The sequence below is a fragment of the Lissotriton helveticus genome, chromosome 6 (assembly GCF_964261635.1).
Source record: "Lissotriton helveticus chromosome 6, aLisHel1.1, whole genome shotgun sequence".
NCBI lineage: Eukaryota > Metazoa > Chordata > Amphibia > Caudata > Salamandridae > Lissotriton > Lissotriton helveticus.
In genome coordinates this window covers 868,366,854-868,511,032 of record NC_136067.1, presented here as the reverse complement: position 1 = coordinate 868,511,032, position 144,179 = coordinate 868,366,854, and positions in this window count along the sequence as shown.

Here is a 144,179-nt window from a genome sequence, read left to right as displayed (position 1 = left end):
GGCAATGTCTGTTTAAGAGCCAAGACTTCAGCTCTTTTCCATGGAACATGTACCAAAACACGCTGCAAGTGTGCCGGTACAGCATCGATATTATGAGCGGCACCAGCCTGAACTGCTTCTTTCCAAACCGGAGGGACTTCCTCTCATGGGATACTGTCTCGCTTTCCTCCTAACAGAGGAATCATGCTCAAACAACGACCGAGAAATACCCTCACTCCTAAACGACAATAATGTCGCAACTGCTTTCTCAAAATCGGGAGCCACAATCGTGCCTTTTGCAAACTCGAACCGTACACAACACAAATCAGGCGGATTGGATTCCAAATCATTGTCCTCCAATTCTTCACAAAGAAAAGCACACATTTTTTCAAAAACATATCTCTGCTTCGGTGCTTCCCACTGATGGAAGACATCCATAACAGAATCTAGCTCATATCTTGTGGGGTCTGTAACCCATTTATGTGCTAAATAATCCAATGTTTCCCGCTCTCTAGAGTCGGGCAGTTGACTACGCAGCTGTTTGCGCGTTGAAACAGGGGTTATACTTGTTGCCCCAAAGAGAGGATACAGAAGACTAGCAACAGTGTCAGTCATTCTCTGTCGAACAGAAGGAGAAGTCGACGAAAGAACAGGAGGAAAAACAGAGTGAGGCAAGGCAGACGCAGATGCAGACGCAGAGGCAGTATCAGGAGGAATATCAGAAGAGGTAGGCAAAGTTGTAGGGAGTAAAGACGGAGCAGGTAGCAAAGTCGGCGGCCCTTGAGAGGGCTGCGCCGTAGCAGTGGGGGCCAACTGAAGAGGAGCTGGCGGCTGTGGAAGAACCTGAGGCAAGACAACCGGAGGTTGCACAACTAAAGGTTGCGGAGGTGCAGTAGCACTCTGCGCATAGGGGGGTGGCGAACTCAATAAGTGTGACATTAGAGGGTCTTTCTCAAGTTCTTTTGCTACATCTTGCTGGAGAGGTGACAAAACTGGGTAGCATTTATCAATCACCATTTTACGTTGCCTGTGCAACTGCTCACTCGCTTGCTCCTCTTCGTTATCTTTATACTGCATAGCAGCTTGCATTATCGAGATACCCTTTTCTCTTTTATTTTTCTTTGCTAATTTGATTTCTTTCTGTTTGGCTTCTTTTCGCCATAGGCGGAAAGAGTCAAACATCGCCGGCCGGGCTTTCTTCTTAAAAAGTCTAACCTCTAGATTATCTAATATCTCTGTGTCAAAACTACCATATTGGGGCCACTTTAGAACACCATCTTTCCTGGTGTATCGGATCCATACTTCATTATAAGTGATGGGGCCTACGCCGTGCTTCACATAGAGCTCATAGGTTGGAGTTCCAATTGGAGGAACCGGACACGAGTCCTCCAATCGGGAATCCCTATTTCGACCACAACAAAACAAATTTCCAAGTCTGCTAAGACCAGGCATCTTCGCTCTCTAGTCTAGCTTCACACTTCAAAGGATTTATCGAATACGATAGTCTCGTGAATACACGGGTCCCTCGGCTTTGGTACTTGCAAGTTCCAAATCAAAGATCCCAAGGGGATACCCAAACTAAGAACCAGACTAAGGACTGGGAGACACTCCACTCATACTTAACTGAGGTATCGATGATGTCACCAGAAGCCTCGTCTATCGTCTCGCTCTACAAATCATCAAAGGGTCCAAGACAGGGCGATAGTCAGGGCAGCAGTCCTTCGTAGCCGTTGGGAAGCGGGGAACCTCGCATCAAAGACTTTCGGACCACGACGACATTCAGGGGTCGATGAAGTGGTTGGCCTTCCTCCAGAATTTCACACGAAGCTCCTCACGAACCTCTGGCTTGGACGGGTACCGCAGAAATCGCCCCACATTGGGCGCCAACTGAAGTACTGGGTTTTTAAGAACCCAGTGGTGCCAGGGAACACACCCAAAGACTTCGAGTTCTCCTGTCTCAGACTACAGAAACGCAGAGACTTCAAAGATCAAATTTATTGGCTGCAGCCAGTAACAGGTATCCTAGAAGTACAACACGGTGTATATTCTCAGGAGACTGCTCAATCTTACAAAGCCAGCCATCCCTTTTATACAAAATATTATGCTTTAGGCAAACATTCCTTATTTTACAGTTGACCATTCACATATTTCTACGACAAAGAAAAGCAGATTCATGATGACAAGCCCATTTTTAGTTTGTCCAGCCCACAATCAATTACTCGGCAAGGCCCAACACTTTTCATCAGATATCGGACGGACCCCTAAAAAAATCGGGCACCCCCTCATCGTAAAGCAGGCCATAAAGAAAGTAACAGAGACAGGTGTGTGTGAGATTAGGCATAGTTGTATGCAATGAAGGGTTTATGGTATGCTGTGCCTTGATTCCTAATCTCGATCGGCCACTGGGAAAGGTACTGGCTGAACAGGTTTTGGCCTTGGGCAATGGAGTCAGCTTGCCCAGGTCACACAGAAGTCAGCTAAAGGTGTACGTGTCCCAAAAGACTCATTCGGCCTTAGTCATCGGCCTATGTGAGGGCAACCACAAAATGGCTGCCACGCACAAAATGGAACCCGAGGGTTCAGGACAGAATCCCTGATTTCAGGGTGGTCTCGCCACTCGAATACGACGAAAATGCTTGTATATAGTATACTCGTCATTCTAGGTCTGCTGATACCAAAATCGTCATGATACGGCGATGTTTATGACACAGGTCCAGAATTTCAGTACCACACCGTGTTGTGAATACTTGGTTAACAGGGTGTAATTTTCCCGCAATAGACTGCGATGTTGAAGGTTACGTTAAGTTACTTTTGCGATGGTTATCATACTTTCTTGAGAATATGCCCCAAAGTGAGGTAACTTATGGATCACCACTGTTGGACTTGGGCCTCCTTATATTGTCATCCTCAAATGGCTTGCCTTAACCCCTCCAGTTTTGCTTAAATAGTTTTTGTTGGTTATTGGTTTTAGGTCTTTGTGCACTTTAGCATTGCTAATCAGTGTTAAAGTGCTTGTGCTCACTCCCTAAAATATGGTACATTTGGCCTAAACCTAATTGGCACATTTAATGTACTTGTAAGTCCCTAGCAAATGGTACTAAATGTACCCAGGCCGTGTATAATAAATGCTACGAGTGGCTGCAGCAATCATTCTGCCACCCAGTAAAGTAGACCTTTTAAACATGTTTCAGGCCTGCAATTGAAGCTTGTAGTGCAGTTTTAAACTGTCATTTTGACCTGGTAAAATAAGCCTTTTGCAAGTCCTTTTAAATACGTATAATTCACTTCTAAGGTAATCCCTAAAAGTTCTGAGGCCAGGGCTCTTGGTATTGAAAAAGTAGGAAATGTAGGTTTAAATTTTACTTGTGCTGGTAGTGAAAAACTAATATACTATTGTTAGCCCTGTCTCATCCATAGTATACCACTGCGTTGCCTTGTTACAGATAATAATTGCTAATTTTAGAGTGGAAACAGATAAAGGAATACTCCTTGACCTCTTTTGAATTGTAATTTTAAAAACCTTTTTAATGGTAAAGTTGGATTTTAAGTCACAATTCTAGAAAAGCCCTTTTAGAAAGTTGCCATTTCTATGACCAAACCTACTGTGCCTTTCTGCTTGTAAACATGGTCACGTTATGTTATTTTAAACTTATTTTCAAAGCGCAATGTATACCCGGAGGTGTCTTGGCGCTGATCATGTATGCAGCTAAGGGTGAGAGAAAGATCTACTGATTGAAGAGCCAAGTCTTCAAAGGTTTCCTGAAATGTGACAGGGAAGGAGCTGACCTAAGATTCAGAGCAAGGAGATCCCAGGATGTGGCTGGTCACACCGTAAAGCTGCTACCACCCAATTTGGATTTTTAAAATCTAATGGGGTTTATTCTGAAGGAGCCTTCAGATCTTAGGTTTCTTGTTGGAATATACAATGATAATGCTTTCTTCAGAAACGAAGGTCTTGGACTGTGAAGGACTTTATAAGTAAGACAAAGGGCCTTAAACTGAATTCTATTTTTGACTCTCAGCCAGGCCAGTGAAGGTCGTTAAGAGTGGAGGAAACAGAATGGTGCCTAGGCAAGTCCTGTAGTAGTCTGGCTGCAGAGTTATGAATGATTTGCAATTTGTTCAGGTGTTGAGCTTGTAGGCAGATGTAGAGGCCATTGCAATAGTTTATCTTGGACAATACCAAGTTGGATATAACTGATTTCCTGACTCACAAGGGCAGGAAGATTAATATTTTTTTAAGTATTCTCAAGGTATTGTACGAGGAGGAGATCACTGCATTGATTTGATTGCCTAGGAGTAGGCGATCATCAAGCATGATAGCTAGACTCTTGGCTTTCCTGGTGGGAAGAGTAATGGGACCTATCTCGGCTGGCCAGCAAGAAGCAGTCCAGAGAAGGGGATTATTGCCAAATAAAATCACCTCTGTTTTTACGGCTTTAAAGTTAAGGCGGTGTTTGTTCATCCACCTATAAATAGATTTCATGAAGTCGTGGATGAGAAGACGTGTGTGGTTTTACATCATTGGAGGCAGCTAGTACAATTTGTGTATCATCCACATAGGAGATCAGGGAGACCCCAAAAGATTCGACCAAAGGAGCCAGATCAGTAACGTATATATTAAAAAGTGTGGGGCTGAGAGAGGAACCCTGAGGAACCCCGAAGGGCAAGCGGAAAGAGCTGGAGGAGAAGGCATCAATGTTGATTGTGTTTTCTCTGTCTGATAGGAAGAATGAGACTAGTTTCAATACCAGATTGTTTATGGCTTTTGTTTCCAAATGGAGGATCAACAGAGAGTGATATCCAATGTCAAATGCCACAGCCAGATCTAACAGGATAAGGGCGGCTGACCCACCCTTATCCAGGATGAATTTAAGCTCATCAGTGGCCTTGATCAGGGCAGTCTCAGTACTGTGTTTGGATCTAAATCCAAATTGAGTGTGATTCAGGCAGTTAGAGTCCCTAATGAACTTATTTAGTTGAGTATTCATCACCTTCTCAACTATTTTGGCATGGAAGGAAAGTCTAGAGATGGGTTGATAGTTGGCCGGGTCTTCGGGTTCCAAATTAGTTTTTTTCAATAAAGGCTGTATGAGGGCTCTTTTCCATTGGGATGGAAAGATGCTTGATCTGAACATGTTGTTGAACAGGTTTGAGAGGTGATCTGTCATAATGTCAGGAACCATATTTATAACTGATGGTGCACAACGATCGTCTGGGGAGCCTGATTTGGTGGTCAGAATAAGCTCCTTTATTTGTGACAAGGAGACAGCGGAAAATGACTCTAGGCCATAATTGACCACATCATTAACAGAAATGGTATTCATCTTATCTTGACTGGCGGGCAGGGGAGGATTACCACATTGTCTAAAAGAGTTAAAATTGAGTTGATTTTACCCCGAAGTGCGAAGCAATCTCTTCGAAAAAGGACGGGCTAACCCACTCCCTTTAATGCTCCGGTTGTTTTGTGAATTCATTGATGACTTGATAAAGTTCTATTGATGACTTTTTGTCTGATTCAATTTGCAAAGAAAAGTAGGCTGCCTTTTTTGTGACCAATAAGGCTTTATATTTAGTGAATGAGCGCTTATAGATATCTCACTTGTGAGAGTCATATTGGACTCTCCTTCTCCTCTCTCGGCGTCTCCAACCCTGTTTTCCGAGTCTAAGGGCCTCTGAAAAAAAAGGACCAGATGGACAGGTCCTAATTAGGCCACTTTATTTTGTTGGATCTAGTTGAGAGAAGGCAGAATTAAGCCAGGTGGAATAGGTCTCAGCTGCAAGTTCGGGATTGTCCGCCACCAGGGGGTATGAGATAGTAAGTTGTTTCTCTATCTGAGTTTGATCAACTGTTGCCAAGGATCCATAATTGGTTGATGTAGACCTCATATTTGGGGCAGTGTAAGTGGTAGGGCAGTTTATCTTAAAAAGATAGCTGAGAGATCTGAGCAGATCGGTGTAAATACTTTGAGACTAGAGAAGTCGTTATTGTTTGAGAACAGCGCATCAAGGTGTGACCCCCATTATGAGTGGTATCCGTATTGAGAAGTTTAAGATCAAAAGCCTCCATGATTTCTATTAATGAGACTGTATCCTTGTTCTAGGTGAAAATTAAAATTCTCTAAGACCGTAAAATTGGCTTTGAGATATCTGCCTCGAGTAAGGCGCTAATGGTATTGAGAAAACCAGCTTTGACACCGGGAGGGCGATAGATAAGGGAGCTTTGAAATATGTAGTTATTTGTGAGCCCGAGTTTGAAGGATAGTGCTTCACAGTGCTCAGACTGTATTGTAATACATTTGGCACTACATTTCTCCCTGTAAATGACTGCCAATCTCCCCTCCGCTTCTGATTGGACGATCTGGCCTATGTAGCTGGTACCCGGAAGGCTTGGCTGCCAGCAGTTCAGGCATCAAAGTGTTAGAGGCCCAGGTTTCTGAGATAAATAAAATGTCTGATTTATGGGAATCGATAAGATATGCTACCTCAAGTGCATGTTTTACCTGTGACTTCTGTTCTCCAGATAATCTCTGGATGGAGCCAAGTGAGCTAACCAAGACAAACGGTCCGGACATCCAGAAACCACAGGACAGGCAGATTCCCTCTGACAGAGAGCTAGTATATTAAAACAATGGCAATTATAATCATGCATATTTAAATCCTGAAGTTCCCTTCTAGAGAACGAGCTTCTAGTCCTGGAATCTGAAGCAAAACTGGCTTGGCGCGTCCGCTGCACGTCATCACACACATGCTCCTAAATGGTGAGCAGTAGTATCACTGCCGGAAATAGGGTAGACAGGGGGAGGAGCTCCGTCCCTCCGCTGAAACGGCAGGAAGTGCCACAGTGGACCGGGGACATAGGAGCGATCGGGGTACAAGGAAGAAAGTGCAACTTGCAGAGAATAAGGTAGCCCTTTAAAATTGCATACAACAGTTATTTAACAGTCTAAATTTAAAACAAATACTCAGAATATAAAAGAATATCAGCACAGTTAAAACGAATCAGTGATTAAGAAGCCCTTTGGAGCGCTGCTTCCTAGATGAATGTGACTGACCCCTCTGTGATGGGCTGTTGATTCCTGCCAGAGAGGGGGACAAAGGGGGCTTAGATGTGGCAAGATGGGACATCCTGGCAGGATGACTGAGAAATGAGTTGTACCTAGCCCTGAATTACACTAACACCTTACCTGCAGCACATTCAAAGGAACATGAAACCAGCATTTTGTCACCCCAGACAATTGGGAGCCTAACTCAGGAAGGCAGAGGATATTTGCCAGGTGTGGCCCCCAACACAAAGGCTGGCACTGGGATTAAATGTGGCCCTCTCATGCCACAAATCAGACCACCTCTGGACCTGTGGAACACTCAGAAGGACTGCCATGCTGTTCTGCTGCTGGTAGAACTGCCCTCCTGTCTGAGGAAGGAAGACTGGATCCACTCCTTGAAGCTAACACCATCAGAGTGACTCTAAGGTATAGATGGTTGGACGCCTGTTTGAGCTACAAGGACACAACAAGCTCTAGAGACCCTGTAATTTACCTGCCTGTTGGTCCCTGCTAGAATGAGTCTTAGTCCCCAAGTAGTACACAATTTCCAGGCCCAGAACTCTTGGTGAGGTGCCCAGGTGGCCTCCTCATACCAAAAACCTGGCCATAATTTGTTTGCACAAATCAATCTACATTGAGAACGAACTGGATACTGGGACCTACCTGCAAGCTGATCCACCGAAGATGCATTGCCGGTGTGATTGACTTCGCCACTGCTCCATGATTCTTCTTCTCTGCAGCAGCAAATCCCTTCAACTTCTTTCGTGGAGTCCTCTACAGCCTTCAGCCTTGTCCCGCTGGGGTATTTCGAGATTTAGAGATTTCTTCAAGTCCGAAGGTAAAGATCTTCACCGGGTTTGATGACAACCAGCACCCCATTGACAACGACAACATCATCCACATTAAAATTCAGCTTTTCCTGCTCTGAGCTTTTCGCACCATTGTCATCGGCTTCACTTAGATTTCTCCAGTAGCTCCCCTTTGTTGTCAACTAACTCTCAGGGACTACCTTCTGTCTGGTCCTCTGAGGACACTACCTTCTCCAGAAACTCTTCAGAACGTCTTCAAAGTCCAAAGGTACCTCTTGATAGTGCAAAGTTGTTGAATGTATCTGACCTGTGATCCATCGCAGTTGGCCTTAATCTGTGACTTTGTCCCAGTCTTGTTTTCATCTTTTTAGAGCTATATTTCACTAATTTAAACATTCATAACTCCTGTTTTACTGATTAGATTCAATTAGCTTTGGTGTCATTCTGTGTATTAAACTGTACTCAATTGGATGGAATTTGTTTTGCATTGTGTTTTCACGTTTTTACTTTTTCACTGTCACTGTTTCTGTGCTGCATAAAGACTTTAAACATTGTTTATAAGTTAAGCCTGACTGTGTTTGTGCCAAGCTACCAGAGGTTTATGCACATGTTAAGTTAGTGATTTTTTGTGGTTCACCCTGCCAAGGAATGTGGTTGTTGCTTGAGTAGTACTTCCAACCCTCTTAACCAATAACTCAATTTCAACCAAGTTTTAAGCAAAGCATAAATAACTGATTTCAATAACCCTAAGGAGTGGTATCAGTCTTCTAAACAGTGTGCTGCCTTGCCCTGCTGAACAATTTTTACTTCAAGAAAAAAAAACTAAATTCTAAGGTAAAACCTCAATTTGGGCCAAACCCGGTTTGTGTATCAGAGCTGAGCACCATCACAGGCAGCGTTAAAACGCTCCTAGGTCCTGGTCTACTGTGACCACAGACTACCCTTGGCGCTTTGCACATGTTGACACTTTTTCTACTTAAATCATTAAAAAGTCATATTCCTGGTTCCCTTATTGAATTTTTTTCATTTGTGTGTCATTTTGTTACATTGGAGTGGGAGTTTTAATGTGCCTTGCTTTTGACTATTTAGCTATTTTGGTAGTACTAAATGCCTTACACATTTTTATACATTAAACTAGTCTGCTCTGTGCCATAGTTACCAAAGGTTGAGTTAAGATTAAATTACCGAAACGTTTACCTGGGCATAAACAAGATAGTTAATTTATTACTTGTGGTGGACCTCTATCCACCCCTACTAAAAAACACTTTAAAAAAAGGTTAATTAATTGTTTTACATTGTTTATTATTACATTTGAAATAACAATAATAAATCATTTGAAAACATTTTTCTGTTGAAAATTGTAAGAAATATAAGAATAAATTTAAGAAACAAATATCCTCTTTTGGCCGAATCACAACCACAAACCATGCAAACCGCATCATCAGAACAAAAATGTGCCAAATCACAAAGTATATATGGCAGACATTTCTAAACCGGAGGTGCGGTTCCCGTGTGATTTGTAAAAAGAAGGAAGGATTACTTATGTTCCTGTGATCCTATAATCATAGAGGATCAGGGTATCCATCCGAGAGGACCATAACCATCTGCCCAACAGCTGTGTAATAAGAGCTTGCAGACAGAGAATGTGTCGGAGATAGAAACTTATCCCTTCACCTTTAAACCACTTTTGGCATAGTGGGTTGCTTTAAAAAAATACAGATTATATATCGTTCATTGGGACTTTGGACCAGAATTGATCGGCCACACCTCTCTAATAGCCTTAAAGGAGACTAAGGACTCTAAAGAGCTGGTTTGCTTCAGAATCGAATCTGGAAAGATTATACTATTGATAGCCGGGAGATAACAACAATCCTGAAGAAGGTGGTTTTTACAGTGTGCTACCCACCAAAACGCGTTGATGCCCTTTTTTTGTATAAACACCAGATCACTTGGATAACTGCCAGTTAATGAAAAAGTCCATGATGAATTTTCAACTGTGACAGATAATCTTACAGTTACTGGTGACTTTATACAATGATATGAACTGTTTTTCTCTATTGTTCTCTCCCGTTTTTGTGTATTTATGTTTTGAAATTGTATTAAAAAAATATATTTTGTCATGTATGGGCCGGATGTATGACGTTACAATGCAGGCTATTACAACGCCTGCCTTTCCAACGCGGTTTTTACATCGCATACCATTACAACACATAGCGCTTTTGGGTGCTGGATAGTGAATAGTTTAATTTACTATTCCAACTCCAGTCCCCGTGGACACTAGGGAAGGTTATTGGATAGTAAATTAACCTATTCCCTATCCTAGAGCGCCCCCCAGCGCAATGCGTTGTAATAGTTTGCGTTGTAATGACCGCGTTGTAATGGTAGTGCGTTGTAAAAGTTTCGTTGTAAGTGATGTTTACCGTATGGGCCGGATTCACGGAACTAACTTAAGACAAAATCCTAAACTTGCTACCATTTTGGTATTCAGAGAAGGCATTTACTCATTCATAAGTAAGTGTCTTTTGTGAATACCAAAATTAGTAAGTGCACTTACTCATTTTGGTATTCAGAGAAGGCACTTACTCATCAATGAGTAAGTGCCTTCTCTGATACCAAAATGAGTAAGTGCCTTCTGTGAATACCAAAATGAGTAAATGGTAGTAAGTTTAGGATTTTGTCTTAAGTTAGTTCTGTGAATCGGCCCCAAAGTGTATAATTGAGTATTTATAAGATATGCCAAGATTTGCCAAATGTTTTTAATTAAACAGTTTTTATTATATGGAATACATTTCTGCCATATATACTTTGAGATTTGGCGCATTTTTGTTCTGATCATGTGGTTTGCATAAATTGTAAGGTTGTAAATGTGTGGTTGTGATTGGGCCAAAAGAGGATATTTGTTTCTTGGTTTTAGTCTATTTGGTACTCTACCTCTTTTGGTGTTAAGAGCCCCTCTCACTTGTTGAGGGGAATGAAAGAATGCAATGAATGTACAGTACTATAGCCTTATACAGCGGGCTATACCGGCCATTAAAGGCCCGCTCCAACATTAAAGGCCCGAGTCAAAGGCGAGGACCTTTACCATGGGAGCGGGACTTTAATGACCCGTACAGTCCAGCTACGAAGGGCTATAAGGCTATTAGAACATTCTGCCACTAGAGAGCAGACTGTTCTAACAAATAAAACAAAGGTTTAGGAGCCCGAGGGGATTGAAATCCCCTGGGGGTGTGAGAGGGCTTTGTTCAAACAACATTGGAATATTGCTCTGCTGGCTTTTACTGGGCCGTAGAAGCACGGAGCACTCCATTGTATTCAATGAGGTGTTCCACATTCCAATGTTCTAATGTATTATACCTCACTGTGATAAGAAGGGACGTATCTATTGAAACTGATGACGTATGGATCTGAATACTGTGTGTATGTTCTGATATGCCCATGTGACAAACAATATGTGGACAGTTTCATCCATCTATTGAGAAGGAGAGTACTTGAGCACATGGGAGCCATAAATAGAAATTACAGCTATCACCCTGTGGCACATCCCTTGTAGGAGATGCACTATGGTAATACTGGGTTATTGAGATATTTTACCATTGACAGAGTGATACAAGATAGACAAAGGGGTTATGGGCAGCTCTAATTGAGAAGACTGGAGTCATGCGTATAATAGATTTGCAAACAGAGGTTTCCCAGTTTCTGAATACATAAGAAGAAGAGATGTATGTACACCAATATATGTAATATCAATTATACATGTTATTTCTTTATCCCTCCTCTTTGATCCACACCCCAATTGATTGCTGTACAGTTGTAGGTAGATTTCTTTCATATTTTTTCTTACTCCATGGGTGCATGAAGTGTATTGGTGAGGTATATTTTCTAATATATGTGTTTAACTACTTTGTACATTTTCAAATGTGGGAGATATGGCTCTGTAGAACTGCATCAGAATGTGACACCTTTTAGTGATGGCATCAATGATATTATTTGAGAAGTCATGATTGATGTCATCTAAGATGTCATTTAACGTTCTATGAGTCAGTGATACTCAAAGTCTGGCCCTTTTGACCTTTGCATGCGGCCCTCATGGTGAAAAGCAGCACAAGCTGGTGTTTAGTTGCTGAGCACTAATATCAAGAAATAAATGTTAAATAAACAGGCAAGCATTTTTTAAACTGCAAAGAAATGCTTGCCGATTTATATAACATTTATCTGGGCCTCCTTACACAATTTCTGACTCACTCAGACCCCTAATCCCACCCTGCAGGCCTCAAAGCGGACCTCGGTCACACTACAGTCTGTACTTTGGGGCCCCTGGGCAAATGTTTGTGAGTACCCATGCTAGCAGTAATGTAAAATGTGTGATCGTAAGCAGTGCATGGTGAGGGCACAAGTTATAGTTAGCTCAGTAAACTATAGCTGGTGAATCTTCGTGTCTTTTTACTTTTAAACTTTCGTTTTTTCTTATTTCAATACCTAAATATAATGCCACGTTAACCTTTGGATTGTTAGTAAATTTCATGGTTGTCTTTTTGCAAATATATTATAAAATCGTATTACCTTACCTAACTATAAAGTCACTTTAACCTTTTTCACTGCATTTCCGAAGTTTTTTTTAACATAAATCAAGATCTTATTATCATCCCTAACTATAGCGTTACTTTAACCTTCATTCTTTCTAAGTGAATTTCTGATTTTATTTTTCATCATATTCACCCAATTCCATCATTGAGGACAGTTTTTGACTATTCTCAGTGGTGTGTTGGCTGCTGGACCTAGCCTCAGGTGCAGTCCTGCACTTAAGACCGCCTTGGCAGGTTAACCCCAGCCACACACGACAATTAGCAATGCAAGGTGGCGGGCTGGGTGCAGGGATGGTCATGCAGGCATCCCCTAACCGGTGGCTAACCCCATGCCCTGCAAGGCCTTTAGTGTGGCTGGACACCCCACTGTGGGCAGCCTACTCCCGGCGCAAGTCCTTCAGGGTGTTGCCCTATGGTGACCCCCCCCACACGAGTGGACAACCTGCAGTACAAATTTTGTTTATTTTATTTTTCCCTCTTTCTACCGCCCAAGAGTGCCAAGGGACAGGGTGTGCCTACTCTGTCCCCTCATATATTTTTTCAAATTGTTCAAAACACGACGAGGAAGTCCCCATGTCCTGTAGTGGCTGGCCATAACATTTGTATTCATGTTGCAGACAGCCAATAAGGAATGGTACCCTTTCCACAGGGTCAAAAAGGGTGACAGGAGAAAAAGCCTTTTGGAAAATCTGAAACCCTTATTTTTTATATTTAAGGTACAGCAGGACTCCTGTGGGACTATACCTATTCTTTATCCCTTTCAAGCCCACCATAAGCACCTAGGTCATGTTGGCACCATATCACACAAACTGAACATTATAGAGGATTGGAGACAAGATGCGTTTTTTTAGGTGTATGCTACATCCTTTGCTGCATTATGATATAATGTACTCTGATTTATGCAAAATCTGTTGATTGTATTCTACATTTATATGGACTTATTATAAAATGCCTGTCTATAACTGATGGACATTTTCATGGTCATCTATCTAGAGTGTGATTTCTAGAATGTGACGCGATGATTTTCACTGATGTTTTATATGTTACACTATGACCTCTGATGACCCCCTCATCTCATGAGAAGAGAACGGTTTGCTTTGCAAAACCCACTCAGATTTGTTTTTTATGTGGATTACATTGCTCACATTGTGAGAGAGTATCCGTTGACATCAGCCCATCACTGCCTTTATCAATCCGCCATTAATATCAACCTAATCTATCTAAATTCAAGCATTTTCCAATCAGTGAAATATATTGACGCTTTTTTTAAACCCCCCCCCAAGTCCATGAATCTTTAACATTCAGTTCTCTTATGCTACAGAGGTCTTTACTCTATTTCACTTGTAGTTCTGTTATGTATGTGAACTACCAATCCTGACACAAACCACCATAAATTTGTACAAAATATTATTAGAGGGCATATTGATATTGGGCAACAGATGAATGCCTTAATATTATTTGTATTATCCTTATTTTCTTTTTTGAAGTAGCGGATACTTTGTGCGCTGCGAGTGCTCACACCTCAGAAGAAGCACCAGGGCATTTGCACTAGAACTGCTTGTGAACAGAGGATGTCCAGAATCTCCTATTTGTGAGTTAGCATCAATACAGTCCACATGATTGTACAATGTTGCTATTTTTCACACTACAAATAATGCTTTTTCTAAAGAGAATGATATATTGATATTCATGCAGTGAGTTTATATCACATTTTCCCACCCCTGTCTGCACACACCAATGTGATTGACGGATCATGGTTTTGATTTTTAATGATATTATCTTAGTGGAGTTGCATGATGAGAATGGCTCATTATGGATTTTTAATACACATCTATTTTCCCTCCTGTTACCACAGGAGTAGTATTATCTTGTGCAGAATGGCCTCCTTTCCCATCTTAGGACACTGCCATGAGTCCCTCTCTGATCGGCCACGCAAGGTCTCTTAGGGCATATGTTTGCTTAATCTGCATCTTCTTGTTCACACAGTAAATATTATGCAATGCTTACTCTTTGCACACACTGATCCTTTCTTTGAATACTGTCAATGTATTGGGTCCTTATTTTTAATCGATTGTACGACACCTTTAACTTTTTTCTGGACAAATTGGCCCTGCCAATCAGCAGACTCACCCTGACTGTGACAGATTCTCATTTGCTTGTTCCCAGATGTGGAAGAAACGTTCCCTGCTTGTATAGTGTACATGACCATAGGTTTCCTTCTTCAGTTAATGTCCTCGGAGAGATAAAATACAGCCATGTACATATGGAAGCTATTTTCTGAACAAATGCTTTTCCTTTCAGCTCCTTAGGGTAACCAAGCCATTTGGCCGATGCCCGGTGGAGCTACTGGAGAGCTATAGAGGAGATGGGCTGTAGACTTCCCCCTCAGCCCTTACTTACCCAGCCAGACCTTGGGCAGATTTTCCCTTTGTCTCTCTGTCGTATCTCCCTCCTACCCCTTTTACCCTACCCCTTTTGCTTTCTTCTCCCCATTTCCTAGTCTTCTATGCCCAGCCATACTTTGGTCAGTCTTTCGTTCGTCTCTCCGCCTCCTACCCCTTTACCCTAACCCCTTCCCCGCTACACTTTCACTTATGTCGTCTTCTATGCTCGTGTAATGTTTGTCTAGCAACTGATGTAAATTGTAACTGATGTAATTTTGTAATTTTGTGGAACCTCCTGTAAAGCGCTGATACCTCCGGGTCTAGCCAGCGCTATATAAAACTCTTAAAATAAAATAAATAAATAAATAATGTCATCTGAATCTTGTAGGTTGCTATCTCATTTAAACACAATAATAATAATAATAATAATAATAATATCGCATTTTGTAAAGCGCATAGCTACCTCAAAGAGGTGTCCCAGCACTAGGTAGAGGTATCCACAGCCACACATGCAGCAATTAAACTCCCCTAGCCCCCACCCTTATAGAACCAGGTTTTGAGCTGTTTCCTAAAAACACACTCCAACTGAATTTGATGACTCGTCAGAAGCAGAGAGTTCCATAGTTTCGGTGCCAGGTTGCTAAAGGAACTCCCACCTGAGCTTGCTCTTTTCATGTTAGGAACAGTCACCAACCTTTCCCCAGCTGATCTTAAATTTCTAGCTGGTATATATGGTCTGACCAGAGATTGAATTTACCATGGTCCTTTTTTTGCAGGTGCCTTGTGACAATAGCACAAGGCTATAAAAGAGGACATATGCCTGCCACATTGTAAATGCAAATGCAGGGGGGTACCATAGGTACACCCCATGTGCACCCCACCCCCCAACAACCTGGGGGCCCGCAACAGGCCTCCAGCAGCAGGAACCACCAGCTTTTCCATGGCGGCAATGCAGCCATGGTAAGGCTGATCACGGCCTGCATCGAAATATGGATGGCGGTGTCTTCCAGACACCCCACGATATGAAACCCGATTTTTGCCGGTTCGACGAGACGACTGGCGGAAAAGCGGTGGACAGTCTTTCCGTCTGCCGTGCCCCCCCCAGCCATCATGGCGGGGGTCTTTGCATTGACGATGGGGGGGCGGATTTCCCCCGCCGGGCCGGCGTTGACCACCACCGGCCTGGCGGGGGCGATCCGCCCGCCATCGTAATGAGCCCCAAAGATTTGTTGTTGCATTACACGACCTAGGTTTTTGTGCAAATTGCACATGTATTGTTTTACACTCAGGGGCCGATTCCGATTTGGGTCAGAAGGGCTACGAACCATGTTCGGAGCCCTTCCGACCGAATCGGTCAGTGCCGGCCGGATTCCTTTCCGACCGAGCCATTCCAATTGGCTCGGTTGGAATGACGCCCGTCTGCCATCTGGAAAACCTTCAGTACTCCCCCAGTCGCCTCTTTATGACCGAGGGAGTACGATGACAGTTAATCACTGCCTTTTCGTGTCGGTCTGTCCGGCATGAAAAGGCAGTCGTAAACTGTCTTTTGGGGCCCCCGGCAGGGCCCCCATGAGTGCAAGGCTGCCGAATGGCAGCCTGGGGGCACCTATGATGATCCTCTGTCGATCCCTGCACCCGGTGGCAGGGATGAACTGCACCCCCGATTTTCTCAATGCAGATATGCATTTCGCTCGGAATGCATGCCTGCATTGTGAAGTATACGAGTGCGACCGAACCCTGTTGGGTCACATCATATTAGCAGGGTTGTAACCCACGACAGCAGGTCGGTGGGTTAGTTCTCCTGACCGATGTCGGACGGACCTAAGTCCGTCCGACATCGGAATAGGCCCCTCAGTGTTAACAAATGGAGGAGTGATTGGATAATCCTGCAGTCCTATAACTGGTAATAGATTGTTTCTAAGAGGATCTTACCATATAGATCAACAACCATTCTGAAATTGACATCCATATAAAAAGCCCAATTTCATAGCCCAATTAAGTGTATGTTATGTCCTAACGTCTGGGACAAGGCCAACACTTGGTGTACCCTGTATATTGTTTACTTGAGATTCCACATTTACCAATTTAGGAGGATGATCACTATTAAATTGGTATGTAATTTCATGATCTTCCACTCAGCTAAAGAAGAGATCATTGATAAAAGTATAGCGCAAAAGTAGCATTTATTCCAGTTGCTGAAATACAAGTGACTTTGACAGGTTCATCAGTGTCACTGCATCAATCTAACATTTTAAATTAGGAGGCATAAAAATGATCTACTAACCATCTTCTTCTAACAGATTTTGCACTGGGTAAATCAAAGGGGAATGCCCCAAGATTCTTCTCATAATGTAAAGGAATCATGCTCTACATTAAAGTAAAAGAGATCTAATTTACCAGTGAGAAGTATTGGTTCTTTTAAGTAAGTGCCCATAATAAGCCCAAACATTGAATCAGAATATAGGCAGCTGAATCTTTGGCACCACATGTGGGAGGTAAATAGATGTAACAATACAATTAAGGTCTGTATTCTACCTTCATAGGGTGGCAATTTGAACATTAGTGCCAGTACATCCATTGCTATACGGATGGTTCTTCCCTTGTAAACCAGTATCTGAATGACCAACTGGGTCACCCCTGCTCCTTCATCTGAGTTGCAAGCCTTACAACATTAGTGAGGAGAGCAGAAGATTTTTTTATCTTTTAGTGTACTTTAGAAGCACCCACTTGTCCCTATTGTTGAATATTGTTGTTTCTTAGGTTTTTGGTTTAAAAATTGTTCAATCAGGCAAATTCTTATTCCTGGTTAGTATTGGTATTTGGATCATTAAATGACCCTATTTCTGTTGGAACTATTTTTCCGACTCCAGTTCTCATGACATCAGTTCTCAGTTCTCTGTCCTCATAGAAATATCCAATTCTTCCTTAGTGCTACATAATGAAAAAAACTTGTGTTACAATGAACAATTAGTATCTTACTAGATCAATATTGTGTAGGTTTTAATTTTGCTTTGCATTTATTCAATCTGCTGGATCTTAATGTCTTCTGATCTGGCATGAATTACATTTCCCCCTGCACAAGTATCTTACATAATAATCCTTGAACTAGATACAGATCGCAAGAGTGATAGATAAGAAGTATGGCTAGCCCGCTGCAGCAGTAGTCTCATAAATGGCAAAACATTTGCTTCCAGTTTTATGGATTTAATTGTTCACCTTGTACTAAGATTTTGTTGACCCTCTTTGGCAAGAAATTCCACCTCTTTAGTATCCACCATGGAGATGCCTTGTGTTGGCAGGAGTGAGTTAATTGACAGAGGTTACTCTTTATTCAAGCTGTCATGGGCACCATCTGATAATAATAGAAGTGTAAAATATATCTTTCCTGGCATAGTCACCATGAATGCTTAACCAAATTGAATTGAATGGTGCTAAGACTGTGCCTAATCAAATTCTTCTGCATTCGGACTGAGAAACTTGGTTTGGGTACCATTAGCATAACCTTTCTGTGTACTATTTGTCCAACGAATTGTTCGCACATATCACTCTGTTTCTTGTTTGTAGTTATATGCTGGCTTTAATAATTAAGGTCATTTTCATGTTATATGTTTGCGTTCCTACCTGAATCATAATTTCAGTCAGTTTCTTTGTCTTCTTTTCATAGGCATTTTCCTTTGTGCTATAGGTACTAGTTAGTATATTTTCACTACCATCCCAGGCAGGAGCCCACCATTAGCATCAGGATTAGCTTTGGAAGCCTCTGTAGGTAACAAATCTTTATTCTTCCTTTATTTTATAACGAATATCAATGTGTTTCGTGATTCACTGTTCTTATTACTCCATAAATCAGTATGAATTAGATCCCCCATCAATATTTTATAACAATTGAGTGGCATCTTTTTCACCCTCCCTTGTTTCTCAAATTTCAGTTTCATCGATGGCTGCCCATATTTTGGACAACATTTGACCTCCTTGGTATTCTGAATCATAGCTTTTACTAACAACTTTATCACTAAGTCAGGTCATAGGTGGCTCTTCTTTTTCAGGGCAGTTCTCAACTTCCATATTCAAAATTATAGCCTTATTTGCCACAATCATTTGTGCATCTAGCTCTTTTACTGAAGTCATTTGTGTGCCTAGATCAACCTCTCCCCTCAACCCATCTGTTTCTGTCTCTGTTTGGCTGGTTCTGTGCTGTCTCATTTTCTAATCCCACTACTGCCTTACTCTCCTGATGTTTAGTTGTGTGTAGTGATAATACGGCTATTAAATGTTTATGAGCCCCACTTTCTTAATAGGAAACTTAAATACAGTTTTTCTGTCCCCTGATATTATTAGCGCATTTGTTGGAGATTTAACACCCTCCAGGACTGCATGTTCCACTTCACCTTCCTTTGGAACATCAAAAGTGACCAGAAGTAAGATTGTCAAAGGCAATGGTTCTTGTAGTTTTTTTTTTTTTTAAACTTTATTTATTAATCTTTTGTTTTTCGGTGAACAGTACAAAGAGGAAACAAACCAAGTAGGTTACACAGGTACTACTCGTAGTCATATGAGCATCATTTAGGCACTATACACAGGCGGACGGGCGAACTGGGCAGAAAGCATTCTCAAAGTGCAACTTAGTTTTTACAATTAAGCAAATACTGTACAGTTAGAACAGCGGAAAAACACTTACATAGTTATGAAGCTAGGGGCAATTGCCTTTCTCAGTCCAGAAGGTGTAAAACAGCTTTTTGACTCCACTACACCAGAAAAAGAGTCACAGAATATACAAGCAGGGAGAAAACAGCATTCACAAGACCCTGATATGTGTGCCCGACAGGTTATGATCAAATAAGAGTCAGTACACCCCTGCAATCAACTCTCCTCAGTGTCCCACGCTAGTGTACTTTAGTGTGCGTCCTGGAGTGGATATGTATAGGGTCATGTAGAAATGAGAACCACAGCCGTGCATTCAAGCGACTTCATCTGAATCTGTAGATGTTGCTGCCATCTGTAAAAGATACTTCTGCAGCGGCCCCCATATATCTTTGGGTCTACTCTGTACTGGTGTCATTTCGGCATAGACATTATTCTGATCCTGACAATATATCAAATCGTCAATCCAGTCCTTAAACTTAGGAGCTCTTCCCCTTCCCCACCTACATGCAACTCTTCTTTTAGCTAGTAATAATGCAACATCCGTGAATTTCCGTATAGACTTAGGCACATTCCTAGTGTATCCTAATAGCATAATCAATGGGTCTCTACCTATCGCCTCGGACATCATGATCTGTAGAGCATCGTGTACCTGCGACCAATATTCGTAAATTCCTGGGCACTCCCATGCTAAATGGAAGAATCCCGCCCCCTCTCTGCTGCAACGCTCACACCTATCAGTATCTGCCAGGTGAAAGCGTAGTTTTCTTACAGGTGTATAATAGAAACGTTGTAAAAATTTTAAATAAATGATCTTTAGCCTGCAGCTAGAAGAAATACTAGCAGTTACAGCACAGCAATAGCGCCACAGTTCCTCAGTAATTTCTCGATCTAAATCCATGCTCCAGTGGTGTCGTGCAGGGCTGTCAGGCCCCTGGCGCTGCTCCCTGATATTGTTATATAGTCTAGAGACAAGATGGCGACCGTCTGATAGAATCATGGCATTCAATGACAAAACTACTTCCGGTTCCTCCGGGAAATTGGACAACACTTCCTTCAAACCCTGTCGAAGTTGGATGTAATAGAACACCTCCAAAGGGGTAGGTGTAATTGCCTGAAACAGTTGCTCCCTGGTACGGAACCGACCGTCGACAAACAGGTCCCCCCAGGTGGCGATCCTCGCGCGCCTACACAGTAACTGAAAACCCTTCTCCTGCAAGAGCGATATGCGAGGGTGATAAGTAAGAGGAAGTGCCGGAGAATACAATTGTGGAGCATCGACAAGCCGTGCTACCCTGCTCCACGCATCCATGGTGCACGTTACCGTAGTAGACGGTGTCTCTATGTCCTTGACAGTACCCAGGATTAGGACATTAAGAGGAAGAGGGCTCGCAATCCAATCCTCCGCAGCTATCTGAGGCATGTATGGCGTGGGTTTTAGCCAATTATAGGCATATTGCGCTTGGGCAGCAATATAATAGATCTCAAAGTCCGGCACATCGAAACCACCCCTCTCATAAGGCTGAGTTAAGATGGCCCAGCGCAGCCGTGGTTGCTTGCCCCCCCAAAAGAGTCGAGAAGTTCCGATCGTAATTGTTTGAAGAAGAATACGCCAGGAAAGTATGGTACATTTTGAAATAGGTATAAGAACTGTGGCAGCACCACCATTTTTATTAGTGACGCCCTTCCCGCCATCGACAACGGCAGTGCTTTCCAGCGCGTGACATTATCAGCCAATTTCGTGATGGCTACCCCGTAGTTAGATCTGAGTGTCTCTTCCCTGTCCAGGGAAACCACTATGCCCAGGTAGCGAAGTTCAGTATCACACCACTCAAGAGGATAATCCAACTGAAATTTCGTAACGGCCCTCGTGAGTGGAAAGAACTGAGATTTCTTCCAATTTATTCGCACCCCAGACAGCCTACCAAAGACCAGGAACTCCCGTAAAATGGAGTTAAGGTTGTCCTGAGGATGCTTTACATAAAGTGTGATATCGTCTGCATACAGCGACACCCCAATTTGACGTTGAAAACAGTTAAAGGCACTCTCTTTGTGTAGTTGGCGAATACGGCACGCCAGAGGTTCAATTGCCATAGCGAAGAGCAAAGGGGAGAGTGGGCATCCCTGTCTGGTGCCCCTCGTTATCCGCATCGGGCCGATAGTGATCCATTAACAACTACTCTGGCAGTAGGACTGGTATATAACAGCTCCACCCAGTGGATAAACAGGTTGGGGAACCCCATCCTATGTAATATAGTAAATAGGTACCTCCACTCTACCGAATCAAATGCTTTCGTCGCGTCTAGAAAGACAGCAGCAACCGGAAGTTCCGGGGCAATCATCTGTATCAAAGAAAATAGTGTCCTAAGATTATGCGTAGTGGCGCGGCCCGGCACAAAGCCAGCTTGATCCGGCAAAACTATCTTAGGCATAATCAGCGAGAGGCGTGTAGCAAGAACCTTAGCAAGGATCTTCGCATCGCAGTTGATTAGGGAAAGCGGTCTGTACGAGTCTGTGTCCGTCGGTTCCTTACCTGGCTTCAACAAGGATGTAATAACCACCTCCCTCATCGATCCTGGCAATTCCCCAACTTCAAGCGACTCCTCATAGACTTCCTTAAGGACCGGAGCCATGATATCTATGTAACATTTGTAAAACTCCGCGGGGAGCCCATCCAAGCCCGCCGCCTTGCCATTGGCAAGCGACATGATCGCGTCTCGTATCTCATCAATCTCCAATGGTGCACTCAGGAATTGTCTATGCACATCACTGAGCCAGCACAGCGCAATGTCATCAAGGAAGCACCCCATATCGACCTCGGTAGTTTGTTGAGAAGTATACAACTGCTCATAGTGTGACAGAAATTCCTCCTGAATCCTCCTCGTGTCCTGACATCGTGTGCCGTCTGCAGCGACAAGTTCTAATATAGTGGCACTGAAGCGTGGCTTTCTCGTTATAGCAGCCAGCAATTTACCCGGTCGCTCCCCTTCGCAATACCGCCGCGCTACACAATACTTGCCCCTGAATTTGACTTCTCTCGCTGCCTCCTCCTCAAACTCGGATAGTTTAGTTCTAAATGTCGCGTGTAGCTCCGAGTCCCCCTTCCTCGCCATCTCAAGTTCTAACCCCTTAAGCTCGAGCTCCAACTTGCCTAGCGTCCTTTGGATGTCTTTCAATATCCCTCCGCCCTTGGACTTGCAAATTCCCCTCACCGTGACCTTAAAAGCCTCCCACACCAGTTCCACACTATTGACTGAGTCTTTGTTTCTGGGGAAAAACTCCTCAATTTCGTCACCTAGCTCTGTTTTAAATACTGTGTCTAATAGCATAGTCGGGAGCAATCTCCATGGGGGTCTTATTCTGTCAAAACCCGGAACCATCAGGGACAACAAAACCGGGCAGTGATCTGAATACGTTCTAGGTAGATGTGTCACCCTGCCTATACCCGTACCAAGTCCCCTTGTCACAAAGCAGTAATCCAGTCGAGCCCAAGTACCAGTATGTGATGTGAAATGCGTGCCCTCTCTACACGTATGGTGTGTGTATCTCCAGCAGTCTATCAGCCCTGCTTTCTCTATGACGCCCAGCAACACATCCCTAGCCTGTCTGTTGTATTGACCGCAACCATCCGATCTATCCATTCCTGGCTTCAATGCAACATTGAAATCCCCTCCCCAGATAACGTGTTGCGCCCGCATCCAATACATGCCCCCACAGCACAGTAAAAAATTCTGGTGCATCAACATTAGGAGCGTAACAGTTCACTATAGCGACAGTATCCATGCCTAATCTACCCCACAATATCACATAACGTTCCTCAGGATCAAGGATCTCCCCCAGCAAATGAAAGGTGACAGATTTTTTGATCAATACAGCAGTACCCCTAGAATACGAGGAATAAGAAGCGAACTTCCTGACCGAGGCCCATTTACTTGCGAACTTAGAAGCAGTCCTTGGGCGGAAATGTGCCTCTTGTAACAAGGCTATTTGGACATTATGCCTGTCAAGGTATGCAAGTATATTTCTCCCCTTCCTAGCATCATTAATGCCCCGCACGTTCCAGGACATTATCATCAATGAGCTCTTCGTCATATCAGCCATCGTCTATGGTATCAGCAGTATCAGCATTTACCCCCACCCATCCCACCCACCGCCTATGTGTGCCAGTACATACACTCCAAAACATGTTATTCAATTCCCTGTGTAACCTCTGTACAATACAAACACCCTCGCCATCCCCTCTCCCACATGAATCCCCCCAACGAAATCAAGCATACCCCCGTGCGTCCCCCCATCCAAACCTCTCATCCACGCATTCCCCATGTATTCATTCAGCATCATACTCATCTCCCTGTCAGCCAAGCATACCACACCATGCCCATCCCTTCCAACCCAGGGGATCCAACTTGTCCTCAATTCCTCCCCCCAACAAGGACCTATGTCAGATTTCAACTCAAGTATGCCTTCCCCACAACCTTCAAAAAAGCCTACGGGCAACATGTTCAACTTTGGCCCCACCCCTCCCACCACCCACTGAAGTATCCCCAATTCTCCAGCAATCCCAACCCTCCCCCCACCCATCACCGCTAGCAGACATCCCAACAGCTGCAGTGCAATGATCATACTCAATGGGGCATACCCTGGTAGGGTCATCCAGAGTACACACTTTGACACCCCCTACCCCTCATCCCCGAGTCCGAACCACCCTTAGTGGGAAAATTCGAGGGAAGGGAGGTGTTGCCTGGCATACTTTACCACCTGTAGTCCCAATGCCGTCGTCATCCTACTCAATTGTTCAGATTTGCAGTTCTGCGGCAGATTTCTCGAGTGCAGTGGCATGAGGACAGCCCGCACCGCAGTATTAACCAGTATTGGACCTTTTGGATTAGTAAAGCAATGAAGTAAAGAGTATTCAAGGGATAAGGAGTGATGATTGCAATCATTGCTTTTGTCTCTAGTACCACAATCAGGTTTGGACAGAGGGTCAATCATTGTATTTATATGTTTGTGGTGGTGTTTTTAAGCCATCCTCATTCTATGGCTTATTGGCATTGTTTTGTGCTATCGCTAGCCTCCTCTCCTCCATAGTTTAGTACTAATCAGTAATCGTTAATCAATAGTAAGCAAAATCATTGGTCACACAGCGCATTAGGTATAGGCAGAACTTATAAAAAATATATGACAGTGTGTCCTAATAGCCTACATTGCCTATAGTTAGAGATCTCTGAGTTCTGCATTATCTCCTTCCTTACCTGCTTAGAGATTTTCTGGTGAAAGCTAAAACACACAGGTGCAGCATCAGAACGACATCAGCATAACATCAGACCTGTACTACCAGAATAATAAGAGGCACTATTCATAAGGCTCAGCCATAACTCATTCCACAAAACCAATTACCTTTTACCTGCATTTTATCTGTTCGCTGCTCTTAGGTCCAGCTCTTGATCCTGGCCTCAGAGTTCAGACTTAGGGGCTGATTTACATCTTGACAGTATGTACATTTTTTTGCAAAGGTAACAGAGTGTACTTACCATCAAGATAAAGGTCTACACACCCGGATTAGATGAGGGAAGACATTAAGTTGAGCTGCAGCAGTGACTACTCCATCACCGACATAGCCAAACTTCTCCGACAGCCCAGCAGGGTAACATTCGTTGGAGAAATGTCTATATGTCCATGACATTCATATGCAATCAGATAGGACATCTTCAGATGCCCTTAAGAATATGACACTCCTGTACCCTCATGGGACTACACACCACACTACCACTGACCATCCAAGACACTGAATTAGGGACTTCTATGTTTTTAGAAGCTAGAGCAAATACTACTGTTTTTAGCTGCCCACAAACAAATCGACCCCTTGGGAGGATGGTCTTTATCATCTAGTACCCAAGACAGAATACCTCTGTAATTGAAGTATGGGCAAACACCATTGATTCCTACTAACACACAAACTAGTGATTCATTTGAGTACAATATACAGACCAAAAAAACAACTGTTAAATAAATTGGCTCGTAATTGAGCAAGGTGTTTCTTGCTTTCTCTCATTTTATTTTATTTTGGGCTTTGTATTGCCATAGGGCACACTGAACCATAATCAGGGATAATTCTGATAAGAGCAAGGGGGTTCAGCCCCATCCACTGCACTCGACTACTAGCACCTTTTTTGGGTTAAAGTTCCCTAGGGGTGTGAACATTGCAGGGGAGTGCGGTTCCACCCAATTCAAAGCCGCTTCAGATGCATGATGCAAACTTATTTCAGTTCAGAAAAAAGTTTATTGAACAAGAAAAGAGAAAAATATGCAAGTTACAGTAATAACAATGATATGATAAACAAACAGCATAGTTATGATCATCAGTAAAGGAAAAAGTCAATAACAATAAAACAATGTGTAAATAAGATTGACAATTAGCAACATATGAATGAAATAATTATTAGACACAGTAGATATGAAAACAAGATGGATAACATAACAAAAGGATTATAATGACTTAAAGGAATTTATGGAGGTTTAGCAACTTCTTGTTGTGAAGAAGTAGGAGACAGAGAACGCATAGCACTCATAATTGTTTTCTTTTGGGGACTAAAGTTATTGGATAAACACATGTCGTGTCTAGTCTGTGTTTATAGCAGACAGCATACCACCAAGCCTGATAACAAAGTTTAGTGTGATTTTTCCAAAGTTTGGTGATTTGCTGAAAGGCGACCGTCAATAGTAGGTCAATTATTTTAATGTTAAGTGCACAATGGGCCCAAATAGGTGAAATGCTTCCTAAGAAGATATGAGTGATAGAGAAAGGGTGGGTACAAGAAAAAATAGTATTAATTTGGGACCACACCTTGTTCCAAAATGCATGAACTGGAGCACAATTGAAAAGGAAATGGACTAAGTCTGCACGTGGTGAGGAGCATGTCCAACATGTATCAGAAGTTCCTGAAAAGCGTGCGCTGAGGATAGATGGTGATAATAAAAGTCGATTATAAGCAAAAAATAAAGTCTGAGTAGTGTTCGCAGCCCTGGAGGATTTTTGTATTTTCATCCAAATTCTATCCCATAAATCGGTAGGCCAGGAAGCACCAAAATCCTCTTCCCACAAGGTTTCTGTTTTAGTTTTAGCACGGGGTGATAACGGAGCATGGAGGAGTTCATAAATCTTGGAAGCTTTGGCACCCTTGGTCAGTAAAGTCCGTAATGAGGATATGTTGGGGAGCTCTTCGCATTGAAGAGAAAGAGAAGCAGTATAAGTATTAAGTGCTAATTGTAAGGCATGCGTTAGTATCAAATATTCAGCGTGAAAAGAGGAAGGGAAACTGAAAGAGGTAGCAGCCTGAGAGAATGAAATTATGTGTTCCTGATGAAATAATTGGTGTACCCATATGAGACCTCGCTGTCTCCAAGATTTCCCAAAAATTGGTTTATTCTTTATCAAGATAGAGGTATTATGCCATATAGGTTGTTTGAAAAAAGAAGAAAGAAGAGGAGGCGGGAGAATCCTGGATGTATATTTAAGAATAGGAGTAGATAAGGATTGTGGTTTACGAGAAAACAAAAGATATTCATCAAAGGAAAAATGATCAATATAAGACTGTTACAAAGATAACCACAAAGGTAAAGGTAAAGAAGGATCAGAAAACCATTTTGATGCTTGATTTAATAACAAGGATTTATGATAAAGGGAAACATTTGGAAAGTTTACCCCACCTTCTGATTTAGGTCGAATTAATTTAGAGATAGACATACGAGGACGTTTATGACCCCATAAAAAAAGAGATAGAATAGAGTTAATTCTTTTGAAATATTTCAGAGGGATTGAGAATGGAATATTAGAGATTGTGAAGAGAACTATGGGAGTGAGCCTCATTTTAATTGTGTCCAATCTGCCCCACCATGACAAATATAAAGGATGCCATTTTGTGGTAAGAGCAGTTAGTTTTTGTAAGCAGGCTTCCATACAACGAGTAACGGTACCTGAAAGGGAAGATGTAAAATGAAGACCTAAGTATTTAATATAATTGGGATTCAACATAAAACAAGAAGCAGTAAAATCAGCCTTATGAGTGAATTTAGTGAGGGGCAGAATTTTGCACTTATCTGTGTTTAATTTGTAACCTGAAACTTGTGCAAACGAATTGACCTCATCCAGAAATGCGGGAAGAGAGGATTCAGGTTGAGATAAGAACATCAAAACATCATCTGCATAAGCTGCCATTTTAATTGTGGTCTGTTTAAATTTGAAACCCTTTATTTCAGTATTTTGGCGGATCCGTAATAAGAACGGTTCAAGGGCAAGATTAAACAAAAAAAGAGATAAGGGGCAACCCTGCCTAACCCCTCTGCCAAGGGAGAAATAGGAAGATATGCCACCGTTCACTGAGATAGCTGCTCTTGGGTGAGAATATAAAAGGGTAATTAGAGTAGACATTTTGGGACCAAATCCGAACCACTTCAAAGCATGAAAAAGATAATTCCATTCGACCCTATCAAAAGCTTTCTCAGCATCTAAAGCTATAGCAGCAAGGGACTGCGAAGAATGTGACGTTTTGGATATAATATCAAAAAATAACCTAGTGTTATCCGCTAGCAATCTACCTTTAACAAAACCAGATTGTTCCTTTCCCAAGAGATCAGGTAAATAAGACTCTAAACGTAAAGCCAAAGCCTTTGAGAAAATGTTGTAATCAATATTTACCAAAGAAATGGGTCTGTAATTTTTGCAATATTGTGTATCTGTGCCTGGTTTAGGGAGAATGCAAATAAGAGCATCTGAGAATGAATCTGAAGAAGTGCCAGACTCAAAAAAGGAGGACAAAAGAAGATGCAAATTGGGAAGGAGCAGGTTGGAAAAATGCATGAAAAATTTGACCGTAAAACCATCTGGATGGGGGCTTTATCTTTTTTAAGAGTTTTTAGTGCAAGAAGAAGTTCTTTTTGGGTTAAATCCATTTCCACTGAAGAAAGATCTGGAGGATCATCGGAAGGGGGACGAATTTCTGAGAAAAATTGGGATATAGATTGATCAGAAGAAGTTGATTCAGAAGAATATAAAGTTGTTTAAAATTTAAGGAATTCTTGTAAGATGTCCTCGTCCTTATGCTTCAACGAGCAGTCTTGTCAAATGATGGATTCTATGTTTTTATTATTTTGTTTTACTTGTACATAGTTCGCCAATAGTTTACCAGCCTTATTTTGTCCACCATAGAATTTAGCACTGGATCGTAATAAAACATTTGAAGCATTGTTTGTAGTGTCATTATTGAATTGAAGTTTAGTGGCAATGAGTTCATCTAAACATTCTTTTGATTTAGAAGTATAATAGGAATGTTCTAAACGTTTAATTTTGGAAAGAAGATCCAATGTAATTTGTTGTGCTTTTTTCCTCTTACGAGAGACATAACCAATAATAAAATCGCTAGCAGAGGCCTTGAAGGCATCCCAAACTATGGAAAAGGAGATATCATCAGAATGATTCAACAAAAAGTATTCATGGAAAAAAGAAGTGAAAGAGGTGACAAAATCTGAATCAAAAAGAAGGGAATTATTAAAACGCCATTTTTGAGTAAGGGTAGGTTTTTGTAAGATATCCAATTGTATAGTGACTGGTGCATGATCAGATATTAATAGATCCAATATCCGAAGCAATTAAGGATTGGGAAAGATGATGAGAAATAAAGAATAATCTAAGCGTGATTGGGTTTGGTGTGGTGGTGGGAAAAAAGAGTATTCTCGAAGTGTGGGGTTACAAAGCCTCCATGCATCAATGAGTTTATACTGATGTATAAGTTGTGTGAAGGATTTATGAGATTTATGAGGACTATGGGCCATATGTATGAAGAATCCGATTTACCGAATCGCAGATTCAGAATCGCAAATCGGAATGTATCAACATAATCGCAAATATTAAGCGATTCGGATAAAATCGCTAAATATTTGCGAGAAATACAATAGCGATTCCTTAAATGGAAAAAATCACAAATTTGCGATTCCTTAACGGGAAAAATCGTAAATTTGCGATTTTTCTACAATCATCCACTCACAATCATGATGCAGTTTGATGACATCACCATCTAGGAAGTGACTGACTACCCATGCTGCAACAGTATTGTTTGTCAGAGAGTGTGAGAGTGAGGATTGCTACTGAGGAGCCATGGCTGAGAGTGGGAACAAGGAATTGCCTGCAACCCAGCAGGAGCAGCAAGAAGGAGAAACTTCTAGGAAGAGAAAGATGAAGTTCTCAGAAGCTGAACTGGAGACACTCATCACTGAGATGGTGCCAAACCACGATTTGTTGTTTGGAAAGAGCTCACACAAGGTGCCTGAAGCAAGAAAAAGACACATCTGGGAAGGCATACAGGCGAAAGTCAATGCCCTGGGAGTTACACACAGGAGTGTGGAGGTACTGCGCAAGCGCTGGTACGACCTGCGCCAGCGCTCAAAAGAAAAGTTGGCAGCCAGGCTGGAGCAGTCTCAGCTCACCGGTGGAGGGACCTCCAATGTACCAGATTCTACACCGCTTGAGGAACTTGTAGAGGGAACACTGGCTCCAGAGAGTGTTGCGGGCGTGTCTGTGCTGGACAGCTCCGACCAACCAGCTTCCAGACCAGGTAAGATGCATGCCATCACACCCCAAACCACCCCCCACCCCCTGCAGCAACCTAGGGATTAGGGGAACGACATGTCACGCTAGAGCAAGTACACAGGCAGTCACAGCTATGCATTGTGGGAGATGTAGTCACATGAAAAATAAATGTTGCGAGAAGCAGCCATGCTAGGCAATTTTCACATGTGCAGGTCAGGAAAGGGGAATAACAAAAGTAAAGTAAGGGTAAACTGTGAAATATTTTATTTTCACATTAGAAATTAGTAAATTAAATTAATGTGTGCTGTTCTATCCACAGCACCTGCAACTAATAAGCCCACAGGCAGTGGAAGAGACACAGGACCTCCAGACTCTGGAGACGCTTGCCAGGTGCAGGACACAGATGGGGAGGACAGCCCTGTCACTCCACCAAAGGGACCCAGGAGGAAGATTGTGAGGCCATTGGCAGTCATGGAGGACGATGATGAGTACACCAATAACATTGTGCAGTCTGATGCCCTAGGTTCGCAGCAGGAGTCAAGGCCACAACACAGCCAGGGTCCACAGGTCACAGGCAGGCGTAGACCCCGCAGGGCCAGCAGCTCCGTTGATCAGCAAGAAGACTCGGTTTTTGCAGGGCTGGAATTCCACATGCTCCAAGTACAGTGCCTACCAGCCAAACACATGAAGGTGATACAGCGTGAGATGAGGGCAGGGCTCAGGGGCATACGTGAAGAAATGAGGGGTGCTGTGCAAGTGCTTGCCTATGAGGATGTGTGGCATTGTTGCTGTAGCTATTAAAACACAGTTGCACATATTGAAGTTGTCATTGTGTCATATTACTCACCTAGAAGTAGTTGCGCGTAATCTCATCACGCCTCTGTCGCCCAGCTGCAGCACCAGCTACACCAGCTGCCATGCGTCCAGGTCCAGGCCCCTCCACGTCAGAGGATTCAGATTCGCTCAACTCCACTAGTGTGCCTTTCCTGGTAGCGATATTGTGCAGCATGGCACATGCTACGACAATTTTGCAGCACGTTTCGGGGCTGTATTGGAGTGCTCCTCCACTTTTATTAATGCACCTGAATCTGCTCTTCAATATGCCAAAGGTTCTCTCGATGGTGCCTCTTGTTGAAATGTGTGCCCGGTTGTAGCGCCGCTCCCCAGCAGTAGCATGATTGAGGTAGGGTGTCAGGATGAAATCCCGGACTGCATAAGCACTGTCACCTGTGGTTGGAAATGTAAACGGTTAGTCACTGTCATGCACATGCTAGTCAGTTGAAATGTGGCCTATGTATGAGAGCATTTACCTAGTAGGTATCCCTCGCCAAAATCACCTCTTGAGAGTCTACGGTATAGCCCACTGTGACGGAAGATAAATGCGTCATGTGTGCTTCCCGGATACTTTGCCACTATGTCAGTGATGATGTTTTTGGCATCACACACCACCTGTATATTAAGTGAGTGGTAGCATTTCCGGTTCCTGTATACGTACTCTCCGTTTGAGGGGGGGGGATATTGCAACATGTGTCCCATCGATGCATCCTATGACGTGGGGGAATTGGGCGATGTTGTAAAAGTCCTGCTTGGTCTGTGCTAGTTCCTGTGGGGTGCTGGGGAAGTTTATGTGGTGTTGCATCCTCTGTGTCATGGCATCGAGGAACACATGGAAAAAGCGTGACAGGGCACTTTGTGACACCCCTCCTGCTGTGGCTATCACCCCCTGAAAACTACCTGAGGCCAGCAGGTGTAGTGAGCACAGGACCTGGATGTGTGTGGGTATGGCTTGTGTCCTGCGTGTGGGGTGTTCTAGATAGGGTCTGAGTTCTTCAATTCATTCTAGTATGCTCTCTTCCTCCAGTCTGTAGTGGGTGTAGATGTCCTCCTCAGTGCGCTGGTAGATGGTGATGCGCGCACGGAATATCCTCTCCTGCCGTCTCCTCCTCTGCGCCACAGCTCTCACTCTTCGCCTCCTCGCTATCACGTAGAGCCCAGACATTGTAGAAAAGAGTGTGTTGCATTGTGGGCTTCCTTAAATACTTTGCACCTGGTTACCACCTGCTCCCAATTTCGATTCCTTAAAATGCAATTTTCGTCAATTCGCAATTTGCTAATTTTTGATACATATCATTGTGATTCCTTATTTGCGATTTCTGGATTTGCGATTATCGCAAACTGGTTTAATCGCAAATTTGGGAATCGCTATGGATTTCGCAAATTTCAGGCTCTCGCAATGTTTGGGAATCGCTAAATTAGCGATTCCTTGATTTTGCCTTCATACATTGGAAATTGCTAATTTTCAGTCGCAAACGCTATTATTACCCATTCGCAGCGTTTGCGACTGAAAATTAGCTTCATACATATGGCCCTATATGCTCTAGCTGAATCTCTGTCTAAAAATGGATCAAAAACTTCATTACAATCTCCTGCTAGGATGAAATTATCATCGTAATGTTGTGTAATATGTGGGGCTAAAGAGGTCCAAAATGAAGCATCACCAGTTGTAGGAGCATATATATTTAAAAGGGAAACAGGAGTTTTGTCTATTATAAATTTAACCAACACCCATCTACCCAATTGGTCCATACAATTCGTAAGAATCTTAACAGAAAGAGATTTTTGAAATAAAATAATGACTCCATTACGTTTACCATCACCCAGGGAAAAGAAGACCTCTGCCACCCAGCCTCTTTTCAACTTGGCAGATTCATCAGCAGATACATGGGATTCCTGTAAGCATGCAATATCCGTGTTAAGCTTGGCTAGGTGTGTTAGAACTCTCTGTCGCTTGATTGGTGAGTGGAAACCTCTAACATTCCAAGATATTATTTTTAAAGGCATTCAAAGAGTCTATAAAAGGAAAAAACAAATTTAGCATTGCAACAGCTGTATGTAAATCTGTAGAACTGAAGAAAAGTAATGCAATAATAAAAAAGTAAGAGGAGAAAAGTGAGAATGAAATAAAGCAAGAATAGTTATAGAAAAAAGAAAATAAGTGATGAAGAAGAGCAAGCAAGAAAAAAGAAGAAGAAGGAAAAAAATAGAAAAGAATGAAACATTTATGTCAAGAAAAAATAACTTACAAAACATCCAGAACATGGGAAGGGTGGGAGGGTGGAGGCCACACAGAACAATGATGGATCCAAAACTCAAGGGGAAGAACAGGAGGGGAGAGCGATTCCCACGGACTCCAAGAACATAAGGGGAGAAGGTGACGATCATGAGGGATACCTGTGTGGGTAAAAAGGACAGTAAAATAAGTATGTGCATGAACATAGTGATACACAATATGTACATAACATAGCAGAATACCAACTATCATCAAAAAAGGAACTATATCCAGGAAATGTAAACCTGAAAAAGCAAAAACATTTCACAAGTAGACAGGCTATTTAGAAGTTGATGCAGAGGCAAATTCCATGTTGTCAACATTGTGGGAGTATAAAAAGCTTTTCAACTTTATTGGATCTTCATAGGTGGTGGTTTTGTTGTTGAAAGTCACCTTAAAAAGACAAGGGTGAAAAAGCCCAAAGCGTGCTCCCATGGAACGCTGTTGTGGCCGCAGAGACAGAAATTCCTTGCGGCGGTCAGCCGTGGATTTGGCATAGTCTTCTGAGAAGTAGAGAGGATTCCCTGACCAATTGATATGTTTCATGGATTTTGCAGCAGATAAGATCATGAGTAGGTCAGTGTATTCAAGGAAATATAGGATTACACCTCTCGGTTTATTTGCAGTTGAAGAAGTTATTCCACCAGGCAAAGAGCCTAGACGATGTGCTCTTTGTATGCTAAGATTAGTGGATTCTGGCAGGTGAAGGAGCTTTGGCAAAAATGACTTAAAAAAGGCAATGGGGTCAGATCCTTCTGAATTTTCTGCTAAGCAATAGATACGGAGGTTGTTCCGTCTATTTCTGTTCTCCAAATTTTCAATCTGTTTGTGAAGGATTGAAACTTGTGCACATAGAGGGTCAACTTTAGAAACAGAGGTTTCAAGGGAGGCCACATTTTGTTCCAAGACTGTAACCCGATTGTCCACATTTGACCACTTGTCTGAAAGCATTTGGAGGGTGGATTTGGTCTCTTCTATGAAAGGTCTCAAAGCCCTTATTTCGTCCAGTAATAAATCCATTGTCATTGAATTAGATTGCTTAGGAGGAGAAGTCTTTTAGTAGAGCCCTTGTGAGAACTAGACATTGGTGGAGCAGACGAGGAAGATGAGGCCTTAGAGGAAGGAGTATCTGATGCGTCTTCCATTGCTAAACACCGAATTTTAGAGCTGGTATGTACCAAAAATGTCCTTGTAGTAGGGGAAGGATTATGAAGTTCCTTAGAGATTCTTCCCATAGAGGTAATGAGGAAAGAAACACAAGAAATATGAAAGAAATGCAATTCAGGAGGAAAGAGGAGTTGCAGGTAACAACAGTTAATAACGCTGTATTGAAAGTAGAAAACATATATAGGCAAAAATTACGAAAACCTCAATTCATAATAACTCACTTGATAGTACAATGAGCCTGTGACTGAACACAAGCATCGAATAGTGACTGACAATATGATTGAAAAATTAGCAGAATATTGTAATTCATATGATAAAGCTAAAACAAATGTGCCACAAGTACATAGTCAGTGAATGCAATTACACAAATGGCACTCATTCCATCAAAGAGAGAGCGTTGCATGTGTGGACACTGAATAGCATAGGCATAAGTGATAGATAAAATTCAGCATATTCGAAGTAAATGAATACAAGGTAAAGAGCACCGGCACAATTGTAAGGATATAATATAGCTCAGGCGTAGGTCGAGTTGCTTGCAGCAAATGAGGTACAAGTAAGTGAAAGGTCACATCTTCTGTTAAATAATTAGGAGAAAATTCAGTAGATAATGTCTCAAAGGGATAAAGTCAAAAGAACCATCAATATGAATATTTAACCCTCGTGAAAATGAGAGTGAAAAAATTTGCTGTAACCCGAGAATATGAAAAAAAAAGAAAATGTTAGTCAATTCATAGTTCCTCTCTGTAGAAACAGGTGGCGCTGAAAAATCTCAAGGAAAAAATCTCACTGGTACCTTCAGTTGTGAGGGAAAGAGCTTTGTTGCGCTAAGTGCGAGAACTATTCTTGGTATGAGATATGAAATGGCTGCCTCAAAGGATGAAGATAGGAACTGAAGCACTCAAAATTGCGTGAAACTTAATCAGCCCTTTGAGGTAGTTTGAGGGATTTAGAATAATGCAGAGAGTAGCGGGTAAGACATGCGACGCCAATATTTCTGAGGCAAATGTCGCACTAAGCCAGGAACCGCGTAGGAGCAAGCTCCGTCAGCGGTATCCCAAAATGGCGGCCGCGAGCTGACCTGACCGCGCTCCGCACCTTCATGAAAAAGACAGCCGTATACTCAGCAAGGAGTCCTCAAGGTGGGGCCCGGTGATTCTTCAGGGCTTCCCACGACATCTCCTTCGTTCCGGCAGAATGAAAAAGCCTGGGTGTCGCGTAGAACTCGCCTCCGTATCCCGCGTCTCGGGAGAGTCAAGGACGAGCCGCCATCTTCTTCGGGCGCTGGCCACGCCCCCCCATGATGCAAACTTATGCCAAAATTGCGAGCATGCGAAGTTTAAAAACATTAGCACAACTTCTTAGTTCTTGCGCGCCAGGCTTTCAGTAATATCCAGATCCCACGAAGGACGGTAGTAGGTACTATGATGGATTGCCTGCCTTGATGAAGTACGTTTTTGGAAGTGAGGGGGCTGCACCCTTATGACGAGCCTGATATGATTCCAGAGGAGGACAATTCTGGGAGTTCAGCAATTAATTGAAGAGGAAACTGTGGGGGACACAAGATGACAGTGCATTTTTATTTCCCACAGAGTGTCACTGCAGGCACTGCCCCCTCTCTGAATCCAGGAAGCCCTAATCAGTAGCGATACAAGTCGGTGGTACATTGGGGAGACACATTGTCTTTCTACCTAATCACCTTAATCATATTCACTACAATCCTTGTGATGCAACGCATGTGTGTGTGCCTCAGGTTTTCTGTCTGATAAGTAACTTAAAGCAAGTCTACCAGGCAAATTGCAAATAGCACAGGCACAATTTTCCAAATGGTGACAAACGCAAGGTGCTCATGTGCCACTATTTTATGTATACTTGGCAGGGAATGAGGAAAGGCACACTGATATGAATATCACAAAAAGATTTGTTTTACAAAATCAATGAAAGGTACAACCACTTCAAATGATATGATGTGTTAGGCTTTCCACACACATGCCGATACAATGGAAATATCAATATAGATGGATGATGAGCACGTTGCATGGCACGCACGCACTACGGTGGCTCAGTTCAATCTTCATCAATGATACTATCTACCAAAAATGTATGCATAATGCCTTTCTCATTATATCCACTATAGGTTCAAAAAGAAGTTCGGTGAAAATTATAAGTTGCGGATAGTTCCACCCTACACCCACGTGCCTTAGTGTGCATGCATTTATTGACTAGGGTATTCTCTAGCATTTTGGTCCTGTGACTCAAATGGCAATCATATTTGGCTGAAACATGTCGACCTAACACCAGGATGAGAGAGATCATTAATTTCTCACCGCACATCCACCATCACTGTTTTTAACCCTACCCAGTGAATCCACGATTAACATTTTTCCAAGGGACCGACATCCCGAAGGGAGTTTTACATTCACTCAGAAATTCACCCCGTCACACAAAAAGAACAACTCCCCTGTAATCATAGCACATCTAAGATGCATATGGCATCTTAGGTGGGAACCCAATGATGAAGCATTTTACCAACGCGGTTGGTGGATGAGGGTTCTTATAATAAACCTAATGGTTTGTCTGAGATATGTGTGAAAGACATTTGTGACAGCACATTGGGATGGTAGTAAGCTTGTTCTCATTTGTTTGACATAAATCTCCACCCACCCAATCAGAATGGGTGGGCATGTAGCCATTTTTTTACTGTCCATCACCCCAAGGCAAACCCTGACAGCAAGGGACAGTAAAATGTTAATATTGGCCCCATGCCATGAGAGAGGACTCCTATGGCAAGGGGGACATTTATGTTTTTATTTTCATAAAGAAGATCCAGTTTCGGGATTTTCTTTATGAAAATAAAAAAGAAAACTGTTTTGTGTGGGGTTGTGTCATGCTGATGCAGCCCTGCACCAAACAGTAAAATGCATTGTTAGGAACTTCCATGATGGAGGTTCCTGCCAATGCATTTTAAATGGCTGCCTACTTAACAATCATTTATAAATGTGGTGGGAAGTCTCTCCACCAAAGGGAATGGAGTAATTTACTCTGTCCCCCTTGCATTACAATGGGCCAACCACTCATATATAAATTAGGCTCTTAGTTTCTTTCAACATTTCTCCACTCACCAGCCTCATTATGATTCCCTGGTCCTGGGTTCCGAAGAGGTCTGTGCATATGCAACTGCCTCCATGCTCATTAGGGGGTCCAATTATCGATACAGCGGAGCGGGGCGCAGTGGAATGGAGCGGAGAGAGCAACTCTTACTGAAAGGTGAATACATGCACATGAAATTGCATGAGCAAAACTGGTTGGTACTAGTTCAGGAGAAGCATATGACCACAAATTGATGGTAAAGGGTGAGCACAGGGACGTTGCAATTCTGGGTCAATGGAGACCACTCCAATGGATCAAACCGGCCAATGGGGTAATTGAAAGATGCCATGGTAGGTCATTTATGTTTAATTCTTTCAGTAGTAACTACCTCTCACAAATGTCTGTTATGTCTACCCCCCATTCAAAGGTACATGAAATATAATGAGTAACCCCTGTATCCTTTCATACCTGGTGTGAGAAGTTGTCTTGGCATATGCTGTCCACTAGATATAGTGGGCACCTTGCACAAGCCCAACAAGCCCCTTAGAGGTGATAGGTTAAAGACAACATTTATTGAAAGCTATCCTAGTGGTAGCTATGGAGAGCAGCCTTCAGGCTAAGTCTTGAAGGAATGGAAAGCAGCTTGTTTTACCAGTCTATAATCTCCTAAATGACCAAATGAAAGGAGAATCACACCAGGTATATATATATATAAAATATATGTATTTATTCTAAACACAGCCTACTAGTCTCTTTATGACTTAAGGGGTTCTAGGGAGAACACCCTCAGGAGCACCAGAGTACTCGAGTTACCTCACCCATGGAAGCCGGGTGCATAGGTGTCTTTTGGTGTTGGGAATCGTCATTGATTTTAAAGGTAATCTGCTGCAAAGTGCTGCTGCTGTCGATGTGGAAAGTGTCCGGTATGATCCAAGCCTGGATCAAAGATGAGAAGAACCTGAAAGCAGAGGGGACAGAGTCTAGGTCCCCTGCCAGTGGCCTGGGGCACGATAGTCGAATGCCCACTGATGTCGGGTGATTTCCGGTTGAAGAGGTGAAGATTGACTCTGCAGCCACGAGGACCAAGAGGTGTCGATGACAACCAGGAACTGGATTCGAGCTGCCCACGAAGGCTGTCGAGTGCTGCGGCGTCGGTGACCGGATTGGACCCAACAAGTCTTGGCAACAGCAACTCACACAGAAAGTGAAGAAATACTTTGGTGCGGACCAGCAAAACGTGCTCGGGTGTGGGCTACAAGTAACCCATAGCACAACCTCAAAGAACGTCGAGAAGCTAATGCACTTGCAAATGTGCACGGTGTCCAAGGGTTCCGGTTCCACAGTACTCACGATGGCTGCAGGTCTCAACTTTGCTGGGGACTCAGGTCAGCCTCGGAGAAGTCTGGAAATCCACCTCCTGGGCTGCAATTACTTGGGAGTCCGGCGGGAGTATCGGAGATGCAGACTTGTCAGATGCGTCTTTGGTGCAGGGGAGTAACTCATTTACTCCAAGGGAGATTCTTCAGTCATCTAGTTGTGTGGATCGTCAAAGTCCCAGGATATCTGTAGCAGAGTTTCATTCAGGTGTAATTGAAAGTCCTGTAGCCAGGGGTTTCTTTCTTATACCAAAGGAAGGGGTTGGACTTACTCTGGGGGCCCACCTATGGGAGGGTTTGGAAAGAGGCGTGGCTACACCCATTTCCTTTGTCCAGTTTCACGCCAGAGCAGGGGCTGGTAGCCCCTGCAACAGGTTTGAACGGGGCTATGCACAGGTACACGAAATGTGCCCCTAGTGCAGACTTCGAAGCACTCTCAGAGTGCACCCACCCAGCCCCAATACACTAAAGCCTGTCTGGGAGGTGGTTACACCTCCCTGTGACAGGAAACCTATTGTCCAGGCCTCCCTGGCCGGTGTTTCATCCAGCAGCAGGAGGCCAGACTTGTGCCTGTGGCTGCAGCATCCATTTTGTGATGACAGGGCTCTTTTAAACTGGTACCGGGTATACCGGTGTGTACATGTCTCTCGCTCTAGAAGGGTGGAATTCTACCTCCGCCGCCAGGACTGGCGGGGGTTAGGTTTCCAAAGTTTTTCACACCAAACACAACATGTTTCCGTGCAGACATTCCAAAGTTAGCATTTACCGCGAGTTTATAATGCACTTAAGAGTATATGGTCGGGCTGCATCACAGAACAGCCCTAGAGAATAGATTCCAAAGGCTGCAGAGGGGCCCTGCTCATGCATGGGCATCCTCCCACACAAAACCCAGCACACTGCCTTCAGGATTGATAAGGCCTGTCATAGGGGTGACTGATAGGTTTATATGTGCAGTGATATAAGACAGATATAGATAACCTATATCTAAGTAAGGGGTGCATGCACCACCTTACCCAAGCTGCAGTAGCAGTACTGTAGTGTCATTTTAGAATGCTTCCCAGGGGTGGAATAGTTCATGCTGCAGCCCCTGGTAGGCATCCGGGGTAGCTATGCCTTTGATACCTAAGGTACCATATACTAGGGGCTCATAAAGATACCCCAGTAAACACATTGGAGTGTCCCTAAGGTACTTGGAATCAATTTAGAGATGAAGCAGCTAGGCTGGGGTCCTGGACAGCAGGGCCCCAGCCAGCCTAAAGTCGAAAAATAGTGAAACATCAGCAAAAAGTGGGGGTAACCATAAGAGCAGATCCTACTTCCTACACCTGGGCTTTACTGAATCAAAAACGAATGGTGCTTATCTCGAAAGTAATTCACGAGAACTAAGATTTTTTTGATAATTAGTTCAAAAACTATAAGTATCATGAGCGTCTAGGAAATAATTCAAATTTCCACAGTATTCACTATTGGTTGCTACACAAGGTCAGTGATAATCCAATTCTGCCAGTTACCGGCCCAATTGTGATGACAAATTTCTGGATAACTTCGCAGATCTATAGTGGTTCAGTCGGGGATTCACCTGCTAAGAGCAAGTCAAGTTTGCAAGACAAAAATTAAGAATTATCAGGAGAAGTAGAACTGTAACTATTGATTTCTCCAGTAACTCCTCGTTTCTCCGTGGACCCTCACACAGGGGAACACTGACTCCTGCAGCTCCTGTGGTGCATGGGTACCCACCAATTCATCAAGGGTCTCTCAACCTTTCAGTGGGGCCCCATTCACCCCAAGATGAATGAATATCTGGGAGATTTTGAAGACTCTGTGGTCCTCTTCACATTCTGCATTTGGGCCCAAACATTTTGTGTTATACCTCTGCCGTTATCAATCCCCTTATAATTAAGGTGACCAGTTTTCCGTTCTTGTTGATTTTTACAGATAAATGCAGACAGAAAGCAGTCTGTTTTCTTCTTGAATTTATTTTTAAAAGTGAAAAAATACGGAAAATTGTAAATTACTCTCCTTGTTGTACACCTAGTAGGGGGAGAAGGAGGATGCAAGACTAGGTCGCCCTCCTGAGTATGTATAGTCCAAAAGAGAACCCAAAGTGTCGGGTTCTGAGACCTAGTTTGATATATTGGCTTCTACCCAATCTGGTCAGAAAAAGCCTGGAAGATAGAGAAATTTATTTCTTGGGTCCCCTCAATCACCAGGGTTTCCCCATAGTGACATGCTTCATCATTGGGGACATCCTAGCTCTCTATGAACTGGGGCGTGTTACGAATTGCGGATTTACGTAGGAGCACTATTTTTGTGGAAGACTATGTGTGGTGTAAAGTGTGGTGGAGTGGATGTAAAGTGAAAAAATACCGTGCTAGTGGGCCTAAACAATTCTATTCCTGCTCCTAGGTAGGTATGGTTAAAAACGGGGTAGACACTGTGTACCTATCTTTAATGAGAATGGATTCAGTGTACGGTCTACATGTTTTGAGCTTCCCCTAGTTCTTCCTCAGGACCACACAGGGGCCAGCCCTGTGTTTGCCACTCCTATATAAATCTTAATAGGAAAATAATAAATAAAGTTATAGTGTAAAGATACATATGTTCTTCTATTCTGCGCTCATATATGGGTGGTATGCTCCATATTGGTGCGGTACAAAAGTGGGTGGTGATAGACGGAGAATCTGAACCAATCAAACACTCACACCCAGTCAACAGATCTGGGTTTAATCCATCACCGTTCTTTAGCCCACTCTGCCACCCCAGTTCAGACATGGCCATATGCATATCAGTCTGACCCTGTGCCTCATGGGAACAGTCCAGCCCGAACTGCCAAGCCATGTCTTCCCTGGTCCGGAAACAAGCTTCCGAGGACCGGTTTCTGGCATTTCAGCCGTCTTCAGCCCGGCTTGCTTGAATCCAGTGGCAAAGTGAGCAAGGGACTCACGTCTGAGCATACCCTGCCAACTTATGGCGAACAAAGTGGTACAAAAGGGGGTGGTGATGGACGGAGCATCTGAACCAATGAACCAATCAAACACTCACACCCAGTCAACAGATCTGGGTTTAATCCATCACCGTTCTTTAGCCCACTCTGCCACCTCAGTTAAGGCATGGCCATATGCAAATCAGTCTGACCCTGTGCCTCATGGGAACAGTCCAGCCCGAACTGGCAAGCCATGTCTTCCCAGGAACTGAAACAAGCTTCCGAGGACCGATTTCTGGCATTTCAGCCGTCTTCAGCCCGGCTAGCTTGAATCCAGTGGCAAAGTGAGCAAGGGACTCACGTCTGAGCATACTCTGCCAACTTATGGCGAATAAAGTGGTACAAAAGGGGGTGGTGATGGACTGAGCATCTGAACCATATTGGTGCATGCATACTTTCAAAGCGCGAGTGGTTGTGCCTGGAAAGGTATATAAAACAAGCAAGTGCAATGCGTGGCGTGAATTCACACATAAAAACAACACAGGACTTGTTGTGGCAATTATAAAACACACACAAAATATTTTTCACAAACAAACATGAATGATTATGGTATAGCAACATTTTTACTTGTCAGGGTGCTAAATAGCACTTTATGGTCACAGGGGGGCGGTGTCTCTCTTTGAAATAATCCTGTTATGGTGTAATAACAAAAGAAAGAAGGAAGAAGAGTGTGGCGGCCATGGTTAGTTACAGCTCATTGAGATGTGCTAATGAAAGGTTCTCATAGCGTACACAAGGTGCCTGGTTATGGCTTTCTTTTCCGCTGGACCTGAAAGGATTCAAAGGACTTACTTCAAGAATGAGGACGCCGCGTTTCTTCACGTACTCGTCTGCCCCGCCGGACCGCATCTTAGAGTGTCCTGGGTGAGGGGAGGTTAAGAAGGCTTCCGGGATTGCCGGCTGCGTGATTGTCTAGAAAGACTAGACCGCGCATACTAGCATTAATGGCCGCCTTGGGATGGAAAGTGTGGCGGCCATTTTAGGAGGATCAGCGAGTGGGTTCCACGACCTCCTTAGTGTATGGGTGACTACAATGGGTTGTTTATTAAAAAGTGGAATTTAACACATGGGAATATCAAAAGTACTGTTTGTGGTGATTTATTTTGCGCTGAATTTGAAGGTGATATTGACATTTATTTACTATGGGTGCCCCAGGAGCTGGAACTGAAAAATTTAAATTCATAACATTTATTCAGAATGGGCAGATAATATACGGGAAGGAGATGTCATATGCGTCTTGCTAATCCCGTTGGTGGCGTTTAAAGGTTGGCTGACTTGTATGGATATCCCTTGTAGTGGAGTATCATGTCTTGTGGGTGCACTGTATATACAAAACCACCAATTCCTTAGTAAGAACGGATAAATGACTCAAGGTGGGGTAATATCGTGCGACCCTATCATAGGATCTTAAGAACCCTTTGTGGTGATTTCAAGGTGGGTTGACTTGTATGGATGTTCCTTGTAATTGAGTTAAATGTCTTATGGGTGCACTATATATATGGAACCACCAATACCTTAGTAAGAACATATAAATGTCTCCAGGTTAGGTTATTTCGTTTGGCACTATCATAGGTCTTAAGAAAAACCCTTTTGCAAGGTCATGTCAATGATGGTAGCTCTAGTTCTTATTGCATTTCAAGGGCAGAAAGCACCCCATGGTATATCGTCATTAAGACCATGGGTGTCTGTGCGAAGTTTAAACACCCAGCGCTGTTCCTGCTCATGTAGTTTCCTTTCTAGGTTTTCTTCGCTCTTGATATGTTCCAGCACCACCCATCTCAGATCATTGGGTGTATGTTGTTTTTCAATAAAAATGGCTAGTCATCTTTGTGGTAGCATGTTTGCATCATATGTTGCTTCTGTGTTACACTATTCGTGTGCTCACTTTCCTAGTTGTCATTCCTACATGGTGTAGGTTACATGTACAGGTGATAAGGTATACCACGCCTGTGGTGTTACAGTTTGTGAATTGGCGTAGTTCCCAAGTGCTGTTATTGGTTAAGGAAACTGTTTTAGGTGTCTAGAATGGACAATGTTATATATCAAGAGGCAGTTCCTCGCCGTTGGCTTGAAATGTGTTGTAGTGGCCAAAAACCCCTGTCCAATCCAGATGTTGAGGTCTAAAAACACTAAGTGAGACCTGCTCATGGTGTGTGTGAATTTCAGGTAGGGGTCCCATTTGTGTATTTAGCCAGTGTATGAAAATGTTGGCTTCTTCCTCAGTGCCTAGCCAAATCAATAGCACATCGTCAATATACCTCTTCCACATTTGGATATGGTGTATGTGGGGGTTGACGCTGTTCAAGATCTTATGTTTCTCAAGATGGTGCATGTAGAGACCCGCCACACTCGGCGCAAAGGTGCTCCCCATGCTTGTGCCATGTTGTTGGCGGTTCAACATTTGGGCTAGACAGGGGTTTTTAGGCACTACAACACATTTCAAGCCTAAGGCAAAAAAGAGGGCAGGCAACAACCACAGGGAGTCGCTACTGGAACCTAAGATACCCAACAATTTAGAAGCAAGGAGACATATATGCATAACCACCTACAGCATAGCTTCAGACCAAGTCACTAAAATAGTGAAGAAACATTGGAACACACTAAACAGTGGGGGACTTGCCATACCCACACCGATGTTCATCCACAGACGCGGCAAAAACCTGAAAAACCACCTAGTACATACACGACCGAGAACCACAAGTACTAATGAGACCAACACCCTTAGGCTACACCAAATTCCCAGCAGGCCACTATCCCTGCAGTAATTGTAGTGTCTGCCACTTGATCATGGCTACTAAAACAGTTTCCTTAAACAATAACAGCACTTGGGAACTATGCCAATTCACAAACTGTAACACCACAGGCGTGGTATACCTTATCACCTGTACATGTACAGGTGATAAGGTCACAAAGGTCACAAAATTCAGACCAACTGCTTAGAAGACAGACACCATGGGGCAGATATACAAGCCCCTTGCGCCACTTTTGCGTCACTTTTCCCATGTTAAAAGTGAGGCAAAAGTGGCGCGAGGGGCTTGTAAATCTGGCACCATGGGTTTTAAAAACAAGATCGGATTGCCTTAAATACAGGCATATGTTAAGATATATTTGCAGGGATATGTTAACATATATTTGTATACAATATTAATATTTATCTATCGGTGTAGCATTTTGTTATACATGGCTGCTTAATTTGCTAAAACGCGACAGGTATCAAAGTATAAGTTATGTTATGTTATGTTATTTATATTTTTATAGCGCACAGCTGCCCCAGCAAAGGGGCGTCCTGGCGCTTTGACAGACACTATAACATAACACACGAAAGAAAGGGAAATTAACCAGACAAGGGAAACAGGAAAGTTTTAATCGCCTGCCTGAAGGCGAGCAAGTCTTCAAGAGCTCGGATATGTACCGGAAGCGAATTCCATAAACCTGCCGCGAGCACCCTAAAGGAGCGGCCACCCATTCTGCTCAATTTGAAGCGTAGACAAGCAGCCAGGTGAAGCCCCTCCGATCTCAAGGATCTTGTAGGAGTATAGGGCGTGAGTAGGTTGGCGAGTGCCGGCGGCGAAGAAAATTTCAAAATTTTAAAGGCCAGACACAGCGCTTTGAACTTAATTCGCTGTCTGACCGGGAGCCAATGTAAGGCCATGATGGTTCCAGACACTGAGCAATGTCTGGGAAGGCCCACAATGGCCCGTGCCGCGGCGTTTTGTACTCCTTGGAGCCTAGAGGCCTCCGCTTGTGCATCTTCTTTATCAGTTAAATACATGAGATAATGTACCATTTAACGACTTCAGTTAGTCTGAAAACATAAAACAAATATGGATAAATACCAATAAAATGGGCAAAAAATAAATATGGGTTAATAAAGACACAGTACACAATGACGTGACGCATAATGCACATTTGTCCTTTCACTGCTGGTCTTTCATGATTTAATACTTCACGGGCAGAAAGGCCCCTATGGCGGCTCTGCCCAGCACCAGCACACACGTGCAATGTCTTGAGGGGAAGCCAAACTGGTGGCTAGAAAGTCCATCGTGTTCACCGAAGTGTGAGTTAAATCTGTGCATATTTAATCTTTTCCTTTGGCGATGACAGTGAGTTAAAGATGTATAATGTGCTTGGAACTGGATCTCGTCAATAAATGAGCCGTGGATGACATGACAGGGCGCACTGTAATCTCTCCCGCCACTGCTAAATGCTGCTAGTCTCTGAAAGCGGGAAAGCAGAGTTAGAGATAAAACCGTCATTTTGAGCAGAAGGTGCTTCAGCATTATTCCATTCTGTAACATTACGCTTTTCATTTTCGCTTTACATAACCTGCATGAATTTTCCGTCTTCTCTGAACAGTTCTCCTGTAACGGTATGCCATTGTGGGTGCTGTCATAGAAACCTACAAAGAGCAGCTAAAAATACACAAACAACCTGTGATTTCTCAGATGCATTTAATGCAGAGAAACCCTTCAACATGTCCCACCTCTTTAGAACGTGGCCAGGCCTTAAGAAAAGAGGGAGGGAAAGTTGGTCATTCACACAATAGTGATTAGAATTATGACAAGCAGCGGGCAAACACCTCTACCGTGTTCTGACAGCAATGATTATGCCAGCCATCAGTACCTGTTTTATTGTATTTATATATGGAAATGTAATTTACAAAATAACTAACCTGCGGTTGTCATTCCTCGGGTAGAAATCACGTTCACGGTTCGCAATAAGATGTGGTGTTAATTATATTGTTCAAGCCTGAGGGACCGGTTCTTTACTGATGTTGATTCCTGGAATAGACGAAATTATATCATCCCTCTCAGGGCACAAGTCCTAAAAAAAGAAGTGGGGGGACGCTGACGTCACGACAGGAAGTGACGTCATGAAAAGTGGTTTGCACCATGAGACTCATTGCCTCCCCTCACTCACCCCATGGATGTGATTGCATCAGAGAAGCCAGCGCGTGAGCAGCGTTCTGAATGAGCTCCGATCACGCCCAAGAGAGGCCAAAGAGTGAATGTGTGGCTCCATTTGCTCCAGTTATCGAGCTCCCGGTAAAATAAGTGGGGGGACGTCGTCCACCCGCGTGGTACCCCGACTCAAGCCCTGATTCACGCTCATTTCAGACGACTTGACATTTGACCCTTTTCCCCATCCCTAGCCCACTTTTTGCCTCCGGTTTTCTGTTGTGGGGTTAAAATAGGGCACATAGTGTGAATGATAAGTAAAGTGGACTTCTAAAATGCTGTATTTTTCTGGTTTTGAGAGCACTTCAAATCCTGAGACTAGGGGTAGCAAAGTGAATGCCAGGGACACTAATTACAATTAAATTCAATCTACGATTGATGTATCAGTGTTACTTCTGGCAGTGTTCAATAGAGTAGGCCTTCTGCCCTATGCAATGCTCAAAGTTTCACTCAGTGCTTTGTTGAATTTGTCAAACTAGGTTTGCACACAGGCCCCCTATGAAAATATGTCACGTAATAGTGTTGGAAGGATTTACTTTTTTCTAACTAACAATGGCTTATTATTAAGAATATATTTCAAGCTTGGTGGACTAATTCAAAAGGAACAAATGATGGACAGAATGCTGAACAATGCAAACATTCACCCCCAGTCACATAGATCTAGATTAAATCCATTGTTTTTTTGGTCACCAAACCACCCCAGTTTGGACCAGCTGTATGCAAATCAGTCTTGACCTTGCTCTATATGGGAACCGCCCAGCCCATACTGCCAAGCAAGATCCTCCCTAGATCGGAAACAAGTATCCTGGGACCGGAATTCGTAGCATCACCCTTCATCAGCCAAGCTAACTTGAATCCTGGAGCACAGTGAGCATGGGACCCACATCTGAGTATACCCTTCCCAATTAGGGAGACAAAAGCAAAAGGAACAAAAGATGAGTGGAATGCTGAACAATGCAGACAGTCACCCCCAGTCACACACAACCTCAGTTTGTACTCAGCCATATGCAAATCAGTCTTGACCCTGCTACAAATGGGAACAGTCCAGCCCAAACTGCTAAACCAGGTCCTTCCCGGACAGGAAACAACCGTCCTTGGACCGTTTCCAGGGCATCAACCCTCATCAGCCAGGATAGCTTGAATACAGTGGTGCAGTGAGCACTGGACCCATGTCTGGGCATACCCCTCCCAATTAGGATGACAAAAGCAAAAGGAATAAATGATGGACGGAATGCTGAACAAGGTAAATATTCACCCCCAGTCACACACATCTGGATTTCATCCATCTTTTTTTTTGCTCAACACACCACCCCAGTTTAGACCCAGCCATATGCAACTCAATATTGACCCTGCTGCGAATGGGATCAGTCCGGCCCTAACTGCCAAGCCAGGTCCTCCTAGACTGTAAAAAATCATCCTGGAACTAGTTTAGGGGTATCACCCCTCATCAGCCCGGCTAGCTTGAATCCATGGTGCATTGAGCATAGGACCCATGTCTGGGTATACCCTTCCCACCTAGGGTGATAAAGGCAAAAGGAACAAATGATGGACGGAATGCTGAACAATGTAAACACTCACCTCATCACACAGATCTGGGTTTAATCCATCATTGTTTTGCTCAGCACATCACCCCAGATTGGACCCAGCCATACCCTGCTCTACGTGCGAAAAGTCCAGCTGATCTGCCAAGCCAGGACCATCTGGACTCAGGGGCGGGTGGTGACATTTGAAAGTGGTGGGGCGTAAAATGCTAATCATACTGCACCGTAGCGAGCGAGCGTATCGAAAGTTTTTTAAAAAGCGTGGACAAATGGTGCATTTTCAAGCAAATTTGAGAAAGCAGGAAGGTTAATAAAGCAATTGTGAAAGTGCAGTTATTACATTAATAGATGTCATAACATAGGTAGCTGCTTATTCAGTATAACCAAAGAGCTTCATACATTCCGTCCTATTACTCTGCTGAATTCAGGTTCTAATTGCTTTAAATGTAGTTTTTGTTCAAGTGGCCGTGCCTGGAATGACCTTGCAATCAGCTCTTGTACTGTATTCATGATGGTGTTGCTGGCCTTACCAATATATATATTTAAAAAAACTGTCACTAATCAAAGTACAACGTATAAGGTGCAGTGCAATAATATCAAATTTCAGTATAAATACATATATCTAGTGCAGTATCGTAATACATCTCCAACAGCTCCCCTTTCCACAAAATTACTGCTAAAATACAGCCTTACTGCCTCCTGCCTCTCTGTGCCATAGTGGTTGCTGGAGGCACTGAAACCGACACTGCTAGAGGGCCTTGTGAGTGACCACATACATAGCCTTAACTCCCATGTAAAAAAATATAGCATCAGTTTCCTTACCTTTAACATTGGTGTTTGCTGGGTCGTAGCCAGGGTGAATGAGCAGCAAAGGAGGTTGGAACTTGGGGTCCTCTTGTTGTTTGCTGAAAAATTGCCCCAAAATGTGGTAATGTTTCAGGTTGTCAGACTTTACCAGGTGCTGAAAATGAAAAGATAACAATTTATTTTTGAAACACTAGTAATCAAACAAAGACTGTGGGGAAAAAAACATAACGCTCCAATTTTTTTCTTGCAGTTTGCATGCAGCTCTTAAATGACCGTTATTAGCTCGCAGTTGTATGTTAGGATTTTAACTTACAAACTATAAATAACAAAAGGATCTCTCTGACAAAAGCAGTGGCTCACTGACCTACTAACATGTTCTTTGCAGCAGGCACATTAACCTTCTGCGCTGCCGCCTGCTGCCCTGTTCACTGGGACCACAAACCTAGGCTAGCTCTGCCATACTGCCAACGCACCTCCATATATAGGCCAACACACATCCCTTCTCCAGATCATGCACTCTTTAAAAAGGCCTACCAGTATGGATGACATTTGAATCCTACACCTTGTTGTCCCCTTTGCTTTATGTAACATTTTATATACACTGATTTACCCACATATGATAAATTAGCTCTGTATGTGTGTGTGTATGAGGTAAAATGCTCTGACACCCTACGCTGTATAAGAGGTGCTATAAAACAAATGAAATAAATATGAGAGTGGGGCTATGGAGAGATGAGAGGCACTGTTGGAAGGTGGTAGTGAGGGAATCATTAAAAAGCCCCAACAATGATTGTCTTATGCTGGTGCACAGTAACGTAATCATTTACTATGCTTAAAAAGCAAATACAATTGAATATATCACTACAAATGTGTTGTGGAATGCACCATTTTATTCCAAATTTCCTTGAGGGCCTACTCCTGAAAGCCCCCCCCTTTGTAGTGGTTAGACTCTCTCACTCGTTGCATTTGCTAAGAACAGTACGGAGTTGGTCTGGCAAAATATTAACTCCTTTAAACATCAGAGGACTGCACAGTATGGGTGTGCAAATGTCTACATTACATCAGTTACCAAGTTTACATAATATTTTTAATAGTTTGTAAGTTAACGAAAATGCAAGGCTCCATTTCTTTTCTGTTTAAAGACCCTGGTCATTTTAGCAGGTCTTTGCCTCAGTAGGAAAGCAGATTTTCTAATCAATGCCCCTACCACAAATCCATGCCTTGTTAAGTTAGTTCTCCCTTCCCACCAAAGTTCATAAGGGCCGGTCCTCCAAGCATTGTCCCAGAACTCAATCCACCTTAATCCCCAACTCCCATCCTATTCACTAGCTCATCTCCCGCATCACCCATCACTATTCCTTTTTCCAGGTACCGATTGTTACGCCCGTCACGTTTAAATCGTCCAGTGGCCAGTGCCATTGAAAGGATCTTTGGGGCCACAGACAAGACATATTGTCGAGGCCCCTGTTGTGAATATATTTGAATGTATTCCTTATTTTCAGTTCATTCAAGCCCATGTAACACAAAATAATGCTAAAATATACATTAAACTTTCAGAACCTGCACATTGACAAAGCGATTTAAGGATTTCCTTTATTTGGGGATACGTCCTGGAACAAGCCTTTAACACCTTAAAGAAACATTCACCACTGCACCAGCCTGAAAAATCCCAGAGTGCACTCTGCCAACATCATCGGAGTCATCCTCTCACAAAATCATCTGAGCATTCAAGCATGGTGAAAAACGACATGGTTTATAATCACGAACAGCTTGCCGCCGTCAAGGAGGCTTTTGACTACTGGGGGAACTATCTTGAAGGAGCTGATCACCTGATACTGGTGTGGACAGATCATATACTTTTAGGGTATCTGAACTCCATGAAATGTATGAACCGGATACATGCACATTTATTTCTTTTTTTGCTATTTTATAGCAGAGCACGTATTGCCCTTGTAACTACCAAGGAAAGACAGTTCTGTGCCCCTGCCATATAGAAATAGACAGTCCGATTACTGAGCCTCCCTGTGTTTTGATGTTACAGTCCACCATACTTCCCGAAGATGCCACGTCATTTCTTACGATTAGCCAAACTAGGAGGCCCTTATTGAATGTAGATCTAGATTTTTTTTGTCTTCCTACAATATTTTACTTGGAATTCAGTCTCTAATCAGCCTGTTGCTCACATTTAAAACAACGTAAGGTAAGGGCAACATAGTCGATGCTTAGTGGACCAATGCATAATATTGAAACAAAACATATGCACATAGTAATTGAATGTGTAGCGTTTATTGCTGGATATTTGTAATTAAAAAATAATCAAAGCTGATACTGCTTCCAGGATTGTTTCGCTTCTCGAGGGTGAAATATGATAATTTTCTCCTTAATTCTCTTACTCTGCTTCTTACATTCTCTCCTCTAGACAGTGACTTGGTCTCTACTGGGCAACAATAATCGTATCTCACCAGGAACCATGGACTCTGTTCAGCACTTGGTTGCTCTCAAACTAGGAAAGTGCTCTACAAATGTCAACATATTTTAACACATACAAAGTGGGGGAGGGACAGATAGGTAAAGATAATCATTTAGATATTGAGGCCAACAGCAGTTAAAATGAGGCAGAGATAGAAATGAGGTTGATAGATAAGAGATGTAGAGGCAGGTGCAAAGATAAAAAGATTAATGAGCCACAAAGACAGATACCGAACAAAGAGGTAGAAAGAGGAAGAGGTAGGCAGAGACAGAGAGATAGCAGGTAAGGTTTTAGAGTGCGGTAGAAGGGCCCCTCCGTCCGCGGCCTCCCCCTTCACTCGAACTCGGGACTCTGCTGTCCCGCGTGCGCCACCCTGCGAGGCCACCGACCGGGACTCCCGGACCTTCCACACACGGGTCCCCCTGGCCTGGGAGAGAGATACTCCCTTTGCCCCGCGGGACTGACATTGATCCTGGACGGTGTCCCTCCCTCACCAGAGACACTGAGGCTGGAAGAACTCACGGAAGATTGAGAGACGCCCAGAAGGTCAGAGACCTCCATGGGAAAGACTTACAGAGAAAGAGAGTGGGCGCAATACAGAGGGGGAGTCTGGGGTGGCGTCACTGGCGGATGGGAGATGGATGAATAGACAGAGTTTATGAGCGTGAATGTGTCAATGTGAGAGACAGGCTGAGTCGCTCAGATAAGTATAGAGAGGGCGTTAGAGGGGAGGGGGGGACTGCAGAGACACGGTGGGGGCATGTAACGGACATAAATATGTGTGGAGTGAGAAAAAGAGAGAGACACGTGGGGCAGGAAAATAAGGACAGGGTCAGACAGTGACAGGTACAGACAGATTGAAGCACTCTGGGACAGACTGAGAGAGCTCGAGTCGAGACACCTGGAAGAGGCAGTCAGACACAGGTAGAGCGCGATAGCAAGGAAGATGCATAGACCAAGAGAGTCGGGGACATCCAGTCAGTGACAGAAAGAGACCGAGCCCGGCCCGGTCCGCCCTCATGTCATATGCCTGCCCAAGCCAAGCGACCTGCACCTACTATTCGATTCAATCTCTGCTCTCTGTGACTCACTTCTGACTGTCTGACTGTCTGTTACTGTATATTGATTGACGACGCAGATTCTCTAATGCTGCTCTCCTCTCGACTCGAGGCAACTCAAGTGAAGTGTCAGACTCGTATGGACGTCTGCTGCTGGCTGCAAGTGGACAACTCGAGATCGAGAGCCCCCGCCCCCTACACTAGAAACTACTGAAGCAACTAACTACAACCACATCACGGCGCGCGCGTCCCGAATGGCCAATCACTGCATGACTTCACATGCTGAAGTCACAGTGATTGGCCATGATTGATATGCAGTTCTGAGCCTGGACCTGCCAATCCTGGCGCTGTATGCAGCGCCAGGATTGGCTAGGGGGGCACACTGCCTACTCGCCCTGGCACCTTTGAAACAGTCGGGGCCCGGCTAAAGCAGCACCCCCCGGCCCCTTCAGTCCGTCTGAGCGTCTCTAAGGGAAACTTCACTCTAACGCGCATGCTCGGACTAGTTACAGCCCCATGCGCAGCGCAGACACTGACATTAGTACTGCTACTGGCCTGCTGCAGACTGCCAGCCAGCCCCACCCCCTGTGCACTCCTTATTCCATCGGGTGTGTCCCGGATTCGGAACCCGGATTGAAGCGCTGCTTTCTATTTGTGTGTATTATTATTATTATTTCTTTTGTGTGGTGCTCTCTTGTCACGGAGGTGCGTCCAGGCTTAGTGGGGCTACGCCCCTACGCCCCAATGGACGCACCGCGCTGTCTGGACTGGAAAGAAGCATCCTGGGAATGGTTTTGGGCATCACCCCTCATCAGCCAGGTTACCTCTAATCGAGTGGTGTAGTGAGCACGATACCCAAGTCTGGGCATACCCATGGCCACTTAGGACAGACATAGCAAACACAGCAAGATGATGGACGGAGTGCAGACTCTTTTCAATCATTCACCCCCAGTCACAGATCTGGGTTTAAGCAATTGTTCTTTTGCTCACTGTGCCATCCCAGTTTGGACCCAGCCATATGCAAATCAGTCTTAGCCCGGATCCTCATGGGAACAGCCCAGCCCAAACTGCCAGGCCAAGTCCTCCCCGGACTGGGAACAAGCATGCTAGGATTGGTTTTGGGGCATCACCCCTAATTAGCCAGTCTAGCTTGAATATAGTGACACAGGGAGCACAGGACCCACATCTGGGCAGAACCCTTCACATTTAGGGTGACAAAAGAAAAAAGAACAAATAATGGACGAAATAGTGACAATGCAAACATTTACCCCTAGTCACACAGATATATGTTTAATATATTGTTTTTTTGCTCACCACACCACCCCAGCAAACACAACAAGATGATGGACAGAGTGCTGAAACTTTCCAACCACTCACTCCATGTCACATATCTGGGTTTAATCCATTGTTCTTTTGCTCAATATGTTGCCCCAGTTTGGACTCAGCCAAATGTAAATCAGTCTTGACCTTGTGCCTCATGGGAACAGTCCAGCCCAATCCAGGCCACAGTGACAAATTGAGCTGGCCCGATTGTCTCATAAATTTCAACACAATGCATTTATGAGTGAGTGGGAGTTGACTAATGCACCACTTAGGGCTTCCTCTGACCTCATTCCCCTTCTTATGTGATTTTCTCTACTATCCCAGGGTGGTACACTCTCTAAACGCTGCATTCTGCTAGGTTCTGAGCCCATGATGATCCAGTTACAGTAGTGGCAACTCCACTGTCCCAATTGCCTGGAGTCCATGACCTCCCCTTTCCCACACCTTGCCTTCTGCTCAATATTCCTGAGCACCGACCTAATATAGCTGAAGCGACCTTAATATATGGTTAGACCGGCAGCATCCTTGGCCCCTGGGCCCAGCCAGGAATGGATGGGCACAGATGGGCTTGCCTTAGGTGCATTTAAATCCCCGGGCAGGCATATACTGCACACATGAGCAAAAACGTTAGAGTGCTAACCCTGAAGTGCGTATTGTGTGTGGTGACCACCAAAAATGGCCGCTAAAATAAAGAATTGGACTCTAACAGGCCCTAGCGAGCAATACCAAGCAGCAGGAATAAAAACAAAAAATACAAATAAATTCACATATTAAAAAAAGAACACACATGAAATTGACACTGGAATCAGGTAAAAAACAGTTAAAAACGAGTAAGGTAGCAAGGTCGACCCCCACACATAAATCGCATGAGATAGAAAGACCACAAACTCAATATGTTCTTAAATACATTCATCAACAATCGATTATATCCTCCTCTGCAGGCCTGAATTACCTATAACTTACCTGAAAATTTCACATCTGTTTAGCTGGTTACTGTTTATATGTTTGTTTTAATGTATAATGTGTTACAATCTGTTGGTGCTGGAACGTAATATTCAACTGTAAAATAAAATAAGCATATACGTTCGCATCTCGGTTAAATATAGGCATGAAAAATGCTTTTAAATCGAAGCCCAAGTGAATGATTATTATGAAATAAAAAATATATTGTATGTGTATAATCTACATTATTTAAATACGATGCTCAATGCAATTGTATACCTGGATGTGTTTAAAAAACGTTTAAAAAAGCTGTCGCTAAACCTGTCTTCTAAAATGTCACACATAACAATCAGCGCTATGTTTTGAAATAAATGAGTTGGAACATTACAATAAGAGTTTAATCAAATGAGAACAGTATACACTTAGTGGAGAAAAATATAGCGTTTAAGTCATAGACATATCTTGCTAGGCAATTAAGGCGCTAGATCCTTATTCCTGTTCCAGTACTTCTGGCAACATATTTCCCTAACCACAAAAAAAATCACTAGCTCCCAAAATACTCTTTCTCCTTGAAGTTTGAGTCCCTAATGCACTGCTATAGCCCTCTCTTTTTTGCATGACAGTAATATTTCATGTTACCTCCAACTGTTCTCAGATTCTATGTGGACTCTTGAATTTTGAAGACTACAGGTGTACGTAATCCTTCTAAATTCGCTGACAGCCCATTAGCTAGTTGACAGTAAAAAACTGATTCGGTTTAATATTCCCATTTCGACCACTAATCTTCCTGCTTGAAATTCAGAAACAAGACAGCCTGTGCAGTGGGAGCACAGCAGAACTCTGAAAGATAAGCTCCGGCTAGCATTCTATTGAAACTGCGTTCACACATACCCAGGACCTGCATTTTAAGTGATGGGAGACCTGCACCAGATGTATTAGTCCGAAATATTGAAAACGTGCCCAATTATTAAACATTGAAAACGATTATGAAATATATGATATTATTTTATGAAAGTATAAAACATTATGCTATGTATTGATTATAATATATTATATATTAATTATATTATATAATTATAATACAATGATATTATGCTATTTTATAATTATTATAATTATTATTATATTAAATGATATAATTATTATAAGTATAATATAATGATATTATTATATTAATTGTGGATTATTAAGTATTATAATATATTATAAACCAATTATTAAATATTGAAAACGAGCTTATTTTGAAACTCTTTTCAGTGTCAGAGTGGGTGGCAGTCTATTGTCAAGTGAACGTGATAGGGTATTATAGTTGTCTATCACTTTACCAAGAAAGGGATTGGCTGGAGATTCGCATCGTTCTATTGATGCGTTGGGCATGGTTTCAGGAAAATCATGATTTAGAAAAGTTTTTACAATATTATAAATCTCTTTTGAGGAGTTAGCAGATTTCTTGAACTTTTCAATCAGATCATTTGCACCGGCTCTCCTAATGGCCTCGTGATATTTTCTTAGCGATGCTTTGTAACTCTGTTTACTAGAATCATCATAGTTTACTCTCCATTTCCTTTCATATTTTTTGCATTCCCTTTTAAATTGCGGTAATACTGGTGAAAACCAAGAGGTTTTTTTTTCCGCTGTGGCATTTTGATGAATGTTTTACATAGGATAAAATCATCCAGGCAACCAGTAATCCAATTTTTTATTTTCATATGTGACACTGATACATCTGTCTCTGAGGCTAAATTGGGAGGTGATTTGCTTATTATTATTATTATTATTATTTATCATTTGTTAGGCGCAGCAAATCATCGCCGTGGGGATCTCTTGATGACATAGCAGCAGATACAAATTTACAAAGCAATGCCAAAGTTAAAGATTGAACTGCCAGGTTTTCAGAAGTTTTCAAAAATTAGTTATATCTGTACAAGAGTGAATGTATAAAGGCAGCCAATTCCAGTGGTGGGGAACCAAGAAAGAGAAGGAGAACCGCCAAGTCTGGTTTTATGAATAAGTTTGGGGCATAATAATGGCTGTTCACTGGATCTAAGCTGATTGGTTGGAATATAAGGCTGTAATTTGTTTTTCAAATAGCATGGTCCACTTACCTGCAGGGTGTTAAAGCTGTATGCTTGCTCCCACCGGGATAGATTCAATTTAGACCATTACCGAGAGATCTTCGAATATGTGACTCTAGGAGCAAACTTCCCCACTATTGGAATTGTGAATGGTACAATGTAGTCATCAGTCCAAACTATTGGTATGGGCAACTCTACTGTCACTCACTTCAACCAGTCCAGTCGCGTCGGGAAGCCGGATTATTGGCAGCTGAGTGCTTTATAAAACTTGGAGAATAGAATAGAATGGAATATATGACTGCGGCAGTTCTAACACCGCATGGCATAGGTCGTGCAAAGGCTGTTGCAAAAACACTGATGCAGTCTCAAGAGTAAAAGCCCTGTTCCTAAAAAAGCAAACTGTTATTTGCAATTAGCAACCATTGTGTGCAAAAAATCCAAACGTTTGCAAATATTCATGGCCTCAAAGATTTTTTACCAAATCTATAAACCTTTATCAGACATGCATTTAGGGCCGAATAGACACAGCGATTTGCATACCAAAATGATGCAAATACCATCATTTGCCAAGTGCAAGTTGAACTTTGTTGTTCAAAGAATTTGATTTTTGCAATATTAGTAGGCATTTGCACAGAGTTCTATTATGCGAATATGGGGTGATAATACATTGCATATGTCTCCTTAGACTGGCAAGTTATGGATGTGGTGAACACCTTGTGGCATCAACCTCAAACCCCCTCCAGGCAGCAAGTCGTCCCGCTGGCTCCCCTCCATTGTTTCCACCAACTGCGCGCTTTTACCTTAAATCACCATTGACAACATTCTTTGGTGGCTGAAAAGGTTGCAGTTTATTCATCACATAAAAAATGTTATACATAAAATGTTATACATTTTCAACGTTGATGGTCATACACACATTCGATGTTCATGTTCTAATTTTCCATCTATTGCTCAATGCAATACTTTCTCATGCATTATGCACTCAGCCTCCTCACTTTCCTGGGAGGGGAGGGGCCCCTTTTTATGGGCCTCTGATTCACGGGTCTAGGCTTCAGCTTGCTACCAATTTGGAGGGTGTCTGTCTGGACCTGCCCGGGCTGCAAGTGCCATCCAACTCACCCTGTAACCCTTTTGCGGGCCCTCCCTTCTCCCAGGGGTCCCTGCAATGTGGCATCCCAAGGACCTTACTCGAGCATCTACTCTACCTTCCCTGAGGCTGAGTCCTTGGCCTCTTCTCCCTCGGTACCCCTGTCATGAGGTATTCCGAGGGTCCAGCCGGAGCATCACATCTACTCTTTCTATGGCTCCCTCAGAGCCCCTGCCGTGAGGCATCACAAGGACACTGTGATAGCCTTCCATCTACCTTCTGGTAATTTTCTTTTCTATTAGCTTCCTTGTGTTTGTTCCGCCGTGCTACCTACGGTTTCTAGATCGGAGGGAGCTCCCCACTGCCCCTGACCCCGTTTTTGGTCCTACTTGAAGAACATTTGCTCCAGTATCCCCACAATGTTCAGGAGAAACATGTCCATTCCCACCCCCGTGAGGTGTACCCCATCTTCTAGGTGGTACCCTGGAGAACTCAAGTTTATAAAACCGTGTCTCGCGAAAACCCATCCATTGGCCTTACACACTTTGGCCATGGTGATATTAAGTTTCCTTTTGGATTTATTTATTTATTTATTTTAACGTTTTATAGAGCGCGAACTTGACCCGTGAGGGTATCAGAGCACTTTACATAGTCAAACAGTAGTATAGAGCGTAGTATATCATAGGACCTGTACATCATAGAGCTTACAGCAAAAAGGTAGGCAGGAGCATCCAACAATACTATACATTTGGGGAAGGAGAGACTGTACAACGGGCATTTTACAAAGAGCAAGATACATACAATTGGCAGGAAGTCACACGAGAACTGTACAAAGTCGCAGGATGAGGCAATAGTCTCTTAGGTATCTAAGGAGCAGGTTTAGCCAAGGAATTTACCCATGAGGAAGGATTTGGTCTCCTTTTTGAAGCGTGCAAGGGAGGGGATTGTTCTGATGTCCAGAGGGAGGGAGTTCCATATTCTTGGTGCTGATCCGGCAAAGGCTTGATTGTAAGTTTTTGTTTTCCTAAAGCGAGCAGGCCAGAGGAGGAGGGTGTTGGCCGATCGTGAGTTTCTGCTTCCTCCAGATAACACAAGCTTCTGTGCCAGATACGCCGGGAGTTAGAGTGTAAGGCCTTGTGCGTTATGCATGCCAGTTTGAGGTGGATCCTGGCCTCGATGGGAAGCCAGTTCAAAGCTTTCAGGTGAGGAGTGATGTGATCGAATTTTCTAGAGCCTGTAAGTAGTCTGGCGGCTGCATTGAGGCATGTTTTTAGGGGAGCCAGCGAGATCTTAGGTAAGCCGGAAAGGGTGGAGCAACCATATTCAAGTCGAGAAATGACTAATGATTGGACTGCTAATTTTAGGTCGGGAGCGTCAAGGAAAGGTTTCAGTTTCCATAGGTAGCTTAGGTGGAATCTGGCTGATTTGGCCATTGCGTTGACATGGTCTCGCATGTTCAAATTGTGGTCCAAGGTAATTCCCAGGGATTTGGCCGAGTCCACCATGGTTGGAGAACAGTTTAAAGCAGTGATGGCTTTAAACCATGTCTGGATCTCAGGATTGTTCTTGGGCGGGGAGATTAAAAGGAACTCAGTTTTCTTGGCATTGAGTTTAAGTTGGTTTGAGGAGAGCCATCTGACGGTCAGCTTTAAGGTCCCATTCAGGGTGAGGATCTCTGCAAGGGAAGAGATTTTTATGTAGATCTGAGTGTCATCAGCGTACATATGGAAGGAGATATTTGCAGTGCAAAGGACTACGCTAGAGGTTCGAGATAGAGATTGAAGAGGGTGGGGGACAACGTTGATCCTTGCGGGACTCCCACCGTGACCATGGAGAGGGCGGACAGTTCGCCGTTGACTAAGAATCGCTGAGATCAGTTTTGAAGGTAGGAGCTAAACCAGTCGAGGACTGTACCATCTAATCCCATTCTCAGTTTCAGGCGTTCAAGTGGCATCTCGTGGTTGACCGTGTCGAAGGCGGAGGAGAGATCAAGGAGGACCAAGAGACAGGTTTTGTCTTGGTCAAGGGCTAGAAGAGCATCATCGACAATGTGGAGCATGGTGGTTTCAGTACTGTGACCCGGTCTGAATCCGGATTGGCAGTCGTCGAGTAGATGGAAGTTGTTGATGTGGAGACATAGCTGTGTCTGGACACACTTTTCCAGAACTTTGGCCAAGAGAGGAATGTTGGAAATTGGTCTAAAGTTATCTGGGGAGGCTGGGTCCAATGATGGCTTTTTCAGAATGGGGAGGACTTGGCCAGCTTTCAGTGAGGCCGGTATTGATCCCTGCCGGAGGGAGGCGTTGATAATCGCAGTCCAGCTGGGGATAATAAATTTGGCAATGGTCGTGAGACAGTTCGAGGGGAGCGGGTCGTTGAAATGGTTGTTAGGGTTTAGAGTTGAGAGGATTTTAGCAACAGTGTGTTCATCATAGGGTGTGAATTCAGACCAGTGTGCTTGATTCTTCGTTGCGGGCCATGGCGGTAAGGGGAGAGATATTGGAAGGTCATGGTTCGGAGGGGGGAGTGAGGCAGCTTTGAGTTCGATATCTAGGGCTTTAATTTTGTTTGCGAAGAATGAGGAGAAATCCTCGGAGGAGATGCTAGACTTGGGCGTTTCTTTCGTTGTTTTGGACAGTTTGTTCGATTGAAGTTTGACCATTTCAAAGAGTTTGCGAGGTCTGTTCTGGGCGTTTCCTAGTTCCGCTCTAAAAAATTCCTTTTTTGAGTTGATGATGTTCTTGTTGTAAGTATTTCTGGCCTGGCGAAGAAGTTTGAGGTGGTCTGCCGAGGGGTGCTGTCTCCAGAGTCTTTCGGTTTGTCGGAGGGATCTCCTCTCATCATTGAGGGAACCAGTGAACCAAGGGTTTCTATCTTTGCCTCGAGTTCTTTTAAGTTTAAGGGGGGCTAGGTCATCCAAGATGTTCGACATTGTGACTGAGTAGTGATCGTTTAGGTCGCTGACCGAGGTGATGTGGTGGGGGGAGGAGGTCGGATTTGCAGCGAGTCTCAAGTTCATTGAGGTCAATGTTTTTAGTGTCCCTGGCCCAGCGTTTAGGGAGCACCGGTTGTGGTGTCCATGTCCTGCGTGTGCAAGGTAGCAGGAAGGTGATAGCATGGTGGTCTGACCAGTCACAGGGGTCAATCGATATGAGCTTGACGGTTGTCTCCACTGCTCCCAGGTCCACTGCCCCCCGCCTGGCCTTCCGCATAGCCGATATGTTAATGGGGGCGGGGGAGTACTCCCACCTCCGGAGGGCAATATCGCCTCCGGAGGGTGCTCTACCCGGGCCCCCATCTGGTCCGGCTTCACCTTCCAGGCCCGGGTCCTGACTCGTAGGTTTTGAGTACTCAAAAACATTTTCCTGGCATTTTCCAATGGGACATTCTCAAAATTGGAGGAGGGGTTGCAAAATATGTTTCTCAGGGGGGAGAAATATTTTTCTGTGAAGACGCAAAAATACAATTTAGTGCATATACACTTATACATTCGAAATGTGCACTTTCTACATATACAAATAAAGAAGCATGTTTGTATGCCTGCAGTCTTGGAATACTTTGTTCATATAAAAAAGTCTGGAATGCGCAACCATAGGCAAGTACAATTTGAACTTCATTTTTAATCAAGCCATTGGGTTAAGAAGAACTCTAGCAGTCTTTGCAGAGGTGAGCTGAATGAGGGCTGTGGCAAATGATATTTAGAACCAGAAACACAATAAGGTTTTATTGGATTTGACTCACTCGGATTTGCCCAATAATTGTGTACCTCACAAGGTGCTGAAAACACAGACATGAACATTGCATTAAATGTAACCCAATATTGAATGCATTTCTTCAAAATGATTCAGGATATAATTTATAAAATATTCACTAAGAATCCAATATTCTAATAAGTAATATTTACATCTGAAATGTGTTACTTAGTCCAAAGTCTCTTTAAAGTCTGTAGTGTCTCTTGCGGTCATTGGTCTGCTTTTGTTTGATTGCTCAGTGTTTGCTCCTCTGTTTTTGTCTTTCTCAGGAGGTTTCCTTCCTGGATGGTGTACAAAGATACCTATGGGTTGCAGGAGAAATGGGGGAAGTGGATGATTTCCTGAGCAATGCAGGTGTTGGACCTGAGCACGTATTATCTTGTGCACCTTCATCCTTGTTTCATCAATTGGTTCATAAACTCTTGTCATTCTGGATCCGTTAATTTTTGCTTCAATCCTGCTATATTCCATGATACTAGATGTTTTTTTGCTGTAGTAGACTCTTTTTGGATATTAAATGAAGGCCTAGCTTGCATGACATCTACGTCTACAGTGAAATCATATGCTCTGCCATTTCCCTGGTGTATTTAGTGAGAATGTTTTTGGAGTTAGTTCCCCTTGAGCATTTTTCCTAAGGTACAGGAGTCTGCATGGAGACCTATCGCGTGAAGTAAGTGGGGTCTTCTTTTTTACCAGTCAATCAACTGATTCCAAAACATGCTGTGCATGGTTAGGGTTAGGAATTTTGTCAGATTTAACTGGTGCTACTTGTTTACTTCCTCCTTCGCTGCTTGGTCCACTCAGCTTGAATCTAACCAAGGAATTAAAACTTGTTGTCAAATCTAATGCTATTAAACCATCAACTAGACTTCTAGTTTTGAGGACAAGAAGAATTGTATTAGAAGTTCTATCTTCACTCGTCAAGCTTTTGGCTTTGATAATAGCTGAACGTATTATTGATAAGCTCTGTCACTTGTGTCTTATCCAGTGTATAATCTTGTTTTTAGTGACTCTTCATCTTTCCTAAAAGTTGAATTTAATATAGGAACATTAACCATAAATATCTCCTGATCCACAGACGTAGTTCGGTAATTGATTTCATTACCAAATTAGTTTTGTTTATATTCTGGGTAGCTATTATTTGAGTGTGACTGTAACTGTGTGGTTTGTGGGTCCCTCTCACAGTTTCTGTAATTTGGATTTCCTTTTGCCATGTTGTATTGGTCCCCTAGATTGTAGTTGTGTTGGATTTACTATTGTCACTGTATCTCAACCACGCTGCTATCATTTTCTGAGTCACAATATCTCTTGCAGGCCTTATTCCTATACTACTAGCATCTCTCCCCTTCCTGCTACTCACATCTTGCTGCACTTGCAGGCCTGCTGCTGATCTGCATGTAGAAGTATGGTATTGCATCCTCTGCTTGATAGTTGTTATTACATAAGGATCATCTTTTGACTTCCTTTTGGTTTCTTGGCTTTTTTCTACATCAATTGTCCTTTCAATACTACTTTGGGGTACAAGATCTGTTAATATTGATTTCAAATTGGCAACCTCCATGGTTAGAGTGTCCAGCCTCTGCAGAAGCTCCATTGCTAATTAATTACTAGTATTACATTGCACTGTATTTGCCGATTTCATGAGCTCACTTAGGGGACAGGTATTGAGTGACATTTGAGCTTACTGGGTTTTGTTCTGTGCAGACGTATTTGAATTAGGGTTATACGGTAGTGAGTGGGCAATACTGTCTTATGGTAGTAATAGAAAAGCTAGCAATGAGTACCTGTTTGAGCATGCAATTGTCGATGTACACTCCTCCCTCTCATGTCATTTATTGTGCCCCTCTAGTGCAGAGGGGCTCACTATCTGGGATTCCGCCCCTTATCACTTGGAATGGTAGGTTATTATTAGCTCTGGGGTGACTATCTTTGGGGCTAAATCACTGGGGTGGTCTCTGATATACTGGGTCTTACCTTGCTTCCTGATTGGCATGTTATTTCATGTTTTCATATAGACGGTTGTTTTACATTTATCGCTTAGTATGACCTCGAGCTTCTTTCATTCGATCGTCGATCTCATCTAAAGTAATTTCTCTGCTGCACTTTTCCTTATCTTGAAGGTTTTCCCCTTGCACGGGCCCCCATCTGTTTGTGGTAGCATGCATCTACAGCATGTAAATCAGAGACATTTTGGATACGTCTCTTAACTTTGTCTGCCCATTCATCATTGTGTTTGTTGCATTTTTGTTAAACTGATGATTTGAATTCAACTGTTCGTGCATTAAACCACGCATTTGTTTCTTCTCCCTGAAGTATAAACTTAACTCAGTACCAAAAAACTATTTTTTCTAAAATCAAACGGGATTAACACAACCGTAGAACACGAGAAGTTGTGGGATCTGATTCTTTCTCCTAGAACGGAGTTTTCAAGTTAACAAAATGCGCTCTACATTTCTAGTAAATTTTCTGCCCAACACAAACATGAAACTTAGATATTTCTCTCTCCTTGCATGTTTTTTGAATTCCAGCCACTCCTCTTTCAGTGAGTACAGATACATCGTCATCTTCTTTAAACACCACATCACAAATTAAACACTTTTCTACGTCCATTTTCACTGTATCTCACAGCAACTCGCAAGAACATGTAACACATAAATGAAACATTTTTGATTAACAAAAAAACAAACAATAACAACAAAGTTACAAAACAAAACACAAACAATAGCAAACTTTTTATTTCAAAAGTTAATTGTAATATTTACGTTCCTTCACACTTTGTCATATAAGTCAACGAAAAGATTATACAAACGTTGTCTATCTGACATATTCTGCGATTATTTGATATAATGGTCGTCAGAAACAATTTTTCATGTTATTTTTTACTTTCCCGTCCCTAAAAACATATAAAATGATACCACACATGGGCATATAAACAGTTATTCCCTATGTCTCAAATAATGGGCAGTCATTTTGAAAAATCCGCCATATTGGATTAACGCGTCATGATAGAGTGGTAGACTTTTCACCATCGTTTTCTACGGAAAATTTTCAATAAGAATCCACTCACAGAAATTGTATTGCAGTTAGTTCTAGGTTATCCCATTTTTGGAACTAATTTGACTAGACTAGAAGGTAATTCTAGGTGTACCGGGCTCCAGAGGTAAAATAAAGGTGCTGGACTACTAGAGGTAATTCTGGGCATATGGGGCACCCGTGACAATTTCTGCCAGTAGTACATTGGAGGTGATTATTACCATAAAGGAAGATAGGTATGACATATTAGGGGTGGGCATGGGAAGCATGACAAATTGCTAGCCTTTGAGGTAAATTTTGACATTAGTGTCACCCATGGCATATGGATGTCATAAATAGGAAATTTCTGGATCTGGAATATTGAATGGAAGTGGACACCCATGGCATATGAGGGGCACTCATGAAAATGCCTGCACTGCACAATGGAGGTTCATTTGGTATTTAAGGGCATACATAGGGCAGTTTCTGTTGGGGAGCATCACGGTTAATTGGCTTGGTATACCATAAAAGTACTTGTATATTTAACAAGAGCCTTTCCGAGCCCATAGCTTTTTAGCAAATGTTTGTGAAAATGTTAATTTAAAAAGCCCTATTCGACCCAATTTGTTTTAAAAATTTCCCCTCCCCAACACTCCTAGAAAAGGTCTTGCTTACTCGCTACACTCGCTACAGTTAATGGAAATTATTGTAATACACTACTATCAAAGATCATGTCAACACCCTAATATTGGACAAATCCCAAATGCTGAGATTTGTGTTGTGTTCTGTTAATAATGCAGTCAATGAATGTGATATTATCCGGAATAAGGTCAAATGACATCACTTCCTGGAGAGATTGAGAGTCAAAGGTCATACAATGGCACTTTCTGTGGTGCCATTAAAGTTACAGGGTGTGTAATGTTACTTTTGCTACCCCTGACATTTTGGTGAATCAGTGTCCATGCCTCTCACTATTTTTCAACATCATGCAGCCAATCCAATCACAGCCCACTACTGCTGAGGAGATCTGTACATGGAGCATTGCTCTTGTGTCCTGGCTGTCTGTAGCAAGGTGTTCTGTTGGTCGTTTTAATGTTTTAGCCACAAACCCATTACTATTATCATATGGCAACTGTTTATCCTCCACCTTTGAGTTCCTTGCTTAGCTGGGGATCCTCAGCAGTTGAAGTGACAGTGATACAGCCTTCTACTATTTAAGAAGATTGCATAATTTGTATGCAACTCTATGTCATGCTTATACTTATGCAGCCGTATAGAACACAAGATTCCATAACGAATCATTTAAAACAAGTTTTTCCATGATATAAAAGCTGCTATTGCACTGATTTGTCAACACAATGAATATGACAAAGTAAAAGAGGAAGAATTCTGCTTCTAATATAATTCATACAGAATAATCAATACAGCAACAATTCCCAAACACAATGCCAAAAGACTTTTCCAAAGAACAAATAGGTACTCCTGACGTTGGCACAGTACAAGTGAACAAAGTGAAAACATGACAAAACAGTGTGCATACAACATAAACAAACAACATAACCATTGGACCATGAAGTATTTGGAATTCAATGCCATAATTTCCCTGGATTTCCTCCTGTCCGACATTTAATGAGAAGTGATTACTTATTTATTTATTTATTTATGTCATTTGTAGAGCGCTTGAATCACCCCATTTGGGGTATCTACACGCTATGAACGTATAGAGGTGGGGACTTAGGCACTAGAAAAGTGAGGTTTTTAGTTTTTTCCTAAAGATCAGGTAGTTAGTGCATTGGCGAATGTTCAAAGGTAGTTGGTTCCAGAGTTGCGGGGCTAGGTAGAATGCTTTGCCTCCTAGTCAGGTTTGTTTTATGCGTGGGATGGTGAGAAGACCCTTTCCTTTTGAGCGGAGGGTACGTGATGGTGTGTGTCTGACCAGTTTGTCCTCCAGATATGTTGGTCCCATCTAGTTTAGGCCTTTGAACACCATAAAGCAAATGTTGAATTGAATTATTTTGCGTATGGGTAACCAGTGTAGTTTGTGGAGAAGGGGGAGTGAGGGAGCTTGGTGTGGTGCACTGGCTACCAGGTGGGCTGTTGTGTTCTGGACCACTTGTAGACTGCGCAGGGAGGATTCCTTGGCAGAGATCAGCAGGGCATTGCTGAAATCCAGTCAACTGAGTACCAGAGCGTGTACCAGGGTTTAATGTGTGGAAGGGGGAAGGAAGTGAAAGACCGTGCAAAGCAGGTCGAGTGCATGGAAGCATGCCCGTTTGGTTGCAACTATATGCTCGTCCAGGTTGAGTCTGCTATCTATTAGGACCCCCAGGTTTTGAATCACTGACTTTGGGGATGGTGCCGATCCCTGTTCCTCTGGCCATCAGCTAGGTGACCAGCTGGTAACTGGGTCTTTGAAGAGCATTATTTCTGTTTTCCCTGCGTTTAACTGTAGGAAATTGTTACTCATCCATGATGTTTTGGTTTTCATGCCTTCTGTGAAAATGCTTTTGATGTTAGGGGTGTTTTTGTTGAAGGAAAGGAGGAGTTGAGTGTCATCTGTGTAGGAAATGGGGTAAACAGATGTTTTTTAGGAGTGCTGCGAGTGGGGCGATGTATACATTGAATAGTAAGTGGCTGAGACTGAAGCCCTGTGGTACGCCTTTGGATATCGAGGTGGTCTTAGATTTAAAGGGGCCGAGGTTTATAGTTTGGGTTCTCCCTTTAAGAAAGTCCCTCAGCCAGTCTAGTGCGGTGTCGTGAATTCCTATGGTTCGTAATCTTTCCAGCAGAATCTGGTGCAAGATGGTGTTGAATGCTGCGGACAGGTCGAGCATTATGAGAATTACTGCTCGGCCAGCATCCGCATGCATTCGGATGTCATCTATGACATTGACCAGGGCTGATTCTGTGCTATACCTGTGATGGAATCCTGACTGTGAATGATTGAGACAGTTGGAAGATTCAAAGAATGTGGATAGATGTGTATTAATGTGTTTTTCCAACAATTTTCTATGGAGAGGGAGTAGTGAGATGAGTCGGTAGTTAGATATCACGGTCAACAAATCAATATCTCGACCCCCAGCAACAATTCAGACGGGATCTTCCTCACGACAAAACAAAAGCAAGAGCAACCTATGAAAGATATAGGAACTGTCCAAACCTATATTGGATAAAGCATGAAAATAAGTGAAACTGCATATGAGAGAGGCTCAACTAACCAAAGGAACCCAGAGGAAAAATGAGCCATCCAAAGACCAGAGACAGGAAATGTCCTAAAAATAGAAAAATCTAAAAGTGAGGCCCTAAAACTGCAAAAAAAATGATCCATCATGCCTAGATCGACTTTTGGAAAAAGATTCATGCAGTGTAGGGAGTGACCAAATCCCAAAACCAATCTTAATCAGAGGTGATAAATCAAGTTAAAGTATCCACAAGTTGGCTGACAAAAGGTGTGTTTGACAAAGGCAGCATGCCATCATGCATAAAGGACAAAAACACGGATTAGAATGCATGAAAGACCTTAATGTTTCATACTTTACAAGGAAGGGTGTAACATTCACTGTTTCAACCTTTATATAGATGACTCATCACAAAAGCAAATTGTTAATATATGCTCAATAAACCAAAAAAAAGCACAATCATATGCCACAAGTTGCGTGGTGTACCAACCAGTTAATACATAATATAATCACCTTACAAAGTAAAAAGTGTGTGCAGTCCAACCAGAAGCGCTGAAGGTGCAAACTAATTAGAAGAGAAACTATGGTATACCATCCAGAACCTGTGAAAGTTCAAGCCAAGAACATTTGCAGTCACCTCAGTTAAAGATCTATGCTATACCACCAATAAGTGGTGGGGGCCCATGTCATGAAAATTTGCAGTCATCACATAAGAGGATCTATGTTATACCCACAGACCTGGTGGGGACACAAACCATTCAGTAGGTGATCTATGACATATTACCCACAGGAGGTGGAAGCATAACTCAGTATCCTAGGTGAGATTCATGAAGGAATGTATTCAGATGAAAGCTAAGGGAGGCAGCAGGAGAACTTCACAAGAGGATGTTATGGATAAAAGAGCCAAAAATTGTAAACCATGTTCATTCCAAAGCTCTTAATAAGTCTAGCCAGAGAAGATGTCCCTGGAAGGTGCTTTTAACCGTGACTCCCTATATCTCGCCTTCTATTCCAGCTATCGTGAAAGAAGGGTATTAATATTAGGCAGTGGATGTCAGCCAAGAGTAAGGAGGTGGAATGGTCCTATGTAAGGTCCCAGCCACAGAAATCAGAATAGCAGAAGGGAAAGAGCTCAGACCTCAAACACTGGTTGGTAGATGGAAGGGGTTAAGGGAACTGGAGATGGTGGCCTGTAACAAACTGATAGCACAGTACAAGCAAACTTAGGCAAAACCATGGGCATCAATTCATGGTCGCGAGTGCGAATCCTAAGGAACCCATTGTGACCCCTGCTATTTTCCTTGCGACCCCTTGCCCCTACTAGCCTTTGCTAGGACGCCTGGTAAGTTCATTGGCCTCAAAAAATGATATGCATTATTTGTCTTCTTTTGCCATAAACTAAATTGACACTTGGGATAGCCTCAAATTCGAAGGGCTGAGGCTGCGCCAACATCAGCATGGTGGCTTTGTGATGTGCACTTACTTGTGGCTCTGTGATGTGCACTTACTTGTGGCTCTGTGATGTGCACATGTGCTTGCACAGGTCAAGATGCCTTCAGAACATGTTCAGCTAGATGCACAATTCAGATACTGCTGCCAGTGAGCAGGGGGTCTGGCATCATAAAGGTGTCCAGACTACATGCACATACAGTCTTTGGCCTCTCTGTAGAGTATGCAGAGCGATGTTCATATATGAGCCAATTGGGAATGCGGGAAAGTGTGTGTAGGAGGTACACAGCCGTATAAAATGGACAATGCCAAAGGGAAAGAGAACTCTGTGCCAACAGATGTATTGGTGGGTTGTCTGGAGGGAGAAAGGAGAGATGGAAGATGAAAGTAAGTACCTGAAGAAGGAGAGAGTGAAAAGCTGCTGCTGAAGAGGAAAGAGCTAATGTGTGACAAATGGAGATAAAGTATTTACAAAAATTGTGAGAAGAAAAAGGTCACAAGTGTCTAACAAAATGAGAGACTGGAGAGGTTTCCGGGGAGAATGGTAATAACCGTGGCACTTTGAAGACGACTACTCCTTCACCAGACCTCGATAATGCTTAATTCTCTTTCTCTTTTTCTCCTCCAATTACCTGTCTTCTAATGTATCGCCCACCCCAGCCTTCTTCTTTGTTTCTGCCAGCATTTCAAGACCTACTGGTCAACTTGGTGGTTAATTATGCCTCTGTCCTGGTGTCAGGTGATTTCAACTACTGGCCCTCGGACCCTCTAGAGTGCACCTCCTCTAAACAATTCACCGAATCCCTCCAGTCCTTGAACTTTGTCCCTCATGTATTTGTCCCCACACACTCCCATGGTCACACCTTAGACCAGGTTTGGTCCCTCAACCTCTCTGTTTCCCCTGTGTGTGTATTCCCTTGCTCTTGGTCTGATCATGACCTTATTTCCTTTTCTCTCGTCCTCAACCTCGTCATCAAGGTTCCACACGCCAAAAACACCTGGGCGCGGAATTGGAACCGGGTTGATTTCCCCACACTGACCTCCCTGCTTATGAATTCCTCTCCCAATCTCTCAGGTCTATCTTCCAATTTACAAGTCACTGCTAGTAACACCTGGCTTGCTGGAAGCTGCGACTCGGTCGCTCCACTACGCCGCATTTCTACTCGACGGCTCAAGGACTCTAATAGGTGGTTCAGTGACGACTTAAAGGAACAAAAATTGGCCGTACGACAAGCCGAGAGGCAGTGGAGAAGAAACTACTGTCCCCTATTGAAAAACCAATATTCTTCATTGCTAACAGAGTACAAAAAAGCCATTTTAGCCACCAAAACTATGTATTTCTCTACAAAAATTCATTCAGCTGAAAAAAAACCCAGGGAGATTTTCACCATAGTTAACGATTTAGCCTACTCGGACAGGGCCTTACCCCAATCTCCTCCTACTCAGGCCCTGTGTGACCAACTAAATTTCTATTTTCTGGACAAGATTGCAACTATCAAGGCAAATATCCCCCCTCCCTCTTCTAATTTTGTTGACCCATCTCCCCCCTACTGTTCAGTCCCGTCTCACCTCAATTCCTCCCCTCACCAAATAAATATTTTTAGAGATGCGGCATAAAGTCAAATCTGGCTCTCCGGCAGACATCTGTCCGGCACGAATTCTACAACAGATTTACTCTGCCTGCCCCCAGCCCCCAATCACTTTCCTCAATAGCTCTCTTACCCAGGGAGTCGTGATCCCCGCACTTAAATCAGCTACAATAGTGCCCATTTTAAAGAAGCCCGGCGCTGACCCGTCCACTCCAGCCAATTACCGCCCCATTTCCCTACTGCCCTACTTGGGGAAGGTGCTTGAGCGCCATGTCACCTCGGTACTCAGCACCCATGTAGAGGTAAATGGAGGCTTGGCGTCTCGTCAGGCCGGCTTCCGCCCTAGGCACTCTACCGAATCCGTTGTGGTGTCGGTCCTGGACAATCTCAGGGAAGGCATGGACCGGAATAAACATCAGGCGCTGGTGCTCCTCGATCTCTCCGCCGCTTTTGACACGGTGGACCATACCATCTTACTTTCACGTGTCAGAGCGGCGGGAATCGAGGGCTCAGCCCTGGTCTGGCTATCGTCCTTCCTGAGGGACCGCACCCAGGCGGTTCTGTTGGGGGATTTCACGACTGACCCACTCCACGTCACTTGTGGTCTTCCCCAGGGTTCCTCACTTTCTCCTTTACTCTTCAACCTATACATTTCTCCTTTAATCTTTGCTCTCCAGCAGCTGGAGGTCATCGTATATAACTATGCGGATGACCTCCAGCTCATTTTCAGTCTCTCCTCTTCTCCCCACTCTATTTCTAATTTCCAGTCTATTATGATTTTTATCAGGGACTGGATGAACCACAACCATCTCAAATTGAACCCGGACAAAACCGAGTTGGTTCTCACAGGTGGATCTTCCAGTCCCTGGAACTCTCTTTTTTGGCCCCCTTCGTTTGGTCCTTCCCCCACTCCTTCCCCCACAGTCAAAACCCTGGGTGTTAGGGTGAATAACCAACTCACCTTACACTCACAAATTAGTTCTGTTGTCTCCTCCTGTTTTCTCACGCTCCGCACTATCTCCCGTTTCTTTTCCCCTCTGGCACTTAAACTGATCATGTCCGCTCTGGTGATTTCGCGGCTGGACTAGGCCAATGCCCTTTACAACGGCATCCCTGCATACAGCCTGCGGAAGCTCCAGCTGATTCAGAACCAAGCGGCACGATTGGTGTATGGTCTTTCGCGTTCTCATCACTCTACACCCCTCCTTAGGGAGCTTCATTGGCTCCCTGTCAAGGAGCGCTCCCTTTTTAAAATTGGTTGTATGATTTTCCAGGCTCGCCAGGGGTCTGCTCTCGCTTTTATTTCCTCCTTGATTAATGAATATGCTCCTGTCAGAGAGCTCCGATCATCATCCAAATCTCTCCTCCAAATCCCGCGCTACAAACGAAAGAAGTGGGGAGGTGCCAATTTTTCAACTCTGGCTCCCACTTTCTGGAATTCCCTCCCCGACCATTTACGATTTTCCTCCCATTATCCTTCCTTCCGCAAAGATCTTAAAACTTTTTTGTTTAAACAAGCATTTTCTCTGTAAACTGTGCCTCATGTTATTTCTTGGGCCAGTCATCCACAGCTTCGTTTTGCCTAACCTTGTCTATACAGCGCCAAGAAACCGCAGGGTGTATGCCGCGCTCTACAAATGTTTTAAATTCAAATTCAAATTCAATTCACAGTTATTTTTCAGAATTGAAACATTTTCACAGCAACATTGTTCTGACTTGTTATTTTGATACTGCTACTAACCATTGGCAACTGGCTTTTACTAGCAATTGGTCCATTGTTGTCTTATATGGTTGGGTGCACTGACAGTAACCTCACAGACAGTCCCAAATACTGGACAGGTCCCTCGTATGAAGTGCAGGATTTTGGTTCACATATTTTGAACTCATTGCTTTAATCTCAGGGGCCATGCCAATTGGTTTAGATCCCTGATAATGCTTATTTGGCCACATCACTTTTAGATATCCCCTCCCCACCTTCATAATCCCCTCACCTGGCTAACGCTTATTTTAGGGCGCAGGTGCACTGAAGGAGTACTTTATACAGGCGAATTGGAAGGAATGTGAATGGTGGCATGAAATTACAAGGTAACTGTAGTATCCTCATATAATGTGTATGTACTTGTATCCAGCTGCTCAGTCCTGTGTGTGTGCATTCTTATTGGAATCCTAGTCTGTGTAGAATGTTGGATGCATCTGAGTGTCAGTTAAGGATGGGCTGTGCGGCCAGTGGGCTGCTCCTGATGGGGCTGTTATCCTGACCATGACTTCTACTAATAAACATCAACTACAAGTACCTGAATTGATCTATGGTGTCTACTTATCTACACCTATACATGTGGGACTACCCACTACATTTTGGCGACGATGAATCAACTTACCTACAACTTTAAAGCATGAAGTGCATCTAGAGACTAACAAGTAAGCTAATTATCTGTCAAGCAACGATCTACCTTCTTTAAACATAAAGCAGCAACCTATAATGCAACTAAATGAAAAGAAATGAAGATTAAGCTGATCAAGAAGCACACACCTCAAGGTAAAAGATTCCTTTCAAGTAACCAGACCAACTGCTACCTGCCTGCCCCATCAGTGTCCATCGCAACGACAGCCCAAATACAGGTGAGCTGTGTCTAGATTTTCTTCAAGAACATTTATTTAACAAGCTGCTTGTGTAACCGTTAAAGATTTTCAAGCCTCATTCTAAGCCAAGTTTAAAACGACTTTGTTTATCTTTGCCCACCGAAGAGGAGCCAATTTCTCCTTCAGTGAGAGGCTGTTTATATTATAAATGACTATTATCGTCTGAGCAAACTCTGAAGGTCTGAGGCCACGCTCAAGGTTTACTGCAACCTCCTGTTTGTTTTTGCGGGACGAACGTTTTTGTCTATAAGGCAACTCTTTTTCTCAATAGTCATGCAGAGAAATGTAAACTGCCCAGAATTTGAAGTGAAAGAAGCTCCCATCTCTTGTTTGGCAGTGTGATTATGGCGAGTTTAAGATATTTCTGCCAAACCACTCGTGTTTTGCCATTTTCAAAAAGGATAAGAATTATTCATCAGCTCATGTTTTCTTTCAACAATGGAGATGTCTATTATTTGGTGGTTTTAGGAACGTTTTTTTTTGGAAACCCTTTATTTTCATTTCTTCATATGATTTTACAAGCGACGCCATCACATCGTTAAATTTGAAAAGTATTTGCTCGCGCTACTTACTGTTTCCTGAAGCACCGCGCAGAGCCAAAGCTTTCTCTTATGACGTCTTCTCTGTTTCACTGCTGCATGATGACGTTTGGTGCATGGTTGCACTGTGAACCACTCAACACTACGTGAGGAAACGTGCCTCCATTTTGGAATCTTCTGCCAACCACAACACTTTGGAGTCCTGCCTTGCCATGCATGAGAGTGTTTCGTTTTTGCCAACCACGATGTTTTCTTTTCAACAAAACTTTACTCAGCACGAGTCATCACAACGTGGTTATGTCCTCGATCTGCTCTGCTTTTGTTTTCTTTGATGCCAACTGCAATGTTTTCCCAGCATTTTTTTAGAATTTATTTTTCAACAATTCAAGCACCGTTATAAATGGAGCGTCGTGTTAACTTTGAGGTACTGTTCTTACATGAAGCTATTTTATTTGAAAGCCAGCATCTTTCCGGTGACAGGCACACCCTTTCCTTTAAAGTAATGTCATTTTAGTTCAATGAAACTTGTCTGTCTGCAGCTTCACTCGGTGACAGGCACACCCTTGGCTTTAGGAAAGTGGTGTTATGATTTATTAAAACCTGCCTGTCCGCCTCTTTCTGGTGACAGGCACACCTCTGTCAGTTAATGCTTTTGGTTTTATATTTTAGACTATATTTACAGTATAATATTTTATTTAACCTGCAAGTGTATTTCGTATACTGCTTATGTTTTTCTGCTGAAATGTTAACTTGAAAGTTGTATATTTTAGGTGATATTTACAGTGTAATGTTTTATTTAACCTGCAAATGTATTTCGTATTCTGCTTATGCTTTTCTACAGTAATGTTAACTTAAAACTTGTGGTTAACATTGGGGTGGGTGCATTGTCCCATTTCCTTTTTATAACATGTTGTCGTTTTCTTAAACTTTGGGGGAGGGTTTTAGGTCCCATCACCCCATTTTTATGGTAATTATCCCTGCGTTGGGATGGAGTGGGTTCAAGTCCCATTTTCCTTTGTTCTCTTTACAATAGGAGTGGGTCCCTAGTCCCACCTTCCTTTGTTCTTGCACTAATTTATGGTTTGGGTTTGAGTCCCTTTCACTACATTTTGGTGTGGGTTTGAGTCCCATGACCTTTTTATGCAGTTTGTTTATCCCTGTCTTGTCGTGGGATGGGTGTGGGTATCCGAGTCCCATTTTCCCTAATGGGTTTCAGTCCCATTACATCTTTTCATCAATTTTTTGTAGGTTATCCCTGTCTTGTCTTGGGATGGGTGTGGGTTACGAGTCCCACTTTCCCTAACTATTGTTTTTCATTTTGGTGTGGGTCATAGCCCCATTACCTCGTGAAGGGTTTTTATCTTTTTAGTAAGATAGTTTAATTTGTTGTGACTCACGGGTTTTAGTCACTAACAGTTTTTCACATTAGTCTTAGTCCAACAGTGTTTCCCCTCTAGAAGTGGTGTTTTTCTTCTAAGGTTTGTAGTATTTTCCTTGATTTTTGTTTCTCTCTAAATAAGCTGTTTGGGGTCTTGTCGTCCCCTTATGTTTTCAATATATCGTGAGTTGTTGTTAGCCATTTAAATATATCTTTATATTTTCAATTTTCAATTATTGAAGGAGGAGGATAGTATCTGTTTATTTATTTCTTTTCGCTTTCTTCCTTCTTTAATAATTTAAATTTCTGTTTTCCCTCTCGTGATGCCTTTTATATCCATCCCTGGGTCACAGATTTCTTGAAAGTTGTGTAATTTTCTTGTGCATAGTTTCTTCTTGTTTTCTCTTCTGTTCTTTTGTTTTAAAATTACTAAAGGGAGAGGATAATGTAGTATCCTCATATAATGTGTATGTACTTGTATCCAGCTGCTCAGTCCTGTGTGTGTGCATTCTTATTGGAATCCTAGTCTGTGTAGAATGTTGGATGCATCTGAGTGTCAGTTAAGGATGGGCTTAGCGGCCAGTGGGCTGCTCCTGATGGGGCTGTTATCCTGACCATGACTTCTACTAATAAACATCAACTACAAGTACCTGAATTGATCTATGGTGTCTACTTATCTACACCTATACATGTAGGACTTACCCACAACAGTAACTAAAACTGCTGTTGTCTCTTAGTCATGTAAAAGGAAGTGGGTCGAAAGGTCACAAATACTCCCAGGATAATCCAGTCTAGCCCAAACTAGTTGATCTCAAAAGCAACTTCAAATCCGTCTGGTTGCTAGTTTATGCTGATTTGGACCCCTATTGTGGAAAGGCTAGTTTCTTGGCATGTGGCAAAATAAGGCTATAGTGAAAACCTCCACATTGTTTCAGTCACCTCTGCATAGCTTGTGTGCAGAGCATTCAGCAGGACGCACCGGATCCCCAACTATACTTTAAAACATGTTTGACCAAGGGAGCCTGATGAGAATGCATCTTTTTATTTTAAAAAGAAGTTGCAGCGCTAAGGCTTAACAACAGCTTTCCAGTGCAGGGTCTGAGTCATAGGGATTGGGGTGCATTAGGGCATTTACTGTCCCTCTCTCTTCCCACTCTCCCTCTGACAGCACTGAGTACCTGCAGGAAGCAGAGTACCTGTCCTGTTCTACTAAAGTTGGGAAACATCTGATTCGTGCAAGGCAACGTTTTGAACCAAGTTTCTTCCAGCTGAGATAATTTGGGGTGGTGACTTTAATGTTTGTTTAGATGCCGCATTGTACAGGGTCAGTAGCGGAACAGCGAGGCTAAGGCAGTCACCGGGGACGCTGTTGGGGATATTGGATGCTGGCAAGCTACATGACGTCTGGCACCTTCAACACCCAGAGGGTCGAGAGAGCATGTTTGTCTCCTCAGTGCATGGGTTATGGTCCCGCATAGATTTCTGGCTTGTGTCCGAGGTTGCGTGCACTTGGGCTGTGAAGGTCAGGCATATGGCTCGAACACTCATTGCCTATTCCCCAGTGGTTCTTGAGTTACAGGTACCCACATGTGAGAGGCCACCTTTTGCATGGAGACTGCAGCAATCTGCACTGACTGACCCAGTCTTTAAACAAACTATTGGTGAGGCAGTCTGTAATTTTTTCCGTGAAAATGAGGGGTCAGTGGATAGTGCTGGTGTGCTGTGGGAGGAGTTTAAGGTGCCCATCAGGGGGGCTTGCATCAGCGCACAGTTGGGAGTGCTGCGGGATCTCCAACGCCGGATACACAAATTGGTGTCTGACTTCTCCACACTCGAGCGCGAATATGAGACAAATCGCTCTCCAACGACTTTAGCTGCAATACAAGACCTTGTCACTGACCACAACGAGGCAGCTGATCAGGAGTTATTGCCTCTATCTAGGGGCAGCACTGCCCGCTATTATGAGGAGGGGGGTCGTCCGAGCCGTTCTTTAGCACTGAAGCCAGCAGCACCGCGTAGTCCGGAGTGTATTATGGAACTGCTTGATGCGGATGGGGTCGCACACTACTCAACACCCGAGATTTGCGATATAGTCTTACAGTTTCACACCACACACTACGGTGCTAAGAGAGAGGTACTGGCTGCAGAAATAGACTCCTATCTTGAAGATGTGGCACTGGGGTGGCTTTACAATGCACACCAGGAGTATCTTATGCAGCCATTTGATATTAAATTAGCAATCATGTCCCTCCCTAGCTGTAAAGCCGGCGGGCTTGACCGGCTCCCCAGCAAATTTTATAAGTCATATGTGGAGGATCTCGCCCCCAGACTACTTGCAGTCTATGCTGAGGTGTATGAGGAGGGGAAGCTTCCATCCACCCTCAAGGAGGCCCTGCTGGTGACCCTGCTTAAACCAGATAGGGCAGCCAATCGGTGCGAGTCGCATAGGCTTTTTTCAATTATAAATCTAAGCGCCAAAATACTGGTCAAGATGATAGCTACAAGGCTCCAGTCTCTGGTCCCTCTCCTGGTTCTAATGGACAAGTTGGGTTTTGTGTCTGACCGCTCAACTACGCATAACCTGCACACGGTCTTTTCCACATTGCACTATTTTGATTCTGAGTTTCAAGCAGTGGTGGTGCTGCTGGATGCCGCAAAGGCTTTCTATTTCCTCCGGATCGAGGTGCTCTACACGGAACCAGTTGCATGAGTGTGGGTTAACGGGTGGGTGTCAACAGCATTTTCTATAGCGAGGGGCACGCGGCAGGGGTGTCCCCTGTCGCCTATGCTTTTCTTGCTGGCACTGGAGCCTCTTGCTTGTAAACTTTGACAGGGGCACGTGGCAGCCGCCCTGCACTCTCGGCAGAGGCCACTCGTGGTCTCCTTGTACGCAACGATATGCTGTTGTACGTTTCTGACCCCGCCCCGTTTCTGCCAGCACTGCTCCGTGAGTATGTTAAATTTGAGCAGTACTCTGGCCTAGTGATTACCTGGGCAAAGTCAGTGGTGTTCCCGCTGATGGCTGGTACGAGGGAGGTGGATCTGGAGTTTCCGCTAAAGTGGACTCATGACCCAGTGAGGTATTTGGGGGTCTGGCTGCATAGGGATCCAGATAAATTGATCTTTGAGAAATATGGCTGAGCTCTCACGCAGATTACTGAACAGGCGGAAAGGTGGGCGCGCTTGCCCCTCTCTCTCGCTGACCGAATAGCGGTCATAAAAATGGCTTTCCTACCAAAGCTGCTTTATTTTTTTGTTAATATCCCTATTAAGCTGAATATTGTGTTGTTTAAGATGCTTCAGTTGGTGATACTCACATTTGTTTGGGGTGGTAAGAAGCCCAGATGCAGTTGGGATGTCCTTGTACAGCCCTTTGATCGTGGTAGGTTCGAGGCTCCAGACCTCTGATTATATTATCTGTGCGCACAGGTGCAGTTTGCGCACTATTGGCACTCGCCACAGAAATTTCAACCTCATATCGCTATTGAATCAGATGCTGTACTTCCCCTGCCCCTGCAGGCAGCTACTTTTTCAGGGGGTTCAGGGGGACCTAGGACTGAAATTAACCCTGTACTATGCACTGCTTGGGCTTGGAAGATGCTGGCTAAACAGTTGCAACTTCCTTATTGATATGCTCCATGGCTGCCTTTTGCATCCAGATATTTCAGCGGCAGGGGAGAAACCTGCGCTGCAGGAACTATCACCCGTAGGGATTACCAGGCTGGGGGACCTGTATAAACAGGGCCGGTTCCAGTCATTGCAGGATATACAGGGGGGTAAGAATTGTGGTTTAATGTTGAGTTTAACATATGTTAGAGTTCAGCAAGCTTTTAGAGCCATTTACCCGAATTATCCCGAGAAACCTACAACTCTGCTTGCGCTCCAGGCCGATGCTGGCGGGGGAGAGCGAAAGGGGCTTAATCACCAAACTGTATGACGCCTCCAAGAGGGGGTTGGGATTGGGTGGACACCAGTCATAACTTCGATGGCACACTGCGCTTGGGTCTATTCTCACACCAGATCTCTGGGAAACATGCTGTGCACTAACGGGATGCCTTGTGGCGAATTGTAATCTTCGCATTATCCACTTTAAATATTTACATCAGATATATTCTACCACTCTACAGCTCTTTAAGTACGGTCTGCCTGAGTCTGCTTATTGTGTACGGTGTGGGCAGGCCGATGCTGACTTCCTGCATGTAAAACACCCATGCGATCCTGGCTGAAGACGGCTGATAGCCAGAAACTGGTCCTAGGATGCTTGATTCCGTTCCAGGGAAGACATGGCTTGGCAGTTAGGACTGGACTGTTCCCATGAGGCACAGGGTCAATACTGATTTCTGTATGGCCATGTCTGAACTGGGGTGGCTTGGTGAGCAAAATAACGATGGATTAAACCCAGATCTGTGACTGGGGATGAATGTTTTGCCATTGTGCAACATTCCGTCCATCATCTTGTGTGTTTTGCTGTTCACCCTATGTGGGAAGGGTATGCCCAGATGTGGGTCCCGTGCTCGCTAAGCCACTGGAGTCAAGCTATCCTGGCTGAAGACGGCTGACAGCCAGAAACCGGTCCTAGGATGCCTGATTCTGGTCCAGGAAAGACATGGCTTGGCAGTTTGGGCTAGATTGTTCCCATGAGGCACAGGGTCAAGACTGATTTGCATGTGGCCATGTCTGAACTGGGGTGGCTTGGTGAGCAAAATAATGATGCATTAAACCCAGATCTGTCACTGGGGGTGAATGTTTTGCCATTGTGCAACATTCCGTCCATCCTGTTGTGTGTTTTGCGACTTCCTGCATGTGGCGTGGATGTGTGCAGGTATATTCGCATTTTGGTCCAGGGTGGTGAGTGTGCTCACTGATATTGTGCTGGAGCTGGTACAATGTGCTCTGGAAATCTGCCTCCTTGGATATGTTAAAGGTCTTAAGCCCTGTAACTGACGTACTGTTGCGATCTCCACTCTGATGGCTAAAAGGGCTGTGGCCCAGTGTTGGGAGGCGAAAACCACTCCAACTGTGAGAAAATGGGTCCGTGACTTACTTAACTGTAGGGACCAGTTGGGGGTTTATGCAGAAGAACTGCCTGAAGCCTCATGTCCTAGAGACTATTGGGCCCCACTGACGGTATATTTGCTTGCCCATCCATTTCTGACGTAACTTGAATCCTGCATGTCTCTTAATGTTTATGCTATTGCTGCTTTATCATGGGAATCTGCAAAGCTCCAATGCTCCATCCATCATCCCATTTGGTATTGCTTTGTTCGCCCTAAGTTGGCAGGGTATGCCCAGACATGGATCCCTTGCTCACTTTGCCACTGGATTCAAGCTTGCCTGGCTGACGACGGCTGATTAGCCAGAAACCGGTCCCAGGATGCTTGTTTCCAGTCCAGGGAAGACATGTCTTGGCAGTTTGGGCTGGACTGTTCCCATGAGGCACAGGGTCAGATTGATTTGCATATGGCCATGTCTGAACTGGGGTGGTGGCGTGAGCTGAACAATGATGATGGATTAAACCCAGATCAGTTGACTGGGAGTGCGTGTTTGGTTTGCTCCGACGCTCCGTCCATCATCCCCTCTAGTATCGCTGTATAAGTATTTGCAGCATTGTATCCCTTGAAGTACTCCACTCTGGCTAACTAATCCTGCTTCCCCTGTCCGCCCTCTCAGAGGTATCACTTGAAAGGAGAATACTAATTTCCCTATTGAGCGTTTTGAGGATTACAAAATGTGGTAATGACACTGCTACCCTCCTTCTGCAATATGGGTGTTACAAATCAGTAAGCTGATACCTGGGAAGCTGGGTGAGAGAATAAGTACTTCTGTCTAAGATAAAAGGAATGCCACTTCCATTTCAGACCTTGAACACCCGTGAACACCTTGAGCAACATAATTAATGTCTCGGAGAGAATATGAGACTTACCCTCCAAAGTACACATGTCACATAATTTCATTTCATAGCAAGGGCCCAGATGTGCAAAAACTTTAGGGGTCTGATTACAATGTTGGTGGTGGGAGCCTGGTCTGCCCCACCTCTGCACCACCAAATCTGTGGTCATACCTCTTGCCAGATTAGGAGTTTTCTCCGGTCTGGTGAGCTGGTTTTTGACATTCCCATGGCGGGCACCTCATTGGCAACGCCAAAAATAGTCCCTTCACGGCATGGACTGAAAAGTCCATGCCCTGCAGGAGCTGGGGTAGATGCATACAGGGGACACATGTTGTGCCTCCCTACCTGGATCCCAATGCAGAGGCACCACAGGGGGCCTAGGGCCCCATTTGTTTCATCTAAGACATGGTGTTCATGGAGTAGGAACCTGCATGACACCGCAGGCGGAGACAAAACTCGTAATATGCATGGTGGGACCGTGGTAGTCCCGCCAAACATAGTGGGGCCTCCTGACTGCCGCAGCACCTCCAAGGAACGGCGGTTTTCTGGCACCTGTGGCAGGGCAATGGCAGTCCAAATGCCCTTATCATAATAGGGTGGTCAGGAGACCACCACCTCCGCGCCCTCATGAGTCTGGCGGTCCATGGAGCGCCAGACTCGTAATTGGGGCTAGATGTGCAGGTCCTCCAGATGTTTGTGAAATTATAGCATTCTATCTCACCCTCTCATTTTATCTCATGTTTCACTGTCAGCTTCTCTCTCACATTTTCAGCTCCTCCCACAAGCCACTCCAACCTTTCTTCCTTTCTGTTTTCTATTTGTTGCTTTTGTCTCTCTCACCTTCGCTCACTTGCTTTCTTACAACTCTGACCTCCATTTTCTGAAAATGTTTGTCCCACACAGTTTTTTTTCTCATTTGTATTTTTCAGTCTCACTCAAAAGTTTGTATTTTTATTTTTCTTAAGCTTTCTGTTACCAGCCACTCTTTATATTCTCTTATTCTCCCCTTCTTTATCTCAGGCTATCATTGTTTCTTGAAATCACTTTCTTGTTTCTCCCTTTGTCAAGCCTACTTCCTGCATTCTCCTGTTTTCCTTTTCTTTTCTTTCATTTATTGTCCTTGTACAGCTTCCTCATTCACCCTCTGTACATTCTTTCACTGTCTGCCACTTTTGTCCACTCATTTCTACTCTAGGGTGTTTTGTTCTTTTTCTTTCTTCCTCATCTGCTCCCAGATGTGACACTCACATTCCTCTTTCGCTGACTCTGACTCACATTTTTCCTTTCCTGTCACTTACTCTTCCCCATTGATTCTCAAACTATTTTTGGAGTGGGGAATGTAACATCTTGATGCTGATATACAAAGTGTAAGGAAGCAGTTTCCCCTTAAGTCCTGTTTTGCCTCGGTTGTGACAATGCTTCCATCAACAACAATTCTAACTCCACCACACTCTTATAACATTGATATTTGCATACTCCGCATCTCCGGCTGGTACTGCCTTTCAGTGTTTGGAAGGAATATTTCTGCACTGTTCTAGGATACTGTGTAGACTTGATAGTGCTGGGTTTCAACAGGGCTGATGTATTTTATGGCTATATGTATGTGTGGGCAACCTCACAGGGAATCATTGTTTCAGTTGTTTGTCACATAGCCCTATTATGAATTGGCTGGGTTGGTGTTGGACTTGGTCCTTTTCCCCAAACTTTTTCGCTCTTCACCCCCCTGTTTAGGAGGTCTCCCCCATGGTAATACAGCTGTATAGGCCATGTGAGGTATGAGATGTCCTGTGTAATGTTAAATGCAATGCAATGATGTGCAGTTATCAATCCCCCATCAAGAAAATGTACCCTGCTATTTTTAAAATGGATGCCATGGTTATGTGTTGTGCCACCTGACTGCAGTGGATTAGTGGTCCAGTTGTCTGGTACCCAGCAATCCCAGCATTTGGAGGGAAAGCCCGGCACCCAGGGTGCTCTACTCCTCCCCCTGAGGCAGTTTAAACCAGTTCCCCAGAGAATTCCAGAAGCTGCTGGCACTGTCTGGTAGGTGTGGTGAGGGGAATAAAAATAAGGGGGATGTGCCACCATGTGCAGAGACAGAGCTGGGACAGGAACCTGAGGGGACCTGCTGCCATGGGATACCGCCACTTGGGCCTGTGTGCTGGACCCTGCACCCATCCATCACCCCTCTACTGTCCCCACGGCTAGTGGAAGCCCCACTTCAGGAGTTCAGGCTGCTGTTCAGGAGGAGGGCCACGCTGCAGTGGAGGATGGTGTCACAAAATTATTTACAACAAGGGGTGGTGAGGGACAGAGTCTCTGAATTAAGCAGAATACTCTCACCCAGTCAAGAGATCAGGGCTAGATCCAACACCGTTTTTTAGCTCATTGCACCATCCCAGTTTCAGAACCTGGCTGTATGCAAATTAGTCTGTTCCTGTCCCAGTGCATGATGGGAACAGGGCAAACCAAACTACAAAAGCCAATTCTTACACTGGGAAGGAAACAAGCTTCCGGGGACCGGTTTCTGGCATTACAGACGTCTTCGGCCCGGCTTGCTTGAATCCTGATGGTGCAATGAGCAAGGGACTCATGTCTGAGTATACCCTTCCACGCTTAGGGTGGACAAAATTATTTACAACAAGGGGTGGTGAGGGACAGAGTCTCTGAATTAAGCAGAATACTCTCACCCAGTCAAGAGATCAGGGCTAGATCCAACACCGTTTTTTAGCTCATTGCACCATCCCAGTTTCAGAACCTGGCTGTATGCAAATTAGTCTGTTCCTGTCCCAGTGCATGATGGGAACAGGGCAAACCAAACTACAAAAGCCAATTCTTACACTGGGAAGGAAACAAGCTTCCGGGGACCGGTTTCTGGCATTACAGCCGTCTTCGGCTCGGCTTGCTTGAATCCTGATGGTGCAATGAGCAAGGGACTCATGTCTGAGTATACCCTTCCACGTTTAGGGTGGACAAAATTATTTACAACAAGGGGTGGTGAGGGACAGAGTCTCTGAATTAAGCAGAATACTCTCACCCAGTCAAGAGATCAGGGCTAGATCCAACACCGTTTTTTAGCTCATTGCACCATCCCAGTTTCAGAACCTGGCTGTATGCAAATTAGTCTGTTCCTGTCCCAGTGCATGATGGGAACAGGGCAAACCAAACTACAAAAGCCAATGGAGGATGGTGTCAGCCTACCGCCCTGTTGTGATGAAGCCACCACTGACTGTTGACCTAGCCCAGTAGTGCCTACTGCTCTGTCCCTCTGCCCCCTGAAGAAGGAGGGCCCTCCCAGGTCCCTGAAGCTGCTGAGACCCTGTGCCACACAAGCGCTGCGCCCAGAAGCACCTGGAAGGGAAGGAGCTCCTTGGACGGGACCCCCACCCCCAGGAGGTGAGAGGAGTTACCCTGGGGCACCTGGGGCTTGCTGCTGGGACTGTCCGCCCCCCCTTGCGCTGTGTGCCTGGAAGCGCTGGCCTGCAGGAGACTGCCTTGTGTCCCCAGAGTGCCGTGATCAAGACTGCCCTGCTGTGCATGTTAAAGCATTGTTGCCCCCTCCCAAGCGCTGTGCCCCTCTGAGGGCCGTGGCTCTGGAAACTATCATTGCCTCCTTGACGCGCTGTGGCTCTGATCGCGCTGTGGCCCCAAAGCCCTGATTGTGGTACTCACCGCCGCAGCCCCAGTTCTTGCGGTGTGCCCCTGGGATGCGCTGTGTCCTGGAGCGCTTTTGGCTGCCCCCGGTGCTGTTGTGCCTCACTGCCGCTGCCCCCGAGGCCTCTGGGGTGCCCTGGGCCCTGCCGTTGTTTGCCTGGAGAACTCCCCTGCTGCCGTCGTCATCTCCGCGGCGGCCCCCGGCGTCAGGAGAGGGCGGCTGCGGTAGACCGCAGTAGGCCCGTGAAGCCGGGAACCACCACCACCTGACGGGGCGTCAGCCGCGTCACAGGCCACTCCCCCGCCGATTGGGTGGCGTGGCCGAGCCCCAGGAAAGTGAGCCGCGGATTGGCTTGGGGGCCCGGCACCCGTCAAGCCAGCCCCGAGATTGGCCGAAGCGGCCGTGCCCTTCTTTGCCACCTCCCGAATGGTCCCGGGGCCTGAGGAACCATTGAGAGGCCCGGGAACGGTCTCCTTAGCGGCACACAGCCAGCCGGAGGCTCGGAGCCCCCTCCACCAGCCTCAAGCCCGGCCTGCCGCTACCGCCGCAAGGGGCCCTAGAAGGCCCTAAAAATTAAGGTAAAGCCCCCGGGGGAGGGCGAAAGACTCGCGTGGATGCGGGGCCTCCCGGGAGCGAGAAGGGGGCTCCAGAACAGCCCCTCCCCGTGGGAGGAACTGTGAGTGGGCCCGTTGGCCCTAGTTGTTATGGCCAGGCTTCCTGGACTGGGCAAGAGCCCGAATTGAATACTTGGTGACCGTACTGTCCTAGGAGTTAACCCCTCATTAGGGGATGGTTCCATACAACCTGGCAGTAAGCAGGAGCTGAATAGGCCATATCGTTTTTATGAGATTTGCCTAGGCCCCTGCTGAGGTTGTACCATAGAGGTTGTGAAACTTGCGTAGGAGATCCTGTTTTATCGATTCCACTGAGGTACCCAGCTACTATTGAGACCCGGTTAATGAAATGTTTACTCTGCTTCTTTAATGAGATGTTGATTCAGTCCTCATGCACAAGATTTACATATGCATAATGAAATGTCGCATGTGCTCTAGAGGAATGGTTTTATCTATGCTTCTGCAATGCAATGTTGCCTAGAGGTTCTTCCCTTCACGTTATATTGCTAATGTTTCACGTCAACTGATAACGTTGGTCTTTATTTCAGCCTGGAACTCATGGACTTACCACTTTGTTTCTTTTTCCCATTTTCCCTGTAAATAATCCCCCTGGTGTACATTGCCCTGGCGCCCGTTGGTGCCCCACTGCGATTACTGTGTCTTACTTTTGCAGGTTGGAGACAATACATGAGTTATTCTTTTATATCCAAACCGGTGTCGTGTCTCTTTTGTGGTGTGCCTGGTGTGTCGTCTGTGGGTACTGCGTGGATGCTTCACACATGTCCTCAGGAGTTTGGCCTGCCCACTCTGCTCCATGCTACCCCCGTAGAATTCGTAACCCCATTTCTAACAGTTGGTGTGATTTTTGCCTGCATGGAAGGAGACACGATGTTGAAGCAGCCCCTGTTCACCGTGAACCCTTACTCGAGGAGCTACTTTGCATGTCTAAAATGTGTTTCTAATTATACATTTGTATTTTACAGAGTTTTTTATAGTTGGAACTTGACCCGTAGGTATCGGGTATCAGAGCGCATTACACGAGCACCAGTTGTGTTACATGAGAACACATTCATTTTTTTTGTTAAGCACTGGCAGATTAAGTGATTTGCCCTGAATCACAGGATGTTGCGCGTCCTTGCTGAGACTCTAATCCGGTTCCGCAGTTTTGAGGTCGAGCGCCCTCATCGTTAGGTCAACTCCTCTCCCATGATCTTAAATTGAGCCACCTGCTCACTTCTGCTTTGCATTTTCATAAAATTATGGCATGCCTAGAGCGGTCATACGTTTTACTGTGTTCATGGAGATGGCTTGGAATGCCTCAGGGTCACATGTTGTGCATAATTGTGCCCTCTACCTGGACTGCCTGGCCTGTGCTTGTACCTCATTGGATCATGTGGTCCTTCTGAGTACTCGACTCTTCCGCCCTAATGTTCATACATTTCTATGGTTTTGAGGGCTTACTGATGTCTAAGATCGTTAATATGTGTTCTCATTTATACCACTTGTTAACAAGCCTTGTAGGAAACTACTCCTTAAACTCCCTTTATTGGTAGGATTGCTTGTTACATGCAGCACGGGGGCTTATTTGACAAACCTTTCCAGGCCTGTTTTGGTTCCCAGTCACCGTATGTATATCACAGCTGAGGGAGATAACTGATACCCATTCCAGCTATAACAATAGAAACAAGCATTAGAAATGCAATCGGGCTCGGATTTATTTGAGTTTGAGCTAATGGCATTGTAAATGCCAATGTCTTTTTGCCATGTGTTATGGAGTGTGTGCATGTGGTGTGTAGTAAAAGTATGTTGGTTGAATTGTAATTTTACCAATGGTGGCATGCTCTGCTTTATATGAATATGTTTAAAAGTAAAGTGTACCATACTGCGATTGCTTGGTGGAAAAGTGCACTGCCGGCTGGAGGTGTGTGTGCCTGGTGGAAGGGTGCACTGACGGCTGGTGGGTGTGTGCTTGGTAAAAGCGTGCACAGATGGATGATGGTTGTTGGTGTTTGTGCATGGTGAAAGCATTCATTGACGGCTGGGGGTGTGTTGTTGTGTGTGTTGTTTTCTGTGTGCTGGTGAGTGTGTGGTGGTGAGTCTGTGGGAGTGAGCCTGGGGAGTGAGTGTGATGGTGAGTGTGTTGTGTTGAGTGGTGACAAGTGTGTGGTGTTGAGAGACTGAGGTGTGTGGTTTGTGTGTGCGTTATGTGTGTGTGGTGTATGTGTGTGTGGTGTTTTCTGCACACTCACACACTGCCCCTACACATTCACACACTGCTCACCCGCACACTCCCAATGTCACCCTGCATAGTCACACACTGTTTACCCTGCACACTCATTCTGCACACTCACACAATGTGCACCCTGACACACTGTCTCTGCAGTCACTCTGCACTCACTGTCACTCCGCACTCACTGTCACTCTGCACTCACTGTCACTCTGCACTCACTGTCACTCTGCACTCACTGTCACTCTGCACTCACTGTCACTCTGCTGTCACTCTGCACTCACTGTCACTCTGCACTCACTGTCACTCTGCTGTCACTCTGCACTCACTGTCACTCTGCACTCACTGTCACTCACTGTCACTCTGCACTCACTCTGCACTCACTCTACAGTCACTCTGCACTCACTGTCACTCTGCACTCACTGTCACTCTGCACTCACTGTCACTCTGCACTCACTGCCCCTCTGCACTCACTGTCACTCTGCACTCACTGTCACTCTGCACTCACTCTGCACTCACTGTCACTCTGCACTCACTGTCACTCTGCACTCACTGTCACTCTGCACTCAGTCTGCACTCACTGTCACTCTGCACTCAGTCTGCACTCACTGTCACTCTGCACTCAGTCTGCACTCACTGCCACTCTGCACTCTCAAACTGCACTCTCAATCTGCACTCTCAAACTGCACTCTCAATCTGCACTCTCAAACTGCACTCTCAATCTGCACTCTGCACTCTCAATCTGCACTCTCAATCTGCACTCTCAATCTGCACTCTCAAACTGCACTCTCAACTGCAATCTGCACTCTGCACTCTGATTCTGCACTCTCAAACTGCCCTCTCAATCTGCACTCTCAAACTGCACTCTCAACTCTCAAACTGCACTCTCAACTCTCAAACTGCACTCTCAAACTGCACTCTCAATCTGCACTATCAAACTGCACTCTCAAGAGCCAAACATACCCATGGGCCGCTTGAAGTCACATTATTATGTCAGTCACATCATAGCGCTTTAGGGCTTTCACCTTATTCACAACCACTTTCACTTCCCTTACTTTTCTGAGGCACATTCAGGTTCTCTATCTATTCTAGACTCTCTGTATTTCTCTCTATCCCATCCCTCTGTGTCTCTCCCGCTCCTGCAAATACTGGGCAAATACTGGTATTAGGCGCTACAAACTACTCCTGCCCTTCCCTCCTAGACATTTTGCACCTCGAGGCACTGTCCCTGGGCCAGTCTTTGGGGTACTCGTTTGCTGAGAACCTTGACTTTCTGCGCTTAAAGGCTCTGTGTCCAGGACCTGTGGCTCACGATGCAGCCTACTGCACCCCCTCATGCTCCGGCACCCTCGGGCTGATGACTCTTCTAAACTAGCGTTCATGGGCAGCTGAGAGTGCCTCGAGGCGCGGAGCGCCGCGCCGCGCATGGCATGGATAGTAATCCCTAGTGCCCTGTGCAGGTGGTGGTCAGTAGGCTGGAGGAAGTGGTCTGCGTGGAGAATGGCATCCAAGCTCTGGGGTACAGCTATCAATACAGGGGCCTGTTCTCAGTCTTTGGCTCCTTTCTGATAAGGCAGCTCAGTTGGCTTATGCACTGCCTGAAGCGATCTGCTTTTAAAGTGAGAGTCACGATATCAGTTTAGCAGGGCCGACCAATCCTGCTAACCTGACTGCCTCGGGTTCAGCAGCTTAGGGAGAACTGGTGATGCGTGCAATAAAGGAACGATCGTTGCTCATACACTTAACTATCCCTGAATAGGAGATATAAACACATGTAGGACTTAGAGGGGGATTTTCTTGCACTGTCAGTGACTCAGTCAAAGAGGTCACGAACGAGCCGAAACTATCAGAACTCCAACTTTCCGCACAAGGACCCCATAAATACATTTGCCCAGGGCCCCCCAAATGCATGAAACTACCGGCATGTTATTAAAGCGTTATAGCGTAACAAGGTTCTATAAAATTAATTACCTTGGGCCCGGGGAGGAATGCACGCCTCGAGTCATGAGAGAATACTGCATTTAGTAGATTCTTGCTGCGCTGTAATGAAACCCCAAGAGGTACGACACTCTCGGTTGGCACGAGTTCGGGGAATAATAGAGGTAGAGATAGCGCTGCAATGGATTTCATTCGGCCCCTCGAAATATAGGAGTTGGGCGTGCTCACTTCACTCGCTCCACACGGCGAGCACACAACTGACACCGAACCTGACAGGAACCTTTAAAAATTGATGTAAACAACGCATTCCACAGAAAGTGTATTACCCTATTATACAAGGCGGCAAAACCCAACATGCATTTAGAGGTAACTCCGCAGCATCAGCGAGGGGGCAGGTTTAGGTCCCTTGACAGATGAAATATGGGCCCATTGCTGTCCACAAACGGATGAGCTCCCGCCCAAGCAGTCAGTGGCGTCTAATCCACTACGGCCACACTCATAGTGTATATTAGACTCCCTAATACATAGACCGGGGCTGAAGGAAGACCGGGTGTGTCTGTTGTGGGGAGGAGGGTGCAGAGTTTCTCCACCAGGACTGGAGTTCTGCAGTGGCTTGTAGGTTTTAGTGTGAAGTCTTCGCTTCTCTACAAGAAATCACTGAGGTCCGCTTTTTTTTGCCGAGTTTTACATAGCGCAAACTTGACCCGAATCGGGTATCAGAGCGCTTTACAGAGCACCAGTTACGTTACATGAGGACACAACACTCACCTTTAAAGTTGCTGGGGACGGCCGCCGGTGCAATCTGCAGACTGCAGAGTTCACAGGAGAGGAGGGGCTGGGGCCGGGAGGAGCAGCTCAGGCTCGCAGTCCGTAGTCGCAGGCTCCGCTCAGCTCGAAAGGAATTTGAAAAGGAGGAAGTGGGGGGGGGGTCCCCAAACATAAAGGGCAAAGGTATGGGGCGGGGCAGTACCCTACCTGACGCGCCCACCACAGCACCACTGTCTAAATAATCTGACCCACGATTGGGTCACAGGAACCCCAGGGCAGGTCAGCACACTTTTGGGGACAGGTCGGGAAGTTGCTGCTGGTATTCGCAGACCCTCATTGGAAGCAGCTTCCCGCCTGCAAAGATATACGGCCCTGCAGGTGTTACTTGTGGGCAGGAGCCACAGGGCACAGAGAAAAGGGGTGTGATGACTGAGGAGGCAACCTTCGGCTGCAGCGTGGGCGGGGCGGCGCCGCACAAAGCTTTGAATCCGCCGCACACCCCAAAAGTGTGCTGACCTGCCCTGGGGTTCCTGTGACCCAATCGTGGGTCAGATTATTTAGTCAGTGGTGCTGTGGTGGCACCGGTACCAGCAGTTGCTGCAAAACCTCGGCGCAGGCACTTGTGGGCGCGTCAGGTAGGGTACTGCCCCGCCCCATACCTTTGCCCTTTATCTTTGGGGACCCCCCCCCCCCCCCCCACTTCCTCCTTTTCAAATTCCTTTCGAGCTGAGCGGAGCCTGCGACTACGGACTGCGAGCCTGAGCTGCTCCTCCCGGCCCCAGCCCCTCCTCTCCTGTGAACTCTGCAGTCTGCAGATTGCACCGGCGGCCGTCCCCAGCGAAGAATAAAAAACAGATTAATGTATATGTTTGGCATCCCTTGGGTAGAAATATTGCGCTATAAAAATGCTCCTTAAATCTTTGTTCATAAAAAGTTTATCATGTGCGCTCTAAAAAGAAACACAATGCACAGCTAGCGATGTATGTCCGCTATAAAAATAAACAAGTTTTGTAGCACACCCTGGCCTCTTCATATATATGTAAATGTTGTCAGATCTTTCTTAATTCGACGTTTTGTAGCACACCTTGGCATCTCTATTTTGGAAAACTTGGGTACATGTTTCATGTGCGCTGTGAATATTTTTTTATATATGAAGAATAAAAAACAGATTAATGTATATGTTTGGCATCCCTTGGGTAGAAATATTGCGCTATAAAAATGCTGCTTAAATCTTTGTTTATAAAAAGTTTATCATGTGCGCTCTAAAAAGAAACACAATACACAGCTAGTGATGTATGTCCGCTATAAAAATAAACACAATACACAGCTAGCGATTTATACACAGCTAGCGATTTATGTGTTTGGCATCCCTTGCGCGCGCTGAAATATGTAGCCACTGCTGCTTAATACAGATTGTAAGTAAGATGTAATTGTGCTTTCTGTGTGGAAGCGTTTTAAAATGCAGACGGCACAAATTAAAATGTATGAAATATTTCTGGCATGCAGCAGCTGCGCGCTGAGCGCTGCTGAATGGTGAACGCGCCCGGCCATCTGGATTCACTTACGGAGGCACCCTGACAGCTCCTAATTATAATTAATGTACTTCTGTGCGCGCACACGCACAACATATGCCAAACATGGCGGACGAAAACTACATTTACCCTATCACGTCAAGGCTACTACAAAGACACCACAGCGAAGACGAATCACTGGGCAGATGAAAAAAAACACTAAGGAATGTGTCTGGCCAAAGCCCTAGAGATACTTTTTTTTCTCTTTAACATTAGGAGCTCGAAACTCCACCCACTTCGTGGGCGTAGGCCGAGCCCTAAAAAGGCACTTGTGCGATAATTACATTTTCAGAAGAAAAATTAACTGGTTTTGTGCTTTGCAACTAAGGAAAGCATGGGTCTCATGGTAGCCTGATTCTGCCTTTTTGTACTTTTACATAGGAACAATAACCGTTTTTATCAAGGTTGTAGATTGCTGATTTATAATTCCTTATCATTTCAGTTTGTTGAACCCCTAGGCACATAGGCATATGCAGCACCGACGGATTTCTTTTATTTATTTATTTATTATACTTCTAAAGCGCACTGTCACCTTGCAGGCATCCTGGCGCTTTAACAGAAAGTATAACCAAATATAATTAATAATGCCTCTGTTTAACTATTGACTACTGCAAATGTAGAGCAGCTATTTAGGCATAGGTTTGTAGGGTCAATGTAGATCTTTACCTTCATTGAATTAAAAAACAACTGTCTCTGAGAGCAAAGTTATCAATAGCAAGTACACTCATTATTCTCATTATGTTTCTGTTTTACAATCCATACCTGCGAGTTGTTTCAGTCAATTAATTGCATTCCTGATTTAACCAGAGACTTCCAATGTTTTAAGCAAAAACAAGCTTTATATTAGCTTTCTGCAGTTTTGACAATCCCGATCTTCAATGTAGAAATGAACGTTTTATCTTTGTTTTTGCCTAAATCTTGCCGTGTATGGCCCTCTGCTATCATTTTTCTAAGATTTATATTTATCAATATTGTGCACTCCACTGTCAGTGGGGTAATGTGATCAGACATAACTTGGATATTGAAATTTGCAAAGAAATACCATTACCTTCCCTGGTCAGAGTCATAGCCAGTGTGCCTTTATATGGGCATGGAACTCCGAAGTAGCGCGCTGTATACTGATAATCACCATTATTGAATAGTAAAATTGTATGATTTGGTATACCAGTTGTCTGGCCGCTCGACATTGATTACAGATGTTTCCTATTATAACCTGACTTAATCTTACTCAATATATTGACCCCAGAGGAATGAAAGTCTGAGTGGAGCCATCAGTTTTCAAATCTGTCAATTTCAATTTACACACAGATCTCAACAAAGAATGCATTAGAACACAGGACTATCTTATGTGGTCCTGATTGTGTATGTGTGTGTGTGTGTGTGTGTGTATATATATTCACTGAAAAAAACATAGGTTTTACAGACAATATAGTTAGGTATTAGCAATTAAAAAACCTTAGAAATTCCCTGAAAAAAACATAGGTTTCAGGAATGTTACAGTTAGTTGGACATTTGACTCATATAAAAACAGAGGAATTTGCCACTTGAGCAAACTATAACTTGCACACCCGCAATAAACTGCTGACGATGTCACATAATACATCACTAATGAGATGGTGAGTGACATCACTGATGACATCACTGATAACATCTCAAATGACATCACTGATGACATCATCCAGTGAATGTGTGTTTCTGTAAAGTTTAAATATTTTTCATATATATCTATGCCAAGATGTATTGAAGAATGAGTGGCTTTACAAGTGCCTGAATGGATTATTTAGTGGGTGCGCGACTGACTGTATAAGTGAGTGATTGAACGTGTCTTACTGAATACATGAGTTAGTGACTAAACTGTGTGAAACTCTGTATCAATCTCTCAGTTGGTGTGTAAGTGGCTGCATGGGTTGATGAGTAGCTACATGACTGTCTATATGGGTTATTGATTTGTTGTCTGAGTGTCTGCATGGGTGCCTGAGTGTCTGTGTGAGTCGGTGGGGGGGTGTGACTCTGTGCACAGATGTCTGAGTGGGTGATTCACTGGTTGTAGGGATTCACAAGTGCATCTGGGAAGGGCTGTATGAGTGAGTTAGTGTGTGTATGGGTGTGTTGGTGAGTGAATGAATGCCTCAGTGGTATATGTGTGAGTAACTACATATGTTTTAAGGCAGTATATGTGAGTGTTGGAGTATATAAATGACTAAACGTGAGAGTAAGTTATTTGAAGAGTGGGTGTATAAATGAGTGTCTGCTTGTATCAGTGATTCTATAAGACAGTAAGTATGTGTTAGTATCTGGATAAATAAGTGATGTGGTGTGTGTATAAATACCTCAGTTGGTGTGTATAACTGTATACATGAGTAAATGAGTATGTAATTCATTCTTTGCATGACTGACTAGGTGTGTGAGTAACTATATAGATGAGTGGTAGAGTGTGACTGTATGTATAGGTGTATGAGTACATATTGTAGTACTGTATTGATGAGTAACTGTATGTATAAGTCACTGGATGTCTGTATAGACCTAGGAAATAGTCGGTAGTATGTAGTATCTGGCATTGTTGTGTGTATGGATTCAAAAAATAGTAGTCTGTATTTTAGAGTGGGTGTATCAAAGTTTATATTAGAGCATCAGTTTGTGCATCAGATTATCACGTGGATGATGCCATCAATGATGTCATCAATGATGTAATTTGAGATGTCATCAGTGATGTCACTGACCATGTCATGAGTGATGTAATATGTGACAGTATCAGCAGTGCATTGCAGGTGAGTTATAGTTAGCTAAACTAACTATAACTGGCAAATTTCTCTGGTTTTATATGAGTCAAATGTTCAACTAACTATAACGTCCCTGAAACGTATGGTTTTTTCAGTGAATTTCTAAGGTTTTTTAAATGCTAATTCCTAACTATAACGTCTGTAAAACCTATGTTTTTTCAGTGAATTTCAATGGTTTTTTAAAAGTTAATTTCATATTTTAATATTTACAAAAACCTATATTTTTTCTAATAGTTTTTTAATATTTTGCAACTCGATTATCCTTTTTTTACTATAAAAATGATGTAATGTTTTATATCTTCCCCCAGAAATATGTATATTTTTTTTGGGAGAAAACTACAGTCCTATACCGGAAGTCTACCAAGCTAGATCAGCACATAAATCCTATCCACCACATTTAAATGATGCACATTTCATATCTGATGGGTTTTTAGCACCGCGTCCCGCATAACAACATATACATATGAGGTCGCGCCAGCTGCTACTTTGGTATGCGACGGGTACACTCTACCAAGCCGCCTGTTACATCATGTACGTATGGGGTCGCGCCCGCTGCGCTTTGCGTATGCTACGAGTGCACTCTGCCACGCCCTGTGTTACGTCATAGACGTACAGTATCCCTCCGTGTATGCCATTCCCTCATTTGTTTTGTCTCAAATCTATATCTAAACAACTTTAAAGTGTATTTGAGAGCAAGTGATAATCAAAAATGTGTTAAACATTTAAATATTTCTTACTGTAATAAAAATAATTAGGTAAATATATTTTCTCAAAATCACATAGGGTGCGGTCTCCTTGCGCACTGGTTGCACGATTGCCATGTGACCATAAAAAAAAGCATTTCATTAGTTCATAACATTTCCCTTTATAACAGTTGGAAAACGCCACCCATTTTAGTCAATCTCTGTACTGCATTTGATGAGACACACCTCTTCTGCTTAGAGAGCTTTTTGCTATGTACACATATCCTACACTACACACAACATGCAACCATCATCTTCATCAATATTCCTACTTTGTCAAGTAGCCTTCCACCTGTGATAGCCATAGACCTAAAAGTTACATAACCAAAGTTTTCTCCACTACCAGAGGTAACATGGTTGCATACGCTGTCCACAGCACAATGTAATGTGGTACAGCCCAGGGGCAGTATCATGCATAGATAATGAACACACAGACACAGATAGATAGTGCAAGTGGGTACGGGCACGTGCACTCAACTCCTTTTTATTACCAGAGTCACATATCCAGTGACGTCTGTGCTGGATGCGTTTGGGGTGAGTGTAAACCAGCCCTCAGGGAATGGCTGCTGCTAGCATCAACTACAACAGTAATCATTGGATCACACACAGAGATTCAATATTAAAAGAATCGATAATTTAGGCTGCAGTAAGGTAGGGACAGTAGATGTGAAATACTATAGAACCTCAACTTGTGGTATATTGAAACACAATGAATGGATCTGAAATAATACACAAAAAGATTATATCACAAACGCTCCATCAGTTAGTGCACTCACATAGCCACATCAAAAGCATTCAGCATGTGCACAGCCAGCGATGATGCGTGCTGCGGGCGGGCCATACTAGGAGCAATATCTGTTGCCATCAACACTGCATCATCTGCAATAGCGACTCGATCTGAATAGTGAACACTGGTGTCTGCAGTGTAGGCCAGACAGAGCGGTCAGCAAAGGCCCACAGCCACATGGCATTGACTTGAGCTCCACAGTTCGCAATATGCGAAGCAACGAAAAAGCATGTGTGGAGCCTGCAATGATGCGTATGAGTGGTGCAGACAGAGCATACTGGAGCAATGTCTTTTCCTACAGGACTGCGTCATCTACAATACCGACTCAATCTCAAATGTGAACACTGCTTTTTGCAGTGTAGGCCAGAGATAGCATTCAGCAAGGGCCCACAGTCATGTGGCATTGACTTGAGGTACCCAGTTTGTCATACGCGAAGCAAAAAAAAAGCATGTGCGGAGCCTGGCAATAATGCGTCTGCGTGGTGCAGACAGAGCGCACTGGAGCAATGTCTTTTCCTACAGGACTGTGGCATCTTCAATACCGACTCAATCTCAAATGTGAACACTGCTGTCGGCAGTGTTGGCCAGAGAGAGCGTTCAGCAAGGGCCCACAGCCACATGGCATTGACTTGAACTCTATAGTTTTCAATCCGCAAAGCCACAAAGACTGTGTGTGGAGCCTGCAATGATACGTATGAGTGGTGCAGACAGAGCGCACTAGAGCAATGTCTTTTCCTACAGAACTGCGTCATCTACAATAGCGGCTCGATCTGAATTGTAAACACTGCTGTCTGCAGTGTTAATTGAAGGCAGTCCTCACACACACAACCATGAATACTTTTTCTCACTGCCTCTTCACAAAATACAACATAAATTACAGAAAACGCTGCAATAAATAAATCAAAACAATTCGAATTGCGATTTCATCTGTCCACAGTCTACACTATTCACTGTTACTTTTGACTTGCAAGATGAATTTTGTCACTTTTACTAAACCCATAACTCATCTAAAAAAAGTTCTTCAAGCAAGTATACTAAAACAATATTGTGTATATTTCAATAGACGTTGCAGTTACTTGACTGCTGGATTCTGTAATTAAACAATCACCACTCAATCTAAATTTTGAAACCTGCTAACCACAGTGTAGGCCAGAGGCAGTCATCATTAACTCCTCACAGCCACGTACCGTTGGATTCAAAAGCACAAAGTTGGTTGCACCTGATCGGATGGTGTACACAGAAATCAACACAGACTTTAACTTATGACATCATCAGTCATAGAATCAAGACCCCGTTTCACTGTTCGGACCTGCTCTACCGCAGTGTATTCCACTGACTGGTGTCAACAAGTACAATAATTATGTGCAGCAGTAATTATGTGCAGCTATGCAAGCACAGAGTCTATTGCACCTCAACGGAAGGAGTTCTTTAAAAACCAAGCAGCATGTAATATCGGACACCGTCCATTGTGGGATCAAAACACCGTTCCACTGTTGGGACTTAGAGTTGGTTGCACCTGGTCGAAGGAAGTACCTTCATCTCCACTCTCAGATGCAGTTTTAACATCGTCCATTGTGGGATCAAGACACCATCCCACTGTTGGGACCTAGAGTAGGTTACACCTGGTCGAAGGGAGTACCTTCATCTCCACTCTCAGATGCAGTTCTAACATAGTCCATTGTGGGATCAAGACACTGTTCCACTGTTGGGAACTAGACTTGGTTTCACCTGGTCGAAGGGAGTACCTTCAGCTCCACTCTCAGGTGCAGTTCTAACATTGTCCATTGTGGGATCAAGACACCGTTCCACTGTTGAGACCTAGAGTTGGTTGCACCTGGTCGAACGGAGTACCTTCATCTCCACTCTCAGATGCTGTTCTAACATCGTCCATTGTGGGATCAAGACACCCTTCCACTGTTGGGACCTAGAGTTAATTGCACCTGATCGGAGGGGCTAAACAGAAATAATCACATACTTTAACTTCTGACATCCTCAATCATAGAAGCAAGACCCCGTTTCACTGTTTGGACCTGCTGTACCACAGTGTACTCCAACGACTACAGTCAATAAAGCCCAATAATCCTGTACAGCAGTTAGCTATGGAATCACAGAGTGTGATGCTCCTCAATGGAGGGAGTTCTATCAAAACCAAGCTGCAGATAATATTGGACATCGTCCATTGTGGGATCAAGACACCATTCCACTGTTGGGACCTAGAGTTGGTTGCACCTGATTGGAGGGGGTAGACAGAAATCAACACAGACTTTAACTTCTGACATCCTCAACCATAGAATCAAGACCCTGTTTCAATGTTTGGACCTGTTGTACCGTGGTATACTGCACTGACTGGTGTCAACCAAGCACAATAATCATATGCAACGGTTAGCTACGTAATCACAGAGTCTGATGCACCTCAACAGAGGGAGTTCTGTGAAAACCAAGCAACAGGTAATATCGGACATCTTCCATTGTGGGATCAAGACACCGTTCCACTGTTGGGATCTAGAGTTGGTTGCACCTGGTCGAAGGGAATACCTTCATCTCCACTCTCAGATAGAGTTCTAGCATTGTCCACTATGGTATCAAAACACGTTCCACTGTTGGTACCTGTTGGACTACTGTGTTAGCAGTATACAGAGCACTCCACGCTGCTGGGCCTCAGGCTGGGCGCTGTGTGCCTGTTTCGCGGTAGCCAGCGGTAATCTCAGGAGCCTTCCGAGCTCGCAGACCTCGGCCCAGGAGCTTCCGCCGGCACGTGGTGGGCCCTTTTTCACATACGGCAGTGTCGTAAACTGAACTGTGGAGCATATGTGTGTCGCAGCAGCCATGACGGTTTCTGGATACCAGCACGCTGAGAGCATCATTCACGCAGCCACCTTCGCTCATGGCATCCGCCTCATGGCGGTGTAACCTGCGCAGACCTGGCAGACACGTTTGCCATTCAAGAAGAGTACCACACCCAGAGAAACTTGCCTTTTATTCATACCCCTACGCTAGCCTTGCGTACGCCGAGCTAGCCCACATCGTTAAACATTTTGGGGGGGGCACGTACGGGCTACCTTTCCATAATCTTCCCTACTGACTGTAGTATCATGGTTGGGTCCACTGTCTACTTCACTCAATAGACCATCAGTGTATGTTGACATGTACATGCCTGTGCTCTGCATACTCAAGTATGTACGGCACATCCCCTCAACACTTTGCATTGTATACTTTTATAATCGAGAATTACTTGCCACCTTCGCACATACTTTGCTCCCATCTCTCCCCGCATTCCGCATTGTGTGCCAGAGGTACCATGCCATGTTTGGTTTGTATACATGGCTAGCCACGGTTCCCACAGTACATAGTGTTGTTGTGTCTGCTAGGTGTACATGTTGTTTATCATGTTGTATGTGATTATGTAAAGCTGTGCGTTTATTCACGAGCAGTGGTTTCTCCCATTTACACACCTTGGCCGCAGTTGGAATTCCACGCCGGTGATGGACATTCCGTTCGGGGACGTGGTCATGACAGCTCCCGGCCGTCATCAGCACACGCCCACCGTGACTCATGACGGCCGGGAGCCGTCATCAGCACCGAAGGGGTTAAAGAGCTTACAGAAGTTTTGTCACAGGTGAAAAGTGTGACCACAATGGCTTTCATTCATTACTATCCAAGAATGTCCAACTACACAGCGCTTCTAAGCTTACAGCCCCCAATCTTGCGTCCTCTCTTAAAAGGACGCCAACTCCCACAATCAGACCATCATTCACACAGCATTCTAACGGCAATTATCTGCTTCTCAATAACATACACTCCTACGGAATGTGAGCTGGCATACTGTATGTCCTTACTGTTTCAAACCAAATAACTTCCTGTGGCAATGTCTATTCCCACCCACACAAACTAACTCCCAAACTTCAACTTGGCCTTCAATCCCTACTTTGAAAACAGATTTCATTAAACAAACCAAACTGAAAGCGCTTTTGTTCACAACAGAAGTGTCCCTCACTTCTGCAAAAGAAATGTATCGACTGCAGATACCACGAACTTCAAGTAAAATTAACTCCCTTTTAAATACAAACCTCGCATTACACTTTGTGAATTGTTACACAATTTTCAACACATCTCACACTCAAGGTCTGGCAAACCTTTTTAACACAGTCTCCTCTGGGCTTCTCACAAGCTTTCAAACTGTTTTCTTTTAATACCAGACTTCATTCATTCGATCATCTCTGGAATAACAGGAACAGTGCCCATAATTCTCGCTCTCTTTGCGGCCATCCTACTACTAATTTTGCTTGTAAAAAATGGCTGCGCTCTCTGAAGTAACAAGCATGTCCAACAGAATACGCCTCTACGCGAAGCTACATCAATACTGTAAAAAAAATGGAAAAACTTTTCTGCTGCCTGCCTCTATCCATTATCGGAGCCAGCAACAACATAACATTTATTTACACATATGCAATCTGCGTACAACCATCTTTTTATTGCAAAACTTTCCCATTAGACTGGTGAATGGATGTATGCTTTGCCAACATCCCAGCAATCGCTCCTGATATCCAGGAGGTAATGCAGTATCTTGACAACCATGAACTTGATTGTTCAGGCAGTGGAGAAATTGCGAATGCAATGCAAAAAAGTATTGTGGCGGAATGGGATTCCTGCGCTGCCACGAAAGATCTCCTGCAACGTGCGACCTTTCACAACATTGCAGATTGCCTGCCAATTCAAATTGCCGCTCCAACATTCGAGGAACATTACTGTCCCATTGCGGATATGAATTGGATCACTTAGCTTTTATTACACAAAGGCAACAATAGCCTTTTGGAACATTACGCATCTCAAGCCACTGAAGAACTTCTGGACTGGAATCTCCAAGTCTTGTAAGAAACTCAGGTTATTCTTGGATGGATTTTTTCCATATTTTTTTACTTTTTCCTTTAAATGTTTTTTAATACACTTCAATTGTACTACTTTGATATAATAACTTTCTAAGTATACTCAGACATTAGAACTCTGTCTTCATTATTGCTCCTTACGTCTCCACTCTAACCAGGGACTGGTGATGTATGTAAATGAGCCTAAACACGACAGCATTTAGAAACCACGTCTATTCTTTGTGCACACATCTCTCTACCTGCCTCTTATCCACGAAACCCTTTCACATAAATTTACTCATCCTCAGCATCTGCTCACAACCTGGCAAGCAAAATGAAAAAAGAAGACATTGTTTAGGAACTGGTTGACACAGTGTGGAAATCGTATCCTACCTTTATTTCATTATACAATTTAGTCATTCATGTCTAATAGCTATTGTTTATGTCACATAGAACTGTAACATGTAATGTGGAATTCACTGATGCAGGAGCTTCGGTTTGAATCCAGCAGAAGCGGTTGGAGTTTGCCTCAGCTGGATGCCTTAGCTCTCTGCACAAGAATGTTTTTTTGAAACAGGTGAAGACAATAATGTATGGTTTGACCATAAAGGTACCGAATGTGCTTCTCAGAAGCGCAATGTTTGTGTTCCTCCTCAAAGTTCTGATGTGGGTAGAACTTTTGCCAATGCTCACACGCACCAGATTGAATCTACTGTACAAGAGATTGCTGACTGTTCTACTGTTGATAAATTTGTGTTAGAAACAAATGGAGTACCAGCTTACCTAAGAAGTTTGATAATTACATTTTACAAATGTCTTTTTTTTGTAATGGATACATGTGGTAATCGTATCCTACCTTTATTTCCATTATAAAATTTAGACTCATTGAAGTGTAATAGTTATTGTTTATGTCACATGGAACCCTAACATATAATGTGGAATTCACTGATGCAGGAGCTTACGTGAATACAGCAGAAGTGGTTCAAGTTTACATCAGCTGGATGCCCTAGCTCTTGCACCAGTGGGTCCATTTATGGCACTTAAATAAAGACACTTTCTATATAACTTTCAAACCATCGCTTTATTACACACAGCCACTTTCTTAGATACACCTCATTTCACCATTTGTCTTCTGTGGCATTGCAACATTCTGCATTATATTCTTTATGTTTATTATTTATTTATTCTTGCTTGCTAGAACACTGCATTCGAGTCTTCAGAATGGAAGGAAAGAGTAGTTTGCTTCCCACTCCCTGTATAAATGCATACTAATACTACTTACACAGGTATGCTACAACGGCCAGTATCCTACGGTGCCCACTGCACATCACTTTACAGCAATCAGCTCATGACTTAGACTCACAACTTCATCCCTGAGTCTTCAGAGCGGTACCAGTGAGTAGTTTCCTTCCCACTCCTGCTATAGTCTAAACGCATACTAACACCACCTGCACAGCTATGCTACAGCGGCCAGTATGCAACAGCGCCCAGAGCACATCAGTTTACAGCACTCAGCTCGCAGTTTAGGTGCACAGTTTCATCCCCGAGTTTACCGGTACCTCACCTCAGCACCATCTCACTCTAGGGAAAACAGCACTTTCACACCAGTAAGGGTAAATACTTTGCTTAGGCCAGTATGCTACAGCGCCCACAGCACATCAGTTTACAGCACTCAGCTCACGGTTTAGGCGCACGCTTTCATCCCCGAGTTTACCGGAACCTCACCTCACCACCATACTTATTTAAATATCGAACCAAACCACATTCACTGGATGATGTCATCAGTGATGTCATCATTGATGTAAATTGAGATGTCATCAGTGATGTCACTGACCATGTCATAAATGATGTAATATGTGACATCATCAGCAGTGGATAGCGGGCACATGAGTTATAGTTAGTACAACTAACTATAACAGAGGAATTTCAACGGTTTTGTACGAGGGAAATGTCCAGCTAACTATAACATAACTATAACACCCCTAAAACCTATGTTTTTTTTCAGTGAATTTCTAAAAAATTTTAAATGCTAATTCCTAACTATAACATGTCTGAAACCTATGGTTTTTTCAGTGAATTTCAAAGGTTTTTTAAAAGCTAATTCCTCACTATAACATGTCTGAAACCTATGTTTTTTTCCGTGAATTTCAAAGGTTTTGTAAATGACAATTTTGAAATGTATTATTTGTTATATTTATTTTTATACAGATTTACTACATTTTTAGATAGTTTATTTTTTAAATTACATTACATATTTTTTAATATAAATTGAAAAAATGTTTTGAAAAATATTGAAATTCTAATATTGTTTATTTTATTTTATATTTTTTTTAATATATTTATATATATTTTATATAGCAGGCAAATATATACTATAGAAGGAAATTCAAGTTACTGGTAAGTACGGTCAGAATTACCTTTCAGGCTCAGTACCGGCCTCAAAGATGCAGCACTGAGGTCTCTCCTGAAAACAAGTGAGTAAATCAGAATTCGTAGTTCGGCTGATTTTACTTCGGTCCAGTATATATAGAGCCACTTTCCTACACCATCCCCTCCCTTCACCATTGTGCAAACACGCTATGTGGCACGTTTTAAGTTGGGGAAATAATTCCCCTTCAATCCTGAGGGTCCCTAGGGTCCAACTAGCCCACTAGGTACATCCAGTAAGTGCTACAGAGCTGCGTAGCACAGAGATGTAAAAAGGGGCATGACCTGCACTACCTCTCACCTCTCTGCAATGCAGTGATGTGGCACTTCCTGGAAGCACCTGGTGGGCTACTTGGCCCCCAGAGTCCCTCAGGATTGAAGGGGAATTTTTTCCCCAAATTAACACGCTCCACAGGGCGTGTTTGCACACATCACCTCAGGCCCCATCCCCTCCTTTCACCACTGTGTAAACGCGCCCTGTAGGCATTCTAAGTTGAGGGATGAAGTCCCCTTGAATCCTAAGGGTCCCTAGGGTCAAACTAGCCCATGAGGTACCTCCAATAAGCGCCACAGAGCTGTGTTGCAGAGAGGTGTAAAAAGGGGCGTGATTTTAATTTTGAGTTTCTAAGGAACTACTGATCGGATTTACACCATTTAACAAAAAGGCACGACTCTGAACCAAGGTCTACCTTTCTGCCAGGTGTAATTCCCTTCAGCAGTTCGGGCTGTAGCTGCGATTAAAGGTTCATCACCTACTCATACAGCACACGATGACTCCTTGCAGCTGTGGTAGTGCCTGTATGTTTTTGTTACCCAACTTGAAGGCTGTGGTATCATTGACCTCTAAAGGATGTGAGGCTGAGGAGATTCACTATAACTTGATCCTATGACACTAGATGGAATGCACATTTCTTCAGAAGGGGTTAAACTTAATGATTGATCTTGTCACCAATGGAGGCAGGGAAAACAACAAGTGCTCTCCAGCAAGTCTCTTTGCAATTTGAAGCGTATGCTGAATGACCTCACGAGCCAGTGATTGCAGAAGTCAGTACCCTGTGCTGGTAAATGAAGGCTGCACCTACCAGGCTGTCAAGCACTTGAGGTTTCCTCTTGATTTCCTGCACACAAGCCAAACTTGTCGTAGACTGAACATTTTTTTTTCAAACGGCCAAGCATAAGTACAGCAACTGTTCTTCGTAGCCGTCAGTATCATATTCATATCTATGTAAACCATACATGCTAATATTACAGGTGATTTTGATATCATAAATCCTACTTCACTTTTAGTGTGTTTTTTATTTGCCACATTTTTATTTTTAACTGCTTTTGAGTCTGTTGAGTTGTGTGGGAGGTTGGGAATGGAGAGATTGGCTTTGCCTTGATGGGCTTTACAAAGCGCTTTACTCTGTAATGAAACACCTCCTGCCGGCCGTTTTTGTCAGGTTGTGCTAAATTGAAGTCAGCATTCTAGTGGGCCAGCATATGTCTAAACCTAAGACCTCAACTAGCAATATAAAGAGGGCCGTTGCATGGATACAGAGTGGTTGCCCCGCTGGCATGCCAAAGGCAAGACCATCTGCACCTGTCCACATCTGGACAGCACCAGGGCCATAGACTCTGCTCTTTTGAATAGGAAGTATGTCCAGTATTCGGCCACCCGGCTGATGTCTTATTGTCCGACATGCACTAAGTCCACCTATTCTATGGATCTGGAGGAAGGGAGTTCCATCAATCGGCATTGTGGTTGTACTATCAGGCCCACCAGCCCCAGTAACGGGTCTCTTTGGGGGGGATATACATTTATGAGTTTCAAAAGGTTTAGAATGAAATGCTTCTCACTGGTGAGTCACCATGTAGAAATCTCAGATTTTATCTCAGAGCACTCACTGGATGTCATGCTCCTCAATGAAACTTTGCTTAGATAGTCTACACATGCTGAGGCAGTATTAGCTCTTCCTACTGGCTACTGAATCGAAGGGTATGACATAATGTTTGGCTGCGGTGGCGCCATCACTACTATTTACAGAAACTCTCTTATATTTGTCTTGTCTCAAGTAATAGACAGGCGTGCAAAAGTGTGCTGTTTCCGATTTAATTGTACAGAAGACTGTTTGAAAAAAGAGAGGGATGCTTGGAGACCCAAAGGACTGGGGTTCATACAGAAACCTACAGTTTATACATATGTATAAACTGTAGGTTTCTGTGGCAATACGTTACAAACTCTGGTGTGAACAGTGATGTTTCTGTTTGTATGCTGAATGCATGAGATGAGTTTGTATGCCTGATCTACAGAACTCCAGGCCAGTGCATCGTTTTCGGGAGATTCCTGTAGACTATGGTGCAGATTTACAAGCTCCCTGCGCCACTTTTGAGTCACTTTTCCCATGTTAAAATTAACGCAAGATTGGCGCATGGGTCTTGTAAATCTGCCCCTATATCTCTCCTCTTGTGTTGTTGAAATTGACTAAATTTAACATTATAGGCAACCTTAATTAAACTATAAAATAATGGCATTCACTCACACAGTCTAACCCATGAATTGGAAGCCATTCAACAGATACAATTACCGTTAATATTAGTTCAATTAGTATTAGTAACATGTTCATGACTCAAACATTAAGTCAGCTGTACTAAAGGCGAATGTCTGGCTAGCATCCACTTTGGATGCCCTTATACCTGCGTGCACCTGATTGCAGAAAAACAGGTCCTCAACCTCCTGGTCTGATGAAAAATTGATTGCCGAAAGAAAGTGCTGTAAGGTGCTTGAACGCACCTGGAGGAAATATTATGACTCCTTAGCTAAAATAACATACATGAGAGCCATCAAAGTTGTAGGAAAGTCAAAGAAGGACGCAGAAGAAGTTGTAGTCAGAGACGGAGTTTATTAGATGCTCACGTCTAAGAGTCAGGGTAGTAATGCCCAACTAACAGATGTATTACAACGGTGACATTCCAGGTGTTTCGAAGCATAACAAGAAGGTTAGAGAACACGAGCTTGTCACGAGCAGCCAGACATGCCTGAACGCTCGTGACAGCTCGAGTCAACACGAGTACATTTCCAACACACCTTCCCCCCTTAAAAGAGAAAAAAAAAACAACAAAAAAAAAAAAACAAGATCAATTCATCACAAAATCATTAAACCTGGCAGGTAAGCGATGTGAGCGTACGGCTCTGGTGTTGTCTGAATCACGCACAACTTGAGGGCATTCGCCATTATCACTCATGTGAGAGCACTCGCCATTATCACTCATTCTTCCAACATCATAAAAAACACTGCTGTCCGAATCTTCCGTCAATTGAAAAGGACCATTGAACAAGGAAACTCTGCTCAAGTTCCAGACAGAACCACTATCAAGCCTGACTGCATTTCTAAAGACTTCAACAACCTTCTTAGGATTTGACCAAACAGGAAAACCTTTACTCACACCCTCTTTCTTTTTAATGCGAACAAGGTCGCCCACCTTGATAGAACGACTAGACGTAGAACCAATCTTTTTGGCCATATCACGTTTCATCCTTTCCTTATATGACTGAACCCTGTGTAAGACAGCTTCAAAATCAACTTTAGAACAATTTTCGAAACCAGCTACATTTTTTTTTAGCCACCAAGGGACTAGCTTGGTGCTGGGCTTCCGCCCTCTCAGAAGCTCAAAAGGGGTGACCAAAGTCACAGAATTGGGAGAAGTTCTATAAGCCAATAACATGGATTGCAAAGCATTCCTCCAGTTTAGATTACCTTTGATAGAAAGCTGTATGGCTTCTTTGACCACACGGTTGAAGCGTTCAACCTGACCGTTCGCTTCAGGATGGAAAACTGCAATCTTCCTATGGACAATACCACATTTAGCAAAGAAAAGCTCTACCTCCTTACTCACAAACTGTGGCCCATTGTCAGTCACAATTTCCTGGGGAATCCCTTCCCTACAGAAAGTCTCATCTAAGAATTCTATAACTTGATTCGAAGTAACTTCCCTAATCATTTTGACCTCAGGCCATTTAGAAAAATAGTCTATGAGTACAATGCCGAAAGCCTCTTGCTTTGGTAAACAACTGAAAGGCCCAATGATGTCTAACCCCAATTTCCGCCAGGGCCCTAAGGGTAAATCAATGGGACATGGCTCAGGGCGTAAAGCAACTGCAGATTTATCACTGTTTGAACAATGGGTACACTTCCGCACAAAATGTTCAACGCACGAGTCAATACCTGGCCACCAAAATGATTCCTTCAGGCGCCTCCTGGTAAAAGAAATCCCCAAATGTCCTTCATGCGCAATTTCAAGTAAGGAATTCCTAAGTTGGAAAGGTGGGACAATCTTGTCGCCACGAAGAATCAAACCATTTTCGACAGCAAGTTCCTCCTGGACCTTAAAAAAACCCATCATGTTACCAGACAGCTTCCTCTGTTCAGGAAAACCCTGTATGAGGTACTTCTTTACACAACTTAACTCCAAATCTTTATCCATCTGTTCCATCCAAACATCCTCTTGTAAAGAGAAATGTTCGCTGCACACAGAATTGACATCTTTAAAATTGAAGGCAACCTCACACTCTTCTTCATGCACCACTTCTGAAGCATCAGATTCAGAGATCAGTCTGGACATGCAATCCGCATGAACATTCGCCTTCCCTTGAACATATTCGATTGAGTATTGAAAGGATTGCAACCTAGAAGCTAATCTAGCAAGGCGTGCTGACATAGTCCTTCCTCCACCCGGAGCCATGAGGTATACCAAAGGCTTGTGATCGGTTTTTATCAAAAATTTAGTCCCCCACAAAAAAGGTCTGAAATGTTCAGCACCCCAAACACATGCCAGTAACTCCCTTTCTATAACTGAGTAATTTTTTTCAGCATCACGCAAAACCCTAGATGCATAGGCCACAACCCATTCTTTCTCACCATCTTTCTGCAAAAGAACTCCACCTAAACCAGAGGAGCTGGCGTCTACCATGATGATGCATTTCACACCAATGACAAAGGGTTTTAAACAGGGAGCATTCACAATAAACGATTTTAGAGATTCAAAGGCTTGTGTCATTACATCAGTCCACACAAACTTTGCGTTTTTTTTTAAAAGACATCTGAACGGGTCAACTTTCATTGAAAAATTTGGGATGAACTTTGCATAAAATTCAATAAGGCCTAAAAAAGCTATCAGTTGCTCTTTTGACGTAGGCACGGGAGCATCTACAATGCTCTTAACATGATTCTTTTTCGGTTTGATTCCCATTCCACTAATGGTGTGTCCAAGATATTCTACCTCTTTTTGCCTAAATTTGCACTTATCAAGACGAAGTGTAAGACCCTTCTGTGCTAAAGCAGCGATCACACACCTTAGATTATTGTCATGCTCATAGTCATCCTTCCCATGCACTAAAATGTCGTCCTGGAATGCTATGGCACCATTCAAACCTTCCAGGGTATCTCTCATTAACCTCTGGAACACAGAGGCAGCACTAGCCAGTCCAAAGGGCATACGACAAAATCTATATAACCCTTCAGGTGTGATAAAGGCAGTAATATTTTTGGACTCTTCAGCAAGCACAACCTGGTGGTAAGCACTGGCTAGGTCAACACATGAAAAAACTTGTGCACCAGCCAATGTTGACACCATCTCATGGAGGTTTGGTAAAGGGTGCGAATCAACCCAAATTGCGTTATTGACACTGCGAAGGTCAATGCATAGCCTAAGTTCACCATTGGATTTAATCGAAATAACGATCGGAGAAACCCAAGGTGACGACTCAATAGGTTCAATGATCTTCTTCTCACACAAATCTTTTAGCATATCCTTAAGTTTGACTCTATAGGATAAAGGAACGTTTCTTACTCTGTGTCTTACAGGAATGGAATTCTCATTCAATCTGATGACATGTTCAAAACCCTTGTACCGACCCAAGGTACCACTGAACACCGTAGGAAAAGATTGGCGTAGATCCTCAACAAGTAAGGAACTGTCACCAGAGACACTAAATACATTCACAGGTTGCACCACATATACAGGGGGATCAGCCCTTGGATCAATTTTCATTCCCAATTGATATTGGTGTGGCCAACTCAAAAGTGACAGACCAGATCTTGACACATAAATCTTCCCTGAAATGTGGTTCCCAGAAAAGTGTATATCTGCTATGAAATAGCCAATTAAGTCAATTCTGTGACCCGTATAACCACCAGGGGAAACATCAGAGTCAATTAGATTCTTATTCGGAAATTTATCTTTAAAGACGTTTAAGGAAATTAGAGTGTACCAAGCACATGAGTCTACAAAAATTTCTAAACTCACATTATCAATGGTTATAAAACAAGATGGACATTTTTTGCAATCACCATCTTCACAAACATTGATAACGGTGTTAACTTGAAAAGTTCCTTCATCATCTGATTGAGACTCTTCACAACATTCATGCACACAATTCGTCTTCCCTGGTGTGGATTTACAATACTTGGTAAAATGACCTTTTTTATAGCACCTTGAACAAGTTTTGCCTAGTGCTGGACAATTTTTATTATCCGCTAAATGTCCATCACTTCCACACCTAAAACACAAAAGTTTAGTGGTTCTTTTGTCATATTTCTGATTCCTATATTTGTTATCGGTCTTAGCAGAAAACTCATTTCTCTGTGAAAAATTCTTCTTATACTTATCCCTGTCTTTAGATACACTGAAGACATCACTCTTGTCATTACCTCTGATTTCTTTAACAAACTTTTCTGAATGTTCTATGGACTTAGCAATGTCTATGGCATTGTTGAGAGACATATCAGAGGTTGTCCAAAGACGTTCTTGCACTTTTTTGTTATTAGTTCTCATTAAAATCTGGTCCCTTAAAACTTGCTCATAAGAGATATGTTCGAAATCACATGTCACAGCCAGCGATCTTAAGGCTGAGACAAAATCTTCAACAGGTTCATCAGAACGTTGTTTCCGAGAGTAAAATATAAACCTCTCCATGACCACGTTCTTCTTTTTCCCATATCTCAAACATAACTGTTGTGAAGCATATTCATACACATCTATTTCTCCAGGGTTCACTAAAACAGGTAAAGTTTTAAATTCCTTCAAAGCAATGCCGCCTAAACAATGTTTTAACAAGGACAATTTCCTTTCTGGTTCACACTCCCCTTCTTCTAATACGTCAACATAAGCCAAAAAAACAGGTTCCCAAATTTCCCAAGCCATGGGTGGCTCTCCAGGTGCTGACAAAAATGAGGGAGGTGGTACAATACCAGACATGTTACTTTAAGTATTTATACACTCTGAATGCACTTGTTTCTATTAATCAACTATGTATGAGCGCTTAAGGAAATTAATTGCATTGTAATTCATAAATAGGTGTAAAATGCAAATAAATAGTGACCAAAATCATGCAATACAGTTAAAGAAGAAAGGAAGAAAGAAAAATTTTTTTTATACATATAAAGTTTTGTGTTTGTTTATAGTTATCTTTAGTTGAATTTCAGTAGTTGTTCGTTTGTAGGCTGGAAGAATATCCAAAGTACTTTAGGAAAAAAAAACGATCGATTTCTGGTTCTTGTTTGCGCGAAGGAAAAACGGCAATGAGTTGCCTAGCAACGTTGTGAAATGATCGTCGTGCGCGATGATGCAAGACGTCACGTTGGTCGTCGTGCGCGATGATGCAAGCGTCAAGTCGGTTTGAAATCACGCGATGCTTGAAATTGTCATGTTGGCCTGAGGTCGCGCGATGCTTGAACGAAGGATTGCGCAATTTCGAATAGAGCGCACTGGCGTCTGCAGCAAGAATTCAAAGAATGCCAGTCCCATCCTCGTCGCCAGTGTAGGAAAGTCAAAGAAGGACGCAGAAGAAGTTGTAGTCAGAGACGGAGTTTATTAGATGCTCACGTCTAAGAGTCAGGGTAGTAATGCCCAACTAACAGATGTATTACAACGGTGACATTCCAGGTGTTTCGAAGCATAACAAGAAGGTTAGAGAACACGAGCTTGTCACGAGCAGCCAGACATGCCTGAACGCTCGTGACAGCTCGAGTCAACACGAGTACATTTCCAACACAAGTCTATCACAAAATGGTTAAAAAAGCGTGCTCTGATATCTGAGCAGACAAAATTGAAAAAATTAGCAGAACCCCGAAAGAAATACATACCATACATAGCTTGATTAAACCTGCAGCTAATCTGCATTCAACAAGAAATGTGACAAGCTCGTGGATTATTATTTAAAAAATGTCAATGATACTTATGTGCATTTGTTTGTTTTCACCCTCAGATCCGAGGCTGGTGTCTCTCTTCCAAAAATTGGAAGGGTAAGTAAGCTGCAGGAGGAAAAGCTGATGGAGTTAAACTTGCTGGATGCTCTTTTAAATCCCTGATTGGTAAAGTTAAATCAGGTTCTACTGACAACTCTATTAAACCTGAACTGATATTCAAAATGCAGGAGTTCCTTCTTCCTACATTTTTACATCTAGCAAATCTCTCTTTGTCTACTGCTGTGGTGCCCCCTTCGTGGAAGGAACCCTTGGTTGACCCAGCCCAGCCTGAAAACTATCGACCCATTTCTCTCTTACCTTTTTTGTCAAAATGAGTGGAGAAACATGTGAATAATCTTCTGACTGTCTTTTTAGAGAAGCACCAGATGTTAGACCCCTCGCAGAATGGGTTCAGCCCTTCCACAGTTCTGAACCTGCTTTCTTTACAGTGACTTAGGCCTTGCATAAAGCCATGGATCAAGGAGGCACTGTGCTTATTGAATTAAATTTAAACACCACTTTTGATGTACTGTACCATGAGGTATTGTTATAACTTCAAGAGATTGGGGTCTAGGGCAAGGCAAGGGCCTGGCACGCCTCTTTTTTAAGAGCTCAATCCTTTCAGATGATATCTCCCCTTTTTCATCTTCTAAGAGAACTTTAGAACATGGCGTCCTTCAAGGCTTGGCCGTAAGTCCCACCCTCTTTAACATCTATGTTATGCTACTGGTGAATGTGGTGAAATCTTTTGGGATTTCTTTGTTATACTATGGAGATGATACATAACTTACTGTTTCTCTCCTGGTGGGGTCTACAGAAGGTGCTGTAAAATTTCAGAACTGAATGAACACTGTTGCTGCGTACTAATAGCCTGAAGTTGAATGTCAATAAAACAGAGATTCTCCTGCCAGGGAAGCAGTCTCAGGCATTGGAAGATCAACGGTGGTCAAGGGTGCTACGGTCTCCTCCCAAGGCCAAAGCAATTGTAAAAAATCCGGCGACCTGTCACTATTGTTTGAGAACAAATCAAGGCACTGTTGGAGATTTGTTCTGGCACTCTTAGAAGCCTTGAAAAGATTATTGGCTTCTTTCATCCTCAGGTCCGGTGGATGATTATCAAGTAATTAACCATTTCTTGCCTCAACAATTGCAATATTTTGTATCTGGGTGCCACTAGGTATGTAAAAAATAGGCTGCAAAATGGTTCAGAATGAAGCAGCAAGATTACTTTTTCATATGCCTAAATTCAGCACTGCCTCTAAGTTGTTTTGTAAATTTCTTTGGCTCCCGATAGAGAAACACATTCAGTTTAAGGCTTTGGGCATAGTTCATCGGATTATGAACAAGCAGGGGGTGCTTAGTTTGAAATCCCTGCTGCAGCCTTACAACTCTACTAGGACCTTCCAATAAGTTGACTTGAATTTTGCAGTGATACCTTATACCAATAGGGCCAGCTTGGGAGGTTGCTACTTTTTAGCAATTGATCCGGTTTTATGGAACAACCTGCCTCTGTATTCGCGCAATACTCATAACCACCTCTGTTTTATAAAGCAATTGAATGGATGGCGGTTTGCAACTTAGGTCTTTCTGTTTTGGTTCGATGATGAGTCATTCTGGTTGTAGTAGGTGGGAAGCCATGTTGTGGAGCAGCTATGTGCTCTATAAGTTAATATACCATATTGTCAGCCACCTTCTTGATTTCATCCTACTATCAGGTCAGTCTTTTCACAGCACGATGTCCAATAAAAATCAGAACCACAGCTACTTATGGCAGCAGATAATATTTTGTCTGGGGACACGTAAACTCTTGCCCGCTTTAACTACCAACCAAGCAGTAATTTATTGCCCATTCAGTCCTTCTCCTTTTGAAAGAGGGCAGGAATGCACCATATTTAACATATTATAGCTCATTCCTGTCCTTTTCTTGTGCTGTCGCCATTTGGCTGCCTAGCGCCTATGCTCTTAGATGCAAGGCGCCATGCCCTGCATGCAGGATTGTTTTTGTGCACGAATGGACACCTTCCTGCACTAAAAGAATCATCTGAGGCATTTCCTCTTTATATATATGCTGAAGAATGTAGCACACATAGAAAGAGGAAAATATGATGAGAAATAGATATTTCTCATCATAACGCCTCACTTGGAGAGGCTTAGCCTTTGTAGGCATTTCCAGGTCTAGCAGTAATGATAAATCTGGGAATGCGCTAAAATCCATGGGTGGATTCATGGGAACACCCACGCTCCACCCATGGAATGCCTCACTGGGGCACAGAAATGCAATGCTGTGATTTACACTGTGTTGCGTTATTCTAGAATTATCAAGCCACGCAGGGCCATTCTAGCTGCCCTTGCGTGGCTTGATAAATCTAACTTTGTAGTTGAGTAGCCTATGCGCCCTTTTGTGTGGCACAAGGGCGATGCAACTACTTGATAAATATGCCCCCAATATCCTGAAGGCTAGCATGGCCAGAACAGTGGCAGTCAGTCTTGCAGGCAATGCACTGGAAGAATTTGAGGCCTTCACCTACCTGGGCAGAGTCATAGACAAGCAGGGTGGCACAGACACTGATGTCAAGGCAAGAATCAGCAATACAAGAACTCCCTTTTTGCAGCTAAATAAGATCTGAAGCAGCAAGGTCAGGTTTATTGACACCAACGTAAAATCAATCCTTCTATATGGAGCATAAACTGGGAGGACAGCAGTGACCACCACCAACAAAGTCCAGACCTTCATCAACACTTGTCTGAGGAAGTAATTCTCAAATCCACCGGCCAAACACCATCAGCAACAATCACCTATGGTAGAGACTTCCTAAGTTCCTCCCCATGAAGAAATTATGAAAAGACCCTGGGGCTGGATAGGTCATAAAGTCTGCAAGTCCACGTCAAACACTACCAGGAAAAGCCTGCCTGGAACACTCACGGACAAAGGAAAAGAGGAAGGCCAAAAAACACCTGGCGACAAGGCCTTAGGGCTGAATGCAGGGAGATGGGCTACACCTGGAGTCAATAAAAAATGGCAGGAGAGTTCTGGTTGACAGGAGGGCTAGTTGGCATAAGTAAGTATGTGGAAAGATGCAACGGCTAGTCACCTGGGCAAGATGTATACCATCTTGTGGAAAGGAAGATTGCTAGGAGAACATAACCTGAATTGAAAAGCACTGTGACAAACTTTCTAAGAGTGGCCTTAAATTACATAATACTCCTAGTCTCTAAAACAAATGGAAAAACAAATTTGTGCAATTACTACAAGCTACTAGAAAATGCAGCTCTTGAAAAGGACTGTAAGTCCTTTTGGGACTTAGTGAAAACAATGAAATCTTGAAATTCCGCTATTAACCCCCCTCTACAAAATTATATTTTAGGCTCCGATTGGGTCACTCATTTCTGTTATATTTATGCCATTGTGGAAGACTCTAGTACACTATCCTATCTACGCAACAGATTAGAGAGTTTCCCACCTTTGTTAATAACATTGTATGAAGTTGAATTGGCTATTCATCATAGTAAGCACCAGGCCCAGATGGGATACCTATGGATCTGGTGAAATCCATGCCTAAGATCTGGGGACCCCTTACTACTAATATGTTTAACTCCAGTCTAAATACAAACATTCCCTCTTCTGCAATGATCGTGCCACTATTTAAAGAGGGCGATTGCATGTCCCCAAAGTGTTAGCGCCCTACATCACTTATTGACATTGCAGACAGAATTATTAGCAGAATTATTTATGATCGCTTAGCTAACTGGGCGGTGGATAAGGGCATTCCCTCCCCCTTCCAATTTGGTTTCCACTCAAAATTAGGCACAAACAAACAGTGTCTGAACCTGGCTTTAATAATCTCTAAGTATACAAATGCCAGGCGTTCTCCCATTTATCTCACGTTTACGGATCTGCCTACTGCTTTTGATTCAGTGGCCTGAACCAAGCTATGTATAGTTTTGTTGGAGCAAGGAGTGGACCCCTCATTGATCAAATTTAATTTTCACTACACATAGATCTGCTAATCAGAGTGCACTTAAACTCCTATGGTGTGCTTTCTGCTGCTTTTCCCTTGAGGAGCGGAGTGCGGCAGGTGTGTATATTGGCTACGCTTTTATTTATATTATATATAAATGGACTAACAGCCCTCTTAACTTCCCACCCTTCAGACATTGCTAGAATAGCTGGCATCTCAATCCCTGCGTTACTCTATGCTGACCACGCAGCATTGTTTGCCCTTACCCCAAATGCACTGCGGCTACAGGTGGAGCTTTTCTCCTCTTTCATGTCCGACTTGAACCGGAAAACCAACTATACAAAATCATACATCATGTACTACAGACCAGGGAAGATAAGGCTGCATTCAATCAACCCTACATGGGCAATACCTAATGGCTGTGGATAACTTTTGTTACCTAGACCTAACTTTTAGTTCATCAGGATCTTGGAATCCCCATCTGGCGCAGCCCAGCCAAAGGCTTTGCAGAACTGCAGGGGCTGTCTGCAATCTTTTCAGAGTAGAGACTAGAAGGTCTGTACTTCTTCCTCTGAATGTATATAACTCTCAGTACATTAGTGCAGCCACTTATGGAGCGGGTATCTGGGGTTTTAACATATGTGCTTGCCTCCAGTCTGAGGAAAAACACTTTTTTCAGCAGCAAATGTGTTTCCCACCTATCACCTCCAGTTTTATTATACATTCTGAATTGAATCAGGCCTACATATCAAGCCAAAATACACATGGTGCCACTACTACTATGGGTTATTGTGTGGACGAACCCAGCGGCAAAATTATGCAGCGGCATCATACTTGATTAAGACAATCAAGTATGATGTCGCTGCAAGACGTCCATGAAAAGGCTCTCTCTATCCCTTGGTTAAGAATACTTTCGGCATTTTGGACTATCTGCCTGGTTCTCCGAACCAAATAGTATTCCTGAACGCACAAAGGCAACGTTGAAAGTAGCATATATGTAATGCAGTGCAGATTTAAGAATGAACACTTTAGTTCTGCAAGCAAGCACTTTATTTAGCCTTTGCTACACAAAGCAGGCTTGCAGCAGTGTAGAGTAGCCTTGTACACTAGGGGGCATATTATCAAGACAGGCGATAAAATTATTGCCGTTTTAGCGGCAGAAAACTGCCGCTAAAACGGCCATAATGGGCTTGATAATATGCTCTATGGAATTCCAATTGAAGCCCATGTTAAATGTCCTTAACTTTTAACATGGGCTTCAATTAGAATTCCATGGAGCATATTAACAAGCCCATTATCGCCTTTTTAGCAGCTGTTTTCTGCCGATAAAACTGTGATAATTGTATCGCCTGTCTTGATAATATGCCCTTTAGTTTTTAAGCTCAAACTAAATTTCTTATTGTGTGTATGTGAGCGTGCCTACGAGCGTGTCTGTGTTTTGTGTTTCTTTGTAAACTTGGGGGCATATTATCAAGCCTGTGCGATAAAATTATCGCCGCTTTATCGGCCGAAAACGGCCGATAAAGCGGCGATTATGGGCTTGATAATATGCTCTATGGAATTCCAATCGAAGCCCATGTTAGATGTGAAGATCACATGACATCACAGGAAGTGAAATTGCACAGCTTTTGAGTCTGTCATTTAAGAAAGTAACGTAAATGACATTTGGTTAATTACCCCAAACAAAAAGAATAGACAAACTCTTGGAGGTACTCTATGAAATACTCTATAAAGAAACATGTTGTATTAAAATCCTATTGAAAATGCTTCAACATACATTGTTGGTCGATGCGCATATAATTCAATTCAAAATTCTTCATTCCGTCATGTAGAATAGATCATAAAAGCGCATGATAACAATTCCACAATATACAAATAATAAAATTCCAAATTTCCATTGCTTTAAAAGCACTTAGGAATGCAATTGCATCAACACAATTTCGGTAACTGACTTCTTCATAAAACCATGGGGCATATTATCAAGCATGTGCGATAAAATTGTCGCCTCTTTATCGGCCGAAAATGGCCGATAAAGCGGCGATAATGGGCTTGATAATATGCTCTATGGAATTCCAATCGAAGCCCATGTTAGATGTGAAGACCATGTTAGATGTGAAGATAATATGCCCCATGGTTTTATGAAGAAGTTAGTCACCGAAATTGTGTTGATGCAATTGCATTCCTAAGTGCATTTAAAGCAATGGAAATTTGGAATTTTATTATTTGTATATTGTGGAATTTTCATCATGCGCTTTTATGATCTATTCTACATGACGGAATGAAGAATTTTGAATTGGATTATATGCGCATCGACCAACAATGTATGTTGAAGCATTTTCAATAGGATTTTAATACAACATGTTTCTTTATAGAGTATTTCATAGAGTACCTCCAAGAGTTTGTCTATTTTTTTTGTTTGGGGTAATTAACCAAATGTCATTTACGTTACTTTCTTAAATGACAGACTCAAAAGCTGTACAATTTCACTTCCTGTGATGTCATGTGATGTAGCCCAAAGGTAACATGATTTCACTTCCTGTAATGTCACCAGGTCAAAGGTCTTGTGATATCACTTCATGTGGCATCATCTGTGGGGGGATCAAAGGACATGTGAAGTCACTTCAGCTACCCCAGGCATATTGGTGAATAGATGTCCATGGCCCAAACCTAATTTGAATGCAAAAAAGTAGGATACAAACCTTTAACCTATGACCAGCTTCTGCTCAATAGTCACCAGTAATAGTTCTGTTTCTATGCATTTCATGCAGCCCTTCACAGGAAACCATACAGTTAAAAGAGAGGGGGGTACAAGAGCATATAACCATTCATCCCCTGAAGTGACTTTGCGCTCTAATTCAGGCAGCTCGGGGAGGGGAAGAAATAGTCTGGTAACATTTCTAGCTTACCATGGAAAGATATGGGATGCATATAAGAGGGTTCCAGCCCAGAGGTTGAAGATTCTCATGAGGGAACCCAATCCCTGGAGTTAGGAGAACGGTAGAGGAAGAGCCAAGGCCCTGTAATCTATTTGGGTGGTGGGAGGGTGAAGCCTGCAACAGCCAACAGTAGACCACAGACGTGCTCCATATCAAGTTACCTGGCACTATTTGCTCTCTGTGACATTGCCAATGCGTTTTAATGACCCCTATCAATACCATTATAGAAATAGATCTTATGTATTCAACTGGATACGTTATGTGTTGAGTATGGGGACCTGCTCTATTATTCTTGACATTTTATTACTTTTTGTAAGAGAAGTAGGTTTATTTTCTTATCGCAGGGTATCCCTTTCACCAAAACTTTTGACTTTTGCCAAATTACATAATATTCCTATGATGCTGTTCCTCTTAGTTTAAACGTTTGGCTCATTTATAAATATCCTGAATCTGTATAGTAGGTACTGAATGAAAAACGTGTGCAACCAAATGTGCTAAAATTGCTGAGGGCTAAGACATCATAAGCAAATTATGTTATAAATATGCATTTTTAATATACTTTGTTCTAATAGAAGATTTGCACCTCACCCCAATAAGGGGTGGGAGAAGGCTTTTGATAATTTTGAAAGTGAGGCACAGACTGATTAGGGACCCATCAGGAAAAATCCAAGTTTTTAATTCCCTTCGAAAAGAAAGTTGCTTGAGCGAAGAGAGACTGGAAGGCTGTTTCACAATTTGGCTGCATTGTATAAGAAGGAGCGCCCTCCATATTTGGCCCTCTTGTTGATATGGGTATTGGAATATGGAAGAATATCCCGGGGGTATAGGAGGGCATTAGTACACAGGAGCTCAGTGGCCCTTGCTCAAGGATGGCCCTTCAAGTAATGCAGAGTGATTTGAATTCATTCTCTTCTCAACGGGAAGCCAATGGAGAAGGCAGAGAGCTTGTTGGACAGACTGGTGTCTGGGAATATTGTGCCTGTGTAAAGGCAGTGGAATTCTGCACTACCTGCAGCTTCTTTATTGTGGCTTTGGAGGCTCCCAAATAGAGAGAGTTGCCATAGTCAGGGCAAGAGAGTATGAGCGAGTGGACAACCAACCTCTTCGAAGGGGGGTGAAGCATCCTCAACATACAGCTTCCCTCCTTGGGAGTCAACTTTAAGATATTCATCCAGCCACATTCCCAAACTCTTTATAACAGGTTTTGGGACAGGGGGGCCTAATCAAAGTAGTATGCTCAGATTCAAAGAAGGGTTAAGATTGTTGCCCAGGACTATCAGTTCGGTTTTAAAACAGGAGCTTGTCATCCACTTGGCAAGTTTTGCAGGACAGGGCCTAAAGAGGAGTCATGACTCTGAGTGAGAGAAATAAAATAGTTGTGCATCGTCTGCATAAGATATTAGCGTGATCCCAAAGGGAATAACATCATCATATACAGATAAAAAAGAGTAGGGCTCAACAAGGAGCCTTGGGATTCTCAACATTTTAAGGGGAAACTGTCCAATGTGTACTCCCCATCGAAGACCTGAAAGGTCCTGTCTTTCAGAAAGGACTTAAGATAGGCCTGGGTGGTTCCTGTAACTCCAGCACTCTGTAGTATGTTAGCAAGAATATTATGGCTTACAGTATCAAAAGATGACCTGAGATCGAGGAGCATTATTGCAGCTGAACCACCTCAATCAAGCAGCCTTTTAGCTTCTTAAACAACTGCCAAAAGGGAAGTTTCAGTACCATGATAGGGATAGAATCCGGTGTGGGTCAGATGCAGGATATTGTGATTCTCAAGGAATTCGGAGAGTCAAAAATTATCATGATTTTCTAAGGGTTTGCTTATCCCAGGTCGGAGGGAGATCAGGCGATAATTTCCTGGATCATGGAGATTAGATTTTTTTAAAGTGCTTTAACCATGGCATGTTTCCATGCCACCAGGACAAAGCCTAAGGTAAGGGAGAGATTTATCATTTTGAGCAGGGTGGGAAGAATCACCATGGCTGCTTTAGCTAGATTGCGAGGGGGTGATCCTTTGGAGAGCCAGATTTAATTTTGCTCCAAGTGTCGAAGAAACAGTCTATTGCCAGAGTGGGAAAAGCGCTCAAGGTGGTCAAATCAGTGGCCACCAAGTCATTTCTGTAGCTATCTACACCAGATTGGGGGAGATGTTGAAACATGTAATATAAGATCTGGATTTTTCTCTGGAAAAAAATTGCCACATCATTGCACCATGCAGGTGAAAATTCCAGGATAGTTCCAGTTTCAGAGGGCTTAAGGAATGTTTCCACCACAGGAAACATTTTGCACCAGAAGTTGGCGGTGCAACTGATTTTGCCCTCAAAATAAACACCTCGGTGCACCTGCAGCAAAATAGGCAAATGCGATTCTTTAATTGCAATGTTTAAGGAAGTGCAATTATGGAATAGCAATTGCCTATGCATGTAGGAATTGCAAAACATTACGATTCCTACACATTCCTTAATTGCAACTCGTAAATTGCAAGTCGCAATTAAGGAATGGCTTCCCATTCATTCCTATGGGCCTAGAGGCCAACAGGAATGAATGGGAATTGCATGCGCAATTTGCGAGTACTCAATAGGGACTCACAAATTGTGCATGCAATTTCAAGGGTGGATGAATGCCAAAAGGACACCCTGTTGCACCTCTGAAATTTCAATTTTACCACATGTTACACACACACATGCCTCAAGGGCATGTGTGTGTGTGACAAGGGACTTTGAAAAATGCACATTAGCACATTTTTCAAAGAAATCACAGATTACCATGCACTTAAGATTGACGGTAATTTGTGAGTCCTATTTGCGAAATAAAAAATTTGTTTGGATTAATACATTGCATTTAAGGATTTGTGATTCCTTAAATGCTCTCACAATTTAAGTAATCACAAATTTTGCGATTCCTTAAATTGCGATTTTTGCTTTTGGGATGATGCATCCCAAATACAAAAATACCAGTCGCAAAGGGGCAGATTCTGAAAATCTACCCGTTTGCGACCTTTATTTTAGTTGATGCATGTGGCCCCTTGTGTTTTTTTATTTCAACATGATAAATTCAAATTGTGTCACAACATTTCTGCTTCTGCATCTCCCCGCAGTCTCTTCTACAGAACTTTTCCACTTTTTTACATGCTTGTTTATGTTTCCGGAGATAGGGAGTATACCATAGTGCAAATATTATTTTGGCTCATCGAGCATGAATTTTTTGGGGATGACTTGATCAAGGGTGGATTCAATTCAGTGAGAGATTCTGTCATATGCTAGGGTCAGATCTGGCCCTGAAGTAGGTCTAGATTTCTTAAGTGCCTGTTCCCAAGCTTTAGTGTGCAATTTAGACCATGGGTGGTCGGTCCAGCTTATGGGTTTAGAGTTTGAGGGCAGCAGAGAGGACCAATTTGTTTTGAGATTTTTAACAGGTTATCATTAGAGAAGACATGGTCCAGTAAGTGGCCTTTCTCATGGGTAGGTCCTAACACCGTTTGTGTAAGTTAAATGGCCATCAAATCTTGTATAAGACCTAAAGCTTAACCTCTCCCTGTATCTTCCAAATGAATATTAAAGTCTACTAGTATGGAGAAATTTGTTCTGGCACTAGCCAAATTGGCAGTTATATCAGGGAGGGAGTAGAGAAATATGTCACTTGGCCCCGGAGGTCTATACAGTAGATTCCCTGAAAATTGGTAGTAGGGGAAAGGGCTATAGCAAAATTCAAGCAATCACAGTCTGGGATATACATAGGTACAATAAGACAGCTGAATTCTTCCTTAAGAATAATAATTATCTCTCCCCTCTTCTTGTTTTCCCAGTCCATCCGTAAGATAAAATATCCCGGGACATAGCTTGAACAAGGTCTGACTCATATGGAGTCAGGTATCTGTCAAGAATACTGTTTCTGGTTTGTTATCCTCGGTAAACATCACTTACAACAAAACTTTTACAACGCACTACCATTACAACGCGGTCATTACAACGCAAACTATTACAACGCATTGCGCTGGGGGGCGCTCTAGGATAGGGAATAGGTTAATTTACTATCCAATAACCTTCCCTAGTGTCCACGGGGACTGGAGTTGGAATAGTAAATTAAACTATTCACTATCCAACACCCAAAAGCGCTATGCGTTGTAATGGTATGCGATGTAAAAACCGCGTTGTAAAGGCAGGCGTTGTAATAGCCTGCGTTGTAACGTCATACATCCGTTATCCTCAAGCAAGGCTAAAAGTTACTGTATGTGAGCCGCAAGTGATCTACAGTTAATTAAGAACATTTGGCACCTATTTTCACCATTCGAATTTTTCTTGGGATCCCTGTCCTAGGAAAGGACCAGGGACAGTATTTACAGGTCATTTCTCGTGCAACTGGATAAATTGAGTGAAGACAACTATTATTAAGACTTCCTTATAAAGCTAGCAGTAGGAGGAAGGAATAAACTCACTCAATTGCCTGTAATGATCCAAGGTTCCTGGTCCCTGGACCCGTTTGGGTGCAGACGGGCACAGACAGCCTTGCCTTTGGTGTGGTAGTGGTGTGTCCACTGCCCATCCGCTGTGGTTCGGTGCACCGGAAATCATTATATGCATACCTAACATGCTGAGTCACTCCTTACGCCTGCTTCAAGCAAGCGTAAGGTTTTGACACAGCATGGACGTAAAAGTGACTCAGTGAAATTTTGTTGATTTCACTGCGTCACTTTTACGGGGCTTCCTTGCGACGGAACGTCCACCCTGCATACATTATACCTGACGCAGGTATAATGTAGCGCAGGGCCTTACAACGTGATGCATCCCACTAGATGTGTCACGTTGTAAATCTGTTGCATAGTGGTGCATTGTTTAAGATGCCGCTGCGTCACAGAAGTGATGCAACTGGGTCATAAAGATGACGGAAGGGGCTTGTAAATCTGCCCCATGGTATATAGACTTGCTGTTGTCTATGATATAAAGGCCTTAAAGTCATAGTGCATGCCTCGGTGACAGACACACATTGGTTTATATCCCATGATGGAGATTGTACAGTTTATCCAGTCTACATCACCATGGGTGAAAGAAAACATGCCAGGGGGGCCCTACTACCTCTTCTCCTCCCAAAGCCACCTCAATTGAGCAGATTTTGCAGAGAGTGCTGGTGGTTGTTTCCACAGAGATTGAGCTGTCTAAGAAGAGACTTTCCCTTGGGTCTAGTATACCCTAATCTCCATTTCCCAATTCAATTGAGGTGAGCACTTCACCCTTCATTGGCAGAACTGTCCCCAGAGAACTAGTAGTGGCCGAAGTCCATACCCAATGTTGACCTAATGCAACATCTTCCACAGATGTGCGCACTGAAGTGTGTCACAGGATCACGCCAGCCGCTGAAAAGGCTAAGAGGGGACCCAGAATATTCTTACAAATGCTGGTATCCAAGCTGACACCGTATTGAACTCACCTCCTACAGATCATCCCCCAAGTGTCCCCATGGGAGCGGGCATGGGAACCCAACCCTCTTGAATGGCCCAGATAGTGGCTGAAATAGGGGCTAGAATTAAAGTCACTCTATGCACCAAACATGTTCCAATCTTGGCATGCCTTTCAGCTGTGGAAAAAAAGGTTAGATTACATCTTTAAAACACGGACCACAGCTTTACAAATCACAGGGCCTGCTGTTCCATGCAGGGAGGACCGCCACTCCGACCATGTCGCGTTCCTGACCCTACTGACTGTACCCAGGTCTGATACAGGTGTCACTAATTTTCCCCCAGAGCTAACCCATTTCCCAATTTCATGCATTCAACACACCCTGGAGCCCTACCACAACAAGACCAACTGACGGCCAGGGAAGGCCAAAGAACCAAGAGGAAAATGTTACTGTGCCACATGGGCCCTATGGTTGCACCTCCAAACAGAAACTCCCAGTGATTAATTTACCTCCTGCATCTTGTCCCTACGTGGCAATCCTGACTGGTGTTCCCTAACTCTGTGAAGACCAGATAGAATCCCATGATGATCTAGTAACACGATTTTGGATTGGCTTACAAGGCACAGTGACTTTCCTTTATCCAAGGCAAATTATATTTTACTAACATGCAGGGTGGGATCGATTGGGCCAAGCCAGTGGACCCACAAGGGACTGTGTCATAATTAACTTAAAAACCCGGCATTTGGTCTGATGGTTTCCTTTTTGATTCTGTGGGCAAAGCCAAATGTGGGACGGGCATTGTCATACTGCCCTTATCACATTTCTATAAACATAGCTTTGTTACCATGCCTGACCGTTCCCTTCTGAAGAATAGTCCCTGCCCCGCTCTTGCAAGTATGCAAACATTTGGTGAGCCGCAATGTAATCCTGTGGTCTTTAATTCTCCAGTTTCCAACAGGTTTTGCATTCTTGATGGGCAACACTGACATAAGGCCAATGGGAAATTCTATAGTCCAGTCCAGTAAGATCTAACTAGTATTGGATGTTCTGTTGTAAACTGCCTGCAGGAGGGTAGGGTTTGAGGGGACTGTCCAGCTCCTCAAGCTGATGAAGTAGGGATCCAAGCAGACTATTGTTCTGGTGCTTTGGTCAATGCTGATATCCCCTCTGGCAGTAACTGACACAGAAGGAAGTCCCTTCCCACCATTACAAGGTGAAAAGTCTAATCTCAGATTAGTTGGCCATGGAGACCCATGCAGGTACTTAGCAAGCTATGCCCTAGTACTACTGGTAGGGAGGGAGTGTTAAAAGGGACAGAATAGCTTTTAGCGACTATTTTACGACACAGTGCGGGTTGAATTTAAGGGAGAAAATGAGTGTGGCCCCTACGTCAAACCAACCTCCACCTCTCACTAAGATCTTGTCATGGATGGACTCCAAATTAGACTGCTCTGACTTGGGCCAATTCATAGATACACACAATCTGTCTGTTTCAGGAGACTTGGCTCACCATGCAGGCTCAATCATGTTTCTTATCTTAATTTTAGAGAGGACGCAGTCACGAAGAGCAAGGGCAGACCATCAGTATATAACCTAGTGGAGGCTACCATCAGGAAATTGCTTAGTCTGGACTTGACATTAGTCGGGAAAGAGTCTCAGAAGAAAATAGGGAAGCTATTCATACTTTTGTTTGAGGGTCTCAAGCATCATTTCCTGGTGGATGGTAGGTTAGTGGAAGGCAGGAGAACAACCCTCTCCTGGTTTAACCGCTCTTAGAGAAAGGCAAAGTGTGAATTGGTAAGCACAAGATAAAAGGTTGATATCAGCCAGCAGGGCGGTCGATACAATAGCTACTAATGAAGCTAAGAACGATTGGGCTCAAGGGGGGGCCCTTTTGGCCGGAACTAAAATGGGCAATAAACACACCTTCTGGAACCTATTAGCCACTGGAAACCGAGAGGGGTATCACCATATAGAAAATAACATAGCAGCTGCAGACTGGATAGCAACTTTTTCTGCCCTTTACTCCATAGCGGAATGAGATTGTGCCCCTGCAATAGAAGCGATTAACCACCCTGAAATAGGGACTAAGATGATGAGCACAAGTGCTGAGCATCCAGTTATCACAAATCAGAAAGTGTCAGCAATTAAAAAGATTGTTTGTAACAAAGCAACAGGGATAGATAGGATCCCCGGTGATTTGTATCACTCCAGGGTTGTTGTTTGGGTCCATATTTTACAATGCTATCCTGTGCGGGATGCCAATTCTCCCTACCTGGGAAGGCACTGAAATTATTCTCATCTGCAAGAAGGGTTCTCCTCTCCTACCGGCCTACTCTTGTAATCAGTCAAGGATAATTCTCACAAAGAACTATAGGCCGATTAGCCTCATTGACAGTGCACAAAAGTTGTTTTGCCAAATTATCCTTGACTGATTCCAAGAGCGATGGAGGCCTACAACATTCTCACGCCGTTACAAAGTGGCTTCCGTGATAGTACTATTGACCAGGTGTTTAGGCTACAACTGTTATATTGGAAGACAGTGGCCCTTGAGGATGGACGGCTATACTTGGTGTTTGTTGATTTATGATCTGCTTTTGACTTGGTGGTACAGCAACACATTGTGGTGAGTGTTTGCAAACATGGGGATTCCTAATTATCTCCTCATGATGATTATGAAGATACACAAGGACAACTTTGCCTAGGTCGGATGTGGTATACTTGGCAAAGTAACAGAGCCATTTCCTGTCCAGAAGGGAGTGATACAAGACTGCGTCCTTGCCCCAACCCTCTTTGCCTTGTACGTAAATTACCTAATAGCCCACTTAAATGCTTGTGAGAGTCATGCTCAAATGATTAGCCAACATGAAGGTCTCTGCCCTAATGTTTGCAAATGATAAGTTTTTGCTATCCAAAACAACGATGGGATTACAGCTCATTTTGGATAGGTTCAGTAGCTTCTGCAGGCAGCGGGGGCCTGGATATCAATATAGTAAAGACCAAATAAATGTTCAACATATAGAAGTAATCCTTCCCTGAAAGGGATTCCTCTTGAACAAGTGGCAACAATTACATACTGAGCAGTTAGAGTTGGCCACCAACATGTTCAGGAGCAGATTCAAACTGAAGCGCTATATCAAGGGGCTGTCGAAAGCGCAAGGGTGTTCTCTCTCAAAACCTATCTCCCCGGTGATCCAAGTTTACAAACATCAAGCTACAGGTGGCTGCTCTTTATGGAGCTGAGTGGTAGGGACATGAGGATGTGAATTCCCTTGTGGTGGCAGAGAATCTTTTTCTGAGGCAGCTGTTGTGTCTCCCGGTTACTACCCCTCTTCTTCCCCTTATGTTGGATGTGGGGCTCAGATCAATCTTCGATGGGGCTGGCATTAGACTGATACTATATTGGAGAAAGAACTAGGCTGCTCCTGATTTGCATTCCTACTTACCAGGGTTAGAAGAAATACTCAGCAGATCAGAGTCCAGAAACCTTCCCTGGATTAAGTATGTCGGAGAAACTTTAGGGAAAATGGGGTACTGAAGGGTATGGGAGGATCCAAGGGGGGCATCTGCCCTCAACTCTAAGGTTGACTTAAAGAGAAATTATGCACAGCTTAGACTAAGCACCTTACTATCAACTAACTCATTGGTGTTCCCGACTGCCTCCGTCCTTCAGGTAAAGGACGACTAGAATGCAAAGCGGTTTCTTGATGACATACTACCTCCATGGGCAAGAAATCTTTTCATTCAGTTCAGGAGTTCAGGCTCGGGACCCTGCTACTGTGCTCTTTCACTGCCAGTGGGCTGGCCCCACACACACCGCTGAAAGTAATTGATTGCCTTGTAGCGCATTTACTGAATCTGTGACGCACATTCTCTTCTTTTGCCCAGCGCACAAGAAGGCTAGTCTTAAATCTGATCCCAGTTGCCACAACGTAGGAGTTAGGCAGCATCTGGATGCCTATAGGATCTTGCAATCCAACTCATGTCAGCATATAGTATTTGCGGCCTCCAGGTTTCTGCACTGCATGTGGTGAATCGGCAGGAGCAGTCCATGCAGGTAAGTGCGGTGGGGTGGTGAGTCGACAGAATACGGAAAAAAAAGAAATAAATAAATCCTATTCAGTCGTCTGTCCACATTCCACAAATTTGCTTACCTGCATGGACCGCTGCTGCGATTAAGGCATTAACAACACTACTCTCTGTCAGCCAATTTAGGCGCAGGAGAGGTAGTCACGGAGGTAAGAAGTCACCGACCCAACCATCACTAGTTTTTGTGTAGATAGCACTGCTCTCTCTTATTTTCTTCCTTTTCCAATGCCTCCTTTAAGAACACGGGGAAATAATTGCACTTTATGCTAACTGGGATAAAAGCTGCTGTTATTGATAACAGGGATAATTCAGCATATGTCTATGAGTGCACAATTATAATGGATTTTGGTGGTACTAAATTATTAACCAGCTTGTTTTTATCTGTATTAATTATAAAACACTTTTTTAGTATCCCAACCGCCTATTTTAATAGACTGTTTTATTTAGTACTTAATATGATCTTATATAGCGATTTTATTGTACTTGTATTGAATATTTTATTTATCTGCTCTTTTATGGTGGACATGCCGAAATAAATATGTTTGATGATGGTGATGAAAAAGTGTTAAAAATTCAGCAACCAACAACTCCCAGCTTTTCCTCCCAATAGCGGCAGTGTGAACGAGTTCCCCTCAATTCGGTAGTGCTTGATACTAACGACATGTCCACACACCGGAAATCATTATATGCAGACTCATCCACAGGGACCTGGGGGCATATTACCAACAACTAGCGATAATTATCGCTATGTTGGCTTAGCGGCAATATTTTTATCGCCGAGCTGCGGAGATTTTTATCGCTCAGGAACCTTGCTATTATCAAGGTTTATCTCCTAAGCGATAAAAATCGGCCAAAATGCATGAATATTGCTGAAAAGTCAGCGATATTCATGCATTACCGAGCTAATGCTCTTAGCCATGTTATCCACCTACCATTGGATAACATGGCTAAGAACTGTTCAGGGGCAGGTGTTAGCTTTTGGAGATAATCGCGCTTAGCGCGAATTTCTCCAAAAGTTGGTAATAGGAGATAGCGATGTTAGCGACTGTTTTCAGTCGCTAACACCTTGGCACGCCCACTTTGCATGTCATTAGTGATAAATTTCACTGACATGCAAAGCGGGGCCCAAGATGGTCGCTAACTCCTACTAGCTGTCGCTAACTGGTGTTAGCAACAGCTAGGTAATAGGGAGATAATTTTATCTCCGCTTTCATGGCTTTTAAAGCCAAAAAAACGGAGATAAATCCCTTGATATTATGCCCCCTGGAGAGATAACCTCCATTGTGTCTCCTTTAAAAAAGTGCAACAGTGCACTACAAATTAAAAAGGTAAAACTTCTCATTTCAACCTAAACTTCTAAATCAAAAAGTGAAGGTTTTGGCTGAATCAATGTGGTTGGGGGGCTTCGATTAGAGCGACAGAGTACTGACATTTTACCATTGTATTTTTAAAAATTTGACTGATTTAAGAGTAGAAAAACTCATTCCAAATACGAGGAGTCTGGGGCGCTTGTTGACCTATTGTATCTTTCAGAAGAAGGAGAAACACATCAATAAAAATGAAACACCACTGGAGCTGCGCCGATGTCTTTGCATGAATAATATTTAATTTAAAAAGTGTTGACCATTTGTTTGAGAGACAGAAGACAGCAGGAACAAAGGGGCATATTATCAAGGGGGTTTATCTCCGCTTTTTTGGCTTTAAAAGCCAAGAAAGCGGAGATAAAATTATCTCCCTATTACCAAGCTGTCGCTAACACCAGTTAGTGACAGCTAATAGGAGATAGCGACCATCTTGGGCCCCGTTTTGCATGTCAGTGATATTTATCACTAATGACATGCAAAGTGGGCGTGCCAAGATGTTAGCGACTGGAAACAGTCGCTAACATCGCTATCTCCTATTACCAACTTTTGGAGATATTCGCGCTAAGCGCGAATATCTCCAAAAGCTAACACCTGCCCTGAGCAGTTCTTAGCCATGTTATCCAATGGGAGGTGGATAACATGGCTAAGAGCATTTGCTCGATAATGCATGAATATCGCTGACTTTTCAGCGATATTCATGCATTGCGGCCGTTTTTTATCGCATTTGCGATAAACCTTGCTAATAGCAAGGTTTATCTGCGATAAAAATCGCCGATGTGCGGCGATAATTTTTGTCTCTAAACAAGTTAGAGACAAAAATTATCGCTAGTTGTTGGTAATATGCCCCAAAGATGCTTAAATGCAGGTCACATTCAGTAAATAATGTTCTCAAGTCCTCAGTCCAATTCCTGAATCACTGGATAGTGTCTCCCAAGTACACTTTCTCAAAGCATACATTTTCTTGAACTATTGGTTAGAATATTACATTTTTTGGGGAAAATGTACTATGATTGTGCATCGCTTCACTTTTGTGGTACAGCCCAGACGTCAAACCATGTTTGGTATTTATCAAGCCATGCAAAACCACTTTGCATGGCTTTGCATGTGTCAGTAAATACAAATTGTCTCAAGGAAGCATATAGTGCTGCCTTGCATTACCTTTTTGGTGCATTCCCTGATTAACTAAAGCTAGTAACCCTTGGAATGTGTCAAAATGTTATGCCTTCACCAAAGATGCGTAACAAGGAGCAATACTTTTATTTCTCCTCATTACTTCCTCTTTCAATGTGTGCTGCATTCTGAAAAAAATATGCACCTAAAGATTGCTTTTGTGCAGGAAGGTGTTCTTCTGGCCCAACCACAATCCTGCCTGAAAAGCAGGCACCCTTGCGCCATGGTTAAAGGGAGCTGTGTTGGTGCTAGACAGCCTCAAGTGCACCAGTGCAGAGAGAGTGCTCAAGAGCACCATGCCTTAGTAGATATGGAGCTTTGCATTCCTCTCGCTCTATTTCAAGCAACTTGCCTTGCTGAACTATATTGCTTAAATTCTAACTAAATCTTCCCCAATATTTCTTCTTTTTTTCAAACAATTTTCAGAAATAACCAGACACAGGCTTCCAGGTACACTCAGGTGATTACTGACCCTATTGTGAACTTGTGCCCACACGCTTAGCAGGCTCTCACACAAGGGTGCATGTTAGCAGCTCCCTTTGCCCAAAAGCAATGCTGGCTCCTGCAGGAGACGGGGATCCGGCAGGGTGAGTGGGGGCATTGGGGCTCCCCTTGAAGTCTCCAACGTGAGGGCTGGCCCTGGGGGATGGGTTCCCCGGGGCCAAAATTGGCCCAGGGAAGGCGGGCTTCCCTCCCAAACATTTTTTTTAATAAAAAAAAGAGGTAATGCCCCAGGGGATGGGATCCCCTGGGCCGAAAAAGGCTCAGGAGGGGGCCACGTGGCCCCACCTTTTATTAATGTAAAGAATATATATATAAACATATGGCCATGCCATGGGCTAAAATCAGCCTACAGAGGGGGTTTAAAAATATATATATATATATCAAAGGTCCTGAGGGATGGGGTCCCAGGGTCCACAAATATTATGAGAAGGGGGCTACACAGCCCCCTTCTAAGGAGAAAAAAGAAGAAAAAAAACGGCATCTCGCCGGAGCACCCACCCCCTCCCTGCACCACTCTGCAAACGCACCTCCTGGCGAGTTCTGGTTTGGGTTATTAAGTCCCCTAGAATCTTAAGGGTCCTTAGGGGCCAGCTAGCCCACTGGGTACCTCCAGTAAGCCCCACACAGTGGGATTGCTAAGAGGTGATCCAAGGCCACACCCCTTCTGACACCACTCTGCAAACGCATCTCTAGGCACACTGCTGGTAGGGCGATGAGGTCCACATGACTAAAGTGGACTTCATCCCCGAGCATCAATGCACCAGGAGGCGTGTTTGCAGAGTGGTGTAACAAGGGGGCGTAGCCTTGGACCTCTCTCAGAAATCCAGCTCTGTGGGGTTTACTAGAGATAACAGGAGAGCTAGTTGGCCCACAGAGACCCTCATGAGGCAAGGGGACTTTATCCCCCAACCAAGAGCGCACCAGAAGGCGTGTTTGCAGAGTGGTGCAGAAAGGGGGTGTGGCATGTGTGCACCTCTCAGCAATCCAGATATCTGGGGCTTACTGATGTTGATGTTGATGTTGAAAGTATTTGTAAAGCGCTCTGTGACCAAGCGGTTACCTGGCGCTGGGGGGTTGATAGTGTCAGAAGGAGGAGGCAGCCAGGGAATTACAGGTTAGTATAGGCTTGGGTAAACAGATGGGTTTTTAGCGCCTTACGGAATTGCAAGTAATCAGTGATGGATTTGATGGTAGGTGGGAGACTGTTCCAGAAACGGGGGGCAAGAATGGAAAATCTAGTGCCACGGGTTCTGGATTTATGGAAACGGGGGACGCTGAGGAGGGCCTGACTGGAGGAGCGAAGGTTACGGCAGGGGTGAAAGTGGGCTATCAGGGAATTAATGAAAACGGGGGCAGTGCGGGCCCGGGCCCTAAAAACTAGGCATCCCATCTTGAAGAGGGTTCTCTGCAGGATAGGAAGCCAATGAAGGGATTTGAGGAGGGGGTGATGTGGTTGGACCTGGGAAGCCGATGGATAAGGCGGGCAACCTGATGATCTGGAGGCGCCGGAGTTCATAGGCAGGGATGCCCACGTACAGGCAGTTCCTGTAGTCCAACCGTGAGAGAATCATGGCCAAAACAATTATTTTAAGGGCATCGGTGGAAAAAAAGCGGGAAATTTTACGGATTATCCTCAGGGAAAAAAAAACAGGATGATACAACAGAGCTGACCTGGGGACGCATGGAGAGGTCCTGACTGATTTTGAGGCCCAGGGTTCTGACTGTCCCCGAGGGGACCGGGGGGGGGCCAAAGATGGAAGGCCAGAAGGCAGGAGTCCAAAGACTAGTGGCACCCCCGGTCAGGACCAACTCCGTTTTGTCCGGGTTTAGCTTGAGATGATTTTGATTCATCCAATCAGAAATAAAAATAAGTACAGATTGAAATTTAAGGCGAGAATCAGGGGCAGGGGAAAGATCAAAAACAAGCTGAAGGTCGTCTCCGTAGTTATACACAGAGACCTCCATGTTAAGCAGGGAAATGATTCGGGGATAAATATAAAGGTTAAAAGTAGGGGGAAGAGGGAGGAACCTCGGGGGACCCCACAGGGCACGGACCGGGAGGGAGCAGAAAAACCAGAGAGACGGACGGCCTGCGTCCTGCCCTGGAGGAATGAGGAGAGCCAGGAGAAGGCGGTGCCCTGGATGCCCGCTGCCCTGACACGGTTGAGAAGGATGGAATGGTCGACCGTGTCAAAGGCAGCGGACAGATCGAGAAGCACCAAGGCCTGGGGACAGTTAGAATCCGCCTTCCTCTTCAGCTCATCAAGAACAGAAATAACCACCGATTCGGTCGAGTGGACCGGGCGAAAGCCAGCTTGATGGGAAGCTAAAAGGTGATTTTCCTCTATAAAGGTCGACAGGCATGAAGTAATGTGACTCTCTAGGACCTTACTGAGGTAGGGAAGGAGGGAGATGGGTTTAAAATTAACAGGAAGGGTAGGGTCGGAACCTGTTTTTTTTTAAATGGGGATAACTGCAGCAGATTTAAACAAAGATGGAACTGTACCTTGGGAGATGGATGCATTGAGAAGAGATAAGGGGGGGGGGTCGGGACAGCCAGAGAACAGCTCCCTTAGTATGCGAGCCGGAACACAGTCCGCAGGGGAGCCTGACTTGACCTTCCCGAGCAAAACAAGGAAGGATTCCATCGAGATGAGGGGAAAATGGTCAAGGGAGGAAAGCAGAGGGGGAAGGGGAGCAGCGGGAAGGGGGGAAGATGGAAGAAGGATATTCTGTTTAATATTAACAATCTTCTCAAGGAAGAAGTCGTTCAGGGAAAGTCAAAGAGATTCGGAGGGAACGGGATTAAGGTTGACTCTGTCTGATGTAACCAGAGTATGGACGAAGGAGAAAATCTCCTTGGATTTATTAGCTGCTGCTAAAAAATTTCCCGAGAAATATTCCAGTTTGGCTGAAATAATGGCTTTCTTATAGTTTTTAAGAAGCACACACCATGGCACATCTTTTGCACCACCGCTGTGTCACAAAAGTGATGCAACGGCTGTGTAAAAGAGGCACAAGGGGATTGTAAATCCGCCCCTAACACATACAAATTCACCCAGACAGTTTCACCAGCAGCGCAAATTGAAGCAAAGACTTCTAACATATTTATGTACATATGTTACATTCAAGTGCTTCGCACATACTACAGTATACAATAGGTAAACACCTTATAGATTTATGCTGTAGCACTTCCTTATAGCTCTACACTTTCACATTCTCCATACACTAGTAATATATTCATTCATTCATTCATTTATGAACTACACATTCATTCTGACAAACTTTTACACACTAACATAGAAATATAGTTCTTTGTTTGACCAGTGAAGGTAGTTCTAAAAAGAACTGTTTTTTTTGTTTTGTATTTTTTTTGTGTTTTCTCAACAAATTCCAAGCGGAACAAAGAATGAAAAAAAGAACAACTAATGTCGAGGACAGGAATGATCCTGTATCCTGCGTTTTATCAGGTCGCTAGACTGTTCCCCATAACACAAAAGTTTATCGCAATAAATGCAAAGAAATTTAACTTTAGCAAAGTCAGAATCAATATGTGGGTGTGGACTGCTTGCTGAAAATACTGCCGCAGATGATGTGCTTGGTGTAGCAGCAGGTGGGTTCTCGTGCAACCTCCGTCTTTCAGCTCGAACAAAGATCTTGGGGTGCAAGTTCTTCCCGTGTCGCACCATGTTTGCTGTGCCAAAGGAGTATTTTTTACATGGATCACCCCTTGAAAGAGTTGTTTGGCAAATTTTACAGGTTACTTTTGCAGCATTAACCTTTTTTTGACCCTCTGGAAAAGTGAAAAAACTTCCAAATTAGAGCTCCTTTCCTCTTTGGAGCTTCTTCAGGAATGAAATCTCCCTCTGAAAAACTGCTGGAAGATGACTCCATTGCTCTTATTATGGTGATCTTCCTTCTATTTGAGAAGATTCTCAGAAGAAATGCTTCTTCTTAGAAACTCAAAGTCGAATATTTATAATGGGACGGAACTTTCAACAGTCGCAATATGAAAAGTTACGAACCAATAAAATCTCTCCTTTTAAAGTCACATGGCTTTGTGTAAGCTTATGATGCGCTTGCGCAGGTCTTTCAATACGAGTATGCATGATCTTCTACTGCGATTTGTGTAATTCTTTTTAAAACTAATATAGGATTATTAAAAGTATTTAAAAAAAATCATAGTTATCCCAAATGTCTGCCCTTAGTATCTACATTAAATACATACATGTTTTAAACCAAGTAAAAACATTGCCCCCTTTCGCGTACAGAATACCGTACATGACGTCACACCAAAGCTTTAATGCGACACCTAACGTCAAAGCATATTCGTACCGTATGCGCGGGTACGCACTGAGTATGATAAGCAGTACAAACTATGGTGCGATCACCCTCTCAATGACAAATCAGAGCTCAGGGCGCGCTAAGAAGAATGATTAGAAGTGCTGACTCATTGCAGATCCGATTCTGGGCCTGCCTCTGCATACGTTATAACACCGCCCCCATCTCTTTCTGTTGTTAATTGTTGATGCACACACTCATACTTGCACATGCGCGGTGCACGCCCACCCACACTACCCATATGCCACCACCAAGCATGCTTGCTATCATTTAGCCTGGAAACCAATACATTAGCCAATGTGATGTCCCCCAGGGCCATCATTCTTATAGACCACGAAAACTGTACCAATGACGGCCCTGGGCGTGGTTTGGTCAGCCTCCGCGGTTCCCATATAATGCGGGCACTGGTACTGTTTTCTTCTCTAAGATATTGCCAGTTAACCCTGGCAAATATTTGGGAAGAGGCCAGGTAAAAAAGCAATCTATGCCTTTTTATGTGTGGTGAATATCAATTATGTATGTTATACATTCCTTCCAGGGCCAACCCTGGAATGGGTGGTATTTACTGAAAACACTGAATACCTCGCCACAGGGTATCAATAATCAGGGTCGGATTGTTAAGGCGGGCACTCAGGCAATACCCGATGGGCCGGTATTCGAGTTCCAGCTGTGAGCTGCTTCTTTGGGCAGCCTGGGGGGAGCCAATTTGGGCGGTGTCTGTGTTCTTCAGATGCCACCAGCGGCTCAGTGGGTGTCTGAGTGGCCTTTCTGGAGGCAGATGGGCGTCTATTACCTCCCTTTTATCAATGGGCAGAGGTGTCACTCCCTTTCTCTTTCTGGGCCGGCCCATTAATGTATGAATATTGAGCGGGTCTGAGGACCTGAGCAGAAGTGGCCTCACTTTTTTTCAAGTGTGTATCACCAGTGTGAACTAATCCATTCATTTTTTTATCTAAGAAAAGTTAAGAAAACATGCCTCAGTCAGAGACCCCCCTTCTTTTTATAAAACTTCACTGTAACAGTGTTTTGCGGAAGGGCAATATGCAAATGTGGGCCACTTTTTTTTGCGTGCCTTGGACAATTTTTTATCCCAATCCAACCCTGTCGTTATTTACTGGGTGTAAAAAATACCACCACCTTCTCAGACCATCACATAATCAGGGCCTAGATTGGGAATAAAGTGCACAGAGACAGGCCCTGCCCTCCTGGGTTACTGGTAAAATACCACGGATGCCAGTGGTAAACTCACAGCGGGTGGAAAGGGCACTCTTTCCCATGACAAGTATTACGAGGAAGCTATAACCAGGGGCAACTACCTAAAGTGCAAGTAAGGATGAGTCACTTGACGACCTCCAACTAGGCCATTATGGACACTGCCTCCAGACCCTGCACTTTTTCACCTACAAATTTATTTCAGGCGGGTTTGTCTAATTACTTCAATGGAAGCAAAACAAGACTACAGCATCCAAAATGTATTATGCTTTCATACAAAAGTCCAGAACTGGAAACATCATCCATAGTCACTAGGAGAGTGGTGGTCAGCCCAGTCATTGCACATTCAGGAAATACCTGGTAAATGTTTTATCTAACAGGGTTCCTGTTACTGTCCTCTAAAAAGACTTAATTATTCTGGCCAATGGTAATCGTTAGACATTATTTGGTGACATTAGCAAATAAAGCATCCAATCATAGAAGGTGAAAGCATAAAATCAGGTATTCTACTGATGTTATTCTTACAAATTGGGGTTCAGAGAATACTTACACGACCATGTGTTACCTCCCAGATGTAGAGGTCATATGGCAGTGGTCGTTCGCAATTTGCCATGCCATGTATTCGTATTTTTTCCAATCAGCCATTCTTAGAAACTAAAAATTGATTTGAGGAGGAAGGAAATTGAAGAGAAAATAGGCCTTGCTTTTTGGGGAGGGGATTAAAAAAGATTTTGCCTTCAGTTGCAGGAAGTATTACAGATGTAATTTGTCTAACAAAGTGGTGATGGAGTTAGAATTGATGGTAATGTGTTTTCAGGTCAGAGTACCTATCTTTTTTTGTCTCTTCGATGCAAAAGAAGAAAGGAAGTATCTACACAAAAACAGAAAACATTGCTTATTCAGAAACACTTTGCAGGAGTCAATTACATTCAGTAATTACTGGAAACAATACACATCACTCGAGGCAAAAAATTGGATCTGTCAATTATTTCCTAGGTGACTTTGTGATTCCCCCAGAGTCCTTTGCCATGTGCATGTTGCAGGATTGCTTTTATGTACATGGTGTGTTGTAATAAAGTTTTGAATATGTTTCTATGCAGACAATACACAAGGGGATTTATATTCGCCTATTCAAATTCTTCAAAGCAGGTTTAGAGTGTGAAATATTGCACTCCAGGCACTGTAGAGATGCAGAAAATAATTTCTAATAACATTCTAAGAGATTGATATTATGCCCTTCAGAGGCCTGGTACCTTCCTTCACTATGGAAGCCAGGGATATGTTCATTTATTTGAAAGGCCATGCGCAAAGACACTCAGAACTGCTACTACTATTAAATGCATTGGCTGCAGATCATTTTTTAAATGGCATAACCACCGAGGTTAAAGTTTAATAATATATTCCACAGGCTGACAGTTTCTGTAGGATCTCATGTCAGTGATTTGTATTAATTCTGCTGTAGCAAAGGCTTATGAAATAAAGAGAGGCGAATGTATTTTTAAAAGGCTTCTAAGACAGGCAGTTACCAACGAAATGTGTTAATGTATCTAGTGCCAAAATACAAATTTTGAACAACAAACACGATTCGTTAACCCTATGGCTAAACCTGGAAATTCCCCATTCTTTGGACAGTTCATTATGAGCAATTTTTTTATTGAACGATTTATAGATGGCAGTGGTGGTAATGTGTCACTAAACTTTCAGGTGCCACTGGTGGAATGAAAGAAAATCTTCAGAGGGAAGGGCCGCCACAGTGAAGGGGAGGTAGATCCCCTCAGCGTCCCGAGGCGGGCTTCTAGCATGAAACACGAAGGCTGACGTTGTATGAACCCACGATGTGGCTAATCTTGATGCTTTTGAAGTAACTAGCTTGCCACCTTGTACTTGGAAACCATAAAGTTGTGGCTCAATGGTGTCGTCCATGCTGGAAGCAAAAATCTGCCTGTTCATTATCTGCCATTAGTTTTTTACCTGATCTCAACAATCATGGCATGGCCCTGACAGACAATGAGTAGGTATGATTCTGCTATGATGGGGAACAAAACTCCGCTGGATAGATGCTGTCTTACCTTACTCTCACCAACAAAGGTGGAAGGGGTACCATAGCAAAGGGAGCAAACTCTTGGTTAGGGGCTTACTATAAGTCTGGACACCCTCACCCTACAAATTACTGATTTGTGTGTTGGCCAGGCAATTTTCACACAAACTGATACTCTTGCATGAGCATAACGGGGCATATTCTCAAGGAGTTACCGCCGAGTTAACGGCACTTTATCGCACCCATAGTCGCGATAAATGTATCATTCCATTCACAAGCTGGTGCTAATAGCTCAGAGCACCAGTTTACCTGCCATAGCAGACGCAAAAAACATCACCACAGATGACCCCCGCAACTATCACTAATGAGATGCAGAGTAGGCGTTTCTGTGCCAAAAGCTGCGACAACACCACTCCGCAACATTCTCAACGACCAGACAGATCTGCGATACGAACCACAAAACATGCGGTAAGGCGCTTTAGCTGCAGGAAACTAACACCTGCTCTGACCTGGTCTAAAATCGGACCACAGCCTGCACCAGAAAAGGGAGCCAAGGCCAGAACCACACCTGAAGGTCAACAGGTGCCATGGAGCCACTGATTATGCCGAGAAACCCAAGAGGGCCACAACACCCACCACCACCACCCCAAGGACCTCTCCAACCCTCCCCCCCCGGACAAAGACAAGCCACATCAACTGCACAGAATCATGTACCAAATAATCCGCCTGATGTCGCACAATCACATCGGGTGACATGCATTTGTCATCACAAAAATGAGCATCACACATTTACCTTTGAATCAACCAATGAAAATGTATTCAAAGAAACACAGAACAGAAATGAAGACACATGACGGCTCCCCTCTGGACAATCCGTAGGTCACAGCCTGCAAGACAAAAATCATGATGAGAAGGTATGTCCTGTGCACATCAAGGCGCACAGAGAGAGTGAATGACAGTGAGAGAAAGAGAGAGATAGACGGACAGAGAGCAGGAGAGAGAGATAGACCGACAGAGAGGGCGGAGAGAGACAGACGGACAGAGAGAGAGCGAAGGAGAGAGAGAGAAAGAGAGGGAGAGAGAGACAGATGGACAGAGAGAGAGCGAAGGAGAGAGAAAGAGAGGGAGAGAGAAATAGATGGACAAAGAGGGGGAGAGAGACACAGATAAAAGAAGAGATGGACGGGGAAAGAGAGTGCCGACACTGCGCACCCAGGCCACACTGCTCACCTGCTGCCACCGGTGTGTCTCCAACCACATGCTGGCATGTAGTGCAGTTCACCAGGTCCCATCTCTGAAACAGATCCGTCATCTGAAACAAAGTCCAGATACATGGATGTCAAAGTACATACAATTGCACACAACATCATCGCTGGTCTGCACCTCCGCACTCAGGCAGCTGCACCCCAGCCCCTCCTGTCGCCCTGCGGTGCATGCCTGCCCCTGCGCACCCATGCAACTGTACCCCAGCCTCTCCCACCACCAAGCAGTGCATGCCCGCCCTTGCCCACCCAGGCAGCTGCAGCCCAGCCCCTCCAGCCGCCCAGCGGTTCATGCCCGCCACTGCTTCACTGCGCACTCAGGCCTCACTGCTCACCTTCCACCAACGGCGTGTAGAACAGAGGGCCCACCATGTGCCGCTGCAAGCACCCTCCACATCATGCAGCCCCGCTCTGCAGGCCACCAGGTCTCACTTTTGGTGCTGGGTCTTGATTTCGCCATGGCAGAGAACAAACCAGTACACAGGGCACCATCGCAGACTGCACACCCGCTCAGCCCTTGAGGTGCCACTAACTCTGTGACCAGCGAGGCTGAGCCATGTGGCAGTAGGCCCCCTCTGTCTGCTGGCTCAGGCCTACACTGTGGTCCAGCAGGGCACACAAAACCTGAGTAGTACAGACCGCCGGGACGGGGCTTCATCACACACTGCACACCCGCTCAGCACTTAAGGTGCCACTACCTCAGTGCACCAAAAGTCACCATCCTGTGGCGATGGGCCTGTCCCGGCCGCAGTGCATCCGATGCCACCAAGTCTGTGCCCCGTAAGTCATGGACCCTCTATAATTGGATATCGTGGTGCAGACACCATCATGTCACCTCCGGGCCGGCAGAATGTGATGTCGCAGGTCCCAGGGCCCCCATGCCTTCATGCACACCGCACTCCGGGAGAGTTTGGAAATGGCATCGAGCACGTCCGCCCGGCCCTTTTTCATTGGCAGGGTCACATGTCCTGTTTCTCGTGTGCTGGATGGGTGTGGTGTGGGTGTAAACCAGCCATGAGGGAGTGGCTGTGGCATGCTGACTAGAACTGTGGTCACAGCAGAACACTACTGGCACAAATAGCGTTGTCGTCCCCCCTGTGTAAGCGTAGTGGGCTGGCCTGCCGTATGCCAGACCAGCGTAAGGGTTTGAATGATGACCCCGGGGCTCTGGGCGTTGTTCTGTACGGGGTTGGACAAGGAAGTAACAAATGCATGTATCGCTGTTATAGTGTTGACGCCACCCGGACAACATTCGGCAATGTGTCACCCTCTGACCCCAGTCCGACGACATGAGCCACATGGAGGTAAGAGGAATTCACTGACCCTACCTTCTTCCACACTACCACACTTGAAAGACCATAGACTCAACACATCTGTGTGATTCAGAATGTTTAATGCACATTCAGTGGAATGTTGCATCTGGAGCAGTACAGGGCCATGCAAACCCCACATGACGATGTTGGCTCATGGAGGGCCAGCCAGAGACCTTCAGGGAATGACAAGTCCAAAGGACGGGAAGAGTTCAGTCCGCAGTCTGATTGCAGTGTCATTGGCGATCAAACAGAATATGGCAGTCGATTGCGAGGTCCAATTTGAGTGTCGCAGAGTGCATCAGAACCAAGCTGAAACCGGCCATATGGCGGAGATGCATGCTACTGCATCCTTCTCACCACAAAGGTGGTTTCATACGCATCTTCGTCCTCTGCTTTTCCATGTGCCTCACGTGTGGGAGGTGCTGGCCTTTCTAAGCAAAATTAGGGGACCCCCTCTAAGCAGGCTATTTTGAGGTCAGGGAGAAGAGGGGAATACAACAACACAATATGAAATGACTCCCTCGTGACCTATATTTCTTTTATCAAGCTGAGATTAAATTCAACATGGGCTGAACATGAGCTAAACAACAACAAAATTCAAGAAGATAACCATGTTAATAAATACTCATATTATTTATTTATCTTCTTTGTCTTATCAAAAATCTTAATACTTTTTTTTTTTATTAAAAAAAAGTAAAAACCAATATGTTAAACACATACAGACAATATTACATAATTATAACATGACATTTGAATGAAGAACAGTCTTTGCATCAATAACCCAGAGTAAAAATACAAGAAAAAACCTTCATACATACTACCTCACATACACTCATACCACATTCACTAATACATATATCTGGATGGTGGGAGACAAAGGTTTGCACAGTCTCCACGACCAATTAAAGTGACTTCATATAACAAGATTTGAGCAGCATTGGTCACGTGTGGGTGGTGGTGATCTTTCTCCAGCACTGTGTGGCAGTGACACCTCAGGGGCCGGAGGTGGAATGTCTGCCGCACTGTGTGGCACTTCAGGGGGCGGAGATGTGGATGGAGTGGTAGTAGCAGCATGCATCAGCGCCAGGCCTTGGGGCAGTAATGCCATGAGGATGGTCTTGAGGTCGGTAGGCAGACAAAATATCGTTTTTTTAATATGACCTACCATAATATCGATGTTTAAATATCGAAGGGACAGAATATAGAAGGTAAGTAATATCGATTTTTTTAATATCGAAGGGACAGAATTTCGGAGGTAAGTAATATCGATTTTGTAAATATCGAAGGGACAGAATTTCGGAGGTAAGTAATATCGATTTTGTAAAAATCGATGTAAGTAATATCGATATTAATAATATCGATTTTTATATGATTTTATGTATATTATGTATTTAATATGTATTATTTTTTTTAATGTAATTTATGTAAATGTTGTATTTTAGTACCGTAGCGGGTTGTGGGTTTATAGGGGAAAAGGGTGGGAAGTAACTTAATTATACTAAATTATTTTTTAATTTTTGGGGATTTATTAATTAATTTTAATTAATTGGTAATTAATTTTTATTAATTGGTATTTTATTTTAATTAATTGATTAATTGATAATTATGTTCTGTAGAGGGTTGTGGGTTTATAGGGGAATAGGGTGGGAAGTAAATTAATTATACTAAATTATGTTTTAATTTTTTAGGAATTCTAAATTAATTGTAATTATTTGGTAAATAATTTTTATTACTTGGACATTTATTTTAATTAATTGAATAATTGATAATTATGTTCTTTAGTGGGTTGTGGGTTTATAGGGGAATAGGGTAGGAAGTAATATAAATGTAATTTATTTTTATTATTCGTTTTTGCTAATTATATTATTGTTAATTAATTATTAATTGGTAATTCATTTTTATTAATTGATAATTAATTTTAATTAATTGATTAATTGATAATTATGTTACATTTATTATTTTATTATTGGTGTTTGTTGTGCATTTATAGTGTGTAAAGTATTTGATATGTAATTAAGTAGGTATTACATTTATAGTTGGGTATTGCTAATTAATTTAGTGGATATTAATTATTAATTGGTAATTATTTTTTTAATAATTATTTATTGGTATTTGTAAATAGTTTAGATTAATTTATTAAATATTTGTGTAAATATTTTACAATATTAGTTTATTTATAAGTATGTTATTTTTAACTTCTATACTATCCAACACGTTCCCTACTGTTGCACTCTCTGGAGTGGGAATAGTAATTTTTACCCCTATGCTACCCAACACTTTCCCTACTGTTGCACTCTCTAGAGTGGGAATAGTAATTTTTACCCCTACGCTATCCAACACTTTCCCTACTGTTGCACTCTCTGGAGTTGGAATAGTAATTTTTACCCCTACGCTATCCAACACTTTCTCTACTGTTGCACTCTCTGGTATTGGAATAGTAATTTTTATCCCTATGCTATCCAACACTTTCCCCACTGTTGCACTCTCTGGTATTGGAATAGTAATTTTTATCCCTATGCTATCCAACACTTTCCCTACTGTTGCACTCTCTGGTGT